This window comes from Apodemus sylvaticus, chromosome 5 (assembly GCF_947179515.1).
Source record: "Apodemus sylvaticus chromosome 5, mApoSyl1.1, whole genome shotgun sequence".
Classification (NCBI taxonomy): domain Eukaryota; kingdom Metazoa; phylum Chordata; class Mammalia; order Rodentia; family Muridae; genus Apodemus; species Apodemus sylvaticus.
In genome coordinates this window covers 84,675,070-84,819,248 of record NC_067476.1, presented here as the reverse complement: position 1 = coordinate 84,819,248, position 144,179 = coordinate 84,675,070, and the positions used below count along the sequence as shown (strand labels likewise).

At 42.3% G+C, this 144,179-nt stretch overlaps 1 protein-coding gene across 3 annotated transcripts; it reads left to right on the top strand.

The window, feature by feature from the left end:
- The first annotated feature begins 53,819 nt into the window (after positions 1 to 53,819).
- Cd44 (CD44 molecule (Indian blood group)) lies at positions 53,820 to 142,350 on the top strand. 3 transcript variants are annotated; one of them, XM_052183093.1, is made up of 19 exons: positions 53,820 to 54,126; positions 89,495 to 89,660; positions 93,402 to 93,538; positions 99,401 to 99,469; positions 100,971 to 101,192; positions 105,384 to 105,509; positions 107,618 to 107,734; positions 109,098 to 109,223; positions 111,556 to 111,669; positions 112,127 to 112,243; positions 115,181 to 115,300; positions 116,685 to 116,810; positions 118,461 to 118,562; positions 120,204 to 120,290; positions 121,190 to 121,396; positions 123,888 to 123,956; positions 128,116 to 128,187; positions 130,182 to 130,260; positions 139,299 to 142,350. In XM_052183093.1, exons 1-19 carry the CDS (start codon positions 54,054 to 54,056, stop codon positions 139,501 to 139,503), a joined length of 2,334 nt encoding a protein of 777 aa, XP_052039053.1. In that variant the 5' UTR covers positions 53,820 to 54,053; the 3' UTR covers positions 139,504 to 142,350. The 3 variants fall into 3 exon arrangements, with proteins under 3 accessions (XP_052039053.1, XP_052039051.1, XP_052039052.1); XM_052183091.1 differs by lacking the exons at positions 105,384 to 105,509; positions 107,618 to 107,734; positions 109,098 to 109,223; ... (1 more) ...; positions 112,127 to 112,243; positions 115,181 to 115,300 and having other exon boundaries at positions 53,849 to 54,126; XM_052183092.1 differs by lacking the exons at positions 105,384 to 105,509; positions 107,618 to 107,734; positions 109,098 to 109,223; ... (5 more) ...; positions 120,204 to 120,290; positions 121,190 to 121,396 and having other exon boundaries at positions 53,881 to 54,126.
- Positions 142,351 to 144,179: the final 1,829 nt, after the last annotated feature.

The window sequence follows — 144,179 nt, the reverse complement described above, 5'->3', positions numbered from 1 at the left end:
GGATGGTACCCAGCTTACAGCCTCCCGCCTTGGTATCAGAACATATCTCTGGTTTCAAAGCTGAGTGCATCTCAGTCTCCCAGACACCCACTAGACAATGGCTGAACATGCTGGAGCATGGGCATTTCTTTAACTCATAAATTTCTCGAGTGAACAAGCTGTCTTTGTTCTGGAATTCCCCCACTGGGCTGGCCAAAACTTTTTAAGATCACTGTGATCCGAAGTTCTAAGTGACCAATACCATTTCCTTCCCCCTGTATCTTCTTAGTTATACCCCAATGTAGTGACTAGATGTCTGTTGCCACTGGGTTCCCTTGCTGAAATTTATCTCTCAAGGTTAATAGTGTTAGGAGGCAGGTCTTTGGGAGGATAATGAGTCAAAGGTGAAGTCTGAGATTAGAGCCCCTAAAGAGCCCTCTTTCTCTTTCTGTCATGCAGGGTACAATGAACAACCAGAGCCTGAAAGTAGCAGAGGAATCAGGCTAGCATGCCATATTGAAGTAGGCTTGAAGACATAATGGGCACACCAATATGGCTCCCAAGGAACTGACCAAGTCAGGTCATATTCTGTAAAGGGAGAGGATATCTTGAGGAGAGAGTAGTGGGAAAGGTTTATGACACATCTATTCCTTCTTTCCCTTGAAGGAATGAGAATGATAAGAGGAAGAATCAAGTCTTTAAATGTCAGGCCTTGCCCTCCTTGCTCCTCAGGGTCAAGCTTTCTCTGGAGAGTGAACTGTGGAAGTACTGAAAGATATGTGATTCATGGTCACATAGAGATACATCATGCTGCTGTCTTTGAAAGTCCCTCTGGCCATGCTGCACTGTATAACCCATGGACACTGTGCCAGAATACCTGTGGGGCTCCTGGTACTTCATTCCCAGAGGATACTGGCAGATACCAATATATGCTCATTTTTCATGTAAATCTATTCTTCTCTTCAAAACTCCAAATGTCTAAGGGAGCACAAGGGAGACCTTGTCAACTGTAGGAAACAAAAGTTGCACATTTTTTGCTTATCTGAAAGGCATTTGAATCTACTGATTATCACAGAGAGCTTGTACAAAACATTTTCATTTTGACTTTTAGTGGAAGCTGTAGACTAAGAGTAAAAAATATCAAGCCTGGAGTCCCTTATTTCTTCGGAATCACAGCTGCCTACAGAAACCTCCGATGGCTGAATAGGTGGAGTTCTCTAAGTGGTGAACATTTGGCTTCTCTCTAGAACACAACTTCTGGGGGTGGGGGAGCAGCTACTGATAAAAGCCAAGGTGATTTCAGGTTGTATGGGGGTCCCATTCATTATCCCTGAATCACTATCTCTTTGACAGTCTTGACCACATCCAAACAGTTTGGTGGCATCTTGATACTTTCTAGTTCTCCTTGGAACAGTAGAAGATTCAAGATACAGCATCAGGACCACCCCTATCTTTTCACAGCAGATCAAATGATCCTCAAGAGAACTCAAGGCACTTCTCCACTTGAGACTTTTCAATGGCTCCTGTTTAACACTGAAGGAAAGCTCGGCTTGCTCAGAGGCCCCTTGAGTTTATGTGCTGCTCTCCAGCCTCCCCTCTCACCTCCACTGCCTGCCTCTCACTTCCTTTTTCAGTCATGGTAGCCTTTGTGGAATCATCTTTCCATGGGTTCCAGCACAACCACTCCTTGCCATCTGTCAGATGTTGACCCTGACAGGACCCTGGTAGTGAACGCCTGGCTGTCCTCTATAGAATTACCAATCCCCTTCCTGCTCTGTGTATGTGTGAAGTACAATATAGTTTACTTGTAAACCTGTTATACTATTTGAAAAAACTATGTATTTTTTCATCATTTTTGTCTCTCATGAAAATGTAGGTTCTTTCCATGAGCTCAGAAACTTCTGCCTATTTTTTCCACTGTGGAACCCAGAACTTAAAACAGGGGCTATCTGGCAGTGGATACTTACGTCATATTTAGTAATTAAATGCGTGAAGCTTCAGTTTCCCATGAGCCCCTTCAAGTTGTTATCAACGAGGCTTCCTTTCCTCTGGCTCCCTTTAACTTTCTTTCTTTGTATCAAAGCAAACACAAAACAAAACACTTGCTAAATGCAGTGACAACCCCCTTTTTTCAACATATGGAAATGTGAATATAAGCATGTTTAGTTTCTCCTTCTAGATGGGCAGTGGGGAGCATGGAGCGTGGGCACAGCAGGATCTGCGCTGGGCTTCCTGACCTGGCTGGGCTCTTCCAGTTACCGTTCAGTCTCCTCCACCTCCTGAAGCCTCCAGACTCACATTCCTGCCTAGTGAGTTCTGGTTGCCTCCTCAGCAAAGAGGGTGAGCTTGGGTTGGTCTAGGAACAACCTACAGGCCTTCCCCTGCCCACCCCAAAACCCCTGCTCAACGACTACATCACTCCAGAAACACATGCACTGGGCCACCTCTCAGGGCCAGGCTATACACTCTAGTAGTTCACAGGGTAAATCACAAGCACGGATCTAGAACTCTGGAATGGAAAGTGGTATGCAGAGGCCTGGCCCAGACAGACTTCTGGAAGAATTCTTGGTAGGGTTTCCTCCTGTCTCCAGGGAAGGAACATTCTTAAGAGACCTCTGCTGAGCGTGGGTGGAGGCTGACAGGGAGTGAGGCTGGAAGCCAACACCCTAATCCTTGGCACTGCCCTTCCTCCCACACCCCAAAAGAAGCCACAAGAAGAGTTGGAATGAGGGTACTGCCTTTGAAATTCAACCCCAGGCTGGCCAACACCTACACTGAGGTCCTCTGTGCCTCTTTCAGGAGGTTATTGCTGCTAGAGTCACTGAGGATATGTGTTAATGTTATAAAGAAAATACCTGGTCCAGGGTTTATTTTGTTGTTGGATGTTCCACACACATACTGTTGAGCTCAGAAAAGACAGGTGGGCAGAGTGATTCTGATCTATTTGAATATAAGGCTGTGTGAACTTAAACTTCTGATTGCCTCAAGCCATGGCAAATGAGAGCAGACAAGAGAAAAGTCCCAAGACCTGTATCCCTCCTGGAAGCTCACCTGCCTTCAGTGGAACAAAAGCACAGCCCACAGGAGCATGCACCAGGAAGATTAAGAAGCAACTACCATGCCTCATCACTGCTAACTCCAAAAATCAGCTGGCACTTTCCACAAATCAGTGCCCAGATGAGCCCATGGCCTGACAAGCTTTTGGGAGTATTCAGTAATTACTCAGTATTCCTAAACACACCCAGTGCTTTCATCTTTCCAGAGCCTGTCAAGTCCCATCTCACTCTCCTTCACACACATGTCTCTCGAATAACCACACATAAAGAAGGCTCGCCTTCCCCTGTTTTCCAAATGAGAAGATAAAGCCTGGGGGAGATGGAGTAACAAAAAAGAGGGCCAAAAAAGTAGCTAAAAGGCATTTCAAATCTAGGTCTCATGGCTGCAATATAGGGCTCTTCTCCATCTCTGGTAGACAAGTTCCTTAAAAAGGAGCTGTGCACGAGTCTGGGGCATGAAACCACAGAGCCTACAGATGAGGTTGCAAACTGTAGCTCAAAGCCATGAGGGAATGAGCCAAGAAGAAGAGGAACCACGCTGCAGGAGGACCTCGTCCTGTCTCACGCATGCCGAATGTTTACATGTGTTCCTATTTAGTCTCCATAGCAACTGGCAGAGATGCAAAAATTCCTCCTCGGTATGTGTAAGAAGACGAGAGGAAGGGCCTCTGAGATCCTCTTTCTCCCAGCAGGCAGGGCTATTTCTAACTGCAGGCTCCATGACTTCTCCCAGCAGCTATTTTGGCATGAAGGTTTCGAATAGTGAATGCACTAGATAGGTATTTGAACTGCACATAACGGAAAGGCCTCATCTCCTGCTGCTGTATCCAAATAATTATTCATAGGATCAGGAAAGGATTTTCTTATTAGGCAGTAAAGGACAGAAAGGCTGTGGTTTCTAGCTTTTTTAACCACACCGTGGAAGGCGTGTCTCCATTTTTCTTACAATTTCCAAGCATATGTATTACCTAATTCTCCCTGAAGAATCAAAATTGCTCTATGATGTACTCATATCAGTGATGAGAACTGAAGTTCTGAGCCAGTGAATATCTTTCTCAGAATCCTCCCATTTAAACCCTATTCCCACATCACTCTTGAGGTGATCCCTTCCATCAGGGCCCCCCAAATGCTGTATGGGAATTTTGCAAGAAATAAAGTTTGCATTGCCACACAATTCAAACTGTAACAACCATGCAAGCAAAACGGTGTCAGTGTCGACATCTCAGTTTGTGTCCTATAATGGGATAGACAACGTGTGTGGTGTTAATGCATTTGTGAGTCAAAAGCATCTATCTACATGCTTTGGGGGAAGCAAGAATAAAAGTAGTTCTGCCTCTCTCTCAACACTGAGCTATTACAACTTGTGAATAAACCTTTCCTAGAGTCAACCAAACTTCACAGTATACAAATGAGGGACTCAGATACCGAGGCCTGTTTGAAAAACTCCTGTGCAAGTGTCTCTCTGAGACTGGATTTGGGACAGACTAGTGATTATGATGTGGGTATAGACAGGGCAGCTCACCAACATACTGAACAGAATCAGAAATTTCAAATATAACTCTCAGATGCGACCCACCCCAAGCTCTTATTTGTATTTTTAAATGGAAAACCATACATAAAGTAAAATGTCCATCATAGCTGTGCTCGATGGGGAATTTTTGATTAAAGACTTACATTGATTGAGGTTTTGTTCTCAAATTTCTGGCCTGCATTTTTATGTGGTTAAACATTCAAATTGGATGGTAATTTCTTTTGAACATTCATAGCAACTTTAGAAAAGAAGAATCACAAATAACAAAATCTGAGCTCCCCTCACCCAAACACCAAGGTATATTTTTAGGTAAGTTAACACCTTATAAGAGTCCGTCTCCTTCCGTCTTAGCAGCTAGGCAACTACATGGGAGTTTGGTGGAAGCCATCACCCATTCGCTGGGTATCTGCTCTGAATATGAAAATTGTAGAAATAAAGTAGACAGCCCCTTCCTTAAGAGATGTATAAGACTCTATCTGAGAAGGATATACATTTATAGCTTTTAGGAGATGGCTCCAGCTCATGGGCAGCTGTCAGACCTCAGTAGCTCCTTCCCCTGAGTGCTGTCAGCAGAAGGCTGTTTGACTGTGGACCAGGCTGATAACCTCTGTCCACTGGGAGCTGCTGTCCACAGCCTAACACATAGAGACTTGCTTTCTGTTCTTTCTTTAGAAGTTACTTTAGGAGAAAAATAATACCACTTTAAAAACCAATATAAATATACTTATGGTAGACCTTAGAAATATTATCACAAACATTATGATATACTTGCAGCATATGAGTCTTGGCTCTTTGACCTCAGCTGGTTCATTGACTTTGATCAAGTCCCATGACTTCTCTGACATTTGCTGTCTTTAATTGTGACATAGAGTTGTGACTAGGGGAAGAGAAGTTGTCTGCATATCCTCCAAGTTGCATTTCTGTTTAAAAATCCCCTGACTTTTTGAACCTTCTAGAAGTAATCTGTACTCTGCAGGCAAGAGTCTTTTTGCCTATGTGTGCATTTCCCACAGCTGCCATAGCAAAGGGCCACAAACAGTGTGGGATGGCAGAAATCTATTATCAGCTGTTCTGAAAGTTAGAAAGTCTCAGATCTAAGCATCAGAAGTCTGGTTTCTTCTGAGGGCAGGAAAGAGGCTCAATCTTGCTCGTGAGTCCCCAGATCTTGACTGTTTCTGACAGTCCTTATCTTGGAAAAACCTGACTTTGTGTCCATCTTTTCCTCTCCTCTCTGCACCTGAATCCAAATATCCTCTTCTAATAAGACACCAGTTGGGCACCTCACTGTCAAAGACAAACACTACCTTAGAGTAAAAGGCTGGAAGACAATTTTACAAGCAAACAGTCTCAGGAAATAAGCTGGAGTAGCCATTCTAATATCTGATAAAATTGACTTTCAACCGAAAGTCATCAAAAGAGACTCTGAGGGACACTTCTTGCTGGTCAAAGGAAAAATACAAGAAGAACTCTTGACCCTGAACATCTATGCTCCAAATGCAAGGGCACCCTCATTCATAAAAGAAACTTTACTAAAGCTCAAAGCACACATTGCACCTAACACAATAATTGTGGGTGATTTCAACACTGCAGTTTCCTCAATGGACTGATCAGGAAAACAGAAACTGAACAGGGACACAGTGAAACTAATTGAAGCTTTGGACCAATTAGATTGATCCAAATATATATATAAAACATTTTATCCTAAAGCAAAAGAATATATCTTTTTCTCAGCACCTCATGGTACCTTCTCCAAAATTGATCATATAATTGACCACAAGACAGACCTGAACAAATATAAGAAGATCGAAATAATCCCATGCCTCCTATCAGATCACTATGGAGTAAAAGTGGTCTTCAATAGCAACAAAAACAACAGAAAACCCACATACACGTGGAAACTGAACAATATTCTACTCAATGATACCTTGGTCAAGGAAGAAATAAAGAAATTAAAGACTTTTTAGAATTTAATGAAAATGAAGACACAACATACCCAAATCTATGGGACACAATGAAAGCAGCGCTAAGAGGAAAACTCATAGACCTGAGCGCCTCCAAAAAGAAAATGGAGAGAGCATACACTAACAGCTTAACGACACACCTGAAAGCCCTGGAACAAAAAGAAGCTATTTCACCCAGGAGGAGTAGAAGGCAGGAAATCATCAAGCTTAGGACCGAAATCAATCGAGTAGAAACAAAGAGAACCATACAAAGAATCAACAAAACCAGGAGCTGGTTCTTTGAGAAAATCAACAAGATAGATAAACCCTTATCCAGACTAACCAAAGGGCACAAAGACAGTATACAGATTAACAAACTTAGAAATGGAAAGGGAAATATAACAACAGAAACTGAGGAAATTCAAAAAATCATTAGGTCCTACTACAAAAGCCTATATTCAACACAACTGGAGAATCTGGAGGAAATGGGCAGTTTCCTAGACAGATATCAGACACCAAAACTAAATCAGGATCAAATAGATCATCTAAACAGTCCCATAACACCTGAAGAAATAAAAAGGGCCATAGAAAGTCTCCCAACCAAAAAAAGCAGGGGACCAGATGGCTTCAGTGAAGAATTCTATCAGACCTTCATAGAAGACCTAACACCAATACTCTTCAAACTATTCCACAAAATAGAAACAGAAGGAGCTCTACCCAACTTGTTCTATGAAGCCACAATTATGCTGATATCAAAACCACACAAAGATCCAACAAAGAGAGAATTTCAGGCCAATTTCCCTTATGAATATTGATGCAAAAATACTTAATGAAATTCTTGCCAACCGAATCCAAGAACACATCAAAATGATCATCCACCATGATCAAGTAAGCTTCATCCCAGGGATGCAGAGATGGTTCAATATAAGGAAATCCATCAATGCAATCCACTACATAAACAAACTCAAAGAAAAAAACCATATGATCATCTCATTAGATGCAGAAAAAGCATTTGACAAAATTCAGCATCCTTTCATGCTAAAAGTCTTGGAAAGAACAGGAATTCAAGGCCCATACCTAAACATCGTTAAAGCAATATACAGCAAACCGGTAGCCAACATCAAATTAAACGGAGAGAAACTTGAAGCAATCCCACTAAAATCAGGGACTAGACACGGCTGTCCCCTCTCTCCATATCTTTTCAATATAGTACTTGAAGTTGTAGTTAGAGCAATTAGACAATATAAGGAGGTCAACGGGATACAAATTGGAAAGGAAGAAGTCAAATTATCACTTTTTGCAGATGACATGATAGTCTACTTAAGTGACCCGAAAACCTCCACCAGAGAACTCCTACAGCTGATAAACAACTTCAGAAAAGTGGATGGTTATAAAATCAACTCAAGCAAATCAGTTGCCTTCCTATACTCAAAGGATAAGCAGGCTGAGAAAGAAGTTAGGGAAATGACCCCCTTCACAATAGCCACAAACAATATAAAGTATCTTGGTGTGACTCTAACCAAACAAGTGAAAGATGGTTACGACAACAACTTCAGGTCTCTGAAGAAGGAAATCGAAGAAGACCTCAGAAAATGGAAAAATCTGCCATGCTCGTGGATTGGCAGGATTAATATAGTTAAAATGGCCATCTTGCCAAAAGTAGTCTACAGATTCAACACAATTCCCATCAAAATCCTAATTCAGTTCTTCACAGAGTTAGAAAAAGCAACTCTCAAATTCACCTGGAATAACAAAAAACCCACGATAGCTAAAACTATTCTCAACAACAAAAGAAATTCTGGAATTCAGTATCCCTGACTTCAAGCAATACTACAGAACAATAGTATTAAAAACTGCATGGTATTGGCACAGTGACAGACAAGTGGACCAGTGGAATAGAATTGAAGACCCAGAAATGAATCCACACACCTATGGTCACTTGATCTTCAACAAAGGAGCCGAAAACATCCAGTGGAAAACTCTTCAACATCCAGCCTTTTCAACAAACGGTGCTGGTTCAATTGGAGGTCAGCATGCAGAAGAATGCGAATTGATCCATTCTTATCTCCATGTACTAAACTCCACTCCAAGTGGATCAAGGACCTCCATGTAAAACCAGACACACTGAAACTAATAGAAAAGAAACTGGGGAAAACCCTTGAGGACATAGGCACAGGGGAAAAGTTCCTGAACAGAACACCAATAGCTTATGCTCTAAGATCAAGAATTGAAAAATGGGACCTCATAAAATTACAAAGTTTCTATAAGGCAAAGGACACTGTTAAAAGGACAAAACAGCAACCAACAAATTGGGAAAGGATATTCACCAACCCTACATCTGATAGAGGGCTAATATCCAATATATACAAAGAACTCAAGAAGTTAGACCCCAGGGAACCAAATAACCCTATTAAAAATGGGGTACAGATCTAAACAAAGAATTTTCACCTGAAGAAATTCGGATGGCCAAGCGGCACCTTAAGAAGTGCTCAACATCATTAGTCATTAGGGAAATGCAAATCAAAACAACCCTGAGATTTCACCTCACACCAGTCAGAATGGCTAAGGTCAAAAACTCAGGAGACAGCAGGTGTTGGTGAGGTTGTGGAGAAAGAGGAACACTCCTCCACTGCTGGTGGGGCTGTAAGATGGTACAACCACTTTGGAAATCAGTCTGGTGGTTCCTCAGAAAACTGGACATGACAATTCTGGAGGACGCTGCTATACCTCTCCTGGGCATATACCCAAAGGATTCCCTGGCATGCAATAAAGACACATGCTCCATTATGTTCATAGCAGCCGTATTTATAATAGCCAGAAGCTGGAAAGAACCCAGATGTCCCTCAAAGGAGGAATGGATGCAGAAAATGTGGTATATTTACACAATGGAATACTACTCAGCAATTAGAAACAATGAATTCACAAAATTTTTAGGCAAATGGTTTTATCTGGAAAATATCATCCTAAGTGAGGTAACCCAATCACAAAAGAATACACATGGAATGCAATCTCTGATAAGTGGACATTAATTAGCCCAGAAGCTCTGAATACCCAAGGCACAAATCGCATAACAAATGACTCCCATGAAGAAGTATGGAGAGGGTCCTGATCCTGGAAAGGATTGATCTATCGTTGTAGGGGAATATAAGGACAGAGAAAAAGGAGGGAAGTGATTGGAGAATGGGTGGAGAGAAGAAGGTTTATGGGCCATATGGGGAGGGGGGATCTGGGAAAGGGGAAATCATTTGGAATGTAAACAAAGAATATGGAAAATAAAAATATTAAAAAAAAAGACACCGGTTGGGTTTGGGGTCTTCCCTGTCTCTACAACTGCATCCTATCTATACTGCACAACTAACTCCATTAACAAAAACTCATTTTTCCTAAATCAGTTTCATATTCTGAGGTATTTATTTATTTATTTATTTATTTATTTATTTATTGGTAGTGTTTCAAAACTTGGGGGAAATGCCACTTAACAACCCCTGAGACTCTTATGATCCAAGATGTTAGATAGTATTCTCTCATTTCAGTTGTCAATTCTAACCAATTGCTGGGATTAGATGGGATATTGTAAATAGAGGGCAATGAGATGACATCTGGAGTTATAAGGATGATTGATATTTTGTTTTGTCCTGTGTATGGGATCCAGAGAACAGGGGCTTATCAGCCCCTCTGGCGAACAGAAGCCATAAAAGCCCCATCCTCATCCCGGAAGTAGGGCATCTCACCAAACAATGTGAGGAACATAACACAACCACTTTTTCAGATCTATCCAATTGAGACAATCCCCAAAGGCAGCTGCCAGCTTGCCCTCTACCATTGCAACAGCTCTGGCTGAGGTACTGGCTTCATCTGAGAGCATCAGATCTCAAAGAGGACTTCGCAGGCTCAAGGTAAGAGAGATTTGGGAAGAACTGTCCTTTAGAAGGACAGTTCCCTGGACTTTCTGGGAATTATCTCTGCCGGGGTGGTGGGTGAGAGTTTGCTTCCACTGGAGTGGCTAAGAGCTGCTAAGAGTCCTGCTGGCTGAGTCACAGCTGGATCCAGACAGAAAGTGAGATTCTGGAAGCACAGAGAACAAATTCTCCATCCACTCTGGGCACGTACCAGTGTAAAACTACCATGTGATAACAGCTGCTGTGGAACTAAATGCAAGCAGAGGCGTGGCCAGCTTCAGCTAGACATGGCAAAGCAGCTCTTCGTGCCAATGGATACGAAGGAAATACTTTCATGTTACTTAGCAAGGAATGCCTGGAAATATTAGAGGTAGCTTGGGCTAGGCAGAGACATTTTTCATATTTTCTCCTCTGCTGGAGCTCTTATGGGCAGCTTGGGTGACTGGTTAAGGATGAATTATAACTTAGGAGAGGAAATTCAGCTGAGCCTTCGCATCTCACAGCATTTATTTATCTGAAGGCTAAAAAAATATCACTGATTCAGTACTTTCCTTATCATCAGAGTGGGCTTGGGTGGGATCCAGACTCACAGTTTTTCCATTGTTGAAGCCACATTATTTCCATTATGTAGTAGATTGGACGCATGTGATCCTAGCATTTTAATATCCCCCCTCCCCCCCAGAACCTACCCCTTTGGTAGCACCTTCCTCCACCGATTCCTCTCCTATGCAACTTGCTGACCCCAGAAAAGGCTTCAGAAATTCTTTTCCTTCTTGACTTTTGCCTTTGCTGAGACCATGCCTGCCTGGGCTGGTCTTGCTGAAGGTAAGTAAGTGATACATGGAAACAGCCCGGTCATCAAGACCCAGGCATCCTACACCAGTTAGTTACCCCAGTCACCTAACAAATTAACCACAAGCACATGAGCAAGTCCCGCTGACGTCAGCCAAGCCCCACCCAGATTAACAGAACCACCCGGTGACCAGTAGAATCATGAGGAATAATTATGAGGGGAAAAAAAGAACGGTTGTTGCTTACATCGCTTAATTTGGAGGTGGTTTCTTATACAACACTAATTACACAGCTGTCTCCACCGTGCTGGGGTAAAGAGGCGGGGGATCCGAGAGTGAACCCATGCTGTGTTTACTGTTGGAAGTCAGTTATGAGTAAGAAACTCTCAGCAACTGAGGAGACAGGTCTGTTAGAAGGGTGTTTACATTCATTGTTAGAATTTATCTAAGGAGAAGACTAAGTCAAATAAAGAAGGCTGGGAACAAAGCTATGGTCACCATTAGATGGAGGATGTCCAGCACCTAGCACCCCATGGCTCTCTGGCTAAGGCACAGTAGATTCTCATTTGACTCCCACTATTGCAGGTCCATGAAAGAAGAGGCAGAAAGGCTTACTTCGATGAAAGCTTGCAGGACACTCTGTCTCCGGCACCACGGCTTTAGAATTAACGTGGAGCCAGGGAAATGGCCCAGCCGGTAAAAGTACTTGCCATGTAAGCCTCGTGACCTGAGTTCAATCCCCAGAACACCTTTAAAAAGGCCAGGTGCCATGGTGTTTATTTGTAATTTACTCTGTGAGATGGGAGAGAGAGACAGGAGAATTATCCAGATGCTTGAAAACCAGCTGACCTGAATGACTCAGCTCAGCAGCAGAAACAGGGTGGGGGTGGGGGTGGGGGTGGGGGTGGGGGTGGGGGGTGGGAAAAAAAGGCGTCTTAACAAGAGTAGAAGGCGAGAACTGACTCTCAATAGATTCCCTCTGACCGTCACACAAATGCAATGGCATAGGCACACAGGAATACATGAAATAATTATAAAAGAAAATTAGTATAAAGTATTGTAAAGCTAAGTCATTCTAAGGGGATTTCTGTGAACAAAGTTTGGCATCCAGAATATTCTTGTGTTTTAGTCAAACTGCTTGGAAGAAGAAAGTAGTACCAAAAGAGAAGGACATGTTACATCCGTGTCAATAGTTACATCAACTCATTATTTCATTTGTTTGTTTGTTCAAATTGTGGTGTATTCTGATTGCATTCTGTTAGACTGTGTAGAGGGAAGACAATGCATCCTAAGGTAGGGTGCCAGCCCATCTGCAGCCTGTCACAGATGGGTGCACATTAGGATGTATGGCTGTCTTGTGTCTTCAGGACAAGGTACTGCTACTGCACTCATGAATAGCCCTTGCCATCATTTTCCAGGTTCATGGATTTTTCAAGACAGTCAACAGTTTAACCAAATTCTGGTAGATACATATAAGAAATCTAACCGCCTGAATTTTATTTCACAGTAGCAGTGGTTCCCTGCACAAGACTTGTACAAGAGCAAGCCAATCAGCATGCAGATACAGAGTAGGGAGGGGCTCATGAGCTTCCTGAGGAGCTGTCCACAGTCAATGGTTTCTGGAGTTGGGAGAGTGAGTTTTCTTTAAGGATGTGGCCCCTGGGTAGGTCAACCATGCTCCAGGAGTTGGCCCCACACCTTTGAGTATATTAATAGAATAAATTACGCTCTGTGAGTTAAAAAAAATAGAACATGAAGTTGGGCTGGGGATGGTGGAGTAGGGCATGGGATCTGGAGAGGGAGTGAAAACACATTAATCACTTATGAAATTCTCAAAGATTAATAAAAATATTATATTAAAAAATGAGCACTATAGTGGTACCCGCTTACCCTGGCATGGGTCCACAGGCAGTGAAGTAAAATTCAAGCAGTCAGATTTCTTATATTTATCTACCAAAATTTGATTAATCTGTTGACTGTCTTGGAAGTCCATGAACCTGGGAAGGGACGGCAAGAGCTGTCAATGGCGTTTAATAAACACTGGGATTGGCTTTCCAGGGGCCTTGACAGTGTGTGACACTCAGTCAGTTGTGTGAGAAATAAGCCTACCAAAGATGAACAGGCAAGGAGACTGTGGTACATAGATACAATTGAGTATTGTTCAACCAAAAAATAATGAAATTCTGTTATTTACAGCAAGGTGAGTGGAATTAGAGAATACTATGTTAAGTAAAATGGACAAATAGACAAAAACTATATATTTACTACTAACATGTAAAGGGGTAGGAGGGTGAATGGTGGTAGACATCACGGAAGATTGCGTGTCAGGGTCTAAACATAATTGGCAGGATTATGCTCTGATGTTCTACACCAGTGAGTTGATCATAGTTCACAAAAACATATTATATAGTTTACAGAGAGAGAAGCTTGAATAATCTAAATAAAAGGAAATTACAGGAAGTAAATGCTAATTACTTTGAATAATTAATGAATGCTATATGTATGTGCTGAAATGACACATCAATTTACATTAACATGTATAATTATTATATTAATAAAAATACAAGATAAGTAATAAAAAGTCTTCACGTTTACTTTATTTGGTAGTTTGAATATGCTTGGTCTGGGGAGTGGCACTATTATGGGGTGTGACCTTGTTGGAGAAAGTGTGTCACTGTGAAGGTAGGCTACACAAACACACATCATAACACACAAGACATATACACAGACCACATACATACCACACTATATTTGTATATCATATGACACTCACTAACATATACACATATACAATACGCACAGACAAGAATCACATATACATACCACACACATATCATACCATATATGTGCATGTATATACATGCACAAGACACCCATGCACACACACACATCACACAAATACCACATACACACAACATACTCATGTACAACAGAGACAGGTACACCAATATACATGCACATGAGCCATACACATGCATACCACATATCATATCATGCATACACACAACACATTCACATATACACATAACACAAACACATCCACACTACATGCACACACACACACATCTGTACCACATGCACACACATACACATAGCACACACATACATCTGCACACATGCACACACACGCCTCTGTACTACACATACATACCATTTCCACTTACATGTACACACACACATCACACAATGTACTAGATCCCCCACAGCTCTACACTACACACAAACCACATACATACACAGCATACACACCACACCACACACATATACCTAAAAAGAAAAAGAAAAACAGACCTCATGACACCAAAACAGTTGAAACCTTATTTGAGACTTCTTAGGCCTCAGCACTAAGGGAAATGAATTTCTGCTATTGATAAGTTCCTGAAATAATGGTCAACTCCTTGGGCATCCTGAAAAACAAAGACAGCTGGACCCTTGGTAGGACGTCTGGCTACAGGTCCTAAGTGGCTTTGCTGCCTGTGAGCTCAGGCCACGGGGGTGGGGCACAAGCTTCCCAATGGAGCAGCTGTTTCTCAGCAGCCTGGCTCCCATTCTCAGGCCTCTCTTGGCATGTGTCACTCCAGCCATGCCCAGTGTGTATGTGAGACCCATGTCATCATGTCACTGAACAGTGAGAAGGCAGACTTGGGAATGGGGCTGCTTGCTCTAGCCAAAGCCAACAGCCCCAGGGAAGCCAGAGGTTCTGGCCAAAGGCTACTAACACTGCTGTGGAGTCTGCTGTCTGGGGGAGGAGGATGCTGACCCCTGAGACAGAACAACAGCTGCCAGAGTGTGTCATGGCCGCATGTGTGAGGCTGGTCGGGTAGAGTGGGGTAGGGGAGCTAAGAGACACTCCACTGGATGGGTGAGCTCTGCCTCTTGCTCTCTGGGCTTTTGTTTCCTTTATTCTACAGGAACGAGAAACCCACATGACAGAGACAGAGCCTGTGCCCCCCTATGAGACAAAGGTAGGGAAGGCAGCAGACACTTGGCAGAGGCAGCTGCACACTTACCTCTGCAGCATTTCTCCTGGGCACGCTCGCGAACTCTGCAACCACAGATTCCACACAGGGTCATGGAAGCGAGTGTGTGCCTTGGCCTTTTGAAAGCAGGAGAAGGAAGATTCGTGAACACAGATTGAATTGCTCTTTTTCTTTCTCTCTGTACCTCTTTTCTTTCCTTCATCCCACTTGCTCTCTGCCCTTTATTTTCTTTATTTCTTTTTCTTTTTTTTTCTAGGCCTGTACCTTAGGCCAGGAATTTTCAATTGTCTCCACAAAATGTCTCTGACAGCTGAAGAAAAAATGAAATACCTAAGATTCTAGTGCCCAACACAGGTATGGGATTCCATTGTTGCCTCATGGATTTTTTAATCATATATCCATATAAGTCAGTTCTAGGTCTCGGCTGTAAATGGCATCCATTCTAGCTATTCAGACAGAACCAGGGGTTCTACTGAAAATGGACTGTACTGAGCCCTCTGCCTATCAGAAACACAACATAGCCACCTCTTTTGGGCCTGACCTGCTCCAGAGACTGCCCGTGGGATTGGCCTTAGTTTCAGTACTCCAGACCTACTGTGACACACCTGCTTCCTTTGAGCCCACTAGGGACCTGATAGAAAGATGTGTGACTTCTCCATGTGGAGAAAGATGGCTCTGCCAGGTGCTGCCCTCTCCCATATTGCCTCAGGTCAGCTGAAGTATTGAGCAGGTGGGTGTGTGGGGAACAACCTAGATTCAGCCATAATGTTGCTACAAGGAAGACTAAAGAGTAAATTCCAGCTTCTATATGTGGATGCAGGACTCCGAAGACAGACTAGTTCTTGAAGAAAGAGAATTTCAAAACACACCAAGTGGTTGGCAATGGACCTAAGCTATCCATGATCTATCTGAACATTATTTTTAGCCACCAGTTTGCAAGAGAAGTCAATGTTTCATAAACAGACTTTCTGTTCTCTGAAGCCTTGTCTCCTTAGGGTAGTCCGTGCAGTCTCAGGAGTGCAAGCCTTCTCTCCCTAGGCTCTGGTCATTGTTATGGCCTGGACCTGGGGCTAATGAAGTGACTCATCCTTATAGGAAGAACAGTTCCCAACATCTAGGAGATGAATTGTGTCCAGTACATAATTCATGTAGGAGCCCCAAGTCTTACTGTGAAGACCACATTCCAAGGTCTCTTGTAGTTGTTTCTTGTATCTTTCTTTCTCTGCAGCATGGGCTTAGATTCTATCTAGTAAAAGTGATTTGAATTTGTGTACAACTTTGAACTTTGTTCCTAGTGAAAGATTCGGCCATTCTTTTGTCATGGCTAACGATTCCTGTTGAAGGCTGGGCCAATGGCTCAGTCAGGAAAGTTCTTGTCTTAAAAGCCCTGAGCTTTGAGTCTCCAGACCCATGTAAAAAAGCCAGGCATGGTGGTGCATGCTTGTAATCCCAACAGTGGGGAAACAGAGACAGGCAGATCCTTGGGGCTCACACAGGAATGATGCCTGAACATCATGTACATACATGTACATATGTGTGTATACACATAAGCACGTATAGATATATAAAAAAGTCACAATTTCTGTCAGAAGTAAAACTCACCAGGAGACAGTCTTGAGGGGCCTGCACTCGCCTGGGACTTTGAGTTGTTTTATTTATAGATGTCCTGAAGTTTCATCCTTTCCATGAGCAGAAGGCCCCAAGGCTATAATTGAATATTCTAGAAAAACAACACATGACTCAAATTTCCCTGTGGCTGAAGGTGGTGGGATCATTAACCATGGAGGTTAACGCCTCTCTGCAAAATGCAAAGTGACATTCACCCAGAAACATGGCTCTGTCATTGTTTGGAATGCTTCTCCTGCAAATTCTCTTCAGGGAGTAGATTTGCAAGCCACTGGACAGATTTCAAATATGTACATACCAAATGAGAGATCCTTTTCCATTTGGTCACTAGAAATGGAACCTATGCAGGAGCCTTGAAGTTGGTAAGTTACCCACCACTGCATTGTTTTCTTCTATAGTTAGAATCACGGCTTTACTGTTGAAGATGTGAGACTCAGGGTCTTGTCCAGGGAATAGAAAGTCACTCTTAACTTCATGCAGCTCTTATTTCCTGCTTGAAGAGAGGCCCCACCTCTTGACATCTGATTTCATGTCTTTGAACAAGGATAGCTTGTTCCAAGCTTAACTATATTCCATTTGAAGGGTGTGACTCTCCATTTCTCTCCGTCCTGCTTAGACCAGTGGGTTAGGTTGCCCAAACTTGCTTTTGGCACAGCCTTAGAGTCACTAATATTATTTGTGTTCCTCTGAGAATTATCAATGTCTTAGACAAGGCAGTGGATGGACACTCAAGGTGCCACAAGCTCATGCTGAATGTACAAGGACATGTGTCCATATACCTACATATAAATTTGAAACATGACGTTCTTATCCCTACATTACATGGGGCGGAGTTACATAGATGAGATACAGCTGGCCCCTGGTTCTACCTACTGTCATACACATCAGCTCTTCTCAACTGACCCTCCAGTATATCTAAGTATTCTTAGGGATATGCCAAATATTCTCAAGCAACTCTTTGTCATTTCTATTTTGTGCCTCTTTATTCTCAGTCTCTATCAAAGGGAACTTCCTAGGCCCACGGAAGTGGAAGTTCTTCAGCCAGAGAAAGAATGCTCACACCCAAGACTCCGTGTATTCAAGGTCCCTGCTGAGTTTCATATTTAGGAATCCTTAGCTGCTCAATTTTTCTCACAGCCTGTCTTCTTCCAGAAAACTCACAATAAGAACATATGGGGCTTGTCCCAATATGGATGCAGCTATGACATCAACCATACTGTATCCACAATCATCCATCTTTTTTGCACAACAGATGGGCAGCTTTTTGTCAGGTCCAGCCTCTTTGCTAAGATTCTCTTTCTTGATGAGGTGCCAGTTCTAATCCACTGTCACCTTGCTGAGTGATCTTGGGCAAAATGTTTAACCTCTCTTGGTTTCAATATACTCTCATGTTAACTATGTGCTAGATAGCAGCTATGTTCTCTCCTGTTCTATGACTTGACTTTTTGGAAACACAAAACTTTGTCATCCAGTACACAAGAAGGCATTCACGACTGCCTGCCAAGGACTGGAAGGAGGAAAATAACAATTATAAATAAAAATGGTTGTCTTCTCCCTCTTTCTAACAATCAATGAGTTTCTCTGACCATCAGTCTTTTTAACACCCTCCAATGACTTAGCATCATTCTTTATAGAAACTTCAAGATGCAGTGCCATCCTGCTCTTGTGACATTACCTCACACTTAATTTGCTTTTCTTTCTCTCTCTGGAATGGGCTGAGCCCCATTAACTCAAGGTGTTTTCCTTTTTTTCCCTTTTTTGTCCTACCAGGAGTGCCCATCTCCAAGGCAACCTCGTATTGTTCCTTTCCCATCATGTATGTCCTTGGGGTACCTTGTGTGCTATTCTCCCCACTTTCATCTACTGTGTTCTATTGTGGCTCATGGGTGAAACCTATTGTCTATAGATTCTTTAGTGCTGCAAGAGCAGGCTGAGTATTATGTAAGATGCATAGTAACAGAGACTACAAAGTCTACAAGTCATCATCTGCCTCATGCAGGAAAAGATTTTTAACCCCTGCATCCCAAAGTGTCATTTACTCACATTGCATACCAGTACTTTAACTGTTAAACCAGACTACTTCCCACTTTGTTTGATTCTAACTTTTCTTCTCCTGACTGGAATGTAAACACCTCCAAATTGAGGGACTCATCTGTCTTGATCTGGGTAATTTTATTAGCCTGACATAAAGCCAATAAATAAAGGTAGGCCAGATGGACCAGGCCTATTTCCTTTTGCTCAACAGAAGCAACAAAAAAGTTTAGCATTCATCATAAAATAAATCCCTCTACCTCCTGACTTTTACAACAGTTCCATGATCCACTGCCAAGCTCTTCTCTGCTCCTGCCTCTAAATCTCATTATGTTAATTTTTTTCTGTGTGCTGACACTCCTGACTGCCAGTGCCTTCTCTTATTTCACTGTGCCAACTATCTGGCTCAGCCCTTGGCCCTCAGTGAAACTTACAGCCCTTCAGGGAGAAACTGATTGCTAGGATGCCAATCAAGGGCAATGCTGCCTTCCTTTGAGGTATTTATGAGGAATTCTAAATTGTAATGAACTCAGACAAAATTTTGAGGGAGTTTTGTAGTTAAACATCTCTTTGGGTGGGGGTTATTTTAAAAGAATAAATCTAGGCTCTTGGGGAATAGACCTTAAGGTGCAGACATTTTAATCTATAAAGTCCAGATATCAGTCATGGAGGAGCCCTACAGCCACCTTGGCAGATCTGAATGTCACATATCCAAGTATGAGTGAAGTGTGTCTATATAGTTTCCTTTATTAGAGTGTCAATCTCTTCATTTCTTCAGGGAGAAACCAGATTGGAACCTAAGTTTGCTATCTGACTTACTGGGACTAGAAATGGAAATGGAGTCAATACTTACACTACATCTTCATAAATTTTCACTTCAATAAATTGTTAGAATATAAAGGACTGCATATGTGAGATTGACCCATAGGAAGCCTGTGGAATGTTGTCTTTATTAGTTTGATGTGGGAGAGGCCAGATAACTGTGGGCAGTGCCACCCCTGGATAGGTGATGTAATCTGAAGTAAATCTTTTCCTTGCAAATTGCTTTTGGTCATGGTGTTTACCACAACAGAAAGCAAATAAAACAAACATATTCTATTTCATGATGTTCTTAAGAAGTAATTTTTTATTGAGAAATGCAGCTATTGCAACCTCACCTTTATAATGTTGATGTGAAAGTCTTGGTCTGTATCCATCTTTTGTACACTTCTACCTGTGATGACATTCCTAGTAAGACAGAGAGTAAACTCTGGGTCCAACCTGGCTTCTCCCTGAACACATGAAGAACTTGACACTTTAGTAAAGGAAGCTTTAGAAATGGAACCTTCTACCCTTTAGATAAACTTCACTCAGGGTTTTAGAGAGACAAGCTTCTCTTTTGTGGGGTGAGAAATGCACTGAGCAGTCTTTATTTGCCCTCTCATTCTCCCTTTCATTTTCCTCCACTTAAGCCATGCCCCTCAAAACTGCAAAGCTACAAAACTGCTATTTCTTGCCTGCCTCATTTTTTATTGGTTATTTTATTTATTTATATTTTGAATGTTATCCCCCTACCTGGTTTCCCCTCTGCAACACCCCTATCCCATTCCCCTTATCCCATTCTGCCTTCCCCCTGCTCCCCCATCTACCCATCTACCCACCTCCACCTCACCACCCTAACATTCCCCTACACTGGGGCATTGAGCCTTCACAGGACCAAGGCCCTCCCCTACCATTGATGCCAGATAATTGAATGCCTCTCTTACCTTCTAACTTCTGGTTGGATTTGGCTGCTGGTGGTAGACAAGGAAATGAGTTGGAGGATATCATGAATATAAGGTCACAGTATTCATTTCCCTGATATCCTCCCTGCCAGGCCTCAGTTTGGCAGTCTCTGTTCTCCCTGACAAAGGCAGGTTGTGTTCTTCAGATGAAGGTGTCCTGGGTTCTTGGAGCACCTCCATTCTCTTATCCCTTCAGGCTCAGCATTGTTATGGCTTATTCAGCTACCAGCTCCAGAGTGTTTTACTATTCCAGTTACATTTCTATACTTTTGACCCCTTAGGTTCTCTTCAATTCTTCATGTCAATGTATCATTTGTCTTCATTCATGTCTTCACTCAAACAGCAAATGGTACCAGAAATTGAGAAAGCAGCCTAAAAGCGAGACTCTGGGCTTGGGCTCTTCACATGTTTACTTAGCTCACAAGGGTGGCCACATGAACAGCACTGGTTGTTATGGTTTATAATGGCCTCCTGGCTGTGTAAATCACTCCTTATGGCAAGGGATGGAATGGAATGCACACAAAGAGTACTGTCTTAGTCAGGGTTTCTATTCCTGCACAAACATCATGACCAAGAAGCAAGCTGGGGAGGAAAGAGTTTATTCTGTTTACACTTCCACACAGCTGTTCATCACCAAAGGAAGTCAGGACTGGAACTCAAGCAGGTCAGGATGCAGGAGCTGATGCAGAGGCCATGGAGGGATGTTTCTTACTGACTTGCTTCCCCTGGCTTGCTCAGCCTGCTTTCTTACAGAACCCAAGAACACCAACCCAGAGATGGTACCACCCACTTGATCCCTAATTGAGAAAATGTCCCACAGCTGGATCTCATGGAAGCACTTCCACAATTGAAGCTCCTTTTTCTGTGGTAACTCCAGCCAGTACAAGTACAGACTTTGTAGTCTGTAGCCTCAGTTCTTTAGTCACTCTAGTGACAATGATGGTGAGGCAGTGACAGAAGCTGTAGTGGGACCTGGCTACCTACTGTAATGAGTACACACAGTGCAAAGAACAAATGGAAGCATTGCATCTCCAACCAAGATCACAAATCAGAAAGCCTCTGAGGTCTGCAAGACAGAGTCTGGGTAAGAGAGTGGCTCAAGGTCACTTTTTCCTCCTCCCTGAAGGCTTCCTGGGAATTTATGATGGTTAGTTTTTAAAAAAATGGCATTACAGGTCAGTTTACAGATTGGTCTACAGAATATTCCGGAATCAAACGGGAATGCTGACTGTTTCCTGTATATCTACTCAGTAGTGACTCTAAACAGATAATGGGATGATCAGTTCTCCAAGCTTTTCAAAGTTAAGAGTCCACTGAAGTGTCCACTGAAAAGCTGGTGACAAGAGAGAAGCCTTGGGAGAACTATATCCAGGGATATAGTTCTAGACCTAGGCATTTAGTCTGAAGATATTGATGTGGTCTGTAATTGGCCTGACACAAATACAGATATTCTGTGTCACTTGTGTCTCTCAATCTGATATATCAGACTATTGAAACAGTAGAGCTAAAGCCCAAGTTAGCTAAAACTATTCTCAATGGTAAAAGAACTTCCAGGGGTATTAGCATCCCAGACCTCAAGCAATACTACAGAGCAATAGTGTTAAAAACTGCATGGTATTGGCACAGGGACAGACAAGTGGACCAAAGGAATAGAATTAAAGACCCAGAAATGAATCCACACACCTATGGTCACTTGATCTTCAACAAAGGAGCTGAAAACATCCAGTGGAAAAAAGATAGCCTTTTCAACAAATGTTGCTGGCTCAACTGGAGGTCAGCATGAAGGAGAATGTGAATTGATCCATTCTTATCTCCTTGTACTAAGCTCAACTCCAAGTGGATCAAGGACCTCCACATAAAACCAGACACACTGAAACTAATAGAAAAGAAACTGGTGAAAACCCTTGAGGACATAGGCATAGGGGAAAAGTTCCTGAACAGAATACCAATAGCTTATGCTCTTAAGATCAAGAATTGACAAATGGGATCTCATAAAATTACAAAGTTTCTATAAGGCAAAGAACACCGTCAAAAGGACAAAACGGCAACCAACAAATTGGGAAAAGATCTTCACCAACCCTACATCTGATAGAGGGCTAATATCCAATATATACAAAGAACTCAAGAAGTTAGACCCCAGGGAACCAAATAACCCTATTAAAAAATGGGGTACAGACCTAAACAAAGAATTTTCGCCTGAAGAAATTTGGATGGCCAAGAAGCACCTTAAGAAATGCTCAACATCATTAGCCATTAGGGAAATGCAGATCAAAACAACCCTGAGATTTCACCTCACACCAGTCAGAATGGCTAAGGTTAAAAACTCAGGAGACAGCAGGTGTTGGAGAGGATATGGAGAAAGAGGAACACTCCTTCACTGCTGGTGGGATTGTAAGATGGTACAACCACTCTGGAAATCAGTCTGGTGGTTCCTAAGAAAACTGGGCATGACACTTCCGGATGACCCTGCTATACCTCTCCTGGGCATATACCCAGAGGATTCCCCAGCATGCAATAAGGACACATGCTCCACTATGTTCGTAGCAGCCTTATTTATAATAGCAAGAAGCTGGAAAGAACCTAGATGTCCCTCAAAGGAGGAATGGATACAGAAAATGTGGTATATATACACAAGGGAGTACTATTCAGCAATTAAAAACAATGAATTCATGAATTTTTTAGGCAAATGGATGGAACTGGAAAATATCATCCTAAGCGAGGTAACGCAATCACAAAAGAATACACATGTAATGCAATCATTGATGAGTGGATATTAATTAGCCCTGAAGCTCTGAATATTGAAGATACAATTAGCATATCAAATGATTCCCATGAAGAAGGAAGAAGAGGGCCCTAATCCTGGAAAGGCTTGATCCAGCATTTTAGGGGAGTATCATCAGGACAGAGAAAAGGGAGGGGGAAAGACAGGAGAATGGATGGAGAGAAGAGGACTTATAGAACATATTGGGGGGGGGGACTGGGAAAGGGGAAGACTTCTAGAATGTAAACAAAGAATATAGAAAATAAATTTAAAAAAATTTACAAAAGAAACAAAAGAAACAGTAGACTTCCCGAAACTGGGAATTTCCATGGAAGTCTCATGTTTGGAGAAGGGAAATCTCCAGAAAGAGATTTCACATAATTCTAATAGTTTGTTATACCACTATGTAGAATAAGACTGAATCCCAGAAACGATGGGTTAGTGTAGGGTGAAACTTCATATTGACTTGGACTTCTGGAGTGTTCATACCTTTGTCCCTCTATTTAGATTTGGACTTTAGTTCAGAACTCTGAAGATGGACTTGGGATGTCCTTTTTGTCCCTCTTTCCAATGTGGCTACATTGGGAATCTTCTTCTATTTTTCATTGTAGTGAGAATTTTGGTTTCCTTAAAAATACAGAAATGTTATGTGAATATGTTTTTGGTTTAATCCCAGATATGGGATATGGGGCTGCTTCATATTGTTCAGATTGTTGGCAGACTATGATTTGCCTTGTGCTCTGGTAGGGGCATGATTTTGCCAGCTGAAGATAGTTTACATTTGGAATTCTAGGAACTCTTCAGAGAGTATATATCTGCCAGAGTCCTGCAAGAGATAGTGATTGCTGATGCTGTTCATGTTGTTGGTGGTCCTGCTGGTGTTGCTGGTGCTGCTGCTGGTGCTGTTTGCTGTTTGCTGTTTGCTGTTTGTTTGCTGTTTGCTGTTTGCTGTTTGCTGTTTGCTGTTTGCTGTTTGCTGGTTGGTGGTTGGTGGTTGGAGATATCCTGACAATGTAGATCACACTTTCCCAAGGAAGTTAGCTCCCTCAATCAACAGGAAGTAATCTAATGAGATTGCTACACCTTTCCCCCTATAACCCTTTCCCCGCCAACACTACGTAGGGGTAGTGTAGGCCGGTAGGACAAAGACCCAGTAAAGTAGTCAAAAGTCTTGTTACATTCTACTTTAAATTTAGCTCTTTCAACTGGTTATGGAGGCCAGGAGGCCAGACTTTACTTGGGGCACAGACTGTGACCCCCTAAGTTTGATAACAAGGACACTCACTACAGATAAAGTGCCAATCAGATGGGCAGGCTGATCTGTCTAGATGATATTGGTCTCTTTTTTAGTACATATTCCACGGAAGTGAGGACACTCTACAAGTCTTTTTCAGATAGCCTTGTACTTGGTCTACGTATGGTTACAGAAGAATAATGTGTATACATGTGTTCAAGAAAAATGACACCCCGTCACCAAGACTGAACTAGCTATGACAATTACCAAGACTGTCCTGGAAAAAAAACGCCAACATACACCTCTAATGGAGGATCATTCCTTAAAAGACTTTCAACTATCTGATGGCAGTAGGTTTACAATGGTCCTTTCCTGTTATGGAAAGAATCTTTTCATAGGAAAAGATGCCTATTTTGTTCATTGAATCACTTTCCTTAAAGTGATCAATATTATCATTTTGGACTATAGGAACAATATTACCTAGTTTTCTGCTATTTTATGCATCACTGGCTGTAATTTGTCATTTTGTATCAGCAATAGAAGCATGGCACAGGGCTCAAGGCTAAATAATTTTCTAGAATGCTCTCTCATTCAGAAGGAACTGTCTGGAAGCACTTCTTACCCATGATCTTAGCACAATAAACAGTATCTGCGGCTTTCTGTGGGCCAGGTGCCTAAACATGGCTCTGCTGAGAACTTTTACTTAAGAGCTTCCACAAAGCCTCTAGCTAGGCATTGGCCAAGGCAACAGACATCTCAAGACTTGTCTCCGAGGAATAACTACTCCCACTCATATGTCTATTGGCAGAAGATGACAGCTTTTTGCCATGCAGATCTCTCCTGGGAGCAACTCACAACAAAGCATCCAGATTCCATGAGAGCAGCAAACAAAAGAATGAAAGAAAACAAACAAGACACAACTTTTCTTTAGCCTAGTCTCAGACGGAGATATCACTTCATTGTGCCATGTGCTATTCATTAGCATCGAGTCACTCGGTCTAGTGCATATTCAAGAGGAAAGAATACACATAACCAAGAATGCCCGGAAGCAGGGTCATTGGGAACTATTATAACTCGTGAAACAACAGTAAGATGATCTACTGAAGCATCAGGTTAGCTATGCCTCTATCCAGAAAGCAGCAGCTGTGAGGGCAGAGTGCCATTCTGGAGCATACAAAATACAGCTAGAAGTACTCTGTCCACCATGCAGAGAAGGAATAGGAAAGTGAGTAGAGGTAAGAGTACCCACATACACACACCTCACTACTCAAGAAACAACCTGATTTGGAGATAGTGCCTCTCTTTCTTATATTCTCAAGTTCAGCAGGTTTGGAGGGTCTAATGCCCAAGGATGGCATGTTTCCCCTAGGTATCACAGATAAGGACAAACACAGAAGAGAAAAAGGAACAGGTAATTGTTTTCTCTAAGATATAATGGGAATACCCACCATATAATGGAAGCAAGAAGACCTATGTTTGACACTGGGGCGATTTCAAGGCAAGTGTGGAAGATCAGAACAGTGGGGTTCATGTTAATTGTCACCTTGCCTGGATTTTTGAATAATTTAAGAGTTTTGGTGCGGCATCCTTATGACTGTGTCTATGAGGCTGTTTCCAGTGAGGGTTGACTAGGGTTGTCTTACCCTGAATGTGGAAACTACATCCTATGAGACGGAGGCTCAGATACCTAAAAGTGGAGAGGAGAAAGCGAGCCATCATTTCCCTTGATAGTGCATCATGCCATGAGTTGCTCTGCTCTGCCTTGTCCTCCCTACCCAGGTGGACTGACACCTCTGAAACTGAGAAAAATGAATTTCCTCCCTTAAGTTGCATTTGTCAGGTAGTGTGTCAGAACAATACAGTAGTGACAAGGATGGGGCCCTGACCAAAGAACACTCTTTGTTTTGGCGTCCTGATCATGTGGTTTCTAAATGGAGGAAGATATTACCAGTGAAGATATTGGCAAAGGGGAACATGAAATTGGGTAACTGGAGGTAACAATAGTTACCATTTTAGGCCAAAGGATTAGGTAGAGAAATAGGGTCTGCAGAGGCTGTAATTTAGGATAATTGTGTCTTGGGCTCTGTTTTTCTCCCACTGCTTTCTAAGAAGAGCACATGTTGTGACTAAGTATTATTTCAAGCGAGAGTATGAACCCCCTCTCTGACATGAGACAGTAGTGAAGAGACTGCCACAAGACAAAGAGGTGCAAAGGGAAGTCAGGAATGAGAGGCTGCCGCTTGCTCATGCCCCTCACCCTTCACTGCTTCTGCGCGCCAGGAGGTTGATATTTACAGGCCCCATAAAATGGGTATCTAAGCAGACCTGGCAAGACTCCAGATGGTGAGGATAGAGTTGTTCAGTCTCCTCACTTCCTTCGTGTCAACAGATAGTAAAAGTTGTTTTTCTGTCAAAGACTGGCATCTATGACTAAGTGTGGGTCCTTTCAAAGCCAATTTCTGAGGAAAAAATGGAATCTGAGTAGCTAATTTGGAAACTGACTCCATGAAGCATGTTAAGCCAGTGTTTATCACTGACCCATGTCCCCAGCCCCTACCTATCACTCTAAATGGGAGGGAAAGATCACTTCCCAGGCCCCCTGGCAACAAGGTCATTAACATGTGATCTGGACTCTGCCAGTCAGATATCATATCCCAGAGACTGCCCATGAGAGTAGGGAAGCAAACTCAAGAATTCTGGTAGCAAAACTGTGGCAACTGGGACACCTTCACTTAATCCCCTAAAGCTACCAAATCACAATTACAGCCCTAATATTTCATGCCCAGAAAAATGCTTATCTTGGCATTGGAAATATCAAGGTATGATTTTGGGTGTCATCCTTGGTTGTGTAGATTCCAGTCTAAGTTCATTTGCCCTTGCAGTTTTGTCAGAGAATCGATGTCTTTCAAGAGAACCCTTTCCCTGCTATAATAGCAAGAATCTGTCTCTGTATTTTTATAAAGCATCTAATAAACAGGGGAAAGTGCTTTCTGAGTGTGCAGTATCAAATTAATTGGTGGATTTAGAAGTGGAATCAATGACTGAAATAAATTGCATAAACAATGCTAAGTTTAAAGTACTAAATTTGAATGGATTATTGCCAAGGGAATCATTCTCTCTCTCTCTCTCTCTCTCTCTCTCTCTCTCTCTCTCTCTCTCTCTCTCTTTCTCTCTCTCCTTCCTGGGTTTCTGTATCTGTCTCTGTCTCTCTCTCTCTCTCTCTCTCTCTCTATATATATATATATATATATATATATATATATATAATATTTTATACATGTATTATATATTATATATGTATTATATACATGTAAATCTGTGTGTGTTAGCTTATTTTTTCTAAAACTTTTCCATTACTACCATGTCACTAAGTTTTACTGGTCAGAGCATCAAGCATCTGCAATTCTCTTTTTTGGAGGGTGGTACTTCCCAAATGTTTACTCTGTAAAACAGAGACTGTGGTGCCATGTCTATACAAAGTGCTTAGTAAATATTTACTTCCACATGTCAGCTCAAAATAATACATTTTTTCTTGCCTATTGTCCCTTCTTCCTGTTCTTCTAGAATGTCTTGACTAGACAGCCCGGCTAAGTAAACTCAAAGTGAACTTGTGCCTTATTAGGTGTATATCCATTTATGCCTTTATCTTTAGCTCAGCCATCCACTGAGTTATTGTAACTAATGCTTTTTTTTGTCATTGTAAGGATACAAAGATCTAGAAAATTTTGGCTCCAGGAACCAACAGCATAATACTCAAGTAGGAATGCAGAAATTCTCAAGCTGTGCCATAGCTGTACAGAGCATGTAGGGCCAAGACCAGGGCTGTCACAATAGGCCCCTAATGAGCCCCCCTTGAGACAAATGGCCCCTAACCTCAGCACTCCTCTGCAGAAATCAGCTGTGGAGTCCAGGTTTTTAAAACATGTATTAGTATTAGTATAAGTACTAGTACTAGTACTAGTATTAATATTAGTACTAGTATTAGCATTGGTATGTGTAAAGATGTTTTGCCTAAAAGTATGTCTTTGAAGCATACACATGCCTTGTGCCCACAGAGACCAGAAGAGGAACTGAACCCAAGTCCTCTGAAAGAGCAACGGATGCTCTTAAGTTCTGACCTATCTCTCCCTCTAGCATTCCTTTTAATTAGCCAAGATGGGGATTCCTCATCACCCGATTGAACCAGATGCTCCAACAACAAGTCCAAGGATTTTGAGTTTCTCATAGCTCCCAGATGCTCTCGAGTTTGCAGCTGGGGTTGAAACTAACCAAAGTAAACATACTCAATAGTTATGGGTTTCAGTAGCTGTAGTAGTTGTTGCAACATTCTAGAACAGCATTCTAGAACAGAAACACCACAATGCAGCTGTGAAGAAATAAACAATGTCCTGTCGATAATGCCACAATCAAAAACACTAGGAATTAAAACCCCAGGGTTAATTCTGGCTCCAGTAACAGCAAAGTACAGCCACAGACCACTACTTCATTCTGAATACACAGGAAGTTCCTCCCATTTTGTGGTTCCATCTTCCTCTATATGCTGGGCATCTTCCTTGTGCATCTGGTAGATAAAAAGACAGCAAAGATCTGACCCCACATAGGTTCACCTAACTCCAAGGAAGGCTAGGAGTGTAGTTCTGATGTGAACCCTGAATAAATAAATGTGAGACTTTATCAGGCATCCCAAGCATACATTTGTGATTTTTCTCAAATGACTGCCAACAGTCACCTTGACAGATGAACTCTGAGTTTGGGTTTTTCACAGCCTGGGCATTCTTGTTATTAATATGTTGAGTCCCCATGATTTTCAAAATGAATATAAATGAAGTTACACTGGCCACCCCCAAAACTGGAATGACTCTGAGGTAGTCTGAAGACTACATGTTTTGAGGGAAAAGTCCCAAAAGCAGAAGAAGAGGTTTTTATAACCAACCAGAAGCCATGGAGGAAGTAATTTATAAATTTGATTAAGATAGGGAAATGACCAGACAACCTGAATGCTCATTTATGCACATATGCATGATCAACTGAAGTCTCCCTGTGTGGGATGTGCCATACCTCAGTGCACCTGCCATGGGAATCTGCCAAGCGTTTGCCTGCTTCTTGCCTGTAGCAAGTTGGAAGGAATAATTGACCGCATCGTTCTGTCAGAAGTTAGCAGAATTACAAAGCTTATGCACCCCAAAGTTCATGTATCTTAGGCGACTCTCTTTAGTTGTTGGTCTTTTCACATATTTACAGTAGTTTCAAAAATGGCCAAATGATGGTCCCTAAAATTAGAGTGCGGAGTCTTTATTTGTGATTTCAAGAAAAGCAGTGAGAGGAGCCAGCATTTACCAGAAAGAGTACCAACTTTGAGGATGCAGCAGGGGTCACACCGGATGTGTAGTTGCTGTAGACTCAGCTCACAAGCTGGGTGTGAATATGGAACGGGTGATTGGCTTTTATGGTATAGAGTGGCAAGTTCTTTAGTGAGCATAGAGCCCTAGCTGAAGATAAGGAAACATATCTTTATAGCTGTGCTTATCTGCATATAACAGATTCTACCCTAATCTTCACCTCCTCCAATATAAACAGTAACTGCAACAAGTAGGAATGCTGTTTCAGGAGGATGGCAGTTTATGGTTGTGTGGCGCAGCTCAAACCTGCCGGAGGTGGGGTGGGGGGGGCTTGGCACATTGACAGAAGATGACACTCATCTTCATGGTCACAAAATGGTTCTTAAATTTCCACCAATCAGTTCTTCATTCTGGTCAGGAACAAGAGGAAGAACAAATGACAAAAATTATAGCTGAACCTGTCAGGTTTTTCAGAATCTCAATCCAAAGTGGTCTTATTTTGGGAGTTATGGCCGCGCCCTAGTTGGCTGTTCTGGATGCAGGGATGATGAAAGATGAAGAGCAGACTGCTAAATTTTGCTAAAACAGAGGAAACTGGAGTTTTGCTCATCAGGAAGTTGGGGAGACGGCTCCTGGGGGATAACGTTAAATCTCCCCAGAGCTGAGAGGAGAAGAAGTAAGCTTCAGGTTCCTTTGCACCCTACTGTTGCCCAGATGGTTCCTTTTGTGGCTGTAGACTCAGCCTTTGTCATTGTAGGTGACTATAAGGCTGGGGCAGAACATAGGTCCACTGAAGCCTGGAAATCTTATCCTGTTGTCAGCGGCTCCACACCATATCTGGTGACAACATGAGGCATCTCCTCAATCTTTTAAGGAACTTTATCTCAGGTGAAGCCAGCTTCCTGTCTTCATAAAGAAATGAATTTCAAGATGAGCCAGGATGAAGCAGAGTCGGAGATTACTGCAAACAGAAAGAAGGTGACCAGGGAAAGAGTAATCATGCCGAGAACACGGGAGTGCGTGTCTCAAAGAGGAGTCACACACAAGTGTCGCAGCAGTAGACTATGTCATTTTGGTTGCTTTCACCTTACATCTCAAAGCCTGCCTCCTATTTTCCTATGAAGGAGATAATAAGTGTGCCTGGAGATGGCACAGCCTTATTGGATGTTATTCTGATGAGATTAGACCACAGAGTCACAAGCAATGCACAGAGGCTTAGGACATTTCTTTCACTGTCAATGTGGTGTCTGGTGAGGTTCCTAGAAAATTGCAGGCTTGTAACTAGGAAAGGAAAGGAGACAAACTGTACTTAGGCCTTAAGCATAGCTTAAGTTTCTATTAAAACATTTTTATTTGAAATGCCTTTCTATGAAAAATACTCTCTTTGTGTTGTATTTACACTAGATTCAGAATTACTATTTTATTAATCTTATTTTATGTGTGTGCGGTGGTTTGCCCGAAAGGATGCCTGTTTGCCATATGCATGCCTGGTGCCAGCAGAGGACAGGAGAAGGCATCAAATCTTCTGGAACTGGAGCTACAATGAACTCCATGTGGGTGATGGGAATCTGACTCCAATCCTCTGGAAGAGCAATCAGTGCTTTTAACTGCTAAACTGTCTCTCCAGTCCTGTAGAATTCTTGACTCTCATCTGCTGGTCAAGCACACTCTGGGCTGTGAGGTCTTCGTTTCCTTCCTTCTTATATCTCATAACGTCTCTATCTGTTTCACTCTCACTACCACAATTTTAGGCAAACCACCTGCCAACTTCCTAAGGATGTGTACTGATGCTGACATGCAGCAGTGAACTACACCAAAGAGTCCTCACCCAGACCATTAAGATTTAGTGGGGGAGCTATGAATGCCACCTGGCCTACATCATTGCTTTCCCTCCAAGGCATTGATTAGGGAGAGCGAGTGTGAGGTCCCATTGTACAGACAGGGATATGGAGACTAAGAGAGAGTGAAACATGTCTAATTCATATTGCCAGTTGTAGAACAAGATTCAGTGAGAACCCCAGCCTTCTCCTAAGGCTCAGTGCTTTCTCCTTGGTTTCCAGCTCCTAGTACTCCCCAAAGAGGAAACAGAGCTGCAGCACTGGGCAGAACTGGGTTGAAAATCCAGCGCTGTGATCCCAGACACCAGAATAGCCATCACTAGCTTTGCTTCCCAGGTCTGTCTGAGTGCTTGTGGTCCTGGGTGTGTGCTGAAAGAGGAAATCATGACTCTTTCTTACAATCAGAGACTAAGAGGAAAACATCTACCCTACAACAAACAATCCCTTTAAATGCTACTCTTTCTTCTCCAAGCCACTGACCACTGCCCTTCCTTCATGCAGGGACTGGAAAGGTTGGGCATATGCCAGACCCTTCTTGCTCGTCATTCACACAGGGCTCTGCATGGGGGAGGAGCAGGGGCATTTTCAGGCAGATTCTGATCTGCCCTATGTCAGATAGGGCCCTATGCCCTGCCCAGTGGTCTAGTCCTTTCCCTTCCCCATGTGCTCATTCCTAACATTCACCTAGCGTCCCTTCTTCCATGTTCTGGGCAACCATTGCCCTTGATATTCAATATTAAAACAAATGTGCATGCTTCTCCCATCCATAGTGTCAGGGCATGAGCTCAGCAAGTAGTGTTAAGTTGGGACCTCACGCTGAACAATGACTATACAGTGTTCTGGCTTGCCCAAGGAGCTCTAAAGAGGATTGGGGTTTCTGTGCAGGCTTATCTCTGTTTCCAGTCCCCCCTCCAGCCTCCACGGAATGGAGGACTCCTCCTGTGATGCACATGTTCCCAAGCACTCAGTCCCTGGCTCTGGGCTTCATGTCTTCTGATAGACCTTTCTCCTCTTGACTGTCTGTGAGTTCCTTGCACACTCACAGTATCTAAACTTGGTTCCTACCCAGTGAACTAAGTTATTGCTTTTCTTCTGTATTAGTTGCTTTCTTCATTGTTGCCACAAAATCCGTGTCAAGAGCAACTTAAGGAAGGATGAGTTTATTTGACTCACAGCTCCAGGGTGAGGGAATTGTGATGGGGGAAGGCATGGAACCAGCACACCACACATTCTGGTGTGGGAATTAGACAAAGCTGTGGAGAAAGCTCTGCCACCTTCTTGAAACCCTCTAAGCTGAGATACTCGTTCAAAGATCTAGAAGTAATAATAGCTTGTGTGTGTTGCACATGTATTATGTTTAAACGTGGGCCAGGCACTGTTATAGGTTCTTTGTCTAGTATCTCTCTGGATTTTCAGAACTACATAGGGAAAAATGCTCTCTCCAGAAGCCCAGAAGGTTTAACTAATTTTCTCAAGATCCTGCAGTTATTTCAAAGGGCAAGCTAGTAATCAAATGTCACACATATCCCAACTTTCCCATCCACACAGGAGCTCATAGCATAGCCACAACACTGCCTTGCGGATCAATTAGACAAACGGGCAAGACAGTGCCTGCCCCAACCCTTAACATTCAATTATCATCCAAGTGTGAGCATGGGAATAAGAAGCTGGGAAAAAGTGCTGAGCCTGATGCAGGCACAGAAAGACTTACCAGAGAGATTGGGTCTTGTCCAGCCTGGGGGGATGCAGGACTAGGATCTGCAGATGGTGCAAAGGTTAGACAGTGGGAAGAGAAGGGATCGAGTGGACAGCTTCTGGCAGGTTTCTTCCAGGATGTCTAGAGTGTCTTGACTGTACTTAGCTATCATTTCAGGACAATACAGAAAGGAAACTTCCAGAATAATTTGGTCCTAATTAAGGTAGGAGGCACACAGAGCTGACACCATAGAGTGGAAGAGACAGAGCTGCTCTTTAGCCATCTCTCCAGGAGAAAGCAGGAAACAGTGAAAGGAGAGTCTACACCTGGAGGGAAGGCAGCCATTAGCTTCCAATCAGTGGGGAGAAAGATAACAAAGCCACTGAGAAGAGGACATAAGAGGATTGCTGTGGCTTTGTAAATGGACAGAGATTTCTTCTTTGTGAAAGCAAACAAGGAAGTATAAATATTCCAGGTAAGGCTGGATGCTACCCTATGAGAATCTTCTCCTCATTCCGGTACTGCTACTGTAAGAGCATTATTCCAAAGATTCAGATACTTCATACCTTCCTCTTCCTCAAAATGAACTTACATAGATTATCAAATTGAATAAGTGCCAAAAAAGTGTTGAAATGTCTAAAATTGGAGATTTTTCTTAAAATGAAATAGTAAAACTATCATATGATCCAACAACCTTTCTGTTGGGTGTATACCTAAATCACATGAAGTGAGTATGATAAAAGAAACATCTACAGTCTATGGTAACTGCCATGTGAATCACAATAGCCAAATTCTAGAATCAAACTGTGTTTGCCAATGGGTAAATGGGGGTGGGGAAGGATATAACTTAGCCTTGAAAAGGACCATGACATGGCTACATCTAAAGATGTGTTGTGATGAGCAAAACAAATCATTCATCAAGGCCCTGGAAAGATAAATACTGTGTGATCTCACTTATCTTGAAAAGCCAAATTCAGCCAGTGGAGGGAAGAGAGCACACGCTCTCCTAGCTCCTAGTTATAAATCTTTGGGTGATCTTTAGTACGTGTGGATTACACAAACTGATCCTGGCTAATTCTCAATATAATTCCTCCCATAACAACAGTGAAATTTTGGACTCATAAAAACAAACTCAATTGATCATTGCCAGAAATGAGGAGTCAAAGGCCTGGGCCAAAATTGGTGAAATGATACAAATTTCCATCAACAAGAACAAGATTAAGACAGCTATTTTACAATATCATGGCTATCAGTCATAAAAATTTTATATAATCGAAAATTGCTGATAAAAAGATTTTACCTTATGAGGTAAAACATATGAGGTAATGCACATGGTAAATAGCTTAATTTAGCCACTCTATAAAGTATGTATATGTCAAAACATAATTGAAGCTGGGTATGGTGGTGCACACCTATAATCCCAGCACTCAGGAGATCATGCAGGAGGAACAAGTATTTGAGGCTAGCCTGGGACCTGGCTTCTGGTATCTAGTCGAAGTGAGTGATGGAATAGTTTCCTCACAGGACTGCAGAGGTTAAGTAGGTTATAGATGTGACTGGAACACTGTCTAGCTTCAACATGTGGAACATTAGTTATGATCACAGTCCCGTCTTATAAATGAGGAACAGTGAGACTTAGAGAGGAAACCAATTCTCTCCAGGCCACATGACCAGTTGGCGGCAGAATGATTTTCTCTCTATAACTTAATCCCACTTCAAACCTAAGGATAACAGTTGCTCCTGGGCACACACACTCCTTCCTGCTCTCCACAGCGTGGATAATCATAGTCACTACACTGTGCATTAGGCAAAATTTAAAGGCACCTAGTGGACAGAACTTGAGAAAAGGTGAGCAGAGTCATAGGAAAAGGGGAAGAAACCGTTGTTAACACTTTCACTGTGACCCAGCAGAGGTCAGGACTCAGCATACCTTTTATGTAAAGGGCCACACAGTAAATATCTCGCACTCTGTAGGACAAGGCAGCCAGTCAGCTGTGCTAGCATTAAAGCAGCCATAGCAATAAGCAATCAAATGGTCACTGCTACATTCAATATAACTTTACTGTGGACACTGAAATTGGAATGACACAAGATTATACTTCCTATATTGCAAACTATTGCTCTTGTCCTGATTTTCTCCAGCCATTTAAAGGTGTAAAATCTAGGAACGAGGATGTGGCATAGTGTCTAAACACTTACCTAACTTGCAGGAGGCCTTGGGCTTGATCCTTAGAACCCTCACCCCACCCCCTGCCACACACACACACACACACACACACACACACACAGCATAGCTTGGGGATTCTACAAAAAAGCAGCAAGAGAACGTAGAGATCTAGATTCATTGACTTTCTGTGAGAATCCTTAAGAATCATTTTACATGCAAGGATATGGAGGTTCAGGGGTTCTCATGGGCCTGAGGACACAGCCTACTGAGAAGAGGAGCTGTGATTTAGGTCCTCTGCCTACCTGCCCCACGATGCTCTTGGATCTAGCTGCAGTTGTTCTCTCTGCAGCTGTCCTCTCCTGAGAGGCTCTGTGGGATAAGGCAAGCTGCTCTGACGGACATGCCCCTTCTGTTGTGACCATGGTAGTTTCTGTGTGCCGGCCTACAGGGAGAAGCATCACTTGCGCAGGACTCCTAGCTCCAGGAAATAATAGATCCCAGATGGAGCTCGAGGCACGCATCACCACAGGAAAGACTTGGTCTGTGGCTTGGGGAGATAGTCCTGTCTAAACAAACTTCTGGTCTCCATGGCAATCTGGCAGGATCCACCATTCCTCAGTATGTTCTTCAGCTTTCCATTATAGTCACATAAACCCCGGGAAATCAACTTAAGGAGAGGAAAGGTTTATTTTGGATTATGGTTTTGGGGATTCTACTTGGTGATTGGTTCTGGGCTTATTCCTACTTTTAGGCTTTGGGGGCACAGGTGGCCAAATACGTCATCAAGAAAGTACACTGTGAAGCAAAACTGTTCCGTTCATGGCTAGGACACACACGGAGAGTCAGCAAAGAAAACAAGCAGTGGTCTCATTACCCATCAAGGCCATGCCCTCAGCAAGTTAAAAATGTCCTCCAAGAGACCACCACCTCTTAATGTTCTCGCCACCTCCTCATAGTGCCAAGCTGAAGACTGGACCTTTAGCACATGCTCTAGCACCTCACCTTTGGTCAACATGGAGTGGAAGGCTCCTACAGAGGAGTAGCCTCCATGGGATAGGCAGAAGGTCGAGGGTCTTGGCATTGTATTGGGCCAGTGGCAAGGAAATATGAATAAGGCGCGCGCGCGCGCGCGCGCGCGCGTGTGTGTGTGTGTGTGTGTGTGTGTGTGTGTGTGTCTGTATGTGTGTTGGGGAGGGGGCGCACACACGTAAATGATCACATTTGGCCATGATGTTTTTTTCTAGATGGCACAGCCAGAGACTTGATGAGGTTTCTCTCCCTCTTCCTGCCTCCTGCATCTTGGACCTCAGCCTTGGTTTCTGCCTCCAACTCACACACTCTCACGTGAGCAGGTGTTGATACCAGGACCTGGGATGCAGCCTTTTCCTGCCCTAGAGGACACTATAGACCCACGAGTGCCCAGAACTAGAACCACAGCTGCCAGGCTTTGGCAGAATCGAAGTGGCTTCCTGCTCTCAGGTCTGAGCTTGTTCACACTGAACTGGAAAGGAAAAACACGCCCACGTCCTGCAATGGGCACTGGGGCTTACAAGCTGCAGCAAGTCAAGCCTCTTAGTGGCTGAGGGGGTGACAATAGAGCCGGGCACTTGCCTCCTTATTATGTATTCTTTTAAAATTGTTTCCAATCAAGCGATCTCAAAGTGGAAAATGCATGTAAGAAAGGGTGAGGGGAAGACTTGTCATAAGCCTGGCTTCTAGTAGCAACTGCGATTCCTTCCAGTCTCTTTGTTCTGTGCATGGGCGTATTCCTCATCAAGTCGGGTGCAGGACCCTTGCTTCTCTTTTTCACAGTTGGGCATGCATTTCTCTACATCAGCACACATTTTATTTCATTTTATTTTGTTTTGTTTCATTTCATTTCATTTCATTTCATTTCATTTCATTTCATTTCATTTCATTTCATTTTATTTTATTTTATTTTATTTTATTTTATTTTATTTTATTTTTGCCAGCCTTTTGTCTGTCTGATTTCTGGCAGGTCCTCTGCCAAGGGGGCACAGCACTGGGAAATCTCTGCTGTTTACTAGGCTCTCTGGCTTCAGGTGGATCATGGAGTAGTTCCACACTAGTAACACTTATGAGGGTAGACTTTGGTTTTGCCAAATGCAACAGCCGCAGGCTCATTGTCTACAATAAGATGTTCCTACCCAGCCCTTCCTGACTCATGTACCACCCTTAACTAATCACCCAGTCCCTCTGGGCCTCAGTTTCTCTACCTGTGAAACGGAATGTTTTGATAAATGTCTTTGCCAGCTCCGTGTTCCATGACTAAGCACCTGCAGTCTCACAGGCAGTCTCTAGGAGCCAGCCGGTAAGAGCCCTGACTCTGGAGGGGAGGGGTGTCTTTGATTCCAGCAGGGGTCAGGTGAACAATGGTCTGTCTTGATGTGCAAATTTGAACACCACCTTGGCAGTCAGCACCCTGTGCAAGCTGTGGTTCCTTGGCTTCTGCAGATGGCTAAGCTGTCTCCAGCTTCCTGTCCCCCTAACTCGGAGAGGGAGGTGGCTGTTTCAGTGCCAGCCCTGAGTTCACTGACCTTCTGCTTCTCAGTCATGGTATTCATAGTCAGAACCAGTGGCCAACAGCTGCCGGTTTTAGCCTTAGATGCAGAACACATGACTAACTGGTGCCTAGGGTGGTGTGTGTTGGGGGGGAGTGGGGGATGTAGTGGCCGGGATTGGGGAGGTTGGTTCAGGCTCTGGGAAAGAACCTGAACTTCCTCCTCCCTTTTTCCTTTCTCCTTTGCTTCAGAGACAGCAGCAGGCTGTAGTCAAGGTGCTTTGAATAGTCCATGGTGAAACTTGGAGGCTAAGCCGCTGTTGCTGGAGGCTTCACGGAGGGCCGAATGCAGGAAGCATGTGCAACAGATGTCTGTCCCGGAGCTGGATGGCCTCTTCCTTCCTTCTGTGCAAGCAGCGGTGATGAGAACAGCAAGAGCACAAACAGTAAAGCCACCAGGCTACCAGGCCACCGGCACTCAAGCTGCACTAGACACTGAGCCGGATCCTGGCTTGGCCTACTGGAAAGAGCTCAGAACGGTGGGCAGGAACGGCATCAGCCGCGTGTCACAGATAAGGGAACCAAAGCTGAAGAAGGTGAGGCTACTTGTTCAAAATTCTCCACCCAAGTCGCTGCCGGACTCCATCAAGCACTCCGGGCTGTGTGACCCTGAGCTTGCTCTCATGACCTCCTCGAATCAAATCTCTGCTTCTCAGCTGCTCAGGAATGGAGAGTCCCCCACTGTGCCAGCACATACATAATGCACATAAATAATCCTAGCAGCTTTGCCATGCAGTCAGTTCCCAGGCACCTCTGCACTAACTGACCATTCCCGACAACAACACATGCAAATTGTTGACCTGGTCCAGCAAACAAATTTAATATTTCAGGGAGGAGTCAAATGGCACAGATCCTGTGGGTTTGGCATGCATTAATTATGGTGTCTAGGAAAGAATGAATGTTTTCGGACCATGCCCACTATAGTGTGAGCCCCACCTCTGCCATTTACCAGCTGGATGACACGGCAGTAATCTTACTGTGCCCTTGTCTCATTCTTCATCGTCAACAGAAAGAATACTATCTTTTTCATAGAGTAGCTTTTGAAGGTTGAAGAGCTAGTTGGTAAAATACTACAGCATAGTATATGCTTAATCATTTTGGCAATTATTTTGAAATCGGGTCAATGAGGGACTGGCCAAATGGCAACCAGTTGAATGGCTGCAAATCACTTCCTTTTCTGATTCTATTCCCAAATTGAGAACAGTGTTGTTGTAAGAAGCAAATAAATTGATAAAATAAAAACGTACTGTGTCCCTGATCTCTATTACATATTAACTGTGAGAATGATGGTATCTTACTGTGGTTTTGGTTTGCACTTCCCCAGTGTGGAGAATATTTACATGTTTGTTGGCCTACTGTGATTCATTTTTTTTAAAATCTGTTTCTATATGTCTTGTCTCTGTCTCTGTGTCTCTGTGTCTGTTCTCTCTCTCTCTCTCTCTCTCTCTCTCTCTCTCTCTCTCTCTCTCTCTCTCTCGTGTGTGTGTGTGTGTGTGTGTGTGTGTGTGTATGTATATATGTGTATATGAAGGAGCTAAGATTGATCAATGTCTTCCTCCATCACTTGTCACCTTATCGCTTTGGAGACAAGATCTCTTAGTGATCCTGGACCCCTTTGCCTGGGCTGGCCGACCACTTGAAATGTACCTTTCTCTGATCCTCCAGTTCTTGGATTACAGATACAAACCACCAGCACTTAACTTTTACGTAGCTGTTGATGGGTCCAAATTCAGGACCTCAGTTCAGTAAGCCGTCTGGTAATTGAGCCGCCTTCCAGCACCCTGTTTTTCCTTTTTTTTTTTTTCTTTTTAAAAATCTAGATGTCACAAAGGAACTCCTTCAGTATAGGGAGGCTTCCAGTTTCCATGCAAGGATTTCTGCTTCAGGTCTGAAATGCACTCTCTTTGGACGTGACAGGGCAAGCTCACATGCTGTCCGTCATATCCGTCAGGTACAGGGTTCACACCACACAGTTTACACTCATTATTTTAATTGGTCATGAAAGCATCCTTACAGGGTGCAGAAGGCAGACAAGGAAATTGAGGCTCAGAGATGAGAAAACGGAGATAGAAGGACATCTTCCAGATCATGAACCTTAAATGTGTGCTCGGTGGTGTCCAACAGAAGTGGCTGCTTGCCCATCCAGCATGCGTCCCTTCCCTCTCCTTCAGAGTCTTGGTTTTGTTAGAGTATCTGAGACAGTGATGGTGGATCCACCCCCTACTGAGAGATTAAGGTGACAGTTACTAATGCAGAACAGGATGCGTCTTAGAAAAAGCAAAACCCAGTTGGTATGGCCCTTCTTTTCCTGGGACACATGGCTCCTAAATGGAATGCCTAGGAGGGCAGCATCTTAGGCCCACGTGAGAAGCAGCCTTAGGAAGCAGCCAGCAGCAGATGACAGAACACAAAGAGAGAAAGAGCCTGGGCACAATATCATTCAAGTGTTAATAGTTGTCCAGTCAGTCTGTCCTTATTTCTTGTAGTATTATTGGTGATTGAAATTTGTAATTTTTTGTATATAATTGAAATAATGTCATTAAATGGTGAATTAAATTATAAATTGACAATTTTGAAAAAATTGTCAAGAGTGTTGCTTCTCTACTGTGGGGATGCCAGCTAGCCCATCATCCTGGTCTCAGGTACAGGGGATGCCCAGGGGAATCCTGGGAGTAAGAACCAAAGAAGAGGAAGAAAGAAGGAAATGTGGCCCTGAGAAACCACAGAAGTTCAAACAGTGAAAGTGAGTCTTTTGTCATTGTCCTGGCTAGTTTCCTGCCAACTTGATATAAGTCATCAAAATGGAAGAAACCTCAATTGAGAAAAATGCCTCCATAAGATCCAGCTATAGGGCATTTTCTTAATTAATAAATGTTGGAGGAGGGTCCAGCCCACTGTGCATGGTGCCACGGCTGGGCTGATGGTCCTGGGTTCTATAAGTAAGCAGGCTGAGCAAGCCAAGGGGAGCAAGCCAGTAAGCAGCAGTCTTCCATGGCCTCTGCATCAGCTCCTGCTTCCAGGGTCTGCCCTGCCTGAGTTCTTGTCCTGACTTCCTCTGATGATGAAGAGTGATTTGGAAACATAAGACAAATAAACCCTGTCCTCCCCAGGTTGCTTTGTTCATTCACTGCATTTCATCCCAGAATTAGAAGCGCTAGCTTGGACAGTCACCATCCCAGGCTGGCTTGAGTGCTACAGTCCGCCCAGTGGCAAACTGCAGAAACTGGAAGCAAGTCATTTTTTAGTAGTCCGAGGGGCTGTTAGTTCATCCCAGGGACAATGCCAGGAAGGATCTGGTGGCTACATGTTCAAGCTATGCTCTTTTCTGTCAGCCATATGGTGTTAAAGCAGCCTAGTCTGAAAGAACCCAAATCAGTGTTAATATTAGTCCTATATTAAAATCAGTAATATTAGGGGAAACTAAAATATTTTTGGATACATTGTACTTCATTCAATCTTCATTATAACTTTATGAATTGAGTGCTATATTAGTTTTGTTCTATATTTAAAGGAATGGGGCATTGAGAAATTGAAATTTTGTTCGAAGTCACAGAGATAAGAAAGGCTAATTTGGGGGGTTTAAACCAGTTGTTTGCCCTTGATACTTGAGTGTGTATGTGTGTGTTGCACGAGTACCAGTGTGCTCAGAGGTCATTCTCAGGTGTCATTCCTTAGGAAGCCATTTACCTTGATCTTTGAAACAAAGTCTGACATGGGACCTGGGACTCTTATGCTTAGACTAAGCTGCCTGCCCAGAAAGGCCCAGGGCATTGTCTGTATCTGCCTCCCCAGGGCTGGGATTACAAGCCTGTGCCTCCACAGCTACCCTTGGGAATGTGGCTCTTAGTACTGACTTTATTGGTTGTGTAAATTCATAGCCATCCTCATCCTTATCAGCTGTCTGAGAAGATAATCTAAAAGAGGCTCAAAGCTGCATGCATAAATATTTCCATTGAAGTTTTCCAGACCATTGTAGCCCAAGGAAACAATGTCATCTGTGGTTTACTTCAATGAATTGAATACTTGGTCCATGGGAGGCTAGATGCAAATAAAAATGATAATTATAAAATTTGCATCGAAAGCTAAGCAATAAAGAATAGAAATAAACTGAATGATAACTCATGCCTGTAATCTCAGGAGGCTGAGGCAGGAGGATTATCCCAGGTTAGCTCGAGAAATAGTGTGATACCTTGTCCTGCCATTTTGTTTTTGTTTAGATTTGGCACAATGTAGTGTCATCTGAGATAAGGGACCCTGGGCTTGCCGTCGTGGGCTGTATAAGAAAGCAAGCTGAGCAAGCCATGAGGTGCAAGCCAATAAGGAACACCTCAGTTTCTGCTTCAGTTCCTGCCGCTGAGGTCCCGCCTGAAGTTCCTGGCCTGACCTCCTTTGATGGTGGGCTGTGATGCAAAGCTATAAGCCAAATAAACCTTTTCCTCCCCAACTTGCTTTTAGTCATGATGTTTTTTCAGAGCAATAGAAACCCTAGCTAGGATAGACCTGTCTTAGAAAAACAAAAAGCAACAAACAAGATTCCAAACAAGCAAACAAAAAGGCTCTAAATGAAAACAAACAGTAAAGGAAACAATCTGTATACTTTGTAGTTAAAAACATCTTTTTTTTTTGATGTTTTTGAATCATGTTATTGAAAACTGGAAAGAGGTTTACAAAAGTAAAGCACTAACCTTTAATAATAGTAAGGGACCTCAGAAAAAGGTGGTTCATCCCACCAAATGGAGGCATTAAGTTCTTCAGAAGAGAATTAGAGGCATGCTGGAGGCACTGTGAACAGAAGTTGGTGTGTGTGTGTGTGTGTGTGTGTGTGTGTGTATGAATTTGTGTGTATATGTTTATGTGTACATGTTGTGTGTATATGTGCACATCTGTGTGTTTCTTCGTGTTTGTGGTATGTGTATGCATATATGTGTTTATGTGTGTGTGTGTGCATGCATGCATGCCTGTGTGTATACCAGTTAGCTCAGTAGTGGCAGAAAGGTAACTGTATGTGAGGGAGGCTTGTTATGGTTTGGACACAGTTCAGCCTCATCAGACCTGCAGCTGTTAGCCTGATCTTCAAGAAGTCTGAACTCTAGCCACTTCTCATCTCTCCTCCACTTTCCTTGCTTGGACCAACTTACTTTTCAACTTGAATAGACAAGTAGATCTGAGTACAGGTTCCCACAGCATCTCGGAAAGGGAAATCTTGACCCTGACTCTGGATCACTTAGGTCCCAGAGTTTCCACAAGGGTTTCTGTAGCTTGACAAGGCCATTGTCAGCATCTCCAAGGTGCAGGCGGAGCCATGCATGGGTCTAGATGGAGAAGCAGCTCAGACACACACCACACACACTTCTCTAGAGGAAGTGAGGTACGAATGAGTAAAGAACAGGAAGTGGCAAACATCAAGGTGTGAGAAGGGGAGAACTTCTCAGATGGCAGAGAAGTCATCACAGCTACGTTGTCTCCTCCCAGCCTTCATCCGTAGGTGTCCTTCAAGGGCCATGACTGAGGCTTTCAGGTGAGATCACATTACAGCTTTCTGTCTACTTGAGTTTGGGCAATCCACTTAACTTTTCTGATCCTCTGATTCTTTAAGTAGCATTAGCCCATCCTCCAGCACAGAATTAACTGCGGTATCCTGAGAGAGCTCTTCTCTGGGTGTCTGCTGGTAACATTAATAATGAACTCCACGTTCTGTGTTGCTTGGGGCCCTGTAAAAGTACTCACAGTGTAGCCTGTCTCAGAGTGCAAAGCATTACCAGAATGTAGCCTTAACCCTGCCATTATTTCATCAAGAGCCAAGAGAAGCTCACTTATTTCCCCCGAGGGAGTGGTGTGAGGGGGCTGTCCTGAGCCTGCACTGGAGCCTCCCATCCAGTCACCAGGCTGCAAGTCAGTGAGAGTAGAGACATATCTGGGGCCTGAATGAGGCCACCGGGAGCTAACACTCTGTGGGTGGGGGAAGAGAAAGGGGCAAACCCAGTCTGAGGAGGTAGCAGACTGAGCAGCAAGAACCAAGTGCAGAGGAAAGGGCGAGTTTCAAGCTCTCCAAAACAGGCACATGTAGTCTGTAAGTCACGGGAGGGGATTCCATACCAGAGACAGGTCTGCAGGGGACGTGAGAAGCTGAGGGATGGTGGTGAAGATGGAGGCCGAGAGGGCAGAGAAGGGGATATATGATGGAGCATTCTGATCATCATTTTGGCAGGATCCAGAATCCTTGAACCTTGGAAACAAACCTCTGGTCATGCTTTGAGGGGTTTATAGATTCAGTGGCTTGAGCTAGAAAGAGCCCCTGTGGAATATGAACAAGAAACCATGCTGAGCACTAACATGTGTCTCCGCGTCCTGACTCCAGATGCGACGTGACCACTGTTCCCTGCTCCCATTGCTGCATCTAGAACTGTTCTGTGTGTCACACCTTCCCAGTCACAGGGAGCTGAATACACAAAACTTAGGCCAGAGTGCACACTTCCTTCCTGAAGATGTTTTTTGTCACCTGGGTAGTCATGGTAACAAGCAACCAAGAAAGAAAGAAGCAATTGGGCATGTGATAGAGGAGCAATTTCTGAGAGAATGAGAGCACCCCATCTTTCTCCTGCTTCCCACACGTGCACCATCACGGCACAGCACAGGCATATTGGTGATTTCTTCATGGAATGAAGCAAGGCTCTTTCTGGTTTATTTGTCTGAAGAGGTATAGGACCTCCCTTCCACCATCCTGGGTGTTCTTGTTTCACAACCTTTCTATTTACAAACAGGGATAGGCAGGGAAAACGCATAGCCTCGTCTGACTGGAAACGGGACAGAAGTGGCTCCCGAGAAGGCGTGGCTTTTGTATAAAAACCACCAAAGCTGATTTTGTTATATGGACTTTCCCTCCAACCTCTCCTAGTTCTCTTGCTCTCATAAATGACAAGGAAAGATTAGCTAAGCTTATTGACACATAGGCGAAGGGGACTGGCCTTCTTTAGGCTCAGATGACACACTGAGGTACCAGCTAACAGAAAATGATCAGCAGGAAGCCCTCAAAAGGACATCATAGGTAGTAGACCTTTTATATAGTGGTCTATCTATTTTTATGTTACTTATATAAAGCCTCACTGAAAAAATTAAAACAACAATAAGAGTAAATTTATTATGTATGCATAAATTTATTATGTATGTATAAATTATCAAAGAATGGACATTTTTAATGAATAAGGAATAAAATGACCAATGATGTAATGAGATTGTGATTATGTTAAGTAGCCTGTATCTCATAGAGACACATCGTGAAATTGTCACAGATTAAAAGATGCCATGTTTGCGGAGCATTTAGAAAGAATCCACCTGTGAGGAAGGAAGCAAAAGACGCTCACTGGTAAAATTGGCAAAATGTGCATCATCATGAACCTGGCAGTTGACGCTCTGGGACTCATTATCCATTTCTTTACCTGTGTAGTTATTGGGCTTTTCCATACTTGTGAGCTTTTATTTTCTGTTTCTACCTTCCTTTGGTGTTCTCCTCCATTAAGCTTTCCTTTATTTAAGGGAAAAGTTCATCGGTAAGTTCACACTATCTTCTGTCATTTTCCTGCCCGCTTGCCCCTCCCACCTGTCTTCCTTTTCCTCCGCCCTTCTTCTGGTTTCAGAGACCAACCCCAGGTTGTCTTACACGAGGTTGTGGCTCTGAGACTCACTTCTGGCCAATGGTCTGTAAGCGGAAGTGATGGTCTCACTAGCAGACATAGCCCATGGAAGCTTCACAAAGGGGATTTCACTGTTTTTTTTTTTCTTCTACCACATGAGTGTAGAATGGTCTATGGTTTTTCTTGCTTTAGGGTCTTGACTACTGTAGGCTAATGTGATGCTTATGATTTCCTAGCCCACACATAAAGCGCAATTACCTTAGCATGGCAGGAATCATCTTTGGTCACTGTGTTAAATTACTGGAATGTTATTGAGGCATTACCAAGACCATTCTAACTGATCCAATTTAATCCTCTCTCATGATCAGATTTTTCACTGTGCTCAGGATCCAGCTCATGCTATCGTACACGCCAGGCAATGGCTCTGCCACTGAGCTACCCCACCTAGCACTTGTGTTACCATTTTTGCATCCTGCAAACCCAATGTACATTATTAATCCACCAAGGAACTTTTACCCATTGTGTAAAGTCTCAGTGTCCTTCTTATAACATGACCTAAGAAGTCACCATGAGCTTTTAGGCCTCACCTATTTAAAGTCTTTCCATTGCAACTATCGTTGAATCCAAGCCTCCCACCATGGCCTACAACGCTAGCTAATGTTTGTTTCATCTCTCTTCTCCAGCCACATGAACTTTGTCTGCCTCCAAACCAACTAGAACCCTCACAGCAAGCCTTTACATTTGCAGTGAACTTTGACAAAATTTTCCCTAATTTTTGTGCAAATGTGGCTCAAGCCATCACCCTTTCAGACCAACCTGCCCCAGATAATTATACCCTGGGCCCATTTCCTCAACGATAAAGAGAATCTAGCCAGTCTTTGAGCTGTGGGAGCACTAGTATCTAGAGTAGGGCCTGGAATATAGAGGTGATTGCAAAATACTCTTGACCTAATGAAGACCCTGGCACGCCAGCATGCATCTCAGCCATTTTCTTGGAGGAGAGAAGGCAGGCTTCCTTCATCTTTGTCTCGCCTTTGCACTGCACACAGATGCACTCCGGTTGGTGACAGAATCTGTCACATTCCCATTTGATGACTGGAAAGCTTTATTTTCCTTCAAGTCTTGTTGATTTTATCCCCTCCTTTTATCCTCTACCTTCTTATACAATCACAACCACACTCCACATAGATATCTTTCTTCCTCTCTCCTCCCCCCTCCTGCCCACATCCTTTCTTGAGTTTAGTTCAACAAATCTCTTTGTCAGCCATGCAGCACCATCTAGATTCAGACTTCTGAGATCAGAGAATGGTATCCAGCAACGATACAGGCTTTGGCCTGGCTTCTCCTAGTCCTTTTCCTTTTTCATAAGTATTGATGTTAAGCCCCATCAGGTCTTGGCTGGAGGCTTACGCCTCTGCATCGGAGCCCAGAAGTTCTACCCTTTGGGTGTTTCGAAAAGAAGCTGTTACTGTCTGCCAGGTGGAAGGTTTTTCCTTTGAAATAGATTATTAGGCATGTCCAGGCAGAAAGGGGCTCTCTGACAAAGGCTTTGGAAGACAGAAGATCTGCTACTCATTTGGATCAGCTTGCAACTGTAGGCAAATCACTCTGGAATCTAGTTTCTGTCACAGTACAGGAAAGATAATGAAATTCTTTGGGTAGAATGTGACAATGTTAGGAGAGCTGGGAGGGAGCCAAGTCACAAAAGGAGCAAGAGAAGACCTATGCTGTACAGTCAAATCCTGAGGTTCAGACCCAGGAATGGGAGTCTCTAGATGAACTTGAGCCTCTTTACCATTCTGTAGGTGGAGTTATAGTCTCATATTCATTAAGCCTTTCTGGTTATAGGTAACAGAAACTAGTGTGGGCTAACAGAGGCAGAATGAAGGGAATTAGTGAGAAGGATTTGGGTGCCCCGCAGCAACCAAGAAACCTGCGAAGTGTCAGAACTGAGGGCATATTTTCTGCTACACACTGCCTTATTTTTTCTCCTGTCTCTCCATAAACAAGGTTGGAGGTATATAGCTGTCCACTATCCTTTTAAGCTTGTGTTATGTAAGTTCAGCTACATGGCACTTCCAAATTTCATGAACAGCTCTAACATGGCTAGACTTGGATCAGGCTGGGCCACTGGGATCATTCAGCCATGCTCATGGAAAATAGGGAGTCACATCATAAAGTTACAGAGTCAGGAACTAATTTTCAGGATCAGAGAAGGAACAAAATTAAGGAAAATTTGTTAAGTAAAATAAAGGTGTGAATCAGTTATCTGACCTTTCAAGATTCAAGGAGTTTTGTTTGTTTAAATCTGTAAAGTAATAATCAACTGTCAATAGGGTTTCTGTGACAATTAGATAACATTGGGTTAACTGTGGTAAGACTAACTTTTACAAGTCTGACAATAATGGTGTTTATGGTGACAGAAAATGGTGGTAATGGTAGTTGTGATAATGGCAGTGATGTTGCCAATGACAGTAATGACAGTGTATATGATGGTGTGATATTAGCTTTGTCAACTTGATACAACCTAGAACCAGCTAAGAAGAGTTTCAAATAGGAGTTGTCTACACTGATTTGCTCTATGGAATGTCTGTAGAGGGTTGTATTAATAAGTTAGTTGATATAAGAAGACCCAGCCACTGTGAGTGACACCATTCCCTAGTCAGGGAGCCCTGAGTGGATAAATCAAGCTAAGCAAGAGCATGCAAGCAAGAAGGCAAATGACCATGTACACAGTCGTTGCCCTCTGCTCTTGACTGTGGATGATATGACTAGCTGTTTGATTCTCTGCCTTCTTCACAATGATGGACTATGACCTAGAACTATAAGTGGAAAGGAATCCCTTTCTCTCCAAGTTGCTTTTTCTCAGTGTATTTTGTCATAGCAACAGAGACAAAAGCAGGACACTGGTAATGATTTCATGGCAGTCATGATAGTAGTGATGTTGATAGAATTGGTGGTGGTGGCGGTGATGGCAATTGTTGTGGTGATGAGGGAATTGTTATGACTGATTATTTAAAAACAAAGAATGTATAAAATGTGCCCACTCTTTAGTATTTGTACAATGCATTCAAATCCTATCCTCAAATATTCACACTTCTAAGTTGGTTACCAAGCAGTTCTGGGGCTGCGCACTCTTTTCTTAGCCCCAAATGTTCTATGTGAAAGCCACTTTGTGACTGACATGGCCAATTTAGAATCTAGTCTCCTCTGTCCCCTTAGCATTCCCAGGGTGCTGTAGTCACAGCAACTACTTGGTTTGCCATAATTTGAAAGCTTTATTAATACTAAAGGCCCAACTCTGTGGTCACGTCTAGCTAAATAATAGCCATTCAAAGCTATTTATGTATCATAAAGTTTCACTCATCCCTAGTTACCAGTTTGTTAGACTCCACAAATGATTATTTCATGAGAGTTTCTCACTATTGCTCATTTGCTTGCATAGAATTCACCTGTGACTGTGAACTAAGAATGAATTCTATTGAGAGTTTAATATTAACCAGAATGATTTTTTAACCCATACCTTGACAGACCAATTCTTGTCTCTGAAATGGTGTTCAATGTTTGTTCCATCCCATGATCCATCTGTGGGTCTCTCAGCCTTGCCTTTCATATTTCCACTCACACTTGGTCTATTTGGTCTAGATTTTTAATTTTCTTTGCTTAAGAAGAAGAGATTTATTATCACTCATCAGAAGCCATCATTCTATAGGAATGTCTCATTTGCTCATGTGAACAGGTTTCCCTGCAGGCTGATAAACAGGCCACGTTACAGAAAGTGCTGCCTGAGTGAGCCCAGCAATCCTCAAGTTGCCTAAATGGATCTACCTATGAGTTCATGTGACTTCCGAAACACCCCATAAGCTGTGATGGGAAAAAAGAAAGCAGCAATCACTCCTGCATTTGTACAGTGCTTATTTATGGATCATGATAGATAAAGCCAGAGACTTGGAATATGTCAGCTACTGCAATTGATGGATCCACCAAGCAGGCACCCCAGAGGGGGATCCTTATATCTTATTTTTCTCAGTATGCCTAAGCTCTGAAACGTTCTCCTCACCCTCCTTTTGAACCCAAATTTCCCAGAGGTAACATCGCTGATGCTCAGACTTGGGCTTTCTCAGCCCAAAGCTGATGACTGCATTCTGGCTTCTTTCCAAATCCTGTGATCTCATGACAAGCCCCACCAATTCAAGCTCTCCGGTTCAGTTTCCCATATCCATGTTTTGGCATACAAAAGATGACCGAGGGAATGCATAGCTGATAGCAAATGCCTAAAGTAAGTTATTTTAAGGATTATCAGTTTTGTATAGAGGTGCAAAGGAAAAGATGGACAAGACCCGGTGGCCCATGGTATGAACGAGGTGTTTAAAATCGAGGTGACAGGAAACCCAGAGATAATCCAGGAATTCCCAAGGGCTAGCCTGATATAGTCTATTATTGAAGATGAGTCATTTGTGGCACCAGGGCAAGCTGTCTCAGCCCCTTGCTCAACTATCGGGAAGAGACACAAGCCCTTCCCCTCTGGGAGAAAAATCCTAATAATAATTTCTACAGAATTTGCATGTCTCTCTACAGCTTGCAAAGCATTTTCAGTCAGTCCCCCGCCCCCATCTTCCACCACACACCTTTGGGTAGTATTGTTACTAACAAAGCAGGGTCTGGGGTTGGTTTTGTTTTTCTTTCTGCTTTGTTTGTTTGTTTGTTTGTTTGTTTGTTTTTCAGAATCTTTTGTCAAAATGAACTCTCTCATGGCATTCTGATATATAAGACTGACCATGTCATGTAGGCTGAGGGACAAGTGAAGAACATAACTCACTGTGAATTCTCCGCTCTGGCCTCTATGTCCTTTTCTGAAGGGCTTCCAAAGGAACCCCTGGGTTCCACAAAAAAAAAAAAAAATCATTGCTAGTAGCTACCTGTTTCCCTCTTTCCTTCCAAATAAAATATGACAAAGATCTTGAACACAACTGTGTTCATCCATAGTTTGCTGAACTCACTAGGATATTTACTCTAAGAGATGGAGGCCTTTATAATTTGTAACAAATTGTCTCTAGATCTCAAACAACAGAGTGGCTAGCTCTTTTCACCTACTGGTAAATTCTAAAGTGCTTTGTATTCACATGAGGCCAAGAGAGGTGCCTTCTCCATCTCAGAAAGGCAGAGCCTTGAGTCAGGCAGCCCTGCCAGGCACAGACTGGCCAGGGAGTGGTCTAGTGAGTCCACAGCCCTATCTATCGCTGCTCTCAATGTCTTTAAAATTGCTACCACAATGTTCCCCCTAACTGAAAAGCCCAGAATGAAGTTGTGAAGGGCACATAACACTGTGAATTAACTAAATGCCACTTCACTGTCCTTGCATGTGGATAAGACAGTAAATTTATGTGTGTTTTAACATAAAAATCATTTTTAAAACTTTCAATGGCTCTTGGTTTTCTACAAGACCAAGTTCAAAGCTCCTTGACGTTTACAACCTGGCCCCTGAAGAGTTAGTTCTCTAGTCATCTTTCCTGTTGTGTACGCTCAGTCTCTCCATCTGATTCAATATTCAATATTCTAATATTCTAGAATCTTATATTCAAGCCTTTCATATATGTATATGTGTATATGTATCATACAAAATATGCATGTGTACAGACATGCATGCATACACATATCCAATGTTTAAGAGATGCAAGGCTTTCAAAGCTGTTGCCTCCTCGTCAATCCTATGAAGTGAATACTACTATTAAACCCGTTTTTGTATTTGGGGAAATGGAGGCACATAAAAGCCCTTTGCCTATCTAGAGGCCATAAAGTAGTAAGCAGTCAGAACAGGATTGATGTGTATATTTCCAGGGATTCTAGTTTTGAATGCCAGCTACTCTTCAATAAGAGAATCCTTGTGGGGGCCCTGTCCCTGCAATTTCTCAAGAATTCCTTTTCTTTCCATACCTTGGGCCAAAGTATCATCTTTCTTGGGATGTCTCATTAGTGTTTCCAAGAAAATATTGTGACTTCTTTCTTCAGATTCCAGGACTGGTAGCATCCTAAACACACACACACACACACACACCACTCAGACACACACACCACTCAGACACACACACACACACACACACAGAGAGAGAGAGAGAGAGAGAGAGAGAGAGAGAGAGAGATTTTCCTTATCAACAGATCACTTCCAGAAAACCTAAGCTTCATATGAAACCTTCAGAAGATGAATTCTCTTATGTAAAATGGCCCAGTATTTGTATATAACCTACACATATTCTTCTAACCACTGCTTGATACTTGCAGTACCTACAAAGTGGAATGTAGTGTATTGTATATGTCACACAAAGCAGGTAAGTTGTATGGTTCATAAAATAATGAAAAGCAGAAAGCTTGTAGATACTCAGAACAAATGCAATTCTTATGAATATTTTTAGTCTATAGGTATAAAAGGCTGGCTGAAAATAAAATGATTATTTTTAATCATTTTAGTAGTTATTAAATGTGTGTGTGTGCGAGCACGCGCGTGCATTTACACTATGGCACACATAGACAGGCCTGTGAAAAGCAGAGGACAACTTACCTAAGTCACCATGTGGGTTCCAAGGATCTAACTTGGGTCACATGTTTGGCAGCAAGCACTTACCACTGAGCCATCTCTCCAGTCCCAGTTGTAGTTTTCCCGTATATTTTATATTGCAGGCAGCAGCTGGCCTGTGGCCGTGAGCAGTGCCTGGAGACAGAGACCAGGCTTTGCTTCTCTCGAAACCCTTGGGCACTCATTACGTGCTTGATGAATAAAAGGATGGACAGGTGGCTGTGTACATTTCTCTCACTCACTCTTCCAGTTTCTTTCAGTAAATCCCAAACTATCATTTTCCCTCAGAAATTCTGGCACGATTCATTCCAGGTCCTGCCATGGCCATGCCTTCTGTGTTTCTCATTCGGCAAGGAGTCCACTCAGATTTAGTTCACATTAAAAATAAGCAGAGCTTTTGATAGCCAAATTGCATCTTGCAGGGTATTAGAACCACCATTAGAACTGTGGTTTTAAATACGATTTCACCCGTATTTCAGCCTTGAAATATTTCCCTTGAAGACTATGCCAAAATACATCCCTCTTTGAGATTTATCAAGAAACAAAGGGGAATGTACTAAAGTTTGTATCAAAGAGAGTATAAAATGCAAACAAGAAAGAACAGTTAAATGTGTGAGTGGGTATGGGGAGGGGTGGACCGAGAGACAGGAAACGTGTCCATGCATTGGGATGGATGGGAAATATGATGAACGGATACGAGCTTAGGAGGGGTGTAAAAAGGATTTACGGAAAGGTGGGTGGAAGGTGTACAGATGAAGAGTACAAGAATTGGGAGATAGATTAGTATGGCTAGATTAGTGCATTTGCAGGAGGAAGATGGGTGGACAGAGGAATGGATGGGTGGATGTGTGATTTAAGGAACTGGTAGATATTTGAGAGCATGAATGAAATGTGTTGGGCATTCTTGGGTTTTCCCAAGCAAAGATCCGCTGAGCGGTTTGGACTTCTCTCAGAGGAAAAGAGAAAAGGACACTCCCACAAGTTCCCCACTTTTCAGTCCCCACCCTGGCCAGGAAGGCACTATCTACCCGGACAGATCTCTCTCTTTATTTTTTTTTCTCAGCTCCTCCCTAAAATAAGTCCAGCTTCCTGGGAAACCCAGTCTTTCCCTAGCCAGGTTCTCAGTTTAGTGGCAAAGGAGAACTGGAGGATTTTATTCAGAGGGGCGAGTCATTCTTCTTTATTCAGTCTTTCTCCTAGTCCCTGGCAGTGCTGCTCTTCATAGGCTGGCTGGCTGGGCCCCTGGGCGGGGGTGAGGGGGGTGGGGGGTGGGGGGGTGAGGTAGGAAGTCTGTGGAGTGGCCCTGGGGGACGTGGGCGCACGGGGGCGACAGACATTCTCATCAGCCCAGGAGAGCAGAACAGGGGCGCAGGGGCAGCAGGGAAAGCAGGCTGGTGTATCTTTAAACTTCCGTTGGCTGCTTAGTCACAGCCCCCTCGCTTTGGGTGTGTCCTGCGCGCGCTCCCTCCCTCTTAGGTCACTCTTTCAAAGCCTGGAATAAAAACCACAGCCAACTTCCGAGGCGGTCTCATTGCCCAGCGGCCCCCAGCCAGTGACAGGTTCCATTCCCCCTCGTTGGACCTCTCCCCGCGACCCTTTTCCAGAGGCGACTAGATCCCTCCGTTTCATCCTGCACACCATGGACAAGTTTTGGTGGCACACAGTTTGGGGACTTTGCCTCTTGCAGTTGAGCCTGGCACAGCAGCAGATCGGTGAGTGGCCCGCCAGCCTGGGCAGCGGGATGCGTAAGCGTGCTGCGCGGAGCGAGCGCCCCGAGGTCTCCAGCTGGATGCCTCTGGGTTGAATCGCCTGGAGAGGGACTGTAATGAATTGGGCTAGCAAAGCAAAGCTGGGGTTTGGGACTACTCTATGGGAAAGAGCTTGCGCTTGGGAAGTGCTGCTTTAGTGAAAGGAAAAGAGAACGGGAGAAGAAAGTTTGCTGGGCAGGTTGCCCGCCACAGATTTTGGGCGAGGTCCCCAATGCTTGCTGGAGCACATGGCTCAAAAGTAACTGTACTCTTGGATGCGCGCAGCCACTGTCCCAACTAAAAGGCTCTGGTGCTCAAGGTCTCCCCAAGCCAGGCTGGTTGTGCCAAGCCAGGCTGGTTGTGGCTAGCAGGTTGGAGCCAGGGACTGGGGCAGCGCTAGAGCAGGGAGCCATGGAACACCCCCCAAGGTGCTCACATAGCTGTAGGCCAGGAATTGGGCAATGAGCTTTTCAGAAAGGAGCCTCTGTAAGCTGAAGAGAGTGGATCCCGACTTAGACTAGTTTTCCAGCTCCTACAGCCAGTCCGCTTTGGTCCCCAACTGCATTATTTTAGCTTGTGGGAGTTTGAACTGGTTCTGTGTGAGGTTCCGAATGCTCCAAAGGTACCAGCATGGACCCAGGAGGACACCTAACAGGAGCAATCATTGGACCAGCCACCCAGTGCTTGCAGTGCCCTGGTTTTGCCAATCTAGGCAAAGTCAAACAGCAACAGGGTTCACATTCGCTGCCTGGCAGCTTCAGAGCAGGAGGGGATCTGTATCGGGGCAACAGGTGAACCTCACCAGTTCCTGATATCCCATGGAAATGAGGTTGGTGGCTCCGGTGGCTGTGGAGTGGAGGAGCTGAGGCCAAGTACTCAGGATGGCTTAATTCCAAGCATTTCCCTCCTTTATCTATATATGAACAGATAATTCCACGAAGGCTTTATCATCAGCATAGTTAATCTTCCTTTTAAGAAGTGCCAGCTAGGTCATTAAGTCAGCTCAAACTATAGTGAGTTCCTCTCAGCAAGAATTTATTAAATCCAGTTCTGGGGGTAAGGGAATGTCAAACTTTTTTTTTTTTTTTTAGACATGGTAGGTAGGGATTAGGAAATTGTACCTCCATTGTTGAATGTTAAATTTTGAATACTGATGCAGAAGTAATGCAAACAATAATAGCAAGACAACACTATTGGCCATTGTTTATGCCCTTTGCTGTGCCAGGCTTTATTTTAGGTAATTCACATATGCTATTTCATTTTATTCTCATGGTGATTTGTTGAGAAATGCCCCCCACACACACACACACATCAATAGGGAGACAGAGGCTCAGAGAGGTTAGGTGACTTCTTCTATTCACACAGCAAGGAGTGGTGCTGCGTGTTCCTTAAGCTCCACAGCTTAGACTGCCATGGGGTATCTAAAAGCCAGTGCTAGACAAAGTTGAAAAGACCCTCGGGACAGTGGCCAGCAGAGCTGCAGCGGAGGCTCCTGTGGGGAGCCAGAGCTCCTAGGGGCCATGGAAGGCAGAAACGGTCAGGATGGATGAGGGAAGGGCAGGGAACACCCTGGACGTGGCCTCAGAGGACTGAAGGAAGGTTGGGACACCTACTCCCACCTTTGTCGAGGCGAGGAGCAGAACTCCCACATTTTCCTGGCCGTCTCCCAGCTATTCTAAAAGGTCTACTCCCAGATACCCAAAGCCCTTCTGAACCCCCCTGGAGGCAGGTCCTGAGGCCATCAGGCTCCTTCTGCCTTGGGGTGTCTACCTTCCCGGTGTGGCTCCAGGACAAGTAGGGCAGGTGCCAGTAGTAGCAGCTACCTGGACCCCTGGCTTTCATGCCCTTGTCAAGGCATTGGAAAGGAAATGAGAGCCAGAAATGAGATGTGTCTTAGTACAGGATGTGTGTCTGGGCAGGCGGAGGGGAAGGAGAAAGGGGAGGGAGAGGAGACGCGTCATGATTGCCCCCTTCTGGGAGTGACTGGTTTGAGAAGATGATGATGAAGCATTGAGACTGGGCCAAGTTGGGGGAGGGGTGTAGGGGTGGAGTGCAGGGGGGATTTGGGAGGGGTGGAGTAAGAGAGGAAACCATCCCATGCTGTCTATGTCCAATGCTGTGTCAGAAGTCAAACAGTAGAGAAGTGGTGAGGCTGTCAGCAACTTCTCCCCCAGGGGAGAAAGAGGCCCTAGGTTGAAGGCAGAGGGGACAAGAGTCCACTTGTGTATCTCCTCTCCCTTTCCAAAGATCACGGCTAGGGATCTGCACCTCTATTGCTGTGAAAGATGGGGTTCATCTGAGAGTCGTGGGACTTGGGGGCAGCAGACGTGGCTCGGCTCCCACTGAGCTTGGGCAGCTAGAGTGTGGGCTAAGCCTTCCCCTGTGAAGACGCAAGGAAGTGAGCGCCAGCCTTGCTGAAGTGTTGCTATTCATTCAGTTATTCCCGGGTACAGCTATCTACTTCCAAAGCACAGTGAGGAGTTAATGTGTTGGCAGACTCTGGCAACTGAGGGGAAAAAAAATTCTATTTTCTGCCAATTTCCCCTTACGCGGGAAGGGATGCTGGGCCACACGAAATTCCTGCTCTATGACAGATCTCCTTCCATTCATTCCCTAAAAATTTCCTGATTCAATGTCATAGACTCAAAAATGGGAACTTTAAAGATCACTTAGGGAAAAAAAAAAAAAACCCTGCTTTTCCCCTAGAGGAAGCAGACCTTGGGGGACAGGGATTGGTGAGTTCCCTGCTCTGTTAAGGTGTGAGGACATCTTTCAAATACCTCAGTCTCCAAGTAGGAGCCCCACTGTTTCCCCTGAAGTGGTGAGGAGGAAGGTGTGGCCACGCTGGGGCGTGGCATAACATTTTTAACACCTTGAGTGCTACCTTACACACTCATCATAGTTTTGTGTTTTATGGCCCAATATATTCTGATTGAGTTTAAGAATAATGATCAGCATATCTTACCCTAAAGAAAAATGGCGCCCAAGACAGACATTCCTTGTTTCATATGACTCTTGAGCGTCACTGAAAAATTAGAATTACCCTATGTTTTCCTCTATCTATCTATCTAGCTAGCTATCCATTTATTTATTTTCATTCATTTATTCACTTTACATCCCAATTGCAGCATCCTCTCTCCTCCCAGTCTCCCCTCACACACTTCCTCCCCCACACCCTCTTCCCTTCTCTGAGAAGGGGGAGGCTCCCCCTGGGTACCAACCCGCCCTAGCACATCAAGTCACTCTAGGACTAGGCACATCCTCTCCAACTGAGGCCAGATAAGGCTGCCCAGTCAGGGGAAAGGGACCCACAGGCGACAGTAGGTTCAGGGACAGCTCCTGCTCTGGTTGTTTTGGGACCTGCACATCTGCTGCATACATGGGAGTCCAGCCTATGTTTTCTAGTTGGAGGTTCAGTCTCTGGGAGCCCCCAAGGGTCAGGCTATCTGGCTCTGTTGGTCTGCTTTTGAAGTTCTTATCCCAGAAGGACCCCTATTTTTAAAATCCTAGCATGATGCTATTGGATCTGAAACCCTTAAGAAGTGCCACTCACTGCTCTAATTCAGTTTAACAGTAGGTTTTCTTACATAGCCTTGCAATGACCACACACATTAAGACTTTCCTAGCCCCAAGGACACATGAGTAGAGTTGAGGTGTCCCATCATCTAACATCACCCCATCACTACCTTGGAGGATTCTGGAAATAGTGTGTGGTCTCTCACTGTTCCTGCCCCTTGTACTCAGCAGAGATCATGAACAGCCTCTCTTGCTTCTCTCCAGAAAGCTGTAGGCTCCTGGCTGCCCTGTCTTGCCCGCCTCTGTCCCATCTTTCCCAGGGCTCAGCCACAGCTGTTAGGAATGCCAACCTAGATATTTATTGCTAAAATAAGTTCGTTTCCTTATCAGAGTCCAGTTGCCCCTTTAGACATGCTCTCCTTTGTAGGCTTGGCAAAGAGGGAGAGGCTGCTCCTTACCTAAGAGACAAGTCAGGGCAATGCTCTTTGCCTGCAAATTAAGAAAGGCCCCACAGACACTCCTATGCTGCTCTCACAGGCATTTTGAATGCAATGACCCATAGAGAAATGCTGTTATATACTCTTTGGGTGGTTATAAATACCCACCCCATTTGAGGGGAAGTCTTGAAATTCCAGGCAGTGAGTTGGCATGGCTTTCTAGAGAAGTCACAGCTCTTGAACAAAAATCCACCGAGAACTTGGTAGGGCACATATGGCTACCCAACCAGGTAGACTCAGTTCTCCATTAAAAAACAAAACAAAACAAACAACAACAACAACAACAACAACAACAACAACGACAAAAACAGGAGGCATGTGTGTGTGTTGGGGGGTGGGGGATGGCTTCCCTAACAGCCTGACCTGGGGTTGCTTGCAGACAAAATATGGGCTACAGTAGTGTTTCATGAGGACCTCCATTTTAGCAACTCTAACCAGAGCGTGAGAGGGAAATGATTCTTGTGAAAGTGTAAGCAGGTGGCAGCTGTGTCCTGGCCCCGTGAAGGTTTCAAAGGGGATCTTCTCTACTTCAGAGAGAGATTCTTGGGGTTTACTTTGTGCTTCTGCTTGAATGAGGACACAAGAGTCTTTTAGGAGGGTCTTAAATTTAAGCCCAAATTTTCATTCATTTAGTGGTCTCACATATAGTTCCCTAGGGTGAAACTTGGTGACAATGTGTTTACCTAGCATACATGAAGTCCTGGGTTCAACCGTCATAACTGGAAAATCAAACAAGTAAACAAAAACCCTAAAGGTAAATAACCACAAGAAGAATAAAACCCAAAAGCCCATACTAGTTCCAAACAGGCCAGTAAGGATTTGGGGAGCCAGGACCATTAGTGAGAGATGGAAAAGGTGTTTCTGCTACTGGCCTTCTGGGCTACCCTGAGGGATTCCATCTAATCAAGGTTTAGGTCTCATTCACTTTTGTGGTACCAGATTCCAGTGCAGGCCCCCAATGAGGACCAGAAATGTTGGACTTAAAAGAGAGTCTGAAATAGAGAAATAAGAATTTTCACATATAGAGGCAGGTGGGCTGACATGTTGGATGTGCAAATATGTTTGTGTGTGTATGATAGCACACTGATAGCTCTGTCATTCTGCACAGGGCAGGGAGAAGGCTTGGCTGGACAACTGCTTACATAGGGGCTTCTATGTCATCTTCCCATGCAGAGAGTTTGTCTCTCTGTGCTTTTGGTGGCTGCTGGCTATGGAGCCGGTCTAAGGAGAGGGTTAGTGGATGGCTGGGGATGGGTTGATTACACCAAACTCACTCTTAAACCTCAAAATGAGACACTGTCCAGCACTGGTTGGCTTTGTGAGCTGCTGGTCTGGCACTGGGAGTCCTTGAGTCAGTGGCTCACAGGCCCTGTGATTCATACTTGCTTCTAGTAGGTGGGAGCAGCAGGGAGCGATACAGAAACACTTTCCAGAACATTCTGGTATCTTCCATGGCCTGCTATCCAAATGACACTACTGTATCCCCAAAGTGCCTAATCTGCAGGAAGCCTGGCAGCTAACAGGGCACCCACTGACTTCCTCTGCAGTGAGCTTGCCCAGTACAAGGTTGCGCAAGACTAGAGTAGGCCCTGCATTCCTTCAGATCACTTGTCTACCAGTGCTCAGAGACAGTCAGACACAGGATGAGGGGATGCTATTATGGGGGCTAGATTCACAGAGCCAGAACTCCATTAGGTTGGGGTGCCCCAGTTACCTGGGTGTGCCCGATTGGCACAAGTGTCCCTCCTGTTTGCAAGTGTGGGCAGACAGACTCAAAATGGGTGGGGAGGGCTTGAGTCACCAAGGATGTGATGTGTAAAACTCAGGTCCCAAGAACCTTCCTCAACTCTTCAGCTTTTGAAAGTAAAGCTTAATTGAAAAACTTGAGGGAGGAAGGAAAGGGTCATATGTGCAGAGCTTTAGAGCATCCAATACCTGGAAGTGAAGACATTTTGAGAGTTCCTACACTGTTTGTACTTGCTTTTTGGTAGCTAACTGTAGGTTTCTGAGCTATCATTACCAATGTTAATAATCATACAACCAGAACTGGCTCTCTCCTTGTTTTCTATAAACTAACTTGTCTAAATTATGCACCAATCTTCCCAAAACAGTGCTTTTATTACCATCTTTCCACATATGAGGGGGCCAAAGCACAGAATTTAAGAAAATGGGCCAGGGCCTCATAGTTGTAAAATGAGGGGACCTAGATGCAAATCCAGGTCCTCATGTGAGTGCAGGTACCCAAAGGTCCAGAAGAGGGTATCAGATACCCTGGATCTGGGGTTACAGACGACTGTGAGCCACCTAGTGTGGTGCTAGGAACCGAACTCGGAGCCTCTCACGAACAGCGAGCATGCTTAGCCACTAAGCTCTCTCTCCACCTCCTTGCCTTTCATTGTAAAACATGATGTCAGAGGAGAGTGCAGAACTTGCAGATTAAAAAGGGAGCAGATCATGTCCTCCGAGTGGCTTACTTATAAACACCTGATCGTGAGTCTAGTCCCTTGTTTGTGGTGAGGTTTTAGGATCTAAGTTAATGGATGGTGATCTGTGATTTTGTTCATGGTTGCTTCTTTTTTTTTCTATTTCCCTCCTGGGTGAAGGTGGACTTTGATGACTGATGTTCTGTCATCTAAAACTGTAACTTGTGATCAAAGAAAGCGGAAGGAGGCATGGAATGAATGAACAGTAACCAAGTGCTTCCTGTTTGCTGAAGAGCCTCTGCATCCAGGGTCTTCACTCTACAAACAGGAGTTTGAGGCAGGAGTTTGCCAAGAGTTGGCCAGGAGTTGGGTTTTACATCCAGGGCACAGAGGACTTAGTCCTTGGAAGCTCTTCTTCTCAGCTCTATGGCAAACCAGGTGACCTGGGCTTGGCTTGGTGTACAGCGAGTAAATGTCACTTGGGCAATAAGATCCTTTTCTTTGGGCATCCCTGGCTGAGAAACAAGTCATTCAGGAAGAGAGGTGAAGCACTTGGGTACATGTGACTCAGTCTGTGAAAGAGCTGCGGGCCTTTAATCTACTGGCAGGAACTCATTCGGGATTTCCCATCTGCTTCAATGTCACGCATATCTTTGCTATTAAGCAAGTCTACAGTGCCTTCCAAAAGCTGTTGCACACCAGTCATGAACGAGGCGGCACTGCTCCTTATTTCATTTTTTTAAAGGATACTAGTGAAACTTCTTTGCAAGGGTTCTCCACCATTGGAACTAAGACATGAGGGAAAAAAGAGTGGCTACACACACCTGGCACTTGCCTTTGCCCCTGACAGTCATTTCACTATAATCCTGACCCCATCCCTGCAGGTTCCAGAAGCATCAAATAAGTATGTCAGGCACAAATCCTGCCAATGATGACTACCCTGCCCAAAGAGCTGAGCCTCTCAGAGATGAGTTCCAGCTTGAAGCTTCAAGAGAACAGCTTGCTCCCTGTCTATAGCTAGCAGAGAGCTGTAGGGTTGCCCCACTGGCCAAGTGAGAACATGGGTTGAGAGAGGCCCAAAGAACAGAGGCCATGCATGCATGGGTGAGGTTTGGAAAGGAAATCTGCTGGCAGTTTGTCTTGTGTTGGGTCCTGTTTTTCATGATACCTTAGAGGTTACATTGACTCATTTAGACACTCGACTGTGTCCTCATTTAGTGTCCTCGACTGTGCACTAGTTGCATTGCCTGATCGTTCCTGAGAAGTTCACTTAGGGTGATACCTCAGTTGGTAAAAGGCTGGCCTTGAAAATACGAGGCTCTAAATTTGGTCCTCAGCAACCATGTAAAAAAGTCAGGTGTGCACTTGCAGTCCCAGCTCTGGAGAGGTGGGAATGGGAAGACCCCTTTGGGCAGCCAGCCAAGCCTGTTTGACAAATTCTAAGCCAGTGAGATATCCTGTCTCACCCAAACAAGGTGGATTACTCCTAAGAAATGACAGGAGGTATCCTCCTGCCTCCGTGTACACATGCACCTGAACACACATACACATGCACATATATACATAGGTATACATATATACACAAAAATAATAAAGGCTTAATTTTAAAAGAACCTAAAGCAATGTTCTTTGGTTGTAGCTATGGGATTCCAAAGTTCCCAATGGAAAACCCAAGCATTATGAACACTTCTGTATACATCATAGCTCCCAGCTATTAACCTATTTCCCCAACTATAGTAAGCTCTCTTTAAATATTTAGATGGTTAACTGAATAAAATTTCTGGACTTAACCTAGAAGAAATCACCATCATTAGCTATTTGAGATATTTGGGTAAGTTCTAGCTGTCTTATTTTCAGTTCTGCCTTTTCTTTTTGGTCTCTAGAAAAACATTTTCTTCCCTCATGCTTCTTGAAGCAAATCTCAAACTCCCTGAAGTTTCTTTTCTGGGTACCCTCTTCAGCTTAAGTGAATCTTTGTTAAGTTTTGATGGATCAGGAAAGGCAAGGAGGTGAAAAAGCCCATTAGAGTTTGTCCCATAGAGTAGGCCTCTTGATTTCCTTTAGGTCTGGCTGTGTGTGTGACTCAGTCATCTTAAAATCTGACCTTGTATATAGTGAACTCCCACCATCGAAATCCTGTTCTCAGCAACACTCTGAGACAGTGTTGGCTTTTTGGTCCCTATGTTAAAAATGTGTGAGGAGGTGGAGAGAGTGCAGGTCATTTCTTCCCATCAATGGTTTCCAGATCTAGGAGCTGCTCCACATCATCAGACAATTGGTGTGGGAATGAGGAGGGGGCAGTGAAGAGAGGGCGGTGCTGAAGACTCCTGGCTCTGAAACAAGAGTGATTCTAGTTCATTCTCTGTCATCCAAGAGCAGGGTGAGCTCGGGCCGTCACACCTAGAACAAGACTCAGCTCCTGCTCTCTAAAGTCCCACAGCACGCAGAAGTGCTTTCAGGAAAGAAATGATCCTCCGTTTTGTTTCTCTGTGTTACTAAGTCACTGTACAGTGCCTCACCACATCACTCTCCTCTATTTTCTCCATGTGTGAAAGGAGAGAATCTCTAGGTGATCTCTATAGTCCTTTCCAGGCCGCCCACTCTGTAAATTCACCACTCTGAGTTCACTAATACCCATGCTTCACTAAAGTTAGTGGAGAAAATAGTACTGCTATGATATTACAATAGAACGGTACAAAAATGTGATGTCCAGTATGGATTTAATGTCAGCAGTGAATTATTAATCCATGCCAGAAACAAGCACAAAGACCCAGTTATACTCCATAAACAGCAGCAGGCAAAAGCGAGTTCTAGGGACAGGGATTTTCCCTCCTTGCACACTACCAAAATCTCCCTCCTTCTTGGAAGGGGGCAGATGTAGCAGTTTGGGACAGAGAAACTAACAATGTGTCTGAGCCACACAGCTTCCACTGTGGGGAGTTAGTCCTGGGATCATGGGCAGGATCCAAATGAAGCACTGCTTGTTTCAAATGATAATTCAAACAATATTGTACCAGGAGGCCTGGAAGTCCAACTTCTGTGAGAAGAAAGAACCATGTCCTTCACTCTTTGGATTTTTTTTTTTTCCGAGACAGGGTTTCTCTGTATAGCCCTGGCTGCCCTGGAACTCACTCTGTAGACCAGGCTGGCCTTAAAGTTTCATGAGCATCCTGTATTTCTTAACCTCCTTCAAGGGGCCTTTACAGCATGTTAGTACAAAATGGTCCTTGTACCCTCTATAATATATGTACACATTGGCTGCAGCAATGGCTCAGTGGTTAAGAGCACTGGCTGCTCTTCCAGAGGACATAGGTTCTATTCCCAGCACCTACATGCTAGCTTACAGCTAACTGTCTGTAGTTTCACTTCCAGTGGATCTGACACTCTCTTCTGGCCTCTGAGCATGCCAAGCTCAGGCATGGTCCAGAGACATTCAGGCAAAGCACTCATACACATAAAATAAAATGATAATAACATATATGTACATAAGACAATATATTATGCATACATATAAAACATGTTATATACATATAAAGTTTTAGTAGGGTACTGTACAAAGCAGGCCAGTGAGATGAGTTTACTCCTTCTACCAAGAGCCTTCCAGATTCTTGTTCATTTTTTCTCCTGTAAAACCCAAGAAATATTTGCTCAGTGGGAGATAAAAGAGAAATCACAAATACTGTGATACTGAGAAGGGTTTCAAAGGGCGTCAGAGGCTGAATACCCTGTCTACTTCCAGCCCTCAGTCAGTTACTCTGTGAGAAGTGAAAACCCACACTCGGACAGCAGAGCCCTTTGCCTTGGTCACAGAAGAGCCGTGGGCGTGGACCCTCTTTTATCACTGCTCCTGTTTCCTCAGATATAAGATGGTGACAAACGGTCTGGTTTATTATACTGAGTTGTGTGATTGACAGGTGGGAAGAAGTGAGGGATGCAGAAGAGCTAGTCTTAGGTATGCAGAAGCTTGATAGCTGGAAGCTACTAACTTAGTAGAACCATCAAGCTTCTAAGTAGAAGCTATCAAGCTACTGAGAAGAAGACATCGTATAACTGAGTGGAAATCAGAAAAGGCAAGACATGCCCCAGAGCTGCTGGTGTGAAGGAAAATCCCAGGGAACTAGAAGAAATACTGAATGCAAAAGAAAAAAGAGCACAGGAGAAGGGAAATAGAGGGGGCATGTCATGAGCAAAACATTTAAAGGTGTGCACAGAAGAATGGGTTTGTTGAAGTTAAAGTCTGTCTATATAAGACTGCTCATGTTGAAGAGATGGATGCAACAGATTCCAGGTGACAGAATAATAATGGCATTGTCTAGAGGGTCCAGTTCTCCCTCAGAGACTCAGAGGAAGCCCTCAACTCTATCAGGCAGTGCTAACAGAACTTGGACCAAGGTGAATGCCAATGGTGGTGCCAAGGTGGTGAGTACTTTAAAACCTTTACCTTGCTTGGGGAGTGACAATTCAGGTGACTCTTAAACATGTCCTGTGACATCAGTTAACAGCTTTATTTCTGCTCATGTAGCACTTATTACTAATCAATAGAGGTTTCTTGGGGTGCTGTGTTAAAAAGCTTAATCTTTATACAAAAAAAAAAAAAAGCTGTGATCCGTTCATGATGTCTGCTATGGACAAAATATCTGAGCATTTGGCTCCCTCCTACCACACCAATGGCACCACACTAGAGCCCCAGGCTTCTCTGTGCCCTGTTTCTGATAGTCATATGTAGAATCCTCTGGAAGTTTAGCTCTTCTTGAATCTAGATAAGGAGCCATCCTCTCCACCTCTCCCCACTTCCAGAACAGTATAAAAATAGTCTTTTACCCAGAGGATAGGTGCAGTCACTTGTGCCTTCTCTTCTGATTCATGCTTCTTCTGTTTTCCCATCACCCCATGTCAAGTTAGATTCTTGGAGCCAGGAATCTTCTGTTTGAACCAAGGCCAGACAAACTGGCAAAGGCCCCCTTCTTCACATCACTTCCATCTGCAAACTGAGAAGACTAAAAAAAAAAAAAAAAAAAAAAAAAAAAAAGCGAAGCCTCACCCATGAGGGTGATAGGAGAAAGAACTGGCTAATGGGAAGGAAGCCTTTGAAGATGAAAGGGTTGTACGTGCATGTTAATTACAAGTTTTATCAGCCCCTGGAGCCTCTGCATTCTCAGCTGCCACTGGGCTGTCCTCTATGCTTCTCAAATGTAAAATAGCAACAACATTCCACAGACTGGCCCAGCTCACAGCATCCAAGTCCAAAAGCTGAATTCTAAGCTCAAGCTAGCCAGCCACGCTGAGCCACTCAAATTTCCCTACTGGTCCCCAAGGGAAAAAGTAGGCTCACTACCTAGGAAGGTAAGATAAGATAGGAGTGAAGTGTAAACAAAAGGCTCCATGGAGAGTCTACTAGAAATAGCCCCTGGGTAAGATTAGGACATTCTGCTCTAATTCCCAACCTGTGAAAGCCTAATTGTGTGACCTTGGGCTATTGGCTTTATCTATCTAATGCTTCGATATACTGTGTGAACCACCTAGGATAATAATCCCTCTGCCTCCTCTTGACCTCTGCACCTTGGCTTGCTGGTGTGAAAGTAGGTTTGTTTTGTTACCCTGCCCCCTTGCCTGGTCAGGCTGAAGCATGTGAATAAAACTACAAGGTGCTATTATTACCTGGACTAACTTTTACCTTTATCTGTGTCTCCTGTTGCTGGTTGACCCCAATCGTTGAAACCATATTCTTTGGAATGCTCACCAATCTTCTCAGAGCTTCCACCCCCTTCTTATCTAGGAGGGCTTCACACTGGCCCAGGCTTTTTCTTGGTTGTACCATTTCCTGAAGCGTGTGAATGTGTTCGGGCTGGTAGGAGACTGAGGTGTTCTGCACAGATGGGTCTCCATACTTCTGGTGGGATGACTCATCCACAACGCTGGAGACAGGTGGGAAGGTTATCTACTATTGAGAGTTTGAAAGGTGCAAGCTGAACTGGATCCCCACAGCAGTGCCATAGTATGGCTCATAAAATGGAGAAGTGGAGAAAGAGAAGAAGGAACCTAAGAGAGAAGTTGCAGTGGCCTTGGCACTACAAGCCAAAGAGGCTACCGAGTCAGAATGAAGAGTTGGAAAGTATATAGCACACTTGTCCTTATTGGACATCCTATTGAAACCTCAAGGCTTCAAGTGACTGTCCAAGGTCACACAACACATTATGTGTATATCCAGGTCCTCTGACTCCTAGACAAACTTTTTTCCATTTTTTCCTCTTTGAAACAGTAGAGAATAAGTTACTAAGCTCTGAATTACCACTCTAAGAAGACCTTGAGTATAAACAGAGAGGGATCCAAATGAGCAGTGTATTAGTGGCACAATGCAGAATGGTATAGGTGATTAGATTACACTCTTGGGGACCATTGCTGCATTAGAGCTGTGCATTTTCTTGCTTGCCTTATTTGTGTTCTTTGGATCATTTTTGCCTTATGGGGCAACTGAAACAATAGGCTCCACAGCAACCTAGACTGGCCTTTGTGACTCTGAGTGGAGTCAATGGTCATGTGTTTTATGGATTGAGTGAACAAGATGTGTACAACAATAACTAGTGTCTGCTAGACACTGATTATGTAACTTGAGATGTGAGGCACAGTCTCACTGGTGCTTCCTGGAATCAACAGTGTTACTGGGAGATAGACACTAATCAAAAAACAATACGTTATTTGAATATGCATACACATGTCCTGGGTTATAAATGAGACACCCACAATCTTATGAAGGCATATAGTAAGGGGAGGATTCTCATCTGTTCTAAGCCTCTTGAGCCACATAAGATGACCAGCATTAACTGGTGTCAACAGGGTATGTGGCATCCCCTGTTCTTTGAGGCCCCTATTGTTGGACTTCTCAGAACCCTATCAGCTCTATGTGAAAAATACAGTCTAGTGGGTGTGGTCAAAGTTCCCATAGTGATATTAAATAAAATGAGTCCCCCCTTTGGCTGCTTCACTCTTGGGTTCTATAAAAGAGCAAGAAATGTAAGTTCTCCAGATATTGAAGCTAGCTGACAATCATGTCTGCTTTGTAGTTGATAGTGGTAGATGAGCATCATGGGAATCTATAAACTGACTTGAGCTTTGGGGGCATGTGCCGGAGTGGCAAAAGAAGGCAAATTCTGGAGAAACAGAAAGTGCCACATGCAGCAGCACTGGGGAAAGATTATAGTTTACTCTTAGGCTGTGATGCTAAGCCTCTGTGTAGGATTAAAACTTTTGGTTTGGATCTAGGGTATGATAACATGTATGTTTGAGGTGGCGTGTTGAATGACTTCCCTGTGGTCATGCAGGTACATCCTTTGAGCTCAGACAAGATGAGCAGCTATACACTCTGGGATATGTCAACCCATTTGGCTTCAGAGGCCTCACTGCTTTATCTTCAGGGTAATTGCTGACTCTGAAAATGACAAGAGTAGATTCTTTCAGACTAGTGGTGTGGTTGTGGTGAGAAAGCAAACATTCAAAGTAAAATGCAGGGGATGATAAAAATGTTTACCAAATGGTATAGGCAGGGGCTGCCCCATGTGATCTAATTGTCAGCAACTATGTCTGATATAAGAGAGAAAAGTGAAGGGTATCTGCTCCAACATGGTGATAGGCATCATTCTCATCTTCTTGTACTTCCTTGGGTAGGTGAGATAAGGTTGGAGTAACAACTATCACAGCCCACCAGAAGCTACAATACTTTGAGACAGCAAACCGCATGCATCTCTGGGCCCATACTTGTTAGGGTATCCAGCTGAGCATCTCTGTAAGCAACAGAAGAATCAACTCTCTCGAAATAACTCCTCCCACAGTAAGAAATTTGATGGTAGCATAGTTTTTGTATCTCAGTGATATTGTCAAGACCCGTGACTCTCTTTTTCTAACTTTGCCACTTGCTATTCTCATTGTCTTATAACAAGTCTTCCTCATGTTGGCCATTTGACAACTACAGCTCCATGCATGAAAACTGGGTCAGTACTCATCAGCAGAAGCACCTCTTTTAAAATGGAGAAGAGGCTTTCCCGGGGTCTTTGATTTTTTCTTTCATTGGACCCATAGGATCACATAACAGTCAAGGAGAACTCAGGCCACAGTGATAGACTTAAGGCAGGCATGATCCATCCACTGGAGATGGAACTGTGATCTTCTCCTCTTCAGGACAGGTTCTAGATTTCTGTGCAAATTTGAGTTCAGTTAGATTTATATTGCCATGGTAACAATGTCTGCTATGATGTATAAGGACATAGAAAGTATCAATAAGTCTGGCAGACCTACAGTTTAAGACTCAATATGTGGCAAAGCCAAAATGGCAAAGGTAATTTCCCATTTTTCTGAGCTTTTCTGAGAAGCTGCACTCCATGGCTAGACTTTGAGAGAGACTCATTACAATTTGAGGCTCCCTTGGTCTATGCCTTTTCTCAGTTCCAGTATCTATTAATGTATCTTTTCCTCTCTTCCAGAAAAGGGAATAAAACATTGAGAAACACCCCTAACCTTGTATTAATTTATATGAGATAGCTTCCGGGCTCATCTTTTGCGTGCTTGAGCACTTTATTACTGGAAACTCATGACTCTCAGCCCATCTCCACACTGCTGGAGCTGCTCCGTGCATGAGGACCACTTCTCTGCAGTACTCCATTAAAAAAGAATTATCCTGACCTTGGATGAGCATTTCTTCCTGTAAGTTCTGGGATGACGACCCCCAAGGGAGATGGCCAGCTTCCCCTTTCTATTACATTTTTCCACTGGAGTGTTTTAATGTGTGTGAAGTGTTTTCAGCTTCATTATCTAATCCAGTATTCACATTAACTTCGTGGTTAGCATTATTATACTTTTTTTTCTAACCATAGTGAAGTTTTAATGATTTTTTTTTCCTCCCAAGTTTACTACAAGCCAAGGTCAGAGCTAATTAGTGTGCTCTGAGGATTTGAATCCTGGATTATAGCTTCAGAACCCATGTCTGTGCCTTCATACCACATTAACTCCTTTGGGGGCTGATTTAGCTTTAGGGAGTCTGGAACTGACTACTGAATCTTATACTAATATTGTCTGTCACAGGTGGGAGGAGCCCTTCTGTCTAGTTCCTTTGAGTTCCAAGTTCAAGTATTCAATATATTAACCTTTTAATAAATCTGAGGATGGATGGGAGGTTTTGTTTTGTTTGTTCTTCTGGTCTAATCTCCTACCCCAGTGCAGTTTAGCTCAGCAGTCTAACATCCTGAGAGAGGGAGAGGCCTTAAGGATTTTACAAAAAATTGTTAGCTATTTCATACATGCATATTAAGATCTTGAGTTAATTTCCCTCGCAATCTCTTCATTCATTCCCATTCTGTCTTTAGCCGAAGTCTTTCTTCTTCCCTGTGGGTCTGCTTCTTGCCCTCAAGTCTGTTTTTGTGTGTGAGTGACTGGCTTTAGTTATAGCAGCTCACATGAGCATGGTGGGGAAGTTATTTACTGGGACACCAACCAGCCCCTTGTCAGTGGCTACACTACTGAAGAAAGTGACTCCTTGTCTCCCAGCAACCACTGACTGCTGCTAGTTCCTTAGGGAAGGGCAAGGCTTCATTATCATTTCCTCTATTCATGATGAAATGTTGGCAGGTCCAATCTTGTGCAGGTTACCACAGCCACCGAGAGTTAATGAGTGTTAACAGTCACGCCATGTCCAAGATGTCTTTTTGGAATACAAATTCCCATCCCCCAACTCTTACACTCTTTCCTTCTTGTGGTGATTTTCCATTCCACTTTGGTTGCCTAAATACAGTTTAAGGATTTATGACACTATCCAAGGATGTTTAAAGACAGGTCTCATGGATGTGATCATTTAGTAGAAAAGAAGGAAACCAGGGTTTTCTCTATCTAATGATGAAGAAACTAGAGGAAACACATTCTCTTGGGCCAACATGACTATATTTTGAGACAAATTTCATGACTGTGCACCTTGCTGGACTTCAGCTTACTGAATCAGATCCTAACTCATCCTTCAGTTCCCAGATGGGACCTTGCAGAACAAAGGCTTGCTGCTGGAAAGAGCTCTTGGATCCACCACACCTGTGCTCCACCTTGGATCCACCACAACACATGAGCTGTGGAGTTGACTTGTCTAATGTCTGGCTTCTCCCCTGGGCCACAACTTCTGTTGGAATAGTAACCCTGTGTGCCTTATTTAATGTCCTGACCCAGGAGCATAGTACCCTGCATATAGAAACATTGGGAGAAGCCTTATTGAATAAACGAGATTGGGACTGGAATTCCTTTCTCTGGAGGCTTGTGATTTACTTTAGGATTGGAGAGGTTTGGGTGAGATTATGGTTAGACATGGTGAGTTTAGACTAAGTTTGAAATTGAATTTTTGAAAAGAAAAGCAACTTCTCTCTATTATCTATTTGGCAATGAATCTAACTATTTATCTGTCTATCTATCTATCTATCTATCTATCTATCTATCTATCTATCTATCTACCTATCTATCTATCATCTATCTATCTGCCATATATGTATTGTTTATTTAGCTTCTAAGCCTATTATTTATCAATTTATACTATCTCTTTAAACTATTTTCATATCCTCTCTCTTTCACACACACACACACACACACACACACACACACACATGAAGGATGCTTATCAACAGGCTACATCTCTTCCTGGTGCACATCCTTGCTCAGTCCCTCTGTGAGTGGCATCATCCATGAGATCCTTTTCTGTGTTTTCCCCAAACAATTCCACGCAGAAACTGAATGTGTGCAGCATCTGACCACTCAGGATTCATGTGAAAGACAGAAAAGAAATGTTCTTCTAAACAGAAGTGTGGGGGTCCGATTGTGGATACTCCAGGTCCCTTCTGATGGAGCACAAAGTGAAGTTCCCAAGGTTCTTCAGAGATGTGTTTAGATGAGTTCTCTCTTCTTTCAAACAAACGCCATTAAATGGTAAACTCCAGGCTTCCTTTAGCGGCTGTCTGTCTCTTCCTATGGGGGTGGGGGTGGGGGGAATGCCCTATTAAGTGTGTGAGCTTCCTGTTTCTGTTTTTGGAGTGTTACAGTCATCAGCCACTTCTGGATTCTGCATTGTTTGCATTGTTAAAAACTTTGGAAAACTCATCTGGTTTCTTCTCCAAACAACTTTCCCAGACCCTCTGGAAGACATTCAGAAACAGGCCTCAACTTCAAACAGGCAAGCAAGAAACAATGTCTTCTAGAGCCAGACAGCCAGGCATTTTATCTTTTTTCTAAAGTCTGGAACAAGGAGTGTTTACTGCAGACCACATAGTTAAGTTTGGACTGCCGGGTTCATCCGTGTCCTGTATGCTCAGAAAGCACTGTGGGCCGTGGCACCACGGCTGGATTCCAGTCCTGCCCCTGCCAGCTCCTCTCGCTGCCTTAAGTGATGCACTTAGCCTCCCTCTCTGTGTCTCATTTGTCTCTTCTCTGAAACAGAGCTTTAATTCCCATGGCTTAAGGACTGCTGTGATGCTGCACATGAAGCCCTTGATAGAACTTCTGGCATAGAACAAGCATTCAAGAGTAATAATTATGATCATTGTTATGATCCTGAGGCTCCGAGTCCTCGCTCTTCCCCGTTCAGCCCTAACTGTGCTGCTGGCACATTGGAGGAACGCTTCCAACTGCCTTGGGAAAATTTTCATTTCATTTCTGAGCATAATGTTAGCTGATGAATTCTCATTTCATTTGGTGGGGTCAGTACCCTAGGGTGCTGACTCCCGCACGGGCTTCCTGGAACGCGTTCGGAGCAGATGACGCAGCCCGAGAAGTTCCGGGAACCTTGGCTGTAGCTGGTGAAAGCAAACTGGGAAGCACACTTTGGGTCTTGTCTTTACTTGCACACTTACAGTCAATCTCTCAGGCTGCTTGTGTCAGCAGGAGCAGCCTTTCCTGCCTCGTGTTCTTCCAGTTGGCGGAGGGGTGGCAGGAGGAGTGACTTTTGCCCCCCCCTCTGTGTGTGTGTGTGTGTGTGTGTGTGTGTGTACATGAGGCATAATCAAGGGCTGTGAGCATGATTGCACACAGGTGTGCATAATAAGGCCAGAAGATGATGCCTGGATGTCTTTATCTTGCTTTACCTCACTGTTTGGTTTGGAGACAGGTCTCTTCCTAAACCTGGAGCTCTTCTGTTCAGTGACATTAGCTGACCAGTGATTTCCAGAGACCCCCACCCCAATTTCTACCTCCCCAACATTGGGCTTATAGGCACAGGTATCCCCTCCTCACGTTATAGATAGAGGCTAGAAGTCTGATCTGTTTCTCGTGTTTGTTTGGCAACCATTTTGCCTACTGAGCTATTCTCTCCCTTCCCCAAGCCATAGAGTCACTTCTTTACAGTATTGTTCTGTGGCCTCATAGCACAGAGGAGCCTTTAGGGGGTTAGTTCAATGCAACAGCTTCCTTCTGCTGGAGTTTCTCAGGGCCCACACCCTTCCCACAAGTCCCAGCTTGGGGGCCAGCTTCTGAGGGCATAAAGTAAATGCCTACCTGCCTGTCGCTGGGATCTTCAATTCTTTTTTACCTCTAAAAATACCTGTAATTGCCTCTAACTGCTTAGTGCTGCTGTCCTCCAGAAGCCACTCCCAGCCACACCCCCAAAATGAGCAAGGCTTTTTTCACCTTTTAATAGGAATATTTGCATCTGAGTCAGCTTTCCATCTCCCTTCTATTTCATCAGAGTTTTTTTTTTTTTTCTATTTCATGGCTTAGGTTTTTTTTTTTTTTTCACTGTTGTTTGGAATGAAACAGCAGATTATCAAAGCAAAGATGACTTTCATTGTATAAAGGCATAACAGATTCAAAACTCAAAGGATTCCTTGGCATCTGGGGGAGTCAGGGCCAGCAGCCTATGGAGAAATGCATTTACTGAGCATGTGCTATGGTGTACTTCTTTGCTGGCAATGTACCTGCATTTATTGTCTTATACCCATCTATTCTTCTGAGTAAATATGTATTGAATAAACGATCGACAACATTTCTTCAGAGTCACGGGAGTCTGAGAAATGGAGGCTCATGAATCGGAAACATCACATCCTATGTGCTCAGATAGCCTTTAATTCAGAGGCGCCTCCCCTCCCCCGCCTTCCCACCAATTCACCTTGTCTGGGTAATTCTATTCTTCTGCTCTCCAGACTCAGAGGCCTAGAAAAGTCAAGGTCTCTTGTGTTTTTGAAGAATCTAGATTAAAAAAAAATTATTTTCCTGGATCTTTGAGTAAAAAGACCCAGTTGTAACAACTCAGAAGGGGAGTATGGGAGTTTTCCTCTTTTTATCAGGGACAATGGGGTCTTGAAGACCACCAGAGCTCAGGGAATCAGCCTAGGAGGCCAGTTCCTCATTGTTCCAACAGCAGCTTCTCAGGCAAGGACCCTCCCAGGACTTCGTTTCAATTGGCCCCATATACTGAAATTCACTGTAGGGCACACTGGGGATGTTTGTGGTAATTTAGGAAGATTCTCTCTAAGGAAATTAGCAACTCTGTTGTGTTTCACTTAATTGAAACCATTCTTTGCCTGGAGCTCCATTGATGGGTGGATTCTGGGCTCTGCACGCTGCAATTCGAGAACAGGATGCTATGCACACTTTTTGTTTTGTCTGCTCTTTCTCTCTGCTGACCAGTCCACCCTGCTTGAAGTATTCATTACATCCTAGCTGTCCAGATAAGAGAGCAAAATGCCACTTCTCAGTCCCTGGATCACTGAGAACGTTAATCAGCTTTCTCACAGACCTCTTCTAGACGAGAGGGCTGGGTTGGGAACTAGAGAGCTTCACACCCCACTTCTTTGATGAGAATCCTGGGATCCAGAGAGCTGAAGTGATGCCTTAAGCTCCCACAACTTACTAATAAGGATATGACAACGCAGCTCCATGTTAAATCAGTGCTTCCCACACTATTACCAGAGGCACTCTCTGACATGGTGGATATAAAGATGAATAAGGTGGGCCTTATGGGACCCACACTGGTTGGATGGGGGCCGATTTCTTCCTAGTATAATGCTCTTTATAAAAAAAATTGGATCTGTCTAATCTGCCATATCAAGTCAGTCCTATCTATCTATCTATCTACCCTCTATCTACATATTTTCCTATTTATGACTCATAATCTCTTATTCAGAATTTGAGTTGTAAGAAGCCACATATTTGGGTAGCTAGGGTCCAGGTCCTGATCCCTAAACATCTTGAGGGCTGGAGGTCTTTGGCATTAATCAAAGATATAACAACTGATCATAAATTAAGTTAGCACAAGAGGTGCTTTGCCTATAGGCTTCTTGGAAGTCACCAAGGATATTTGAGATATTGGCCAATAGCTACCAAGTATGAAGAACCTAAGGCTCAAAAGTTAAAAATGACATGCCCTACAGAGTCTCACTAACAGTAGGGTGCTAATTGTGGACAATGATTCAAATGATCTGTGGGATTAAAGCCCTAACATTTCCAAGTAATGGAATAAAAGTAATACTAGCACGGATGGTCAGAGTTACAGTTAGGCTACTCTGGAAGCCTGGATTGCCTTGAGTATATGGTTAAGATCTGGAAGGGACAGATACAGCCCTACTTTCCCCAATCCTGAAACCAGCTTATGATCCAAATGGAGCCCTTGTCTTCAAAGCCAGGTCATTCAGCAGTCATATGCTTACCTTCCAGTTCTCTCTCTCCTTTTTTTTTTTTTTGATTATATATATATATATATATATATATATATATAATTTTCTATATTCTTTGTTTACATTCCAAATGATTTCCCCTTTCCCAGTTCCCCCCTCCTCATATGTCCCATAAACTTTCTTTTCTCCACCCATTCTCCAATCACCTCCCTTCTTTTTCTCTGTCCTGGTACTCCCCTACAATGTTGGATCAAGCCTTTCCAGGATCAGGACCCTCTCCTTACTTCTTCATGGGAGTCATTTGTTATGCTAATTGTGAGCATATTCAGAGCTTCTGGGCTAATTAATATCCACTTATCAGAGATTGCATTCCATGTGTATTCTTTTGTTATTGGGGTACCTCACTTAGGATGATATTTTCCATTTCCAACCATTTGCCTAAAAATTTCATGAATTCATTGTTTTTAATTGCTCAGTAGTATTCCATTGTGTAAATATACCACATTTTCTGTATCCATTCTGTATCTGGATACTTCATTGAGGGACATCTGGGTTCTTTCCAGCTTCTGGCTATTATAAATAAGGATGCTATGAACATAATGGAGCATGTGTTCTTATTGCCTGCCGGGGAATCCTTTGGGTATATGCCCAGGCAAATATAAGAAGATCGAAATAATCCCATGCCTCCTATCAGATCACTATGGAGAAAAAGTTGTTTTCAATAGCAACAAAACCAACAGAAAACTGACATACACATGGAAACTGAACACTACTCATTGATACCTTGGTCAATAAAGAAAGAAATCAAAGACTTTTTAGAATTTAATGAAAATGAAGATACAACATACCCAAATCTATGGGCACAATGAAAGCAGTTCTCTCTTGTCTATCTTACAGAACCCAAATTCTAGAGGCATCTCGAGGGAATCAAAAGGAGATCTTTTGATCCCTGTAAGATAAAAATGAATCCTAAATTTATTTTAATCTGGAGATGGGTAGAGGAGAAATTTCATTTTGTCAAGTGTATTGTTTATATTTTTCATGGCTGTGAGCAAATACCTGACAGAAAGGGGGCTGAAGGAAGGACAGTTTCTTTGGACTTATGGTTAAAGAGTATAGTCCACTATGATGAGGAAAACAGGACAGGGTTTGTGGTAGCTGGAGCATGTCAGACCAGGAGATGGGGGACAGAAAATTCTGGCATTCCCTGCACCCTTCTTATATTTAGTCCAGAACCCCAGCCCAAGGGATGGTGCCAGCTAGACCCAGGGTCAGCCTTCCTTCCTCTGTATAGCTTCCCTGAGAAATCGCTCACAGGCATACCAAGGAGTGTGTCCCCAGGTAATTCCAAATCTAGCCAATTTGGCAATGGTGACTAATCTGGAGTCATATCCCACCCAAATCCAATAAACAAACAAACAAACAAAGAAGGGCAGTTTCCTAAGAGAGTGAGCTTCAGATCACACTGGTCACCTGCCCTTGTGTCATACAACACATCTTTTGTTTTCTGTATGGCATTGTTGGTACCAGAAACTGCCTCATTCGTAGGTTAGTGGCTTCCCTGTGTGCTGTTTGTTTCCTCACACACTCTTTGATAGCAGGGATTTGTCCTTATCGCTTGTACCCAGGATCGCAGCTGGCATACACTTCCATATTATATGGATGACCCTGTGAGTCAATACCTTTCACCATGTCCTTATTATAGGCTGCTGATTGCTTGAGCACACTGTGTGTGTGTGTGTGTGTGTGTGTGTGTGTGTGTGAAATTTAATCCCAAGTGGCAATTGTTCTCATCCAAAACTTTCTAGAGGTCTCTGTAGTGAAAGAAGAGCCCTTTGGCAGGTGTGCTCCCTTGTCATTGTGAATGGTCATTTCTTTTAAGGGAAATTAACACCTTATTTTCTTTTGGCAACTGATAGAGGGGTCATTTGTATCTTCCTTTGTTTCCAGACTTCTGTGTCTTCACATAAGCCATCTTCCCTAATAACGGGAAGATATGTTTGGCCTACTCTATGTGAGAATGTAATACAAGCTAAAGAGTCTTGTACAAACCCTGTGGCTTTACTTGGATGTAAGAGTTTGTTAGAAATGAGCTCTAGGAGCTTGGCATTTGAGACGGGCATCATTGTTACAGATGTAGTTGCACAGGTTGAAAGCACAAGGGCGTATGAATCACAGTCCCTCTGTTCACTAGGTGATTGGAAAAGTTCTAATTCTGGACCTCCTTTGGCCCAGATTTTGAAAGTCTCCTCCACAGTCCAGCCTCTGCTACATCTGTTTTACCCTGTGTGTGTGTTCAAAGGTGTCTGCAGAGTGAAGAGGAGTCAGGCTTGCGGAGGAGGCCAACACCTCCGGGCATCCCTACCTACTCACTTCAGCACACAATATGCAAAAAGAAAATGAGAAACAAGAGATGAAAATGTTGCAATGAGACCTGGAGGTTTTTATGCCTCCAACTTGGGAAGTGGTGGAGTCCTAGAACTCTGCCTAGTTGCAATGCTTTGTCATTGCAAATAAATACTTTTGCAGCTATGCCACGTCACTATGCTCTGATAGTGGAACTGGAAGATGGTGAGAGCTATCTAAAGGCGTGACCCTTGTTTTGCATTTTTGTTTTTTGAGACAGGGGTTTGTTTATATGTAGCCCAAGATTACCCAGAACTCATGATAATTCCAAACTATGCTGGCTAGTTTCATGTCAATTTGACACAAGCTAGAGTTATTTGGGAGGAGTGAATCCCAATTCAGAAAAATCCTGCATAATACCAGAACACAGAAAAGCCCGTAGAGCATTTTCTTAATTAGTGATTGATAGGTGAGGGTCCAGCCCAGTATAGGTGGTGCCACCCCTGGACTGGTGGTCCTGGGTTCTATAAGAAAGCAGGCTGAGCAAGCCATATGGAGCAAACAAGACAGTAGTCAGCAGCCCTCTATGGCCTTTAAATCAACTTCTGCATCCAGGTACCCATCGGATTTGGGTTCCTGCCTTGGCATCCATCAGTGGATTGCGGCTCAGTATACGTAAGCTAAATAAACCCTTTCTACCACAAGTTGCTTTTGGTCATGGTGTTTTATCACAACAATGATAACTCTGATTAAGACACCAACTTAGCCTCTAGTGTTGTTCCATCCTAATCTACCTTAAGTCACTATTGGTTATAAGGTGAGCTACAGATAAGTCTTAAGGCTTATGGGCAACTTAATTTATTACCAAACTCATAGCTATTCAGATAAGGCTTTTTGAGTAGTGCCAGGCAGAGGCCACTGGAGGTAGGAAAATATCTAGTAGCTACTAGACTATGAGTATCATCATTCGACCCAGGAACTGAATTGATAACATGGTGGGAGGGGCTACAAACATTAATCTAAATAGTATCTGAACTAGATTTTGTTTGTCACAGCAGAGCAGAGGTACTGACCTGCCTACTACTCCAGCCAAGCATAAATCCAATCTGTTCATTAGGATTTTTCTTTTCATCTAGGTCCCTAAAGGGTCCACCCTGTTAGACACAAAGCCTGTTAGACACAGAGCCCAGTGCAGTGCAGATTTCTGTATGAAATTCTCCACCCTAAAGAGAGAAAGGAATAATCATCTCCCATCAATATTCTAATTCCAACTCAATTTGCATGGAATTAGACTATTGAGTCCCTGGTCTCCAAACTGTGTAGGAAGAGACCTGACTCCACTTCTCATGCGGAACTTCTGGAAGCCAAAGTGAGAGGCAGCCACATGTGCTTCCATGAGTAAAACAGGAAGGCCTTTGCTTGACGCCTAATGGTACCCCCTTGGGTAGGTTCCTTAACTGCTCAGTCTCAGTGTTGTCGTCTGCTGTCTGCATAAAGGCTTGCGATGGTTACAACACGTATCTCAGATGACTGTTATTAGATGAGGCAATCACTGTGCAGGGGCTAGCAGATGTGCTCCTTTATGTTAACATAGCTCAGAAGCCCAGAAAGGGCTCAGTGGCTAAAATTATCAGAGCCAGTATTTCCCAGCCTGCTGTGCTGCATCGTTGGCTTGCATGTTGAGTGTCCCAAGCAGGCAGCCATGGCTTTCATGAGCTGAGTCTCAGCTTACTAGCTCGGCCTCTATCTTTTGCCACTTTCATGATAAGATGCTGGGCTAGCTGTTTTCCTTAACTGTGTTTTCCTGTGTTAACCTCTGGATGTTGTTCAGAGAGTCCCAGGTTGCAGAATCTTCAGGACACTTGGGCTGCCGTCTCACAAGAGTAGCAGCTCTGTACTTGTTGGAGTCTTTTCACTTCCACTTCAAAAGGGGCTAAAAGAGCCAGATAAAAGGAAAGGAAAAACAATAGGCCCTACCTTAGACTTTATGTGGTAGATGAGCTTTGTAGGATGGCTTTCGCATCCCTCCTCTAGATGACTCCATCTTGAAGGACCAATAAGCCTTACTTCAGTGGCTGAGTCTTGATATTTCATCAGGTCCACTGTTTACCCAGCCACAGTCATGGCAGAATGTACAGAAAATTCAGCCTTTTCTTGCAGTGTCTTCTCTGCAAGGTCAGTTAATGGTGAGCCTCATGGGGGTCTCTAACTTGCAAGGTACTTTTATGTTTGAGACAAGGAGAGAAATGCAAAAGCTATAATACTAGCAATATTACTTCTAAAGCATTTTTGCGTGACGTATCTTACACGCAACACTCTTGGAGGTTCAGGGCCCTGTGCTCATTGCTCCTTGTCTGTTTCCATAAACATCCATGGGGTGACCCATTCTCCCGGCACATTCATCTCAAGACTGACCAAAGGATGATTATCATTTAATGACTGGTCTCTGCCTCAGAGTTTTCCAGACTGGTTTAGATAATCCTTTAGGGGATTTTTTGCAGGTGCCTGGGTCACTGAAGGGGTAGGCTAGGTACTGAGGCAAGAATAAACAAGGTAGATTCAGGCTCTAGGTCTATCTCAAAGCACTCATTCTGGCTCCATCTCAGATAACTCTCACTTGTCTTAATCATCCTGAATCTTCCCAATGCATCATGGCAGTGAAAGAAAGCCGCTAACACCACTACCTTGCTATGTGAATGTCACTGTTGCCCCTCTTTGTCCTGGTTTCAGCCAAAGGCAATGAACAACAGCACCACAGGACATTGAGGAATTCAGTAGACCCAGATGATCTGGGGCAATATCTGCATTTATCAAACTCTCCCTGCATCTCTTGTTCCTTAAATTTTCCATCTGTAAAATGGGTGCATAGCACCCACCCTTAAGGCTTCAAAGGACTGTTTTGGGATGAATGTGTTGCATACTTCATGAGATAAAGACCTACTTAACAAGGTGATCAAGGTCTAAAGTACATGACACATTCTGTTCTGCAGAGAGTGACACCGAAATATGTCTTTATTCCTGTGGGAATTTTAAGGACCTTTCTGATATTTGAATGTGTCTCAGATATACAACCCCATAGTTTAGATTTGAGATTACCCTTGATTAGTAATTATACCATTTAGTTAGTATTATGATTTCTAGTCTTTTAAAAATGACTTTCCATGGGCAGTGGTGGCGCACACTTTTAATCTAGCACTTGGGAGGCAGAGGCAGGCAGATCTCTGAGTTTGAGGCTAGCCTGGTCTACAGAGTGAGTTCCATGATAGCCAAGGCTATACAGAGAAACCATGTCTTGAAAAACCAAACCAAACCAAACCAAACCAAACCAAACCAAAAAAAAAAAAAAAAAAAAAAAAAGACTTTCTAGTTAGCATGTGCATGATTGCATAAGGCTATTTCCATAAAACATATTTGAGCATATTCTTATTTTACTGAAGGAGAAAGAAAGACTAGCTATGTCGGGATCCTGTTGTGAGCAGTTCAAGGTCACATAGCTTATCACATACACAGGATTGGGTATGACCCGTGCATCCTTCTTCCAGATGGAGACGGACTCCCCAGGATGCCAGAACCCACTGATCGCATCTCAAGTGCAGATATTAACAAGTCACAGCTTCTCATTCTTCCTTGCCTCTCACAAGGTCCCCTTCTTGATCTGCTATTCTTTCAAAGTGCTGCCTCTAGACTTGGGCAGAAGCTGTACTCTAATTAGATGATGTAGAAGTAATTACAGTTGCCCAGAAAAAAAGTAACTGCAAGACAAAGTGGAGCTGTCGTTCTTGCCTCTCCTAACTGCAGCAGGAAAAAACCATATGTGGCCTTCTGCTGCTTTGTCAGTCCACTTAACCACATCCTGGGTTTATGCTAGTCAATCTGCTAAATCAATAAGATCCAAAAGAGAAATAAACAAAGGTGTTGAGGCCAGTGGATTTCCTGATTGCCATGGCAACATGCAAGGGTACACACTGTGGTTTCTTGTTTCATCTGTCTACCTGGAGGCCTGTTCCCCACGGAGGACTTGGACATACAGAACTCTTATGTAGTAAGGTAACACTAGGGGCAAGCAAGCACCTTAATTGATCCAGAGGAAGGGGTGGGATTTTCAGCAGGGTCTTACTGCCCATGTCCCCAACACTGAGGCAAAAGGCAGGAAGAAGACTTCTCAAATTCTAAAAACAACTCAAGGCATCTCTAGACTATGCAGTGGCTTGGCTATTTGGAGGAGTTGGCAGGAATGGCCAGGGTGACAGCTTCTGAGAGGGTTGTTCTTTCATAGAGTCCTGTTGGCTCATGATAGACTCCTTGTTCCTTAAACTAGAGACTGAGAGGTCAGGGTGTTCAGCCAGGCCTCCAGACATTGGGGTGCCTTTCCTCTCTAAGGGCCAAGAGATGAATAGGTCAATTAAAAGCACCCCATGACAAATTCTGGAGGAAATTCCCCCATATGATTGTGCATGACTGTCTTCTCTGCTCATTAAACCGTCACCCGCCTTGGGGGTGATTCCGGGAGAGACTGAGTCACTAGGTACTCATGGTCTGCAGTGGGCGGCCAAAGGCTATCTTGCACCAAGAATGATTTTGGCTTCGTTCAGAAGTAGATGCTGAACAATATGCTCTTTCATCAGGTACCCATCACATGGGAGTCAGACGATGGGACAAGTGGTGTTGGGGCAATGGGAAGGCTGCCAGCCTTCTGTACTGGCAGGCCTAGTGGAAGCAGGGGCTATACCAGCTTGAAAGGCTACCAGATGGAAACTTCTGAGCTGCAAAGACATCACAGAAGTGGAAAAAGAGTGACTTGCCCATGATGTGCTTCAGAATGATGCTTCATGGCCATGAGTTGTGGATTTATTGGGAACAGCATGCTCAAACATCTTATGAAATATACTGTGCCAGAAGCATTGTAGCAGGAGTCAGGATGCTGCAATTAAAGTCCCCTGAGATTGTGCTTTCTTCATAGTGGTCTAAGGGACCAAGCTCAGTGCCTCTCGATTTTATTTTCTAGTTTTTCACAGCTAATTTGTTTTTGGTCCCATGTTATCTTACCTCTAATCATGAATGATCTAATTACCAATATTTTTTTTTAAAGAAAATTGGCACATTCCCTCCATGCTTCTAATCAGAATCAGCTCAGCTAGGCTCATGAATTGTGTCATCTTCTGTGTAGGATGTAAGCTCTGGAAGTCAGAGAACAGTAACAGAGCCTTGGCTTTAAATGACAAACACTGTGAAAGTAAAAACCTCCTATGCATTGGGCTGCCACTCACTGCCCAAGAGATTTGTGTGGCAGTGTTATAGAGGGCATGATTCTGTTAAGGACCATCAAGCAAGAGCGTCAGGTTCCAGCTAGATCAGCCTAGAGTATCTGCTTGCTAAGTCTAGACCTTTGGGATTGCCAATAGACATTTCAGAAAGTCACAAGTGAACACAGCTGTGGGCCAAAGCAGAATATATGAGCTAGCTCTTCTCATTAGCTCTGCCTAAGCATGGCTGGAACACTTGGGATCTAAAGGACAGAAGGCTGAAACTGCAGCCAGGACTGGACAATTCCAATTCTCAAAAATGTCTTCAGAAGAGAACAGGATAAGATCACAAAGAATTGTGGTTGGGTAAAACCAGTGAACAACTGCAACTCAGGACTTCTTCCCTGGGAGAGGGTAAAAGATACAATTGTATGATGAGTTTTCCACTAAACCAACTCAGACCTGTTGGGTGAAGGTCTTCCCCTTCCAGGCAGAGTAAAGGAAATAGGGTGGCAAATGAGATTCTAATAGTGTTCAGATCCGTTTTTATGTCTAAGCTACCTCTTAACCCTGTGACTCCATCAGCATGACTGTTCAGCTTGTACCTGGCTCTACCAGTTCCCTAAGACTTCTCAATGGATTAATCAACTCATGTGAAGTGTGGTTAATAAAAGAACCCACTGCATAGGATTGTCATGAGAATAAAACTAATTATTAAGTGCAAAACTACTGAAAACTGAAACATTACCCAGAAAAGGTGCTGCCTCTGCTTGCTGATGTTCCTACAACCCACGAGAAGCAAACTGTGGCAATTAGGCAAGTCACTGAACACAGGAATTGGTCTGGCTTCTATGTCTACTATCTCTAAGACAGCAACTTCTTTCCACCACAGCCTACTATGAGCCAAATCAACAGGAAAAATACTTAATCTTGCCATGTGACTCCTGGGGAGAGAGCAGAGACCAGGCATATGGCTAGTTCATGCTAGCAAGCATTAATTCTTTTGGAGTCATCTCAAGAAGTGAGATTTGGAGAGCTAGTCACCTCTCTTGGGCACAATGTATTCATAAGTGTCTCCTGGTGGTCTTCATGTGTGATATATTGCTGTCTATTTTCAGGAGGTCTAGCTTCATAAATGACCCCCAAACCTGTGCAGACATCATTGCAGAGATGATGTCTTCAAAAGCCAGTTACAAAAACACAGTCTTCGGAAAGATTTCCTTTTATGGAAAACAGCCAGTATTCATAGAAACAGAACTTCAGACTCAGACATTTTCATTGGCCGATAGAGAATCCTTAAAGAAGCCTGACCGGGGACTCTTGGTAGATATCAGGAAGGCACAGGAATGCTGATCTATTTGTGCCCAGATGTCTATCATCCTTCTCCTAGAGCAGGCTCTGCTCCCACTCACCTCTCAAGCAACTTTGGGAAAATGCAGATAATGGAAATGTGAGTGGAAATTACATAGTAGCTCCCTTTTCAATGATGTTATGATTTTCTTCCAGTTGGGAAATAACTGGGTTTATGAAGAATCCATTTCTCTCTGACTTTACAATGTAAGCAAAGTGTTGAAATGGGTGTTTTCCCTAGTGAAATCTTATCTTTCTTGATCTGAAAGCCTTCGGAAAAACCAGAGATAAGGTAGATAGTACCATAAGTCAGTTATGCCTTTCCTGAGAGTGATTTTTAACCTGTTGTAGTGTTTTAGCCTACAACAGGTTAGAAGTCTGACCTTTCTATTTGGATGAGTTTGGACACGACTTAGTGCCTCAGAGTCTTTATCTATAAAATGGGTTTTCCATATTCTTCCCCAAGAATAGTGCTCTAACTGGTAATCTAACATTAAGTGGGCAGACCTGAGGTCATATACATATATGTAACATTAAAGGGATTGAACATTAAAAGTGTGTGTGTGTGTGTGTGTGTGTGTGTGTGTGTGTGTGTGTGTAAAAAGAGGTCTTGACTAGGAGCAAGTAGTCTGAAGAGAGGAAGGGAGAAATTAGGTAATTATATTTTAATTTCAAAATTTTTAAATTTATAAATTAAAAAATATATTTAATTTCATAATCCTAATAATTTTAGGAAAATGACTTGGCCGATGTGTTACCTCATAACACTAGATGAGAATTAAGTGAGATGAAGATCATAAGGCACTTAGCAAATCTCCAGTACTCACAACCTCAATTATTATAAGCTCCATTTTGACCATTTTCATTTAGTGAGTCCCACAGACTCTGGCAAGTTGGTACCATGGTCCCTACAACAAGGCTGAGCACCAGAGATGTTAGGCAGCTCCCTGGCTGGACCACCTTTGAGGAGTGACAGAGTCTGGGTGGATCTAAACTCAGTTGAGCTATTTCCTTCTGGCTATTGTGGACACTCTCAGGTGTCTCCTTCCCTTGGTCTTGGGGAACCTTGGGTGATGAGTCTAGGGATGACCCTGCTCTGCTCATAGTCTGTCATAATGGGCACTCTAAGGGAGTGGCATGTCCTGGAGGCTTCTCTCTCAATCAGAAAGTAGCCCCAGTCTACATCTTTCATTGAGCCTATTCTGTCTGTCCAAGGGAGGGGCTTCAGACAGTTCAATTCATTGCAAGATAAAGGAGATTTATTGGAGACCAGAGGGTTCCAAACAAAGTATTCTTGATGTATCTTCATATGAAAGGGCTTGTTTAAGAGATACAATTACCATTTAATATAAGCCTATTTGTGTGTGTGTGTGTGTGTGAGAGAGAGAGAGAGAGAGAGAGAGAGAGAGAGAGAGAGAGAGAGAGAGAGAGAGAGAGAGAAAGATGTGTTTGGTGTACTCACACATATACATGCATGTTTATGGGGTGCACATGTGTAGGTGTTTAGGTGTTTGCCCACATACAAAAGCCAGAGGACAGCATATCTCTCATTCCTTAGAAGCTGTTTAATTTATTTATTTTCTTCAAGACAGTGTCACTCACTGACCTGGAGGTCACCATGAAAGTTAACGCTAGCCGTCCAGTAATGCCTGGGCATTAGTCTGTCTCTGTTTCCCCAGCACTAGATTACAGGAGTGTATCACCGAACCAGCTTTCTTAATAGGACCTCATGCTTGTTCAGCAAGCTTTTTGTGGACTGAGTTATCTCCTCCAGCCTTAGTATTTGTCACCCAAGTCAGAGGACTCCTAGATCCCAGAGGCTTTTGTTTCTAAGGAAAAAACTGTAGATAGATATATAGAAACTCTTCCTCCCCGATTGATGCTTGGTCTGTTACTACCATGGATACCTGAGCTCTGCTGGAGACGATCTTTGGTTGGTGCGGCTCCCATCTCACCCTTTCATGATGGGAATAATGTTGTCCATGCACTGGTGGGATAAGGAAGCAGGAGAGCTACCTCCCCTGGGGTTAGGAGAAGAAAGTAATGAAGCTTGTGGGTCCCAGGAGCCCAGTTCAGGTGGGTCTGAATATCTGCTTCACCATCACAGTGCAGTGATCTCAGGCATGTTTCTATATTCTTTCCTCTCTGTGCCTCAGTTTCTCTATCTGGAAAATGGTGATTAATATCACCTGCCTTTTAAAGGCATTTTAAGGAGAAGATTAGTTAGCACTTGTAAAATGATTGTAAGAGTGCCTAACACCTACTGAAGCACTCACTACTGCTATCGTTCTTGGAGAATCATCATAAATTGCCAGGGTGTAAGTGACACACAGAGTTGAAGGTTTGGCCCATTTTAATTAATGCAAGAGTGATCCAGAGTTGATGGCTTATCAGCTTAGTAGTTGATGTCTCGGGAACCATCATTGCAATTCTTAAGTGTCTAAATGCCATGAGGGTTTGGAGCTGGATTCTGTCTCACAAGATTAAAATAAAGACAAGCTTGTACTTAATATTTTCTGAGAATTTCTTATTGACCAGGCAGCCATTTCCAGATGCTGCAAGTATATCAGGCCCCTGGCTAAGGTAGCAAGGTGAAGGCTGAGTTTGTCTGTCTTATTCTGCCCTTGATGGTCCAGGCATGCACATAGTCTATTACAGGCACACTTAGCCAATAACCACCATGTGTCCACACACTGTCCTGAAAGTCACATTGGTTGTTACACATGGAACAGGAGGGATTTTACTCAAAAGCCACAGCTTGCATTGGGTTCTCTTGCATTTGCATATTCAATCTGCCAGGTGGCAAGCTAGAATTGATTTTCATAAGAAAGAGACTGCCTCTCATCTCCAAACCATTGTCCAAGCCTCTGCCTTTATTTTTAAACTACGAGTTGACAGCCACCACCTGGGCCAGGAGCCGGCAGGTGGCATCTGTCTGAAGTCACCCTAACAGCTCTACCTACAAGAAGCTGATTTAAACATTTCTTTCTTTCTTTCTTTCTTTCTTTCTTTCTTTCTTTCTTTCTTTCTTTCTTTCTTTCTTTCTTTCTTTCTTTCTTTCTTTCTTTCTTTCTTTCTTCCTTTCTTCCTTATGTATGCTGGAGCAGGGAGAGGTCCTGGAAGGGCTGTCTCTCTGAGTGAGAGGCTCACTTTGTGAAACTGGCCAACTGAGAGCTAAGCTGCAAATGTCAGTAAAAATAAATAGCATTTCAAAGGGACCTTGTGCATTTCCTTCCTCTGTGTGCTCATTGCTTCACCAGCCAAGAATTGCACGAGAGCCTGCGCAGAGCACACTGGGCCCCAAAGATAAGGAATTGACTGCACAAAGCCTCCTTTCTTTATTCGTCTGCTTCCAGTGTTTCATGGGCTATTTTTGGTTTTTGTTTTGTTTGTTTGTTTGTTTGTTTGTTTTTATGGTACATGGCTTATGCCTTCTTAAGGGCGCCTTCTTTCTTGGTTTCACATCTGTCGGACACTATTCAGAACCTGCTTCCTGCTCTAGAAGAAAGCAGCTGTCACCTGCACAGTTTCATATTAGTGGGCCCACTTTTGTCATCATGAAACAGTTGGTTGGGTGTGCCTCTCCCTGTTCTAAACCTGAAGGACCTTCTCCGTACATGGGAAGCTGGTTCAGACCCCCACTCCCCCGTGTAAGGGGATTAAACACACCCGGAGGAGTTCCCGCCTCAGCCTTCTAAGAGCTGGGGACTTGTGCAAGTTGCTTTATTTTTCCCCAGCTTCTGTTTCTTGATATTTAAATATATATGCAAAACTTATTTTTTAGAGTATAGATGACAGAACCTCAAGAATGCAGGACATCGAGGAACAATTTAGGGGGAAAAATCCTCTTCTCCCTCTACAGTCCACTCAGAAATGAACTGTAGAACAGAGTAGGGTCCAGGCAGAGCATGTGGCTCTAGATAGAAAGGGTTACTTCCTTTGGCAACTCCTTTCTTTAGCTTTTGTTCTCTTGTTGGTAAATGTTGAGCTTTGGAGGGTCCAGAGTCTGGGTTATAGCCACTTCTTTCTGTCTCTAGACCCAGAGTCAGATACCTCAGTCACTGCTGACAGAAAATGCCGCGGAGTGACAATTGAGAATATAATTAAACCATCACTGCCACTACAAGGACAGAGCATTCCATATAGAAGAGAAAGCAGGGCTGGGTTCTCAGGCCTGAGGAGTTCAGAGTAGCTGATGGCATAGGGGAAAACTGGAACTGGAGCAGAGCCAGCAACTCCCAGGCTAGAGAGGGAGAGAGACCATAGCCAGATCACATTGTTCTTGACCAGAAGGAAGTTTATTCTGGGTGCAGCTGAATATATAGTGTTAGAAGTGATAAGGTAAGGAGAAACACCAGTTGATTGTGGAAACGTGCTCAGAATACAAGAACAAGTGGAAAACAGGATCCCAAATACAGCTGTGTGTATGCGTGAGTGTGTGTGTGTGTGTGTGTGTGGTTTCCTTAGTAGTTGGCTGTGTTCCTTTATTACTCCCCTAGATTTTATTTTGTCTGTTTCCTATGAATTTATATTAATTTGAAGAATGTGCCTAAAATGGTCTTTATCGATGAAGAGACTAAGGATGGGGTCTTTTATGGTACCATACCTCAGATCTGAGTGTCCTTTATAATGTCACATCTTAGATTTAAGTTTGATGTATGTTTGGAAAGCCAAAGTGAATTTTGAAGGCCGTGTCAGTAGTGATGGCTTATTTGGATTTTTGTTATTTCTAAGATAAGCTTTTACATTGTACGTGACCCCAACTCACCATGTAGCCCAGTCTGGTCTTGAATTTAGGTGATCCTCCTGCCTCAGCCTCCCAAATGTGGGATTTCAAGTGTGAGATAACATGTGCGGTTACTTGGTTTTCATGTATAAGCATGTATGTGGATGTGTGTGCATGCGTGTGTAGGTTCACATTTGTGTGCTTGTTCACATAAGTATGTTGAGGCAAGAGAAAAACATTGGCTTTCATTCCTCAGGTGTCATCGACCTTGTTTTTAGACACAAGGCCTCTTATTGGGCTGTAATGCACAAGAAGGCTGAGCTGGTTGGGCAGCAAACTCATGGGATCCACCTATCAATCCAAGCCTAATTACAAATGCTGACCACTATACCCAGCTCTTTATAGGTGGATTTTGAGGGATTAAATTCAGGTTCTCCTGCTCCTCAGGCGAGCACTTCTTTGGCTGGGTCATCAACCTAGCCTGTTGCTTGGTTTCTCCCAATGCCCCATTTGGCCTTTTTAATTCACTTACAAGCACTTCTTACCATTGATCTAGTTTCATGCAAACTATTTATGTAAACGACTCTAACATTTCCGTTTCCTCCCACAGATTTGAATGTAACCTGCCGTTATGCAGGTGTATTCCATGTGGAGAAAAATGGCCGCTACAGTATTTCCCGGACTGAGGCAGCTGACCTCTGCCAGGCTTTCAATAGCACCTTGCCCACCATGGCCCAGATGGAGGTGGCCCTGAACAAGGGGTTTGAAACCTGCAGGTAAGAGAGCAGTACCTTCACTGGGACAAGCCCACTGGACGGGGCGGGGCTTATGGCTGGAAGGTTCCTCCCTGACAGTTGAATGAGTTCTTGCCTAAAAAGGCAGCCCTACCTATTAATTTGGCCAAGTCAAACTGAAACCGGTATGACAACTGGAATTTAAAGTCGGCTAAAGACACCTTTGTGAATCATAGGGAGGGAGGCCAGAGGAAGCCATTAGGGTCATATCAGTTGCAACCCTCTTGCCTAATGTGCTCCTGTAGCACTCTCCTGGCTTTGAAGAGGCATTCAGTATCACTGTCGGAACCACAAGAAAACGCAAGCCAAATAACAGTGTTTAAAATAAATAGGTAGCTGGCAGAGTCTTGGCTGTGCAGACTTGACACAAAGCACGTTCTTCAAACCTCTCTCTATCTCTCTTCCCCACCCACTTCTCCCTGAGCTTTTATGTTGAGCTTCTTTCTATGTTGCTATGGTTTGACAAATAAGATATGGAAGCTTTAAAGATATATTACATTAAAGTTATTATCAGATGCCTTGAGAGGTCTTTTACAAGGTATACAGGGCCCCAGAGGACCTTCCTCAAATCATTTTGTTCTAGTATAATTGCTAGAGGCAGAGAATATTTTATATGTATAATTTATATTATTTATTATTATATATAAATATATTAAATATAATACTATATATTATGCACATTTTATATAGACTATATATACACATTAATATATAAAGTAATATATATGAAATGTTATATACATTTATACATATACATATTTTGTGTTTCCTGCCTCTACTGTGTGTGTGTGTGTGTGTGTGTGTGTATACTTTTTTGTGGTCAGTGGTGTACAAGATGAGGGGCTTAGTGACAACCTCAGTTGAGTAATTAGTTTAGTTTACTTTCACTAGAAGAACTAGATAGTCTTCATAAGTACTCTGAATCCCCACCCAAGCCTACAGCTTAGGCAGTGTAGTTCCTTTCCTGCTTCCGTGCCCACATGTGTGCCCACACACATGCAAACAATGCTTTCAGAAAGTCTAGTGCAGCCCTCTTCATGGAAGCTATTAAACGGAAGCTGACAGCATCTCTCCCCTCCCTTAGTTACAGACTCAGGCACCTACCTCTTGAGTGGTAACTGAGACTCTTGCTCTACCTCATGGTAACCATGAGCCACGTGTGGTGAGTTATATTTAGGTTAATTAAAATTAGGTTATATGAAAATGAGTTCTTTGATGGCACTAGCTGAGTTTCAATTGCCCGGTGGCTGCCGTATCAAACGGCATGGATTACGTAGAGACTATCTTCATTGTTTAAGAGTGTTCTCTTGAGTAGCACTAGCTAGGCATCTATCTGTAACTGTCCAGAGCTACGTCTGAGGGATGTTAAAGAAGGAGTGATGGCTCTGCAGCTATAGGACCGGACTCATTAGTTTCATGAAGGATGGCCAGTTAGCAAAACCTACTCCTAAGGCTATGTTTTAAAATGAGGTCTGACTAGGTCACTGTGCTAAGAAAGTGTTTTTAGGAAGCTGGTCTATGGTTGTGAAATGCAGTTAAGACATACTTGTGAAATAGAGTTTTTCCCCCTTAGTTTGTTTGTTTTGCTTTGTTTTGTTTTACCTGTTGAGAGCCAGAAGAAAAAATACAGAGTATTAAGCTTCTGGGAGAATCCCAAAGGCATCCTTTACTTTAATTCTTAAACTGCCCTGTTTATTTCTAAGACATTTTGTAGAGGAATCGACTGAGCCCCACAGCTTGTCATGGGTCACACTGCCTGTGCTTAGAGGAGACACAGTGTGTTTGTGATCAGTCTGAGCATAATGACCAGGCCCTCCCAAGGGACAGAGGATAAAGGGAGAGAATGCAAGGACTTGTTATATACGTCTGTCCTCCTGTTGACAGTCAGTAACTCAGGCCATGTACACATATAGAAATTTTAGTGTCCCCAACTCATGTATAGTACATGCTCATATAAGTGTCAGGTAGAATAATCTGGTGAAAAATCATAATAACCTACCAGGAGAATATAATCAATTCTAGAATGTCACACACACACATACACACACATACACATATATACGCATGCATGTGTGTGTATATGTATACATGCACATACATATATTATTTGTCAACATGATGTGGAAAGGCAGGGTAAAGAGTAGTTTCACTGTTGAGTATTATTTAGAAAATAATAAGAAAAAACCTCTGCTGCAGAAATCTGTCATCGCACCCATAACTGGTATTAGTGTTTCAAAACTCACTTTCATAATTTCCCTTAGGTGGCTAAGGAATCAGATATCTGCCAAAAGGCAGAAGGGATCGTCTCACAGGCTCGGCCAAAGCCTCAGCAGCGACTTTTGTCTTGTCTGCCCCACCCTGATTAGTGGCAACTCTCAAGACCATGAGAACTTATTAACGTTTAATTGTGTGCCCTCCCACCACCGAGCTAAAGAGACTTTGGGGAAACCAGTCTGTCAGTTTGGAGTGGGAATTAGTCATTCAGCTTCCATTGCAACACCCACATAATGAGAGACTTTGAGCTTAGGAGCTTCCAAGTCACGCTCACTGCCACAGGTCTTGCAGGGTGCAGTGGTCTGTTCTGTTGCCCCTGCAGCAGAGGGTAAAAGAAGGAAAGGATGGTGCTTTTGAGCTTGTGCCGGACGGTCTCAAACCCTGCTGATTTAGCATCTCCCTCTTTGTTCTCTTGCTGTCACACACCTTTTTCCTTTGAAGTAACATTTTGTCAGTCCACATTTGTGTCTTGAGACATTTTATATTTATATGGCCACTAGGGTGCTTCTGAGGGTGGTGGTGATGTGCATTGTGTCTGAAAAGGCCACCAGACCTAACTGACTCCCAGAAGCGCCTAGATGTGTGTGGAAGTGGATAGTGTGTTCCTTGAGAACTGCATTAAGTGAGCCACTGCCATCTATTTCCATAATGACTGCTGCTCTCAGCTCAGTGATAGCAAATCATCTCCATGGTCACAAAGCCAGACATGTGACGTGCTCAGTGCAGGAGCAAGGCTTCATGCTGGCGATGGTGGGGCAAAAGATGAGAGTCTTGAGGGAGAAGGTGAGGGCAGGAAAGAAGAGGAGGATGGAAAATAAGGCAGCCCTGGAGTCTTAGACTGAATGGAAAGCCAATTCTCTTGTTATCTTGAGAGATTGGGCCATTTTTTTTAATTATATATTTTTATTTTCTATATTCTTTGTTTACATTCCAAATGATTTCCCCTTTCCCAGTTCCCCCCTCCCCATAGGTCCCATAAACCTTCTTCTCTCCACCCATTTTCCAATCACCCAGAGGTGATTGGAAAGAAAAAGAAAAAAAGGAGATTGGGCCATTTTATGTCATTTTTGAAAATTATAAAGCTAATTTGGTGTCAAGTCTTCCAGTGTGACTTCTTTTCTTCTGTAACTCAGGCTTCCTGATGCCTTTAAGAACATTGCCAACCTTACTTTGTATATGGAACTCTTGTTTTCTATTCATGGACCTTTTAAAAAAATTTATCTAAAAACAAAAAAAATCTCCAGCCTTTAAATAAAATCACTTTGCCTCTGTCTGTCTTCATCTCTCTCACTCTCCCCTGCTGTTGTTACTGGATTTTACATAATTCAGTTGTTGGAACCACTAACATTCCCAGTCAAGTGTTGTGCCGTATTAAATGTCATTTGATGGGATATTATGAAATGACATCCCAGCCATTCACATCTATTGTTTCTTGTTTTTCCCTGGCAGGTATGGGTTCATAGAGGGAAATGTGGTAATCCCGAGGATCCACCCCAACGCTATCTGTGCAGCCAACCACACAGGAGTGTATATCCTCCTCACATCCAACACCTCCCACTATGACACCTATTGCTTCAATGCCTCAGGTTGGTTCTAAGTGTATGGTTTTGGGGTTGCCTGCGGGAGCATTGGCTGATAGCGGTTCTGTTGAAGCATGGGCAGAGCTTCCTGAGCTCTTCCTCAGAATGAGTCCTGAAGGTTTCTACAGTAGAAAGAAGAGCTAGATACCTGTGTTGGTGATACTGATGTGCCAGGTGTACAGAGCAGATGATAAACAATTAAATATCAATTATTTTACATGACGATGGAGAGTGCATAGGAAGGCACAAGCTTTAAGGATGCTTTTCATCTGAGAGGTGAACAGGGAGGGTACATGTGAGGAGCTATTTAGGAGAGCCATAGTCAAAGTAAAGGAGAAAGCTAATGGCAGATGGGAAGGACGTGTAAAGCCAGCATCAAGAACATCTTAATTCTATCCAATGAATACCAGGGAATTCAACATGGTGAAAGTTCAACATGGTGGTCCGAGGACAGGGTTTCAAGCAGTCAACTTTGAGAGGTATGGGGAAGGGTAGCTAGAGCCTTCATTGTGTTGGAAGATCAAAGCATTTTCTTTTTTCTTTTCTTTTCTTTTTTTTTGGTTTTTTCGAGACAGGGTTTTTCTTTGTAGCCCTGGCTGTCCTGGAACTCACTCTGTAGACCAGGCTAGCTTTGAACTCAGAACTCCACCTGCCTCTGCCTCCCAAGTGCTGGGATTAAAGGTATGCACTACCACTGGCCAGCTCAAAGCATTTTCTAAAGGACTAATCTATTGATCATTTGAGGGTACAAGCCAAATGGCTAAGAGCATTCTTATAAATGGAGTTAGGGAAATGGCAAGAAGGATATGCTGACTCTTGACCTTCCTGAAGGCCTCTTACCCAGCAGTTGAGATCACTAGGAATAAGAAAGCTAAGGGAAGATAGACGTGCTGGGCTCCCTCCTTTGCCTACCAAACCTTTCCAACCATGAGCTTAGAAGATGTGCCTACAAGTCTAATTCAAGCCAACACACACGCACAGTCACAGAATTCTATGAACTGTAAATTTTCAGTCATCTGAAAATAATTAAAACCATAAATGTCAAAATTTTAAATGCCAACAATCAAAAGTCTTAGTACGCAAAGTGTATCTTCTATTTCTCCAAAGGGTTGAAACTATGTGGCTGGAATGGAAAAGTTTTGAGATGAACTTGTCACATTTCCTAAGACTGAAATTTTTCCTTAAACATGGAAGGAAGTGGAAATGGATTGGAAAGTTAAATGGAAGTTAAATGGATTGGAAAGTGGCTTAAGACTTTATCTCCTTGAAACATAGATAGTGTAATATGGTAGTAGGATATAAAGTGTGGGCTTTTAAGGTAACATGGGACATCAAGGGCACTTGGAGAGATTATATCAGTGTCTTTAGGCTGTGTCAGTGCCACCCACCCATCATTTCACAAGCCCTGAGGATCAGAGTGGAAATTCAGAGGGGGAAATCTAGAGTTTTAGGGAAGAGGGTGTGTGCATTGAAGTCTAGTAGTTGAAATATAACATATGAGCCCAGTGAATCACTTCGAGTATGTATGGGGCATGGAGAGACACAAACACAAAACAAGGGGAAATATGGAAAGTTTACCCATCCCTATCATATGAACAAAAACCACATGGAATTTTATCAAAATGGGGAACATCCACCTGAAACTCTACAGGACACTGTCCATATTCAGTAACATGACCCAAAGCCCAAATGGATAAACAGGCAGTACACAAAGAGCAACCTGGGTTTAACTTCTTCCATCTTGGTGCACGGGGTCAGGAAAGAAAGGGTTGGACAGGTGGCAAAGACTCATCTTGATGTAATCCTTCCTGCTGCTCAGTCTCTGGGTTCTGGCTTTGCTTCTCCTGCTGAATCTTGTCCAGTGAATGTTTGCAATAAATCACACGGCTGTGTTCCCACACAGTCTCGGGTGTTTTACAAGTTGATGTCACTTTGAGTTAAGGTTCTGAGAAATGTAATTGAAACAGGCAAAAGCACATACTGTTTTATGGTCAAGAGTTGAAGTGATCCAGGCGAACAGCTACTGCAGCTCTTCTTCCTACCCTTCCTGCTGCCTGTGCACTTGGGGCCATCCCTAGCACAGGAGTCCATGGTGTTGATGAATGCTCTTCTCCTTAGAGAGGTGGTGTTAGTTCAGTTGAAAACCAGAAGATTAGAGATCTGCTTCAAACCCAAATGACTGTTAAAAGTAGTAACATTAAAAAAAAAAATAGCATTTTCCTTTTTTTTTCTATTTCCACATGGACTTGATGTTGATAAGCTTTTATAATTTCCTTTTAAGTTCAAAGACAATATTTATTGTATATTATACTATTATAGTAGTATCCTCCCGCTATTTCGGGCTAACTATTTTGAGGGTAAGAAAGACCCAGAAACTATGTTTCTTGTCTTAAAGGATTTAACAATCTTCTTGAAGCTATAATAGTAGCAGTAGTAGTAGTAGTAGTAGTAGTAGTAGTAGTAGTAGTAGTAGTAATACAGAAATGAGAGACTGGAATAAATATGGCTAGGGATAAGCATATTGCATATCCTGGATGCTAGAGCATGAAGTGAGCTGAAGATCCCGGCAGTGTCCAGCTCCCTGCCAAGAATGTCTTGAAAAGAGTCTTAGAGTCGACCTAGCCCAAGGACTGCAACTATGAGATCTCAGGGAAAGGGAAACCCATAAACATGCAACAGGGAGAGGGAGCAGCAACACATAACCGTAGCGGATAACTTCTACAAGCTTAAAATCCTGCTCATATTTCTATGACTTCCGAATGAAAACTAAGGCAGCTTGAAGAAACGCATTATGATTTTTTTCCTGCTTCATCTCTCAGCATCCAAGACCTGGCATGAATGAGCCTGGTGACTTCTGGTGAAGGAACACAGATGACTGATGCATTCATGGTCATGATTTAAAGCTTGCTTTCAGTGAGATGTCTCATTCTCTTCTTACAGTAGAATTAAGGAGCAGATTTTACATTTGTGACTTGTACATTCACTCATTTATTTCTGAATTGTCAGAAAATGTATTTATGGGACAAGCTATCAACTCTGGAGTGCCTTTCTATCTGGCACTTGGAGCTTAGCACCTAAGCTGAATAGTTATTATCATAGCCCTTTGGAGCCAGTGGAGCCAATGGTCCTGAGAATACAGCCTCAGGGAGCCCAGTTTAGTATTTATTCAATGAGCCCCTGTGCTCAGGGATACTCACAGCCTTGCCTTGCTTAAGAGACTGACGCTCCATCTAATGAGGTCAGATGAGTAGACACCGGCTTGGACGAATACGGTAACTACATATTTGGGTCACCATGAATCTTGGCATCTAGGCCAGATTTAACTAGTGTATGACATTTTAGGTGAAATGGAGCACGAAAAGGCTCTGTGTGAACACTCTCATCACTGACAGACCAGCCTCAGTGTTGTTGACATGCCCCATCCATTGCAACTTTGTTCCCAGAAACTTCACAAGCTCATTTCTGGGGATGCTCCACATTCGGATACTAGAAACATCTCCCAGATTGGCTCATCCCTGAGACAAAGAGAATAATACCTCCCAAATCTCTCCAGTAAATTACATTGTCCTTACTCTTTAATACAGGGATTTGAAGAATATTTTAAGGAAGAAAGAGTCAGAGGAAATATTACTCTCTTAAGACCTTGTGAATTCCTTAGAATCAGGGATAGGATCAGGTTAATCTTTTGGCTGTCCTTTTTCTTCTATGGCTTGGTCTGCATATATTGAGAGGTCTATAGAAAGAGTGGATAAGCCCGTATCCTCCAATCACTACTCAGAGCATCACTTCCCAGGCGTATCCACAGGCCTCTGTTGATATTTGTGGACCATTTTAGGAGTTACCGTGTTAGATGTGCTTTCCTGGAGAACTGAGACCTTCCCTCTCTTCTCTCATTTGACAAATATATGCTGAGTCTCTGTTTCTCTCACAATATTTTGCCCAAGCAGATGAACTTAGTACTCATTTTGTAGAGCCCACACATCTTTGTGGCGGGTTGGCAAGCAGGAGGTGGGGATATGAGAATCATATGAATTGCCATAACAAAACATGGGCAAGAGAATTTTAAGAATTTGCATTTCTGCACATGAAGAAGAAATGCAAAGCTGCTATGCACTGGTAAGAGGCATCTGGAAGGGATGGAATCCTGGCCTCGCCAGTGGCACCTTGTTCATTTAAAGGTTCTATTAATGGCTTTTCTCATAGCAACTTTTGCAAGAGTGCTTTTCCTAAAACATGTGCTTCTACTATTGAATGTCTACAGTTGTTACATCTTTTGTTTTCAAAGAACTGATTGGATAAAAAAAAAAACCTGTCTCTTTCTATTTGACTTCTAGTTATTAATAAGCAACCATTACTTATGTGTCCAATTGCTTGTTTCTACCTGTGTTCTGAGTGTGCAACAGTTTATGGCAGAGAACTTAAAAATGCTTGTGACCTGCCTTCCTTGTGACTGTTGTCTGCCAGTTACCTCTGGTCCTCCAAACCTCCACACATGTCTGTATGTATCCACCCACCAATTAATCTCTTCCTTCTTTCATCTTTGTCAGAAAGCAACGCTAGAAGAAACTAACCTAACAAAGTTTCATTTAACATTTTAGTGGAAATGTACACTATAAAAGCTGTTATGCAGCTGAGTCTGATGGCAACACTCTTGTAACCCCAGCCCTCAAGAGGCTGAGGAAGAGTGATTATAAGAGTAAGAACAGCCTGTGTTTCATAATAGGGAAGTGGGGATCCCTGTAGTACACAAATGGAACCAATCTTCGTATTAAAGCAGCACCATTTTATAGCTCTCTGGGGATTGAGAGCTCTGTAGTCACTGGTGGGCACTGAGCATTGGGGCATGACTGGAGTGGTAGTTAAGTCAACATTGTCTACTCTTAGAATTTAGGAAATAACATGAAAGTTAGGGCATAGGTCCTTGCTTCTGAGGGTATCAGGCAGTACTGGCCAGAAGGCTACTGGAAACACCTGTGGGTGACCAGATAGCCCAAATCATAGCATGGAATCATAGAGAAGGGACTGGGGTAGAAGATAAATAGAAGACAGGAGAAAAGGAGACAATTGATATATGCTAAGATAGCACGAGTGCCCACGTCAAAGGTGGCCAGCCCTAGCCGGACACTGAGAAGCTCTGCATATGGAGGAGGCACTCATAAATATTAGCCAAACTAATGAAGCCATTAATCTTTTAGTAAAAGACTGGGGATTTGTTACTTGTTAAATATTTTGATTATCAGGTAAGTCCATTGGTCATGTTTTAGTCCTCAGAGTCTTTCAATGTTCATGTTGATTGTGTGTGCTACCACAGTTTCTCATCACCCCAATTGATATCTGGGATTATAAATTATTTTTCATGATAGACTATATATGCCCTTGTTTTAATTTTTTCACGATGGTTGCACATTTCTTTTTTAATTGAAAAGAGTCTCAGAATCCTCTCTAATGGAATACTTAATTAGAGAAAGGGCCTATATCTATATTATTTCTACTTAAACATGAAACATCAGACTTGTTACAGTACAGACACAAAATGCCTGCCTCCCACTATCCTGGGATAGCCCAGTGTGTTTGTCCCAGCTCTAGGATTACAAGTGTCAACCTGCCTGACCTAAAGCCCGTGCCTTTCTTAATTAATGAAGTGGCTGGGGTAGCAATAGTAAGTTTATTGAAACTTTTGAAGTTAAATAAGATTGTAAAAGCACATTACAAAGTAGTATCCCTTTTGTATTTACCAAATTTCAGGAAAGAAAGTTATTTAGGAAAAATTAGATTAAATTAAAACATTAATCTAATAGGACACATTAACTGTGAAGTTTTTTTTAATTATGTATTTTTATTTCATACCTTTGTTTTCCTTCCTCACAGCTCCTCTTGAAGAAGACTGTACATCAGTCACAGACCTACCCAATTCCTTTGAAGGACCAGTTACCATAAGTACGTATCCCTTCTCATTTCTGGTGATTTGTCTTGTTCTTGGGAAAGGCGTCTGACATGTTTTTTATTATTAATATTTGCATAGGCTATCAAGTTATATCCCTAAGGGAAGAGCAGCCTTGAAACTGTTCCCTGATTTACCCTTTGTCCCATTCCTAAAACCTCAGTCATTTGAAATCCACTTCCACATTTTGCAAACCCATCTGTGTATTACACAGCATTATAGTTTACTTGATTTTTTTTCTTGTGGTTGACTCTCTCCTACTTAAAATACATTTGTATTTCAAACAAGACTGCCAATGGACAACCAACATCACTTGTCATAAATTGAGTGCAACCTTAAACATAAATTTAAAGTGTAAGAAAAAGTAAATAATATCTTCAACTTATAGAAGACCACGTGTCTGAGCTGTGTTCTGTTTAACAGAGAGTAGAGTAGTCCAAGAGGTGGAGACTTCCACTTGGAAATTTCCTGGTCCTGTAACTGATGTACATTTTTTCCAACTGAGAGTTTCATTTAAGCAAGCTAATTAGGTGAAACAAAGAAATCCTTGGTACCACATATGCAATTCAGCAAAAACAATTTCCTGCAAAGTACACACATGAGTAGCTGTGTGTAGCAAATAGCTGAGGATCAAGGCAGAAAATATATTTTAAGGATGGATAATTAATTGATTTCATTTTTACTTTTTCTCTTCTAGTTCATTCTGGTCACTTGCTTATTAAACCAAAGATTCTGATATATATATATATGTATATATCATATATATATATATCATATATATATGGATATATAGATATAGATATATACATATATATATGTATATATCCATATCTATGTTTGTTAATTTTAAGGTTGAGTTCCCCTGAAGATGGTTGAAGCTTTGTAAATATTTAGACAGACCAGTTTTCTAGCCAGAAATAGGGAATTTGATTAAACTGACAAAAGTTACCTTTTCAAAAGAATCTTTCTAATGGATTGCAAATATATGCTTTTTGTGGCAGCTATATGACTACTATTTTAAATCTTTCTTGGGTTTAAATGGAATTAATAGTAACAAAATGTACCCATATTTCAGAAGGGACTATGTAGGATGGGAGACACGTCACTCATTGAGTCTCCTCTTACTTTGACTACTATATTGCGCACTAATAACAAGTCATGTGCAGCTCTTGACAACCCCATCCAGAAGGCTGGACCATTCCTTTACTAAGGAAAAAAACTGAAGCTCACAGGCTACCTTGCTTAAAGCTAGGCAAAGGTCAGATTCAAATGTGGGGACTCCTCAGTCCTTTAACTTTCTTCTCATTTCCAGAGGAAGTGGGCGAGGGGGATGACCACATCTCAACATCTCACACACTCTAGGTGATCACTAGACAGATTTTTTTTTAAGCAAAAGAAAGCAGCTTTAATGTCATGTTATAGGACAATCCATTATCTTTCATATACTTGAGATACATTGACTATGAAGTTCTAAAGGCACATCTGTATCTCCTTCAGCTATTGTCAACCGTGATGGTACCCGCTACAGCAAGAAGGGCGAGTATAGAACACACCAAGAAGACATCGATGCCTCAAATACTATAGATGATGATGTCAGTAGCGGCTCCGCCATCGAGAAGAGCACCTCAGAAGGCCACATCTTCCACACCTCCTTTCCCACTGCAGAGCCTACTGGAGACCAGGATGACACCTTCTTTATCAGGAGCACCTTGGCCACCAGTAAGGAGAAGGAAATCCTGGGTTTTCCTCTAGCAGTTCTTTGACAGAATTCCAATGGCCTTCCTGAGTAACGCACACTCCAGAGTCTGTTTTCTGCCATCCCTAGGCATCTAGCTGTGGGAGAGATCATTTAGGGAGTTCAGCTCCTGTTCCTGTCCATGGTCCTGGTCATGGTACAAATGGCTTCGACTCCCCTTCACATCTCCTCCATTTTCACGTTTGAACCTCTTACCTTGGGATAAGGAACGCCATATTGGAAAGGTTTCCTTAGGAAGGTGCCACTTTTCTCTTGCTCCTAAGGACTTAATGCCTCAGACCTGTTAGAGAAATAATTTGTAGTGTTGCTTGTTTCATTCTTGTCATTTTCCACTGTAGAGAAAACTGTTCGCTTAACATCAGAGCTGTAGAGTGTACGTTCCAATCTGCTGTGTCCTATTATAACAACACCTTAAAAGATCCATTCACACAAAAGATTCTGTAATGTCCATATTCTTAACCCTAATTTTCAAACCAAGGAACCAAAAGTGAGGGATTTTCTGATTGCCTTCTGTCAGCTGCAGAGTTCTGGGTTGTGGTCCACGAGGGAAGACCCTAACGCTCTTTGGGTATCTGTGGGTAATAGCAGGGGAGGCTGTCCATGTAGTATTGAGTGATTGTAGGTTGTGCAGCTGAACTCTGTAAGGAGGTGCTCAGAGCTTTTATCTCCTCCAGTTCTCTCTCTGTGCTTTCTATATGGTTTGTTTTAGAACGAGATTTTAGAAGGCCGGGCTCCTTTGGGGGAGGATTATTCAGACCCAAAAAGGGAAGCTAAGCCTTCACTGGGTGTCCTAGTATGGTGTGGATTTTCTCATTTCCTGGCTGAAACTCAGAGGGGTGGAACTCTGGCTTTTTCACGGGTTGACAGGAATGTACTGGCTTGAGAATATTCAAGATAGGTCCTTTTCTAATTCCCTTGTCATCCAGAAGCCATGAGGCCTCTATAGCACTCTGATGTAAGCTGAACCCACTTAACAGCGCTTTAGATTTCTGTTATCAGGTTGCTGAGTGAGGAGAAGGGGTGATATGAACAGGTGCTGGATTCCAGTCATTCCCAGAAAATTCTTTAAAGCCTTTCCAAAAAAATATTTAAAAATCCCCCATCAGATTCTGGGGGTTCAGAGATAGCTCAATGGGTAAAGTGCTTGCCAGATAAGCACACAAGGACCTGAGTTTTTTAGATCCCCAGCATCTACTTAAAAAGTTGAGCACGACAGTGCGCATCGGCCATCCTAATATTCAACAGAGACAGGGGAAGATCTAGAGCTGCTGGCTAGCCAGCCCCGTCAAATCAGTGAGCTCCAGCTTCAGTGAGGGTTTCTATCACAAAAGCTAAGGTGGACAGCAATCAGAATAACATCTTTATGTCAAACCCCAGCTTCCGCACATGCACAAGTACACAGATTCCATCCGTCTACACAAGGCAAAGTTACTCAAGCCCTCCCAGGATTTGTCACCTTGTCTATAGTGTCCTAGGAAATACCTCTCCACAGAGGCTTCTGCAGAGCAGGCAGGTGATGTTGCTAGCTATGTGCATCTGCTTAGGTTCCCTGTCCTTTTGATGCAGCTATGGTCTGATGTGCTTCTCATTGGGGTGTGCAGTTTTGACAGATGTTAGCAAATACAGTGATTAGTGGTCTGATAAGGGAGCAGAACAGGTCTAACCTAAAGTCCTATTTCCCACCCCAAAAGAACACGCTGGGACGAAATCTGTCATGTGGAGATTGAATGCAGCTGGAGTCCCAACCTGTGTGGGGTAGGAGTTTCACTTGTGCTTGAAGAGAGGTGACTGGCCAATTATATTAGCATCCTTAGCCGGTCCCTAAGCACTGCTCCTTCCCCATCCAAGCTGGCTGGTCAGTGAATCCATTTTAAGATGCTTACTTTGTACCAGATGCATTCTCATACTCAGAGTCCCAGGTTGAGCATGGCAGCGTGCATCTGCAGTTCTAATAACAAGGGAGACAGAGACAGGAGGTACTCTGTGGCTTGCTGCCTAGCCAGTCTAGCCAAATTCAGGTGCAGTGAGAGATCATCGCTCAAAAAATAAGGTGGAGACCAATCCAGGAAAATGTCTTTATGTCAGCCTATGGCCTCCACACATGAACAGGTACACAGACCCCATCCATACACAAGGTGCATCTGTTCAAGCCTCCCATGCCCTCCCAGGTCATTTCCTCTATGGTTAGAGTGAATATCAAAAGGAACTATGGTCAGTGAAGTTTTCATCCATTCACTCCACATCGTGTGTCTTCTCTGCTCCAGACACTGCTGTAGTTATGAGGGTCAGAGGTGAATCTTCCTTCATGGATACAGCTTCCCAGCCCAGAAATCAAAGGAAAGGAATGCCTGAAGCTTAACGAAACACAGCTCAGGATTCAAGGGAAAAGGAGCTTTGCTTTCCTTTTTTTTTTTTTTAACAGAGCATGTGGCTTAGTTCTTTGTAATGGGTGTGGAGGAGAGGCCAGTTTGCCTATCAGCTTATGTTTACTTGAATGTAGCATGTAGCACTATAGTTTTTCTATCTGAGCCTCTGAATAAAATGCTACCTTTTAAGTCCAACAAGGAGCTTCCCAGGAGCTTGCTTATCACTGTTGGGTGGAGGCTTGAGACAGTGAGAGGGAGTGAATGCAGATTAGCATTCAGGGGAGCAGAGGTCAGGAGCTGGGCTGGCTGAGAACGTGGAGGAAGCTGTGCCTGGCTTAACCAGCTCATTCCTTCCTTAAGGGGACTCAGTGGGTGGCGACAGGGAAAGCTAGCAAGAACAACAGGCTCCAGAGACTTGGGTTGTCCCACTGGCTGCTTAGTATAAATGTTATTTTTGGAAGAGTCTGCCTGGAGGTGTGTCATCAGTTCCTTCTTATTGGTCATCTGGAATTCTCTGGAATCAAGAAGCCTAAACTAATTTAGGAAATAGGCTCCTGCCTTGGAAAGCTCTACTTCCTGTCTTCTGGGTGTCAAATGAATAATTTGTTTTTCATCTTGCATGACCTTACTCGGGTGGGGCAAATTGAAAACTCATGCCTAGGCTGACGCTTCTTTCACTGTCTCCTCTCATACAGCTCCACTTAGGGAGGTGACATAATGCTCATTTTGTCTTCTGTATATCCATCTTTGATAGCTCATTTTTTTCTGGGGTATTTCCAGGTGGGGGTCAGTGCGATTTTCCACGGGAGGCAGTCTGTAGCCTTTTGTGGGTGCCTTCCTGGGAGCATTGTAACAACCTTCTCTCGCTGCTCTCACTAAAGTGCTCTTTGGCATTTGTTATGGGTGATGCTCCATTTCTAAACCGGAGTTCACATGGAATCCAGCGGGTTCTCCATGGTATGCTAGTGTCACCTGCAGTATGTGGACACCATAACCTAGATTTTAAGAGAAGCGTTCAGTCTAAAACATTTTCTTTTTTATAAAATCCCATCTGATTCAGACAATTATCCCAATACCATTTGCTATTTTGTTACTATGGGGGAAACATTCTGGAAACCAGTCCAACTTGAAAGTCAAATGGAATATTTTTTTAATTACAAAATGTTCTTATTATCCTTTCTTTAACTTGAATAGAGCTCAGCAATTCTTTGCTTTTGTCATCTCTATATGGGGACGTGATAGACAGATACTGGAGAAAATTTTATCTACCAACAACATTTTAGATATACACCCTCTACAAAATTCTTGACCAACTATAACATTTAAGTTGTGTTGATGGGTATGGGTGGTGCCTTGAAATGCCAGTTGTCACAGACTACCTGGGTACAATGCTGAACAGACAGAAAAAATACAGACATCTTCAAAGGATCTCTGAAGATAAATTAATGGAAGCAATTGTAAGCTCTGCTGCACGGAAGACCTCCAAATCGTAGCTGAATGATGCCATCAAGAGAAGAACAAATCTCTCCCCGTCAGCTACTTTGCTGCTTGAGGTAGCTCTGGACATGATTAAGGGGGTTTGAGTAGAAGGCTGAGAAGCACTGAATTCATGCCCTAATCTGCCTTCTTGATGCTGTCCTGAAATTCTGCTAGATGGTAGGGGTCTGGCCTCAACTTCCCTTTTTAAGTCCTCATTCTATAATAAGTAGAGATATTCTATTAGGACAGAGCACATAGATTTTTATAGAGGACAGGCGAGTCTTACTAAACACTATTTTCATAATCTAGTTGCCTCAACTGTGTACTCAAAAAGCCATGCAGCAACTCAGAAACAAAATAATTGGATATGGTCTTGGTTTGGTAATTCACAATCCACAATTCAGACTCAGGAGCCCACCACGACAGCAACTACAGGTAAACTCTCATATTTCTTGATGATCACCCATCTTGGGTGAGGTGTTAAGGAGGATAGATGTTCACTGTCATATGTAGACAGCATCCTTGCTGACATCAGGGTCTGCTGTCTTCGGTGGCCACAGAGGCATGTGGACCAAGTGTCTTCTAAATGCCTTACTTTCACTTTGGCAACCGGCATACAGAGTCAGGTTAGTTTTCTGTGTCTAGGAGAGTCATTGAAGAGATGACCTCATAAAAGACATTACTGACCAAACGATCATAGCAATAAAAGAAAGAAGTAATGATTAATGAATTAAAAGCATAGACTTTAAAAAACTTTTTGACACTGAAAATCTTTTCTGAAAACACCAAGAAATGGCATGACCCGTTGCTTTATATCAGTGCCTAGGGGTTAGAAATAAGCTCTAGGGATTTGTGGTCATTAGCTCTCAAGTATTTTGACTTGGTAGCTTTGCCCTAGGGTGCTGGGAAAGGGAATCAGTCTATAACAGCAGTTCTCAACCTGTGAGTTGAGACCTATTTGGAAATTGAATGACCCTTTCATAAGGGTCACCTAAAACCACCAGAAAGCACAGATATTCACATTATGATTCATAACAGTAGCAAAATTACAGTTGTGAAGTAACAATGAAAATAATTTTATGACTAGGGATCACCACAACATGAGGAACTGTAGTAAAAAGGGTTGCAGCAATAGGAAGATTGATAACCACTGTTTCTAATAATGGGAGGTAATAGGAAATTCTTCATTAACCTATATTGACAGATAATATGGCTATATTTCTAAATAAACATTCTCTCCTCAGAAATGGGGAAATGGATGTATGTGTATATGTATGTATGTATGTATGTATATGTCCTTGTAATAATCTAAGGAAACCCTGCTGGTATTCTACTATGGTTACTCCATCACAATGATTAATACCATGCTGAGGTGGGTGGCTTTGGGGGAGAAATGTCAGAATAAGAAAATGCTGTTTGTATGTGTGGACTTGTATAATACATCTTCATAGGACAAACCATGGAAAGGAAAAGGGCTCTGCGGCTGTGTTTCTTCTTGAATTGTTACTGGGCTTTCTTGATAACTGGTAAAAGGAATCTCATTGATCATTGCATTTGGAATTTTATTGATGGCTTCAGCTTTCTCTACTTTAACTTATCCTGGTATTTTGGGTTCCTAGTATTTCATATTCCCATGTGCATTATAACAACATAACTGGCAATCTTTGGGCATATTCAAATTTAGTCTGTTGTTTTGGTATTGGTGGAGTTATTGGATCTCTCTCTATATTCCTGAGTTTCTTGGTTTATTATACTACCTTTTTAAAAATGGACTGCTCTTTCTTGTAAAGAACAGTGTTGACAAGAAGATGATTATGGGGCATGTCTCTATGGTTTATGCGTCCTCTTTGGAGAAAGGTGGAAAGACTTCTTCTATGTCCCTCTTCCTGTCCCATTCTTGCTTGCATTTGGGACTCTTCAGGTCACATACCTGGGACTTTTGGCAGAGATATCATACTCTGAACTCCAAGGGAATGATATTGGTTGGCCACATTCAATTGTGAAGCCTATCATAGGTCTTGAGTTCCTAAGAGCTGGCCATTAAAGTAACAAATGGTTAGATGTGGAGAGGATCTTAAATGATTTAGTTCAACCAACTTTTCTAATCATCTTATACTTAAATTCTAGTTTTTAGAAGAACATTTCATTTCTGAAATTCTCACCATGGGTCTTAATTTGGCCTGGTGAAAAAGGAGACAAATAATGAATCCCTGTTCTATCTTATAGTCTGGAACTTCAGATAGTTCTCATGCAATTTTTGGGATGTCTCTTCTGCCAATTGGACTTCCAGTACAGCTTTTTCATCTTAAGATGAAAGCATGAACCACTTGTTAGTTAAGGTTCCTCCACCTCTGACATTCTGTGAACTACAATTTGGGCTCCTGAAAGAAATGGAACTTTTCTTTTACTTCCCTTTTTTCCTTTCAACTATGTCAAGAAGAGGTGATTTTCTATCTAGGGAGAAAGTGAAAAAATTTATGGTGCTATTTCTTAGGAACTGATAATTAACATTTCAACAATCAATTCAATCATGGTTACAACAGCCTTGATGACCACCCCTGAAACACCACCCAAGAGTCAAGAAGCCCAGAACTGGTTTTCATGGTTTTTTCAACCATCAGAGTCCAAGAGACATCTTCATACAACAACGAAGATGCCTGGTAATGAGTTATAGACACCATATAACATATGCCTGCTTGACAACCTTTAATAATTCTCATTAACCTATGGGATGTGGTTAACATCTAAACAACATTCTGTCTCACAAATAGGTGTGTCAGTTAAAGAAGGATCTTGAACTCTGTGTTCTGTATGTTTGATTTAATATTACTAATACATCATTTTCTTCTCTATATTTTATAGGGCTCTATATAGCCTAGGACAAAGATAATTAGGAAACTATGAAGTGGGGGCAAGTTTTTGGTGATAACAGAACATTTCAACTCTAAAAGAGTTTCTGGGCATACCCCCAAATTACCAAAGTCAAAAATTATTTTATAAGAATGTAAAATATCATAGTCATAGCTACCAAATTATAGATTTGTATCAATTGAATTAGTCTTGGGTTGTACACAAATAATAATAAGACCAAATGGTCATCCTATAAGGTAGCCTGAATTGCATTAAAAAGTTAGAAGAATCCCTTTTAGTAAAGAAAAATCTTCTGCAGTAACTGTTGAGAAGAGAACAAAGGTTTCCATTTCCTTTTGAAAAGCTGGTTTCAATAATTGAAAGGGAGAAATCTTCAATATTTGGATTTTGTTCCACTGTCAAATTCTTTTGAAAAATTTTGCATGATTAATAAATGGCAAAAACATTCCTGTTAATTTATCTTTTTCCCCTTTATGGTAAATTTTATTGAGAGTGGGCAAAATCTTAAGAACTCCCTGCTTTTATTCATATTAGAGATACAGGATCTGATGCTAAAGACAGAGAAAGTACATGTGCCTTTTTAGAAATATCACAATGAAAACCCTTGCTTCTAGTGAATGAAACACTTTACTTCATACACTGAACCCTGAAAAAAAAGTAAGAATAAAAGAGAACGAACGAATTTAAAAATTTGAATGCAAGTATAAGATTTTAGAAATGTGACATCGGACTGTTACTCTAAGTGTCTTGGAACAGCAAATAGGGACATGTGAAACCTTCTTATTCTTGTCCTGACATCCTAGCTTCAATATCAAATGCTAATAATGTAATAAGAAAGACATCTGAAAGCAAGGGGGATTTGCATGGGCCTGTGTTTTGTTGTGCTTTGCTCTAACTCCTTTGGCTGGCTCTACTGATGGTTGTTCTTCAGCCTCCTTGAAGAGAATGTTGAGTTGTAAAGATCATAGCCAGTCATTTTAAGGCTCACATATTAGCTTCAGTGATGAGGGTTTACAGATATACAAACCTATTCTCTCATTTTCTTCTTAAAATCTTGGGAACTCCATGATATCTCCCATGCCTGACTTTCTTCCTTGGTGAAATGGGTTGCTTGACAGCCAGCTCAACTACTAATGTAAGTCACCACAACAGGTACGGAGTCAAATACCAACCCAACAGGCTGGGAGCCAAATGAGGAAAACGAAGATGAAACAGACAAATACCCCAGTTTTTCTGGATCAGGCATTGATGATGATGAAGATTTTATCTCCAGTACCAGTAAGAATACTCAATTACAGTAGAACCATTTATGCAAGGCTTGTTGAGGGACCTAAATGTTACAGTATCTCTCTTGGGAAGCGGATGATGTGAACAATGACTGAATCTGTAATTTTTACCTTAATTCCATTCTAATGAGACTTTCGGAGGAGGAAATACAATTTCATAAATGGGAATCAAAAATATTGTTGGGAAAAAATAGTTCATAAAATTTCAGACACCCAGAAAGTGTTCTTCCTGTTCTGTTCATCAATGTTTGCTTTATAGAAATATCTACATTATCATGTGTGACTGGGGGGTGGCTTTTTAAAGCACCACAGCTAATATTCATTGTGTCCCTGCTGTGCCAGATGATAGGAACACAGGGATGGAAAGGCCAGAACTTTTTCCTACCAGAGGCTCACAGACTGCTAGGGCAGATGTTCAGACTTCCTCCTCATAGGAGGATGGTCATTAAAAATTGTACATGACACAAATTGAAAGCTTAGGAGGCCCAAGAATGACTTAAAAAAGAAGTCCGAGCTCAAGAACTACCTCAATTAAACAAAAAATGGTTATGAAATTAAACCAATTAAATGAAAAAAAAACTCAAAAAGTTCCAACAAATTAATCTGGACACTAATCTGGACAGAATGGCACTGGAAGGCCACCACAGCCTTAAAAAGACAAATAGTTACACTACTAAAAGCAAATAGTGACACCATTGTGTTACCATGTCCAAACCTATGAGCTCTATAAAACTTCCTATGGACACTGGGGTGGAGATTGTAGAGGAGAACATCCCATCTTGCCAGATGACAAATTCCGTATACTTGTCCTAGGTGAAGATTTTGTTGGAAAGAGATGAGAATTATAAAGCAGATTCAACTAACTTTTGGATACAGGGTTTTGGAATGCTGTATCAGCTACCATAGACAATAAGAGTATTATCTATTCTATTAAAATTGGAGGACTTCATTCCCAAGTGAATAGTACCTAGGGAGGGCAGGATCTGTAAGTTAGCTTGTGGCTTGAAGGCATCTGGAGTGTGTGGCAGTGATACTGCAAATACTAGAGACAAACCCGATTTTCTATATGTAGACTTGAGTGGTGTATTTCTTGGGTTGGATTCCTCTGCAGAGCTTAGGAAGTTAAGAAAAGATCCAGAGGAACTCCACATATTGATCATTACTATGAAAGTGTCTTCTAGGTTCAGGATGTAGCTTCCTTGCAGATATTCTATATGGTTGGGTTCTGGGAGATAAAGCTCCTATGCTCCCCTCCCCCATCTTTATAGAGTGTATTCAATTTCAGTTCATTTTTCTATGTAACACATATACCGTTTAATTCAACAGGATGCACTTTTTCTTTTGGAGACTTGGGCTAACTACCACTTTTTCAAGATTATTAGAAATGTGGCTAATGACTATAAATTATTTTCTTAACTTGTGAAATGGTTTTGTGTTATTTGAGTATCAAAATAGAATTTTAAGGAGGTTGAACTTGCAAACAGCATATATTTGCAAATAGCAAATATATTTCACAAAATATATTGTTTCAGATTTTGTCAAAATGGATCTTTTTGCACCTTCTGCTCTAGATTTCCTATTTTGCATGCTGTTGTTGGGGCATTGGTGAACTGACAAGTCTTTGTTTTCCAATACGCTGTGCTGATGGTAGATGGTTACTTCTGGCTCTTTTCTATAAGCATATGCATATTGGTCGTCTTTTGTTAGCTGTAAATGGCTTGCTTATATCATGCTTTGTATCCAATGGGACTCTCATGGATATTTAGTATATGATCAGAAAAAAGTAGCTGAGCCAAATGGCTCTATGAAACAGGTATTCCTTCCAAAAACCATCTACAGGAAAGCTTTGGATTTTGTGATTCCTCTGTTATAACTCAGCTATCAACTTCTTCAGCTTGAGGATCTACAGTTAGCACACCTGCCAATGATACCAATGAATGGCTTGGACATTCAGGAGCAGAGGGTTCCTGTGATTTGCATGAATGGGCAAACCTCTTCACTGCTTTGGTCATTATTGGTGGAGGGTTAGTGCTTTCAAAGCTTATCTTCCTTCTGCTACAACATCCTTTGCTATTATATTCAGAAGATCTCATGTTCAAAACCCAAAGGCATTCTATGATAGAATTCAAAGGACATTGAGATGCAAAGCAACATGGTGGATGAAGCTAAGGCTCTGTCCTTCTCCGTCATGTCCACTCACCCATCTATACAGCCCAGTATAGATGAGCTGCTGTGTAGTCTACAGAAGAGACCAATGTACAAAGCAAGCAGTGAAGGCTCAAGAAATAACATTTTCCTAATTGCCTCAATCATCATTATGACAGTTGCAACTACTCCAAGGGTTTCTGCCCACACAGAACAGAACCAGGACCAGACCCAGTGGAAGCCAACCCATTCAGACCCAGACGTACTACTTCAGACAACCACCAGGATGCCTGGTAATAAGTTATGCATGTATCATTAATGATACTTTCTCTCAAAGCTTATGATGCTATGAAGGTCAAACCTTTGTATGCGATAAGAAAATTAATTAAGGTCTCATCACGAATTCTTAGTGAACTTTCCACACAGGAGTCATTTATCAACCATACTTCCTGGACATAAGGCATTTTATGTCACTTTGTTATAAAAATGAATATATCTGAATGGTTTATGGTACTCTCTATGACAAAGTGGCTATTCTGGAATAATAAGTAATATGAAAGAATTTTGTACCTGTTCATTTTCTCTTGGGACAAATTAGTGAAATCTCTCAGATTTATTGAGAGTAAGTACTCAGAGATAGTGCTTAGGCACAGGACCAGTAGATAGATAACATGTACTTTAGTGGAAGAAGAGAATTATTAACGAGTATTTGATTAAAAGTCACAGTATACTTAACCATCATTGCAACAGATATAGACAGAAACAGCACCAGTACTCATGGAGAAAATTGGATCCAGGAACCACAGCCTACTTTCAATAACCATGAGTATCAGGATGAAGAGGAGACCCCACATGCTACAAGCACAAGTAAGAAGGATGATGCACTGAAGTTCTGGTACCCAAGTTATCAGAGATGCTGTTTAGCTGTTGACTACGTCTTTTGGGTCTGCATGGTAAATTTATCTGCAGAGCCTGAAAGGGGCCATTTTTAAAAATAAGGAATAAAGATACCAAGTTGTCAGATTTTCCAAGAGAAAAGATTGCTTACAAAGTAGATTTGAGATGCTGGTTTTGTGTTAATGGTTCCTAAGCGTTCTGTTTTGATAGCTGCTGTGTGTTTTTGGAAATGTGTGATGCGAGTGTGCCCTTCAGGTATTAAGTTTTGGATCTGGGAGAAAAGCTTCACGAGTGGGCAGATCTTTAGAGTCTTCTTCCATGAAGCTCTGTGATACACTCTCTTTTATCACACTCTTTTTCTTGCTCTTTGGTAGAATGGAACCCCTTCTGTCCTTGGCGAGAAGTCAGAGACTCCTATGGTCTCTGTTTTAATTCTAAGCTACCTTTCTTTTGTTTAAACAGGGCAAGTTGGGAAAGGCCCTGATGCTCCTACTGTTCTTTCTACTTATAGACAAATATTTCAAGTTTTTCAAAAACAATCTCATGTTTCACCAATGGATTGTGAACCTAGGACAAGAAAACAAAGAAAAAAGGGAAAACTACTCATCTTTCATCTGTATCTCAGAGAAATGTCTAATAATTTGGAATACAACTGATCCTTGAGATGATATTTTATAGCATTTTTAAAGTTATGACTCAATCTCCATTTTTGTATACTTGAACATTCTTAAAGGGAAATGTAAGAAACAACTACTTAGAAACCAAAGAAACGCTGGTTAGTGGTGGTGCATCCCACCAGCACTTGGGAAACAGAGGTGGGGGGATTTCTGAGTTTGAGGCTATCCTGGTCTACAGAGTGAGTTCTAGGACAGGTAGGGCTATATAGAGAAACCCTGTCTCGGAGAAAAAAAAAAGAAGCCAAAGAAACTTAGGATTTCTTGGTTTGATGGATGTGTTCACAGAGAGTCAAGGAAAGCAATTAGATATGAGGTAGTAAGTCCTGGGCATTGTATTGAATGTCTGACAGACATTGTGAGAGACATCTGTTATTTATTCCAGTAAAGTTGATATAAATATTAAGGATTGAATTAACCAAGAAGTAGAATGTTGAAAAATAGAGGGGAAACAGATGTCTCTTAGGAATCGGACCCATTCCAGTCTCCTGTGGGGTCTATCAGAAATATTATCAATTACTGTAAAACATTTGCTCTTAAGAAGAATGCTAATTAAGAAACTTGGAATTAATGTGTCTAATGTCAAAATATGATGGTTGAGAGGCATCCTTATACTAAGAAACTTTGAGAACCCAGATACAGTTAACAAAAAGAAGTTACTGTCAATGTTTGCAAAAAATTCATATGACTTCACTGAGGGGACATTACAACTTCCAAAAGAGTCAGCCCTTATGGAATACAGTGGAAGTCTACTGTTACTAACACATTTCCTGACTGTTCTGAAAATGCCAAGGCATGTTTGGATACTTGAAGGTCCATTATATTTATATGAGAGATGATAATGTGAATGTAGACATATGTGTAAGCTTGTGAGCACACATGTGTGCTTAATAACTTAAAATAATAGAAACTAACTTAAGATTTTGAGCCTTTCTCCCTTTGGACAATCAGTTAATTTCCAAAATAGATAGAAAATTATGAAAGCAAAATTAGCATGAGTCCCATTTAAAAAGCATATTTGCTATTACAAAGTCGCACACATCATTTTCTAAGATAATGAGATAGAGTGAATTTTGTTAAGACACAAAGTTCATTTGGTTTGGCAATTTATATGCTTTAGTTTTCTTGATGAATCAGAAATTGGCCATGAACTGTTACAGATGAAAATGTCAGTGGCTTTCTGACTTTCCCAGGAAGCACCCTGATGGGATTTTATCCCAGTCATCTCGACTTTTAAAAACAATGCTTGAAAGGTTAAGCCTGTCTGATACTGTTATTATTTATATAATTCCCCAACTGGCTAGAATAGGTTTTTCTTCCACTGAATTAACTTTGTTAAGAAGAGATTTTTAGCAATTATAAATGTCCCTAGACAATCACATAGTAGATCAGTGTAGTAACATCCCAGGCATCCCGAGAGCATGCACACCAGCCATTTCTGCTGAGTGTTAGTATAGGTTATGCAGCCTGTTTGCAAAGGTTTTCTATTACAGCAGTGGTGTGAGTTGTTATATAACATGTTTTCTCCTGAAAAACCACCCAAATATGAAGATTATTCTTCCAACAGAGGCACTGTCAGAATATGTAAAGCCATAGACAATATTAAATCAGGAATAATACTGAGAGTTCATAATTCACAGGTCAGCATCTAGTCCTGACTTCGTGCTCTTCTGGCACATGATTGTGGTACATGATTTTCAGAAAATGAAACTTGTTTTCCCATCTGAAAAATTAACAGGTTGCATGTTGAAGTTCTAGAATCTACCTTTCAGAATATTAGTAACTGGTTGCTATTATCTTTCTATCTATCTATATATCTCTGTGTGTATGTATGTATTGCCCATCCATCTACCATTCTATGTATATATGTATATGTCAATCATCATCTATGTATGCATATATCTATCAACTATTTATTATCATCTATGTATGTATGAATCATCTGTCATCTATCATCATCTATATATGTATACATCTATCTATCTACTTATCTATCATCTATGTATTTTGTATCTATCATCTATGTATATATATTTGTAGTATCATGTATGTATGTATGCATATGTCTGTCTATCTATCTCTCTATCTATCATCTATCTATCTCTCTATCTATCTATCATCTATCTTTCTATTTCTACCTGAATGCAGAAAGGAATATCAAGACATATCAGAGGGTTTGTTAAGAAACTGGACAATATGGCTCACCATTATCATTCTCCTCTCGCCTGGGCAGCTCCTAATAGTACAACAGAAGAAGCAGCTACCCAGCAGGAGAAGTGGTTTGAGAATGGATGGCAGGGGAAGAACACCCCTACCCCAAGTGAAGACTCCCATGTGACAGAAGGGACAACTGGTAATGGAGGGTTTCACAATGTGGGTGGAAACTACCTTCTGAGTTCAGTGCTGGACATTGAAGATACTGCACTGAAGGAAGTGGTCTATTTCTTAATGCATCATGTTGAAGTAAACACAGATTCAGAATCTAAATGCTCCTAAAAAGCTACCCAGCCAGGCATAGATAGAAGCACACAAAAGAAAGTGTCTTTCATATCCAAATTGAGGTATCAGTGAGACAATGAGAGAGCTCCTTTCCAATTAAAATCACCTTTCTGCTTTGTAAAAATCATTCAATATATAACAAGACTCTGCTTTTTCCTTATATTTATGTGAAATACTAGTCTTAATCAGAAACCTAGTGTTGGGGGATTGGATCCATGCATTACAAGAACAACAAAAAGCACCTATGTGATATCATCAAATCTTTTCTTCTTGCCTGTTTCTTATATATCTCCTCAAATGTACTATTGTTTAATCACATTTTCAAATAAGCCATCTTCTCTATTCTGCAACTGTGGGGTTCTGGGAATTAAACGTATATCTTATCATCTCTGAAGGAGTCTGGATGATAACATGTCTCTGCAAGCTCTGGTGCATGATTCTTTTGTCTGGATGATAAAGCATTGGGATTCACCCTGCTCTGCAAAGTGTGTGAATTCCATGTTATCACTTGGTATCAGTGGGAAATATCTCCATGTTTCCATCTGCAATATAGATGCATAATTTCTTTGCAGTGCATGGCAACTTATAAATGAATCACTAGTAGAACAGCAGGTTTGGTGACTAGCTCGCTGGTGCATTTATTTCTAAGGGATTCTATTGTAATCTTTCTTCCTGTACTTCTACAGTGGCACACAGAATGGAACAAAGGCATAAACCGTGTGCCTACATGCTATTTGCCATTGTTAGAAGACAGTGCTTCTCCATCTGTGCTTTGGTGATGAGTACCACTTTCATGTTTATCACTTGGGAAGCTATTACCTTATGTCTTCTGTATATCACCTCCAGCTCATTGTGCATTTCACTGTGGGATGTGTTTGTCTCAGAGTGACATCGTGCACTTGAGATCTCACACCTCCTTCTTAAGGAGACTGTGGTGGCATGTGTCTAGAATTACTTCCTCTTCCCTTGATACCTATAATTCATCCTCTATCCATCACAGCACTTGTTAATGCTATGCTTTCTCCAGCTCACATGCTGGTGACCAAGAAAGCAAGCATAAATGAAGTCAAACCTGGGAAACATCCTAAACTGATGCAGCTCCTTGTCCCCAGTACTAGAAAGCTATTTCTATTATCATCTATAGGGAATAAAGTCTTTTTTTAGAAGTAAGCTTATATATCCCTGACCAAATGCCAATTAACATTTTGACAATTGTTTGAACTGCATGGTCACAACAGCCTCAGCCCACAACAACCATCCAAGTCAAAGAATAACAACACAGAGTCAAGAGGACGTGTCCTGGACAAATTTCTTCGACCCGATCTCACATCCAATGGGACAAGGTCATCAAACAGAAAGCAAGGGTAATAGTCTCTGAGAGTTTTTAATGTGCTGTGTTTCTTATAATCAACCAAGTGCCTTTTCCCTTTGAATTGTGCCATTGATTTTAGTTCAGTCTACTTTCATAAGCATCCTCATGTGTCTTCAACAATAAGTTTGTTGATACAAGTTGGTAAGGAGTGGATGTGCACATCCATACACACACAAAGTTCTATTTGGAGAGTGAAGAATTTGGCAGAAAGATTAAAAGACAGTTAATCTTAGGCTGACAAGAGTAGAAGTTATTTCTCCTAAGGGAGAGGTGGGTTATTTCTTACTTTAAGATGGTCTTATGACATAGCCCAAGCTGGTCTTCAATTCTTGATGGTCTTCCTCCCTCAGTCTCCTGAGTGCTGGGATCGCATATACTGTTATGCCTTTGAAGTCCAAAGATTTTGAAATAAACAACAAATAATGGATTTAGTGACTGTTTCCTTTATAAATTCAAAGATAAATTTTGTTTTTGGTAGAGAAATCCAAGTGGCTAAACAAGTTGGTGAGTAGTTAATGTAAATAAAGAACTTAATGACTCAGAAAATGTTAAAGCTACTTCTTGCCTCATTTAGAGATAATGTGGTATTGAAGGATTTAGGATTTAGACCATTTGCGGCCCTTCTTGAGTGTCTGAATTTAGTGAATAGACGTCTCATACACAAGACAAGAACAATTAAGCAATTTAAAAAGAGCAAAAAGTGAGTTGCAGTTTTGTAAGAAAGGTTGTAAATTATTTCACTATTTTTTATATTTAAAAGCAAATTTCGTTTATTGTAAGAGCAACAGCCTGTTTGACAGAAATATCAAGAATTGATAGCCTCTGCTCTCTCAGTATTCAAGAAATGGAAGACTCTGTTTCTACCACACTCATGGATAGAGTCGTTTGTTGTTTTGTTTGTTTGTTTGTTTGTTTTAAAAATACCCTTATCACAGAAATGTAACATTCTAAAAATAACCAATAGAGGGGTACATTTTTTCAGAGAAGTTTCACTTAGATGTCTTTTCTGGGTACAAATTACCAGCCTTATACTCTACATGTATTTGAATTGAAATACATCCTAATAGTTCAGTGACTATATCTCTCCATATTAGATATCTACACTTCCTGTTGTCTCCACCTGTTTCTGTGTTTATTTTGTGAAACAAAAGCAAAGAGACAAAAGGGGAGACAAGGGAAGCCACTGTCTGTTTGAAAACTTTTAAATCACTGTTGTTTTGCTTTATTTGGCCTGGTGAGCAGGAGATGACGAAATGATGCTTGTGTGTGTTCTTCGTCTCCATGTGTCTGACTGTACTTGTCTATCTTAGAATGAATCAAGTCACACATGGGTCATGCTTCTGCCCCTTTGCAGAGACTGTAAGCCCCATTATGTGCTCATGTAACTTCCTTTCAGACTAAGCAAAACAAACCAACAAATAAACGTGACAGCTTTCCTCTACCTCTGTCCTGGAATAAAAACCATGTATACCCTGTGATATTCTTGAAGAAACAATAATTTATCCTAATTCAGGACATGTGAACCTGTTCTTTCCTCTCACCAGGCTGAATATAAATATTGCTTGCCTATAGGACATAAATGGCCCTCGGGTCATTTCCCAGCATAAGGAATATGGCAATAACATCAATTTGATTCCTTCAGATACAGATTCCAGTCATAGTACAACCATTCAGCCTACTGCAGCTCCAAATACCCATTTGGTGGAAGACTTGGACAGGACAGGACCACTTTCAGTAACAACTCGTAAGGATAATGACACACAGTCTCTTTGTTGACTTGTCTTTCTACTTCCCATCTGGTCAAGATGTTGCATTTGCTGGTGGAATGGTGGCAGTCTTTGCTAGGTGGCTTAGCTCACCCCGGGTCTGAATCTGTTTTCATTGTCGGCCTTTCTGGTAGAGTATCTTCTAACCCAAATTTATTTTCATCCATGGCCCACTCCAGAGTCAATGACATTTTATTAACAAAAGGATATGGAAATGTCGTTCATCTCCATTTTCCATCTCTAACTATTCATGTGACACCGAAAACTTATAGAGTGGTGTCTATGTTTTAACTGACACTTTTTTATTCCCACCTTTCTTCCAGGCCAGGCAGAAGAAATATCGTTTTTATGATTGTATGAAGACACATAAGAGCCAGATCATTATAGTGAATAGGGAACTCACATTTAGCTTTTAGAGAAGGGGCGGGGCATGTTGATAATTGACCAAGGTGGCGGAGTCCCTGGAATCAAAAAGAACTATTTGCTAACATCTTTTTCTATCACTACACAGCTACTAGGAAGAAATGTGAAACTTTTAGTACCCTTAATTTTCAACATATTTATAAGGATAGCTCAAGGATCAACCTAAAGCCATTCATAAATTCTTGGCAGAATATCAAAGAAACCCCAAATTAAGAAGACCTCATTTCACTGCTTGATACACATAATGGGCAGAATCCTTTGCAGGACCCCTTTAGACATAGGAAAAAAGCCAGCGGGCATGTGTTGATTTTCATCAATATAAATAGCACCGTGTTAGGCATCAAAGGGGACATAAAGAAGCCTATAAATAGCCCTTGTCAATGCACGACTTGTATTTCCATTTTGTGTTACTGTTGGCTTTTCTTTTTCTGATATTGGCTTTGGGGTTTAGTGAATCTTTCTTTAGTGTTTGGTGGTGGACATGGCTGATGGGTGTGTTTCATGGGGCTTTTGCACCTGCACCTCAGAGGTCAGTGCCTTTCTTCAAAGAACACAAAAGTAAAGAACTCAAAACAGTCAAAGTGATTTCAGATATGGGCAATGATTCAATCTCAATTTGATGCAAATCACTGAAGGCCCTGTGTGTGCCCAGGTGAGCAATTCCTCAGTGAAGAGAAACCCCACTACCGGGGAGACCAAAGCCCTACTAAAAAAGTAGTAACTCAAACGCAATGCTCTCTACAAGTGAATCATATATTTCCTTATAAAGTTACTCTGAGTTCACTGACAGAGATGAGCTTTTTCTTTTGTGTTCACAGACACTACATAGCAATATTTTCCTTATAGTCTAATATCTAGGCAATCTTTATGGTTGAAGGAAAACTAAAATTACGGCACCGCTTTCTATGGTCTCTGTGATCTTTCTTTCTGGGATCCTTGCTGCAGCTGGGTCAAGGTGGTCCAGGGAGGGCAATGCTTTGGCTTGAGCTTCAGATTGAAACTTCACTCAGAGTCAAAGAAGCTAACCAGGGACAAAATATAATTGTTTTGTATCTTTGTATTAATCAGTGGATGATAAAAGGCACAAATATTCTCCCATTGTGTCTGTCCATCGGATATTCTATAACTAGATTGTCCATGTAAGTCCATGTGTTATGGTTTCTAATTAACAATGGCTTCATCCCTCATTGAAACAGCACAGAGTCATTCTCAGAACTTCTCTACATTACCTGGAGAGCTGGAAGAAGATGAAGACCATACAACTTCTATTCTGCCATCTAGCAGTAAGGATCATAAAGTCCAACTGGCTTTTAAGCAGAAATCAAGACTTTATGGGTATTTTGTGGTATCTTTGGTGGTGGTACTTTTGTAGTATCTTTGGTGATGGTGTTTTGTGATATCTTTGGTAGTGGTTCTTTGTAGACTCTTTGGTGGTAGTACTTTTGTGGTATGTTTGGTGGAGGTACATCTGTTGCCTGTTTTTATACATTATTTTTGATCAAAAGGTGTGTCTGGTGATGGTTGCTGAGTTTTCTGCTTTATATACCTTTGAGAAGCCATTGTACATTAGGTACAAACTTTTCTGCTGAATTTTAAAGGTATTAGATTAGGAACTTGGTTTAATAATGATTTGTTTCTGTAAGATTTCTTTGCTCTCCATTCAACTAATATTTCTGATTTGTCTTCTGGACCAAAGCTCTGTGGTATTGGTGACTACAAAGAATGTTGTACTAACACAGAAAAGAAAATTTAAGTAGTAGACTCAGGTCTTTTGGAACTTGAGCTTATAATTCTAGTTGCAGGCAGAATGGTTTCATCTTTCCATCCAATGGTTTGTTTTTACCCCTTCCTCAGAGGTGGATCCAATTGAGACAAAAAGATCAAAATTCTGTAGTACCTGAGGTGATTTCAAAGTCACAATGGAATAACCAATATTCTTGATGACTTAGACAAGTCTTGTAACAAGTGCCTCTTCTGTGTAGTATGTAGTCACCAAAATCTCTTCTGTTGAGTGCTATCTGGCTGGTGTCTTACAAAACATTGTTTTCATTCAGTACCATTTGCTTTTGGTCTTGGAGAACAAAAAGAAAGATGTCTTGGAAACTTTACCTTCTGAAGACAAGCACACAGTGGGTGGTAACCTTACAGGTGTGGGCTTATCATTGACTCCACCTCCATGCAGCTAAGAGTGGTGGTAAAGATGCAAGAAGAGGTGGAAGTCTTCCCAGAGATACAACTACTTCACTAGAAGGCTACACACCTCATTACCCAGACACAATGGAAAACAGGACTCTCTTCCCAGTGACCCCTGTTCAGACTGAGGTCTTTGGAGAAACTGAAGTGACTGTTGCTATGGACTCCAACTTTAATGTTGATGGCCCCATACCAGGTAATTTAGCCATTTGTCTCCTGACTTGCTTCTCTGGAGAAACAACATATATTTTTTCTATTGTAGGTGATATTTTCTGTGCAGGCTGTGATTAGATTACTTTGTGCTGTGGGGATGGTTTTCATCATTGGTCAACAATTATAGTGTCAGCAAACTTGGATTTATTTGAGATTAAATAATGCCTCCATTTCCTGGTATATCATCCTTGTGTGTGTGTGTGTGTGTAACTTTGTTCATATGGTAGATTTTCTTGCTTTGTCTTTTTTTTATTCTTTGATATATTAACTTGAATCATGTGAAATTGATATTTTGATGGATGAAAATATTTGAATATTAGCGATTTTATTTGATTCAGATAATATATTCTGCCTATTTAGCAGTGCTTTACTAAACATTCAAATGATTTTCATATGCTGCTATCTTTGCTCTGAAATTACCTTTAATTAGTGATGGACTGATTTGTTTTAATTTTGGTGATGGATTGGTATATAAACTTTTTCTATTTGTGGTGTGCTCCAAAGTTTATGATTTATTATTAATAAACTGAGACCCTCATTTTTATTATAATAGTAAATATATGACTTACTCAATTAAGTCTGACATGGACCCAGAACAAAACTTTTATCTCAAGTAAGCAATCCTTTTCACTTCTTTATTTCTTAGTTTGTGTTAAGAAACTAACACTATAGAAGGGAAATTGGAAAGGGATTTCTGTGGTTAAGAAACTAGCCACCTCCTCCCACTAGTGCCTGTAATCTGGGTACCTCTTACAATTCAACCATTGACACAGTAAAGATGAATACATTTAAATATAAATATGTACGCACATGCACATATACCTAATTTGTAGAAAGACTCTACCTCCTCCACTCTCCCAAAAGACAAGTAAAAAAATTATCTCATGGGAATCCCATATGCAAAGCAGAACATCAAACATTCTGATTGATGGAGGGAGGGAAAATCCAGGGTGTTATATGTTTGGTGCAGTCCCTCTGGCTTCCTACTCTAGGGCTTCAAGAAAAGGAGCTTTTAAAAACAGTAACTTCAGGAAGTATTGGCAAAACCAAACCCCCTTATACTCTGAAGGCTTTTGATAATTGTCCTTATTGATAATCTTCTTTTCCTCATTAAAATCTCCAAGTGCTGTTGTTAGATTCATGCTGAGTGAGTCAAAGGAGTGCCACGAATATTCTCATGCTAAAAAGGCCCTGTCATGCTACTTAATGGATTTGCATTTAAAATGACGATTTGGGGAATAGTTTCTTAGGTGATTTGCAGAGTCTACTTGCTAGCAAATAAAACACTTTCTACCAAATTAGTACTCCCCTGTGCTGATGCCATCTAATCAATGTAAGAAAGGCAATGGTGCTGAGGGATATCCTTCAGTTCTTTGTGAATTCAGTGATTAGTAAATGGTCTGATTCTCATCCTCTGTTTTAATCCAGAAGAAATACAGAGTATATTTTTTGAGCATAAATATTTCTGTACACTGAACATAAAGCATTGAAACATGCAAAGGCAGTTGTGGTGATGGACCTGGTGAAGGCGATGGTTTTGGAAATGGTGATTTTGGTGGTGGGAGTCTTGGTATGGCATTTCATCAAGTGCTGTGGTCTGTTATTATGATCCTTCTCCAAGGAACAAAACAGTCTCTCTATAATAGTTATGCACAATTACAAGCAAGCCCACCTCTCCTAACCAGGGAATCACATACAGAGCATCTCACGGTATTCTCTTTTCTGACACCTTTGTAATGATCTGTACCAACTTAGGAACCCTTGTGCATATTTGTTTCCTGTATGATTTGACCTTTGGACTTAAGATTAGCTACTCTCCAGTTTGTCTCTACCTAAAGCTTTCTGGTCCTAGATATTTGAGAAGAAGGGATTGTATCGATGATTGTTGATCATGTGGGCTTAACTTTTTAAAGAAAACGTGAATTGAGACGTCTTCCAATGCTCGTCCATGTCATTCACACCATATCACTGATTCTTAATTACACTTAAGTTTGACCCTTCTCTGGATAAATGTTTATTTTTCCCTTTGAGCCTTTGTCTCGTTCTTTTCTAAGATTCTTTTGTTGCAGATTCAGAGAAACCTCCTTCCGTGCTGTATAGTCTGATCCATAGTGAACCCACTTAAGTGACCATATTCTAGTATCAAAATCCTTATTCGAGCTATGAAGTATCTCATTCAAAACTCAGCTCCGTGAAAGCATCATACTATTTTTCTTGGAATAGTTCTTAGCTCTATTCTTCGATTTCTACCCACACAAGTATTTTTAGTGCTCATCCAGGATGGCCTGTGCTGCTTCAGTTTCCTTAATTTTGATTAAAGATCTAGCCTGTTCATCGATGTCTTAAAGGATGAACAATGCCTTCTTCGTTTTCCTTAGCAGATGATGACTTTCTGAACATGCAGTCAATGAAAGGGAAGATGACAGAGTGAATGGAGACACAATGCTGACTGGTTTTATTGTTTATTATTCTAGGAGATAGAGACTCATCCATGGACCCCAGTGGGGGTTCCCGAACTGTGACTCATGGATCCGAATCAGCTGGTGAGTATAAAATATTCAGTCACTGTTATAATCTCTGAAGCCAATGATTGCTAATGAAGCATGCGTCAGCGCCCCTAGAGAATTGTTTCACACTTTTTTCAAACATGTATTTTCAGTCACAGGGAAGGCTTATTAAATCACTTTGCTGGACCCCACCCTGAAGTTTCTGATTCAGAAGGTCTGGGGTGGAGCCCAAGCGTTTGTATTCCTAATAAATTCCCATTCGTCCTGATACTGCTGGGATGGGCACTAAGACAACTAACACTCTAGCAGAAGAGCTTCCCTGTGAAAGGGTCTGGGAAAATTCAAGCAGTACTACTCTGCTGGCTAGTTTTATGGCAACTTGACACAAACAAACTAGAGTCATCAGAGAGAAGGGAGCCTCCATTGAGAAAATGCCTCTGTAAGACTGGGCAGTAGGCAAGCCTGTAGGACATTTATTTAGTTAATGATTAATGTGGGGTGGCCCAACTCATTGTAGGTGAGACCACTGCTCAGCTGGTATTCCTGTATTCTATAAGAAAACTGAGTAAGCCACCAAGAGCAAGCTAGCAAGCAAACTTGCCCCCATGGCCTCTGCATCAGCCTGCCTCTGGCCAGGGTTGAGTTCCTCCTGTCTTGCTTTCCCTCTGTGGACTGTAACATAGAAGCCAATTAAACCCTTTCATCTCCAAGTGGATTTTTGTCATGGTGTCACACATAGTATCACACTATGTGACCCTAATAAGGACAACCCCATTTTACACTGCCCATTTTGAAGTCAATAAGAGGGCTCTTTAGCATAAAATAGCTTGGCTTTGATCCTTAATCCTCTACCTATAAATTGAGCACGATGATGACAGGGTCTGAGATTCAATGTCCTAGCTGATAATCTGGATATAATCCAGGGCACCCTTTACAAACCAAATGACAGAATAAATACCTGGAAAGTGATTAGCATACACCTGATAATGTAGCCAGCATTTCAAAATTTACTGTGTGCCAGGAAGATTTCATTTCTACATTGAGCTACATGAAACTGATATTTCTGTAGGACAAGTGATCCTAATACCGTGGAATTTAGAGCTCGTTTACTATTAATGTATCTAATTTACTTGCAAACCCTATAGTATATGAAAACACTATTACCATCATCTTATTACAGATAAGGGGACTGAGGTAAGAGGTGAGAAAGGTAAGAAGAGGGAAGCAACTTGCCAACTTGCTATGACCAGAAAGTGGTGCAGCCAGGTTTCCAGCCTGGGGTCTCATATTGCCTCTCCTAAGCCCAATCTAGAAGAAAATTCCATAATGACCGTAATTACTGCCAGACATGCATTATTAAATAGACTGCTGTTGGCCATGACTCAGATCAGCCCCTGGAAACATTACTCCAGGCAGCAAAGTCTGACATGAGGCAAGCTTACTTCTAATCCCTAATGCTGGGGTTACAGAGGCATTCTCTTAGCACCGCCTTCTGTGAGCTCCTGATTATTACAAATCTCTGTGGTCCGTGGGATCCAGGGAATCCACACAAATTAGCAGGCGCTGCTGCGTGAGTTTGGGGCAAGTGCTGCCTCTAGTGTTGTAGTAAATCTGGGCATGGATCTTTACTTGGCAGCTTTGATAACAGCCTTTAAATGTAGGAGCTCTGGGGTGTAGGGCTCTTAAGAAATCATCCTAAAATACAGAGTCATGTTTCAAACTCCATGGGCTCTTTAGAACACTTGGTATTCCCCAGCTTTAGTTTCCTTGTTAGTAAAAATAAACCTCAGCTCATCTACCTCAGTTATCGAGGTTTCACAAGTCAAGGTATTGAGAAAGTAAGAGATTCCTGTTTGAAGGCATAGTTTCCAAAGCCAAGAGAGCTCTGTAACTATGAGTGTAGCCTGTGAGCAGCAGAGGCTTCATACAGAAGCTTGCTGGAAGTGCCTAATCTTGCCCCATCGAGAGATATAGACTGGCTGAGGGTCTGAGTTGCTCAAGGCCCTCCCCTTCAGCTGATTTGTGTGCTCTCCTCTCTGCTGCCTTTCTCATAGTCGAATGATCTCTGTGCCATGTCTGGGGTTAGGCCACATTTCCAAACCGGTGTGTCTAGTGCCCTGTGTTGCAGAACTAGTTCTCCGGGCCTGTTCTTCCCTGGTTAGATTTATGGAGCTCTGGGGCCTGTCTGTGGCCCATCCTCTCGGGCTTTTGCTTGAAGTGAGAATCAGGTGGGTGGGAACTGGTCTTTTTCCTTTGGCTCCTGTGCAGGTGTCTATTGTTCAAACAGGAGGTTTCATCTTGTGCACACACCTAGATCTTTCCTTGCTGGGAGCACTTCTTTGGAAAAGGAAAATAAATAGATTATGATCTATTAATGGCCTCCTTTTCAAATATCAAAGGCTGCTGTGAGTCAGACAACAGAGACCAGTGGGAGTGACTCTACCTTTACAGTGGTTTTCAAGGCCAAAGTTCTCCAGTTTGGGGGTGGATACGCCATGACTTGTGCGTACAAAACCTGACAGTTGCTCAGGTCACTGGCAGGTGGGTAGAAAAATTGCCTTGGACTCTTCTGAGATCTGTGAAGGACGGGCCCCTCTCAGAATAGGATGAGGTCTGCTGAAACAACGCAGATGTTCCTTGACTCTATTTTGTTTGATCTTTAGCAAATACAGCAAAATATACAAACCATATCTAACCTATGTGGTTAGATTTTAGCACTCACTCTGCAGAGTCTAAAGTTTGACCCTCTCTGATCTTTTCCTTTAAGCCCAGATATCCTGGCCAACGGGCTAACCAAACAGTCTTGTCTGGGCTTCTCTTTCCTTGGTGACCTTCAAGATTCCAGAGTAGGGTGCTGCATAGTAGCAAGGAGTAAAGAAAGAAATGAAACAGAAAACTAATACTTCTTTTTTAGATGTGGAAAAGACATGGTCTTCCTTGTTTTGAAAAGGCACCTGGCTTTGACTCGGGGATTGTCTTCTTCTCATAATGCTTCTTTGCAAGTAGGGAGTTTTGTTCATTTCCTTATTTGTTTTTTAACAGTAGAAATAATTCATCTTTCCATTATGTTTCACTGTATTAGCATAGACTCTATTAACCTCTTATTTATAAACAGAAAAAGACAGTGTAACTGCCCCCCCCACACACACAATGGCAAAAATAAAATCTGCATTCACACAAATACCTACAGTGTTCATACTAGTTTGCTTTCAATCACTGTGATAAAGACCTTCACCAAAGTACCTTAGGGTGGGAGAGATCTATTTGACTTTCACATCCAGAGTCATGGTACACTAAAGAAAGTCAGGGCAGGCACCTGGAGGCAGAAACTGAAGCAGACACCATGTAGAAATGCTACTTATAGCTTCCTCTCTATGGACTGCTTAACTTGAATTCTTATACCACCCAGGACCATTTGTCAGAGGTGGCACTACCCTGGTGAGCTGGGCTCTTCCATATCAATAATCAAGGAAGTTCCCCCCACAGATTTACTTATCTGATGGAGGCATTTCCTCATTTGAAATTCCCTCTTCACAGATGACTTGGGCTTGCTTGTATCGAGTTGATAAAAACTGACCAGCACAATTTGCATGTGATTTTTTTAGACTTACTTTGGGCTTTCTGAAATATATAAATACATTAGGTATATTATTAAAATGAAGATGTCGTTTCTGGAGGTTTTGAGTGTTGCTTGAGATTTTTGTATTTCTAGCCAGCTGCCTAGTGAGGAGGTCCTGTTGGCTCACTGTTTGTAGAACTAATAAATACATACAACTACTCTTATCATATACTTCTTTAAGCCTTTGTAAGATAACAATGAAGTAGTTTCTGTTATGATACTCACTTTAAAAGTGAGAAAACAGAGAGTTAGGGATAATGACTTGGTCAGGCACATATTGCTACTAAGAGGCAGAATTAGGCCCTAAACCCAGGGTTGAATAGCTCTGGAGCTCAAGTTCAAACAGTGGCCATCACTGTATTTGGAAGCTGTAGCTTAGTCACTCTCAACTTTCTTGGGAGGTCTTGAGAGATGATCTCTTTTGCCTAACATTTTATAACCTTCGGTATCTTGAATCTATTTATAGTTTCTAGTGAGGCTGTGGTTGGAGGGTAGCCCAGCACCGTGTTGTGGAAGGGAACTCCTGAGTATATATTCCAAACTTGGGCTGAAAGAGCTTGTTTCTTTTTCTCTTAGGACACTCAAGTGGGAATCAAGACAGTGGTGTGACCGCAACTTCTGGTCCTGCACGTAGACCTCAAATTCCAGGTAAGTTTCCCACCATGAAGCAAACATTAGGTAATTACAGCAAGATTCTCAGAATATATAAGATGAGACCTCATCAAATGCACATCTGGCTCCCCTCTGCAAACTTAAGTATGAATACAAATGCTACAGTCTCCTTGTAGTCCTCATGGTTTCCCCCTGTAGGTGCCCATTAGGTGGATGAGCTCACATTGAGGCCTACCTCAAAGAACTGATGCATCAGTTACTAAGGCATTTTTCCCTCATGAATAATGATGTATCATCCAGAGGACCCCATGGCACACTAAGCCCTTCACAGCTCAACCCAGTTTCTCCTATATTTCTGGCATCAAGGTGAAGTGTGTCATTCTCTTGCATTGGCAGGCAGGGAGGAGATACCAGATCATCTGTGTTGTCTGGAGTGAAAAACATTCCTCGGGTCCTCAAACTGCTCTTCCTGGAGGGACAGTCTGCTAATGCAGCCAGAAGAAACTTTTTATAAAGTCTTACTCACTGTAGGGAGGGGAGATTTGACATCTGGCTGTCCCCGTGCTACAGGATTTAGCATTTGATGCAATTTCTTCTTTTAGCTTGGGGTTGAAAATGAACATGTGTAAAGGGGGAGATTCCACAAAGGAAGTTTCCCTTAATGCTGTAAATTACCCCTTTAACCCTTTCTTTGGAGGACTCCAAAACAGCTTTTCTTGTGGGCCTTGCTCCTGTGTCTCAACTTACTGACCAGCCGAGGAGGCAGGGTATGTCCAAAGGGGGAGTGGACATCAGGGAGGAGCAGGCAGGTGATGGCAGAGTGAGAGCAAGCACGAGAATTCCTCCCAGTCTAGTGAGAAGGAATGTGGACTTTTCAGTGTGAAGGCCAAGCAGGGTGGGTGGAGGAAAACCAGAAATGGCATCTTCCTGAAAGTGTCCCGGCTTCCTTGAAGGGGATGCACGGTCTGAATTAAAAGGAAAGCGAGACTTGCAAGGAGAACTGTGGCTGACAAATCCATCTCTTTCACAAGCCTCCATTTACCACACACATCTGCAACAGAATCGATTCAACTTCTCACTCCTGTTGAAACCCGAGTTTAAAACATGTGCATAATATTGCACCAATCCACAAGTGGTACATAATTATCCAGTAGACATTAGAAATTATAACTTAGAAAATGGAAGGAAAAATCAATCACTTACTGTATCTCAATACCCACAAGTCTTAAAGCTCCAGTCTTAATTGATGTTCTTCCTAATATTTTTTTTCAAAGTAATTTATTTCAAAACTGCCACATGTGCTGTTTGGCTAATATTTTCTGCCTGTCAGTTCCACTTTTCATGCCATTAAGTAACTTTCCCTGAATTATGTAGGCCATAACAAAATGTATGAATTCTGATCTATTTATTTAATCCCTCACCATTGGGCATTGGGTAGGTTTCAACTTTAACGGTATAAGCAGCATAATGGTGGACATCTTCACAGCTACCTTTGAGATCCTCCAGCTTTTTAGAAGTGTAACTGCTCAATCAAAAGGCATGAGTAACTTGGAGTCTGTCATCAATGAAGCTGAGTGATTGAAAGAAGCAGAAGTCTGCCTTTTTTTTTTTCACTCTTACCATAGGAACGTCCTTTGCCCACTAGATTGTGAACTCCATCTTTGTTTTGAATGAAATGCAAGGCAGATGCTCTTACACAGGCCTCGGCTGTTTCTGTCAAGAGAAATATAAATTTCCTTTAATCTCCTTAGCATTTCACCCAAAACCTGTACAGCCTACAGCAGGTTGCTTGATATCTTTTTTTTGGAAACACTTTTATTCTGGAAGAACTGTTGATAAAAGGTTAATAAGAGAAGCCCATTGGATGAACGTCTACGGCAGAGTGTGTCTTAGGATGTTTTAGCTCAGCTGTTGGTCAGACCTCTCTGCAGAGCTGAGGGGCTTTATTTGGAGCAGATCAGTTTTAAATTGCATTTTGTATTACATAAAGCACGTTTGTGAAGCGCGGGTATGTTCTTTCCTTCACCCAGAATGGCTCATCATCTTGGCATCCCTCCTGGCACTGGCTCTGATTCTCGCCGTTTGCATTGCTGTCAACAGTAGGAGAAGGTAAGAGAGAGTTCTCCACAGATCCCATGAAGCTTAAGAAGGAAGACCAAAGTGTGGATATTCTGGTCCTTCTTAGATAGGCTACAAAATACCCATGGGAGGAAATACAGAGACAAAGTGTGGAGCAGAAGCTGAAGGAAAGACCATCTAGAGACTGCCCCACCTGGGGATCCATCCCATATACAGTTACCAAACTCAGACACTATCATGGATGCCAACAAGTACTAACTGACAGGAGCCTGATATAGCTGTTTCCAGAGAGGCCCTGCCAGTGCCTGACAAATACAGAGGGGGATGCTCTCAGCCAACCATTCAACTGAGCATGGAAACCCCAATGGAGGAGTTAGAGGAAGGACTGAAGGAGCTGAAGGGGTTTACAGCCCCATAGGAGGAGCAACAATATGAACCAACCAGAACCCCTAGAGCTCCCAGGGACTAACCCACCAACCAAAGAGTACACATGGAGGGACCCATGGCTCCAACCACATGGGTATCAGAGGACGATCTGGTAGGACATCAGTGAGAAGAGAGGCCCTTGGACCCGTGAAGGCTCATTGCCCCAGGGTAGGGGAATGCCGGGTCAGGAAAGTGGGAGTATGTGGTTTAGTGAGCAGGGCGAGGGGGATGGGTTAGGGGGTTTTCGGAGGGAAAACAAGGAAAGGGGATATCATTTGAAATGTAAATAAAGAAAATATCTAATTAAAAAAAGAGAGAGAGAGTGTTCCCCTTGCAGTGGTCCACTTTGAAGGGCATTGTGGAACTTGGGTTTTATATCTGTGTTGCTCAGACTGTAGTCCTTGTAACTGGTAACCTTGGTACCCTGGAGCTTGTCAGGCATGTAGGATTTCTTGCCTGACACCAGATTTCCTGCACCAGAGCCTACCCTTTACCAAGATCCCAAGGAGTCCTGCCCATATCATAGTTTAAGAAGTCCTTCTCTGCCCATTCTTTAGAAAAATAAGACATCTATGATGATTTGGAACATCTCCTTTAACTAGTGGTTGAGTTTTCCTGTTCCTAAATTTTTCATGGTTAAACCCTATGGTGACTATCAGGTAGAAGTTATTAAATAGTTCACTGGAAAGACACATAAAGTATATACTCAGCCATTGGCTCATTAAACAAATATTAACTAAGTTTTTTCAAGGCTTAAAATATTGTATAACAAATCAAGAACTGGTCTTCTTCCTTTGACCATTGGAAGCTTATGGAACCTTCTAGAATCTTTGCCCAAAATTGGCGGGGGCTTTTTTTGTTGCTTGTTTTTCTTTAAGAATGTTAGTTTGTGTTTTGTGAAAGATTCAGTGGAAGGAACTCAGGGCATTGCCTAGGGAAATCTTACTTACAGTGAGGTCTATGAAGCACTAATAAACTAGGCCAGAGAATCTGTTCAGTACCAGAGAAAGGACAAATGGGCTGTCTTCACATCCTTGAAACCCCTCTCTTCCTCAGTAACAAAGGCTCTGTATTCTGAAAGTCATTTACATAGTGTGCATATTTAATTAATTTATAATCAGCCTCTCATTAGAGTGCCACCCAAAGTAAAATGCAGAACAAAAGTTAGTAACTCTAGCACCAGGAGATGGAAACTTTCAGCCAGGTCACTCAAAAAAAAAAAAAAATCTAAGTCTAAATTCCTTCCAGACATTTTAAAGATGCATTGTTTTTTTCCTAAGTGTCTGCTGCAGACATTAAGCTTTCTGTGAATATCCCTTGGGATTGCCTGTTGGAAGGTTGGAGTCTTCTTGCTTAACTGGGCTGCCTTTGCTGTGCCTTTAAATCACCTTGCAGGCCCCAAATGCTTCAGATTCTGAGACATCAGGAGAGAAATATATACTTTGTTGTTGCTGTTCAGAAACAATAAGTACTATTTCCAGTGGCCTGCACAGTCTCTGATGGGCTTCTCATCATCCCTAGAAAACAATAACACTTTTCTACAGTGCTTTAATTCGTGAAAGTGCTCACTCAAATCATGGTTGCTGCTCCCTACGCCTTTGAGGGTGTAAGAACAATATTAGTTATGAGTGCTGACCACCCATGGAACAAAAACTGGGGAAAATCTGAGAGACCTCCTATGGGCTCCTACAATTAGATGAAAACAAATATGGGAGTTGGGAAAGCCCTTGAAAGAGCTTTTATTCTTCCTATTGGCATCCCTGTTTTCTCTTGGATTATTTTTGCTCAATTAAATATGAATTTCCTTTTGTTTGGAATCAGCCTTTGATTTCAGGCCCTAGAATATGTCACATGTACAGTCCATAAGCTTTGCAGATGTCACCATGGAGATGTCCCAAATGCTGTTGGCGTTGGGGCCCCTCCTTCAGCAACTCAGCTGTCCTGGAGAGCAGTCGGAATCTGCACATTGTAGCATCTTATCCCTCATGGCTCCCTGTCTCCTCAGCAGGAGAGAAAGGACCTCATGGCCTCCTCTCCCCTTGTCCCCAGGCCAGCCATTACCCTAGCAACCCACAAACAGGGACAGGCAGAACCTGGCTGAGCCAGCCTCTCCCTGGGAAAGCAGCTTCACGGACTCCATAAATTATTGTGTCCTGATTTGATAATTGAAAACAGATTTGCCACACTGTTGAAAAGTGGTTAAGGACCACATGGGCTCCTTAATGTGTGTTGTATTCCTAAAGCTAATAGCCCATGGGCCCCTTAATGTGTGCTGTGTTCCTATAGCCCATCTCTAATCCTGTTAGAAGGCAGGAGCCTTTCTGTTTTGAGCACTGCATTTAAGAAAGATATGGAACCCTATTTTCATCAAAGAAAGTTTGGTCCAGAGGGGATCCATTTATTCAGCAAGCATCTTTTGCAGGCATCTATGGCTGCTAGCATTAATGAGGAAGGAGAGAAAATGAAGAGCATGCCTTTTTTCTAAAGCAGTCTTGAGGTTTAGATGTATGGAGGCCTAAGGCTGGCTGCCAGCCGGGAAGATCTGTTAGTAATGTATTGCTATGCACAAATGAGGGCCTGAGATTCATGGCCCCAGAACCCACGTAAAAAGCTGGTCATGATGGTGTGATCTCATAATCCCAGCACTGGGGAAACAGAGGCAAGAGTTTCTCCCTGGAGCTTGCTGGCCAGTTTAGTGAAATTAGTGAGCTCCAGATTCAGTGAGGAAAAATCTGTTTCAATAAAGAAGATGGAGAGTGACTCAGAAAGACACCCAACATTGACCTTTGGCCTCCATGTTCACATGTGCCTAGGGGGCCAATAAACCTAAATGTATGCATGAGTACACACACACACACACACACACACACACACACACACACAGAGAGAGAGAGAGAGAGAGAGAGAGAGCGCTGTCATTGAGGACACTTTTGGTGCTCATTGAATCAGAGGTGGCATTAGCCACAGATACTTACTCCCAGCACTTCTTTTGCAAAGTTCTCTGCGAGTCAGCATCTGAATGGTCCTCATGGGGAGGAGTATCCAAGAGATGGCTCAGCAATTGTAAGCACTGCCTGCCCTTGAGGCGGACCCATGTACAGCTCCCAGAACCCACATGGTGGCTCACAAACACCTGTAACTTTAGGACCATACATCTACCACCCTCCTCTGGATTCTGAGGGCACCTGGAAAACATATGGTACATAGATACATGCAGGCAAAGCATCCATGCATATAAAATAAAAATAAACAATCATTTTTTGGAAAAACACTGATGTGGGGTGGGGCTTCATGATTTCCTCAACTTTTCTCACCCTTGGCATGATCCACACCAGTTCTCTGATGCTTTCATGAAACCAGGGGCCTGAATTTAAGCTTTCTGTGCTCCCCATAAGAGCAAGTTGCATCAGGAGCCAGTTGGGTTGGTAGATATTGGATGAGGCCCAATAGTAGCAGCCCTTAGGCGCCTTTCCCTTGAAGAATTTATCTGATGTGTCTGGAAAGGAGAAAAGCCACAGGGGGCTTGCCAAAGAAGGCTTCAGAACTCTGGACTGGTCTCAAAAGACTTTATACTGGCTGTGAGGAGCGGGTCACATCAACCTCCCCTTTCATGAGAATCGTGGTATTGTTAGGGAACCTTTCCTAGTCATAAATCTCCATGATTTGGTTAGGTTTTTCTTCTGTTGGGTAGTAGTCAAGCTTTGTCTGACCTGTGCTCGCTTGAACTGGTTCTGTGTCCTAGAACAGTGCTATCCATGAGACTTCCTCCAGGGGTGATCATGGTCCACGTCTACTCTCTAAGCTACAATCATAGTGACTTTAAACTTATTCTATCATAGAGTAAGACGTTTCCCCTCAGGAAAAAAAAATATTTAGAAATAATATGAGCTGAAAAAAGGGCATGTAATAGCACATGGGTTTGGAGATGCCCAGGTTGCACATCACTAGAGAAAAAAGCAGCATAGCAACACATTTTTTTGGGCGCTTGGAGGTAGCTAGAGTGTTAATCATAAGGATGCGTTTGTTAAAGCAAATTTTAAGAAGTGAATTTTAAATGTTCTTTGTTTAAATTTAACTGCACATAAGACTGGGCATAGCAGTACACCCCTGTAACCCTAGAAGCTAAAGCTGGAGAATCATGGGTTTGAAGCCAGCCTAGCTGCATAGCAAGACCCCTGTCTTAAAGTCAACAGGTCAAACAAAGAAAGAAAGAAATAGTCACATGTGGCTGGTGGCTACTGTATCGGCCAGCACATCCCTAGTACAAATGAATTCATAAACATCTGAAAGGATTTGGGGATTAAAAAAAAGCCATAAAATCAATGCCAAGTTTTTCGTCTAAATAGAGATAAATTCCAGGATGCCTCTGGTTTACAAACACCTCTTCAGCACCCATCTTCTGTCCTGAAAACTATAACTAAGGGAAAGGAAAAATATCAGAATAGTCTTTAAAATAGACTTAAAAGTGCTTATTAAATGGCCAGAACACTTGATATCGTACTGTTTCTTAGACTAATCCTAAGTTAATCTTCTTGAAGGAACATAGACCGATAGTAAAGACAGAAATCTAGAGGTCAGTGGGTCAACACAATGGACCTGTCTGCTATTACATACTTTCAAATCAGTTCCTTCATTTAGAAAAAATGTTCTTAAGCTGGGTTGTAACCCCTTTAGAAATTGAATGACCCTTTCATAGGGCTTGCCTAAGACATCCTGCATATTAGATAAATATCTAATATTATGATTCATAATAATATTATGAGCCAAGTTATTAGCTCATATTATTATTAGCAAAATTAGCCAGGCGGTGGTGGGTCACGCCTGTAATCCCAGCACTCTGGGAGGCAGAGGCAGGCAGATTTCTGAGCTTGAAGCCAGCCTGGTCTACAGAGTGAGTTCCAGGACAGCCAAGGCTATACAAAGAAACCCTGTCTCGAAAAAAGCAAATCCAAAAAAAACAAACAAAAAACAAAAAACAACAACAACAAAAAAAAACCTAAAAAAAAAAAAAAAAAAAAACGACCAAACAAAAAGAACAGTAGCAAAATTACATTATGAAGTAATGAAGTAGTAACAGAAATAGCTTTATGGTTGAAGGTTACCACAACATGGGAAACTGTATTAAAAGGTTAAGAATGACCAATTTAGAGGAACAGCGTTAATCTAGCCCTGCCTGTATGAATAGACATATTTTTATCCTTAAAAAGCACCTTGCTGTGTTTTATCCTACCTCTCAACAATCTGGTTGATAAACAAGTGGGACTTAGACTAGGCAAGTTTCCTCTAAGAACACAGGCGGTGTCACCTGAGAGTTTGGAATAATACAGGCAGTGTTTGCCTCCAGCTTTGGAGTTATCTTGCCAATGCATAGAGGAAAGCAGGTGGTGTGCTGGGGTTGTTAGCCTGATCTCTGGCAGCTCTAACAAGCAGGCTTTGCCACCCATTCTCAGTAGACCAGTTAAACAGGTAAGACAGTGCAAAGCAAAGAAAGAGGAGGTAGACAACAGGACCATTGGGAAGAGGAATAAATAAAGATAGACCTTGACAATCCTTCCCCCAAATCCATCTCCAGAGTCCAGACATGAAGTATAAATAGAGGATAAGATGTTTGTACAACTAAGCAATTCCGGTGACGGCAAGACCCCACCCATCATTGACCCAGTATTGTGTGGGCCCCAGGCTCTCTAGCATGGCAGCCGTTAAAGCTGTGGGAAAGATGTGAAATCTCTTTCACAAAGATAAGGTCACCCTCTGGCTTGCACCAAGATTCAGTTTTATCTTCTCCCAAGTATGATATCCTTAGGAAATTCTAATTTCTTGGTGTCCCTTGTTTCAATGGTCTGATAGCCCAAAGGAGGGGAACAAAATTCTCTATAAGGTGCCATCATTCCTGTGAGGACAGTTGCAGTGAAAGCAGGGAGAGAAACCATTAGAGTTCATGTCACTTGGCTTCCATTCTATTAACTACAATCTGCACTTGAATGCTTATTGTATTCCACCTTCTCTTCTGATCATCCAAGGCCTTAGTTTGTTCAATCCACAATATTCATAAAAGTAATAAATAGCAGCAGTAGACTGTCTATTGAATTCCGGCCATCCTGTGGGGTTGACAGTCCTAACAGCCTGATTTCACAAGCACATAAACTGAGGCTCAAAGAAGTCAAGTGAGTTGCGTCAGGCTACACTGCTGCACTGAGCGTTTGAAAGCTCTGTGCCTCATCCTAAGTGAGGTAACCCAATCACAAAAGAATACACACGGAATGCAATCTCTGATAAGTGGATATTAATTAACCCAGAAGCCCTGAATACCCAAGGCACAAATTGCATAACAAATGACTCCCATGAAGAAGTATGGAGAGGGTCCTGATCCTGGAAAGGATTGATCTAGCATTGGAAGGGAATATAAAGACAGAGAAAAAGGAGGGAGGTGATTAGAGAAGGGATGGAGAAAAAAAGGTTTATGGGACATATGGGGAGGGAGGATCCAGGAAAGGAGAAATCATTTGGAATGTAAACAAAGAATATAGAAAATAAAAATATGTAAAAAAAAATACATTTAGGATATAATTGAAAAAAAAAAAGAAAGAAAGAAAGCTCTGTGCCACGCACCCTGCTGTCTGACTGCATCTTCCTGGTTTTCCCAGACATCATTTATTTCACAGTTGAAACATCTTCCCTTCCACCCTTCCACCCTTCCCCACACCTATGCTAGACGATACAGGATCTGCTTCCTGCTGAGACAGGATATTTTTTACTTCCCCAAACAAGAGGTTGAAGTTTGTGGGCTTGGCAGTCTTACAGGGAAGAGCTTATGATCACAAATAATAGACATTTTGTCTCTAGAGTTCAAATTATCCAACAGCAAAGAGTACTGTTCCAGTTTGATACTGTTTCCAAACCTCCAGCATTGGCAGAACCAGGCAGAGCACAGCGACTTAATCCTGAAACTCGAGATCTGAGTACGGTCTCACTCATTCTTACTTATGAGACCCCCCAAGCAAGCCTTAAAAGTGCCCTGGCCCTCATTTCCCACTGCTGTAAAATGGGAGCGATTGCCACTTTAATGAGGATCATAGCAACTTCTTGTACTTTGCCTAGAGTTAATCATGCACTTGGTAAGTGTTCATCCTTTCCCCTCCTCATAGCTGTGAAGCTGGAAGACTTGGCTTCCATTAGCCTAACCTAACTGCTACATGCACAGCTACAATCAGGTTTGAACAAAGAGAAAGCTTTGAATCAGGCTGGGAGGGGACAGGCAGTGCCATCCGAATCACAAGGGCAAGATCAGAGTCACACTTTACCATAGAAGTCCTTCTCCTGCCTTAGAATCTTGAGTCACATTGCTAAGAAACCTTAAAGTGGCACAAATGGCTTATCTTCTGTTGATATCAAATGTCCTGTTGCAGGTCTACGTGGAAATTAATCAACCGTGGGAAGAAAAAAATCAATATGGCCTTGTCCTTCTAGACTACTGTTGCTTTCTTATTCCCCATACACCACAGTAAGACTGACAAAGCAACGCAGTGTTGACTGAAAGAGGAAGTAGCAGAACTTTCTTGAGTACACAGATCAAAATGATTTACAATCATAGTCGTCATGGTTTATCTGAGGCTGCGGAACTATAATGCTCCAGAGGCAAACATTTGCACTGCACGGGGAAGGAGAATTGGGGCTCCACAGTCAGAGGAATCAGGGTCTGAATCCTCACTCTTTCATTGCCGGTTGACTAACTTAGAAAGACTGTTGGATTTTCATGCCCCTGAAAGTTTCTTCAGCTCTAAAGGGGCTAGGGTGTAATAATACCTTTGGGTTTCTACACTCTTGCTTCTCAAAGGCTGCAGCAGAAGCCTCTGCAGTGTGGTGGTTTATTGTTTGTAGTTCTAAAAAAAAACAGAGACTGAATTTAGAGTGGTGATTCTCTATATGGAATCTCGACCCCTTTGGGAGAGGGCATCGAATGACTCATGGGGGACACATGTCAGATATCCTACATACCAGATATTTACATTACAATATGCAATAGTAGCAAAATTACAGTTATGAAGGAGCAATGAAAATAATTTAATGGTTGAGGTCACCTCAACGTGGTAGGCTGTTATTAAAGGGTTGCAGCATTAGGAAGGTTGGGAACCCTGACCTCAAGCACCATGCACACTAGGCAAGTCCTCTTCCACTGAGCTATATCCTAAGACCTCTTTGCCTTCTTGAGAATGGGTTTTATTGGTGTGCATCCTGGCTATCCAGGATGATCTCGAACTTGATTTTTGTAGTCTAGGAAGGCCTTGAACTTGTGATCTTCCTGTCTCCAGAGTAGCTGCAAATATAGGCTGTTAAACTTCAGATTCTGGACCCCAGCTCTTGATCGTTCTGATTTTTTTCTTCAGTAGAGTAGATTTCTAATTTCCACATCTGAGAAATTCCCTTTTGATGCTAGACAAGGGAATCTCACTTTAAGGAGTGGTGGAATCAGGAAGATAAAGTAGAGAAAATACCATGCTCAGTTCTTGCCACATAAGGAGACCATGCTAAACTGTAGTGATGATCATCATGATATCCCCAGTTATACTGGTCATGATGACAATTGTTGGTTGGTTGGTTGATTTCTGCACCCTTTCTCATATGATGTTTTTAAAAACCATCAGGTGTGGGCAGAAGAAAAAGCTGGTGATCAACAGTGGCAATGGAACAGTGGAGGACAGGAAACCAAGTGAACTCAATGGGGATGCCAGCAAGTCTCAGGAAATGGTGCATTTGGTGAACAAGGAACCATCAGAGACTCCGGACCAGTTCATGACAGCTGACGAGACCCGGAATCTGCAGAGTGTGGACATGAAGATTGGGGTTTAGTGCCTACACCATTAACTTGAAAAGACACCACAATTGGACACATGTCATTACTGGGAGCTGGGACCCTTAACAGATGCAATGTGCTACTGATTATTTTTATTGGGGATTCTTTTTAGCATAAAATTTTCTATTCCTGTTTTACTTTCTTTTTTTTTTTTTAGAGTCTGTTCCAAGTTTTGAAAATAGCATTGCTTTCTGAAACTAGGGCCCAAAGTATACTCCATTAAGAATTTGACTCTTCCAGTTCCTTCCTAGAGGCCTTGCATTACCAGGGTATGCTATCATAGGCTTCTACCAAATGCATATTCTTGGTCCTTATTGAACCTTATTCCTACCTAAAGTCCCAGGAAACATCCACCAGCTAAGGATTTTCCCCAGAACTTAGATTGGTCTCTGGGAGGAAATTTGAATGGGTCCATATTGCCTCTCCAGTAGTCCAGTCCTTCGGCATCACTTTCCAGTGGGGGTGGGAGATCAGGTGTACTGGTTACACACACTCTTTATAGACTCCCTTCTGCTGGAAAATGTTCAGATGCTTCTGAGAGATCCCCAAAGGGTGACGCTATTTATCTTTAGTAAGCTATTTATCTTTGTTTTTGAAATATCAAACCCTGGAGGTCCTTTGTTCAGTGTGACTTTTTTTTTTTATTTTGTTTTGTTTTTTTTTTTTTTTAGGTTACTTTGTCAGAAGCATAACAGGGTATAAGTTGGTTTATAATAAATACCTGTCCATCTTCCATCTTGACCCATTGTGCTGTGATCCTTCAGTTTCTAAACTAGCAAAGTCTGAGTTTAGCACATCAGTATGGCCTTAGTATGGTCCTCCTAAACTCATGTTAGAGCATCTGTGCCCGGCTTGGGTTCACCCAGCTGAATCTAATAGAAGACTAAGGACAGGAGCACTGTTTTCATTCTAGGCTATCAAAGGGGTTTCTCTCTTGTTCAAGAATCTTAATTGAGAGTAGGAGATCTTCAGTCCCTTTTGTACTTTGGTGCCCACCCTTTTCTAGTTCTTAAAGAACACATTAAGTTTTTATATCTTAAAACTTTTGTGGTCCTGTACCATAGCGACTGATATTATTAGTGATTTCACAAAACAGCATGGTGGGGACTTGTGACACCTTATCATAAAAGGAGAAGCCAACAGAAATGAAAGTGTAGACAGCCAGCGGTAGATTGGCATAAGGAAGTGTGATGTACAACCCCATCTCACTCTTGCCATGGCTGTGTTTGCTGATGCTTTCATAAGCCAATTGGTACTTAGAATCAGTTCTCCAGGAAATCCCTCAAAAAGCCACAGCACTGCCCACCGCTGGAATCTTATCCCCAGATACGCATGTTTATGGTTTAGCAAAAGGAGAATGCTCTCACCCTCTAACCTCATAGTTTTCACATACTGAGCAAGTGTTTATTCATCTGCCAGGATGTTGTATTGCTCCTGGATCTTCCTAGGTATCTTGTAGAAGATACTAAATCTATAAAATGAGGCTGTCTCTAAAATGGAACTTCATTTCTAAGTTTCCAATTCTTACTGTTGACTAAATTTATGTGTTTAGTAGGTTTTTTTTTTTTCAAATAAAAACAAAAAAAAAAGGAGAAAAGTTTTGCACCTGAGTCAGGTGTGAGTTTATATCAAGAGTGGATGTGAAGGTTTTATTTAAAGGAGATCTACAGACTTTCTGACACTCACTGCAAGTCTCAGTTCTCCTTACTCACATTCCTGCCTCCCTCCTTGCCTGTCCAGCTCTCCCCCAGGGCCCTGGCTTTCACAGACTTTCTTTCTCTTTGTCTGTGAATACTATTAGCCAGTTCAATACTTAGACACCTGGTTTTCCTATTCAAATAGACACTAGATGATCCTTTGCTATTCTCCACTGATATTAGAATGCTCCCTGTCCTTAGAGCTATCCTGGCCTACCACACCCACAGCAGGCTCCCTGGGGATCTTGAACCTGTATGCAGCAAGGCACTCTGGGATTGGGCATAAAAGGGCTTTGTCAAGCTCTCAATGATCCCTTGATGCCCGTTGAAGGCACAAGAAGAGTCATGCAAGACTCAGAACTAGAGATGATTCTCCACCTATTCTAGAAACATCCATTAGTTGGGTTGTGGTAGGATATTGTTTGCCATAGTGGCGATGATTCTGGTAGCACCATCTGACTTTGTGTTACTACTACCAATGACTTGCCAGGTGATATGAGCTAAGTCACTGAACTGGGGTCTTGTTAATAAAAATAATGGGTTGGAATTTAGTAATTTTGTAAAGTATTAGGAATACTTAAAGTGTTTTCTTACCATCAATTCTAATCTCTTGTCTATTCTGAAGGCTTTCCTTTAGTTTGCCTTGGGTAAAAATCAAATCAGGTGAAAGATACTTTCATGTCTATATTTTGTATGTTATAGATAGATAAAATGGATGTTTCCAGAAGAACCTTTAAAAAGCTTTATATTGACACCCATAACACCAAGAAGTGGTTGGGTTGTTTTTTTTTTTATTTTTATTTTTATTTTTTAGCTAAAATCCATCCAAGAGTGTCATAGCAAAGTAAAAGAAAAGTAAAATGTCTTCTTTGGAAAAGTAAAATGTTAATAAGTAAAGGATTGCCCACTGTGATGTCCTGTGTCTTTGTATAAATTTGAAAAGCATTGACTTTTCAAACATAGCCAATTGCTAGGCATGTACAATGCGTTTTTCTATTGTTCCTTTGATTTTTCAGAGACTACCCTCTCCTTTTCTAGTTTTTGTATATTTATTAATTGACTTATAATAATGAGGAAAACATGATGTGTATATTACCCAATTGAAAGTGTGTATTGGAAAATATTAAAAGGTCATAAGAAATGGAACCCAGGGTCTTTGCTGTGAAGGGCCTGGGACATGGACAGGGGCAGAAGGTGATTGTCTAGATATCTGAATAATATGGAAGAAGTCAGAGGTAGCTGGCATAACGTTTCTTTATTTTGTTTTCTTCTTTTCTAGACCCCTTATTTTTCTTTTGTGTTTTGTTTTGTTTGTTTGAAACAGATCTCAGAGAGCTCAGGCTGGTACTGAACTCACTATGTAGCTGAAAATAATCTTGAGCCCTTTCTTTCCCTTTTCCATGTGTGTGTATATGTGTGTGTGTGTGTGTGTGTGTAGCACATATGTGTGCATGCATTTGCATGTATATAGAAACACATGCAGGAGTATGTTCCATATGCATATAGAAACCCGAGGTTGATATCAGAAGTCTTCCTTGATGGCTCTTTTGCCTTTTTTCTTTTTTATTGGATTTTTATTTATTTATATTTCAAATGTTATTCCCTTTCAGGATATTCCCCCCAGAGACCCTCTATCCCATTCTCCCCTCCTGCTTCTATGAGGGTGACCCTCAACCACCCAGCCACTTCCGACTCCCTGCCTTCCTATTACCCTACATTGGGGCATTGAGCCTTCACAGGACAAAGGGCCTCTTCTCTCATTGATGCTGGACAAGGCCATCCTCTGCTACATACAGCTGGAGCCATGGGTCCCTCCATACTCCTTGGTTGGTGGTTTAGACCCTGGGAGCTCTGGTTGGTTGATATTGTTGTTCTTCCTATGAGTTGCAAACCTCTTCAGCTCCTTCAGTCCATCTCTAACTCTTCCATTGGGGACCCCATGATCAGTTCAATGGTTGACTATGAGCATCCCCCTCTGTATATGTAAGGCTCTGGCAGAGCCTCTCAGGACACAGCTACATCGGGCTCCTGTCAACATGCACAGCTTTCTTTTACCTCATTCTTTGAGGCAGTGTCTTTAAATCAAACTCAAAGCTCTGCAGTATGGCTGTTCTTGCTAGCCCGCTTCTTCTGGGGTTACAGGTGAATCACCATGCTCACCCAACATTTTACAGTTCTGGGAATCTGTTCTCCACTCTGCACACTTGCATTTTAACCACTGAGTCATTTCCCCAGCCCTAGGACCCGCCCCCCCCCCCCCATCACCCTGCCTCTACATCCCAAGCGCTGGGATTACAGGCCTGTACCACCACCAAAAGTTACCTCTTTTTTTCCTAAAGAAAGAAACAACAAAGAAACAAACATCTGCACAAGCTTCCATACTTGAAGCCAGTGTTGAGGAAGTTTGACTTTCCCACAGGAGATGTATATTTCGGAGTCATCTAAAGTGAGTCAGATGCTGTAAAGTGTGATTTCCTAAGATGCCCAGAGTGGCCTTAGGTTCCTCAGCTTAAGAGAGCAGGAAACATACCTCCATTCCATCGGGGAAGCTTCTTAACCACAATGAAGAGGCACTAGGGCTGGAGAGTAGTTGCGAGAGAACTCCCAGCACTATACTTATTGGTTTGGTTGTGCATGCCAATCCCGGCATTTTGAAGGTAGGGGCTGTGGGATCAGAAGTTCAAGGTCATTCTCGGACACATATTGAAAGTAGGTCCAGCTAGGATACACAAGACTTTCTCTTAAACAGAAAGACAGTATAGAACTAGAGAACGACTCCCAAAAGGAGTCTGGAAGAAGAAGCAGCAGCAACAGCTCCGAAGCTGGAGAATCATGGTTAATTGGTAACCAGGTGAAAAATTTGGAAGTGTTCAATCCTGAATCAGTTGTGGGGGAGTTGAAAAATAACCCAACTTATCAGTTGAGTGCCACAGAGGCTCTGAAATCAGCTATCCTGCAAATGATGAGGGAGGAGG

What these genes read in the sequence shown, in the direction of transcription:
- Cd44 (XM_052183093.1), top strand. Translation starts at nt 54,054, where the DNA reads ATGGACAAGTTTTGGTGGCACACAGTTTGGGGACTTTGCCTCTTGCAG. An exon ending in CTATTGCTTCAATGCCTCAG is followed by an intron (nt 93,539 to 99,400) that starts GTTGGTTCTAAG and finishes CCTTCCTCACAG; the next exon opens with CTCCTCTTGAAGAAGACTGT. An exon ending in GCTGTCAACAGTAGGAGAAG is followed by an intron (nt 130,261 to 139,298) that starts GTAAGAGAGAGT and finishes AAAAACCATCAG; the next exon opens with GTGTGGGCAGAAGAAAAAGC.